At 35.1% G+C, this 114,451-nt stretch overlaps 6 protein-coding genes and 1 pseudogene across 10 annotated transcripts; 3 read left to right on the top strand and 4 right to left on the bottom strand.

Annotated features, from left to right (window-relative positions):
* The first annotated feature begins 10,638 nt into the window (after window positions 1–10,638).
* LOC132168329 (U6atac minor spliceosomal RNA) lies at window positions 10,639–10,747 on the top strand (annotated as a pseudogene).
* Window positions 10,748–24,699: 13,952 nt separating this feature from the next.
* LOC132176489 (cell division cycle protein 48-related / CDC48-like protein) lies at window positions 24,700–38,647 on the top strand. 2 transcript variants are annotated; one of them, XM_059588720.2, is made up of 11 exons: window positions 24,700–24,848; window positions 25,123–25,423; window positions 26,184–26,285; window positions 26,431–28,245; window positions 28,331–28,519; window positions 28,666–28,808; window positions 29,212–29,457; window positions 33,081–33,267; window positions 35,418–35,483; window positions 35,562–35,814; window positions 37,973–38,647. In XM_059588720.2, the coding sequence occupies exons 2-11, from the start codon at window positions 25,199–25,201 to the stop codon at window positions 38,374–38,376; spliced, it is 3,630 nt and encodes a 1,209-aa protein (XP_059444703.2). In that variant the 5' UTR covers window positions 24,700–24,848; window positions 25,123–25,198; the 3' UTR covers window positions 38,377–38,647. The 2 variants fall into 2 exon arrangements, with proteins under 2 accessions (XP_059444703.2, XP_059444712.2); XM_059588729.2 differs by having other exon boundaries at window positions 24,702–25,423; window positions 37,979–38,647.
* Window positions 38,648–40,730: 2,083 nt separating this feature from the next.
* On the top strand, window positions 40,731–48,481 carry LOC132165546 (myrcene synthase, chloroplastic). 2 transcript variants are annotated; one of them, XM_088513645.1, is made up of 8 exons: window positions 40,731–40,998; window positions 42,538–42,805; window positions 43,532–43,913; window positions 46,086–46,304; window positions 46,457–46,595; window positions 47,120–47,368; window positions 48,059–48,196; window positions 48,275–48,481. In XM_088513645.1, exons 1-8 carry the CDS (start codon window positions 40,759–40,761, stop codon window positions 48,380–48,382), a joined length of 1,743 nt encoding a protein of 580 aa, XP_088369771.1. In that variant the 5' UTR covers window positions 40,731–40,758; the 3' UTR covers window positions 48,383–48,481. The 2 variants fall into 2 exon arrangements, with proteins under 2 accessions (XP_088369771.1, XP_088369770.1); XM_088513644.1 differs by having other exon boundaries at window positions 48,059–48,481.
* A 6,693-nt stretch (window positions 48,482–55,174) lies between these two features.
* On the bottom strand, window positions 55,175–56,853 carry LOC132167449 (mitogen-activated protein kinase kinase kinase 20-like). The gene is made up of 2 exons (XM_059578433.2): window positions 56,695–56,853; window positions 55,175–56,579 (listed from the first exon to the last, which is right to left on the bottom strand). The coding sequence occupies exon 2, from the start codon at window positions 56,545–56,547 to the stop codon at window positions 55,312–55,314; it is 1,236 nt and encodes a 411-aa protein (XP_059434416.2). The 5' UTR covers window positions 56,548–56,579; window positions 56,695–56,853; the 3' UTR covers window positions 55,175–55,311.
* A 5,537-nt stretch (window positions 56,854–62,390) lies between these two features.
* LOC132167817 (mitogen-activated protein kinase kinase kinase 20-like) lies at window positions 62,391–63,979 on the bottom strand. Its single transcript, XM_059578846.2, has 2 exons — window positions 63,834–63,979; window positions 62,391–63,719 (listed from the first exon to the last, which is right to left on the bottom strand). The coding sequence occupies exon 2, from the start codon at window positions 63,685–63,687 to the stop codon at window positions 62,425–62,427; it is 1,263 nt and encodes a 420-aa protein (XP_059434829.2). The 5' UTR covers window positions 63,688–63,719; window positions 63,834–63,979; the 3' UTR covers window positions 62,391–62,424.
* Window positions 63,980–71,380: 7,401 nt separating this feature from the next.
* LOC132179890 (mitogen-activated protein kinase kinase kinase 20-like) lies at window positions 71,381–73,470 on the bottom strand. Its single transcript, XM_059592684.2, has 2 exons — window positions 73,055–73,470; window positions 71,381–72,889 (listed from the first exon to the last, which is right to left on the bottom strand). Exon 2 carries the CDS (start codon window positions 72,855–72,857, stop codon window positions 71,529–71,531), a length of 1,329 nt encoding a protein of 442 aa, XP_059448667.1. The 5' UTR covers window positions 72,858–72,889; window positions 73,055–73,470; the 3' UTR covers window positions 71,381–71,528.
* A 773-nt stretch (window positions 73,471–74,243) lies between these two features.
* On the bottom strand, window positions 74,244–90,114 carry LOC132179866 (uncharacterized). 3 transcript variants are annotated; one of them, XM_059592661.2, is made up of 11 exons: window positions 90,016–90,113; window positions 89,637–89,779; window positions 87,964–88,489; window positions 86,168–86,318; window positions 83,731–83,841; window positions 81,012–81,414; window positions 79,518–79,760; window positions 77,501–77,570; window positions 76,206–76,384; window positions 75,537–75,603; window positions 74,244–74,591 (listed from the first exon to the last, which is right to left on the bottom strand). In XM_059592661.2, the coding sequence occupies exons 2-11, from the start codon at window positions 89,772–89,774 to the stop codon at window positions 74,443–74,445; spliced, it is 2,037 nt and encodes a 678-aa protein (XP_059448644.2). In that variant the 5' UTR covers window positions 89,775–89,779; window positions 90,016–90,113; the 3' UTR covers window positions 74,244–74,442. The 3 variants fall into 3 exon arrangements, with proteins under 3 accessions (XP_059448644.2, XP_059448650.2, XP_059448657.2); XM_059592667.2 differs by lacking the exon at window positions 90,016–90,113 and adding an exon at window positions 89,910–89,978; XM_059592674.2 differs by lacking the exons at window positions 74,244–74,591; window positions 75,537–75,603; window positions 76,206–76,384 and having other exon boundaries at window positions 77,569–77,658; window positions 90,016–90,114.
* Between the last annotated feature and the right edge of the window lie 24,337 nt (window positions 90,115–114,451).

Genomic DNA, 114,451 nt, shown 5'->3' with positions numbered 1-114,451 from the left:
AAACACCAAAAAAAGCAAGTGGACACCATCTTCCAAACCGCGGCACTCCCCCTCCTCCCTGAGGACCACCAACAGGCAGGTAAATCCGAAACCCGTCTCGGCATCACCCATGACAACCCAAACCGACCAAAAAAAGTACACCATAGTGCATAGGCAACCTCACAATGAAGGAGAAGATGATCCACTGTCTCCTCACTCCTTTTGCACATATAACATATGTTCGTTACAATCACCTAACGCTTCCTGAGATTATCTAGGGTCAGAGTTTTGCCCAAAGCTGCCGACCATACAAAGAAACTCGCCCTCGGCGGCGCTTGTGTTCGCCACACACTCTTCCAATGAAAACCCCTCCTTTCGGTGCAAGCCAATGAGGTGTAAAAGAGCTTGACCTTAAAACAGCCTTTTTTGGAAAAATTCCATCACAATCTATCTTCACACCCTCGACTTACCCTAGCAGAATGTAACACCTGGAAAAAAGAGGCCAAAACATCCACCTTCCAATCGTGAGCCTCTCTAGCAAAACTAACATTCCACTGATTAGAGCCACCCAGCACCTCCAAATGATCCGCAACTGAGGCGTCCTTAGCACAAGCAATGTTGAATAAGCGTGGGAAAGCTATCTTGAGAGCCATATTACCACACCACAAATCATGCCAGAATCGAACCCAAGTCCCAACCCCCACCTCAAACCGAGTAAACCCTTCGAAGGTGTCCCATCCTTTCCAAATGTTCTTCCATAACCACACCCCACCCCAAAAGATCCACCCGGCTCTAATGAGCACCACCCACCCCAAACACTTCCAAACTATGCATCCACCATAGTCCTCCACCAAGAATCTCTCTTAACCCCATAGCGCCATAACCATTTCCCTAACAGGGCGCGATTGAATACCAATAAGTTTTTGATACCCAAGCCTCCCTCCTTAATCGGAGTACAAACCTTCGACCACTTCACCAGATGGTACTTGAACTCTTCGTTTAGACCTCCCCATAGGAAATCTCGCTGCAGCTTCTCAACCCGCTTAGCAACGCTAACCAGAATGGGGAAAAGAGACAAAAAGTAAGTAGGCAAATTGGCGAGAGTGCTCTTGATCAACGTGACTCTTCCACCCTTCGACATATACAACCTTTTCCACCCGGCCAACCGACGTTCTATCTTCTCAATAACTCCATCCCAAATATGTTTAGCCTTACAAGAGGCCCCCAGCGGCAACCCAAGATACTTTACTAGCAAAGAAGCCACCCCACACCCTAAAATACCGGCTAACCTATCCACTTGCTCCACGTTCCCCACTAGAATTAACACCGACTTGGCCAAGTTAACCTTCAACCCGGATGCAGCTTCAAAGAGCAAGAATAAACTCCGCAAATAATGAAGCTATGTGGGCAATGCCTTACAAAAAATCAAGGTATCATCCGCAAACAAAAGATAAGAGAGCGTAAAATTGCCAACCTGGAAACCTGAAAGGTAAATATACATTTAAATAAGTTTTCTCTGGTTAGGCTCTTTCTATGCGGCTCTTAATGAGTAAATGCTACTATGATTACGCTCAAATAGAAGAGTCATAGTTGATCTCTTTCATTTGCCTTTTTGAATTAAATAATAATAATAATTAGATAAGCAAGTTTTCGCTTTTATTTCCTATCTTAATTTTAACATGTAGAGTGGGCCAATGAGTTTTTGCTCAAATTGTATTTCCTCCCATTATAGTAAGGTAAAAATGAAAACCCTAGATCACTAGTTCTGTCGAGTGTTAGAGTCATGTTTTTGCAATAGTTTTTTCCCTCCTTTATTTATTTATTTCTATTCCCCTTTAAATATCAAACCATTTTTTCTTTTCTTTTTTATTCAAAGTCTCAATAACATCCTTTTGAATTACACAATATGGTTTCGTGATTTATTGGAGAAGGATTGAGCTCCTATCACGATTCTTACAAGTTTTTTTGCAAAAAATCCACATAATCCCTTCAAACTATCACATAATTGATATTTAGCAATGTCCTCTCCAAACTTTCAATTGCAATGTCCTCTCCCTAAAAATTATTCATCTCATTTTTTTTAAAAAAATCAACATCAAAATATTCTCACTTTTTATATCACATCATTCACTTTTTACTACTATTCAAATAAAAAAAAATCACTACAAACAAAATTTTTCCTTTTTTTTTTATTACTTTTTCATTTTTTATACCAATCATTATTTTTCTTATTTTTCGTCCTTCATGTATTAAGTAATTCATTTCCATATCACTCAATCGGCTAGGAACCACGCATCATGAAGTGAAGGTCAATAGTTTGAATTTTCCTTCTTCTCTCCTTGTGTGGACATGACAAAAAAAAAAAAAATGTATAAAGCAATTCTTTTTTTAATAATTTATTTACAAGATAATGAATCTATTATTTTCAATACTTGGTATTTAAATTAGTTACACTTAGTTTCTAACACTTGCTCATAGCAGCCAAACAGAGCTGCGTAATATTGTTTTCGATACTTGGTGTTATTTTTTTTAAGAGTGGAGAATGCATAACAAGGTACATGAAGTGTTAGAAGTGATAGTTAACTGTGTAATATTATTTAAAACTCAAAATCAATCAAATGTCTTATTTTAGTAATGGACTACTTTTTCCTGTTCGTGTTATTAATTGTAAATAGGAAATATTACTGAATAACTCATTGAGTTTTCAGTCTTTATCAAATTATTGTGAGTTTTTGTTTTGAGAAAATTACAGTTTACCACTCTAAAAGTTGTGCACTTTTTTTTATTCTACTTCTAATGTTTAAAAATTGACAATGTATTCTCACAAAGATTTTTTTTTTTTTTTTTTGTCCAATGTGGCCATTCTGTTTACAGATTCCGTCTTTTTGAACTGTAGGCAAGTCATGTGCAACGTGTGGCCTTTAAGCACCAAATATACCAAAATTACCCATACTTCGCCCTTGATTTTCCAAATGTCTCATGCTTTAAAAAAAAAAAAGAAAAAAAAAAATCTAATTGGAGGTGGTCGTCAGCTACTCCATTAGCATTTGGCGGTGGCCGGCCACCCCCATTCCGACCAATTGGGGGTAGCTCGGCCACCCCCTTGGCCCGAATGGGGGTGGTCCAGCCACCCCAAATCCATTGGTGTTCATATAAAATTACAAATGTATATTTTTTAGAAAATAAAAATAATAATAATAGAATATCAAAAAGAATAGAATAAAAATGATGGCCATATGAGGAGTTGGTGGCTTGCGGCCACTCTCACAAAAGATAGATGGCTTGCAAATATCCACACTAATAAGAGGGTGGCTCGAATCCACCTTCATGAGCCACATCTTCATCAATGGGAGTGGCCACGAGCGACCTTGTCAATGTGGTAGTTTCACCCTGTTGTGAGTCGAGTGGCTAATGGCAAGTGGCAACGCTCTTTAATTTTTATTTTTTATTTTTTTTTATATATGCTTTTTATTTTTATTTTTTTGCCTTTTTCCAGAAATTAAATAATTGTACTTGTTTATTATTTTCAAAAAGAAAAATTGGGTAACTTTATTTTAGACCTCTGAATTACCACGCAATTTGACAAGTCTTCCAAACTTCAAAACCTCTCAATTTGAACCCCTAAACTTTCAATTGTAGTCAATTTGATCTCCTTCATTAGATTTTAAACGTTAAAAGTGAGACAATGGCGTTTATATCCCTACTTTTTTATAAAATTCTAAATTTACCCTTAATTCCAAATTAAAAAAAATAAAAAATAAAAACGAAAATTAAGAATATTTTGGTCTTTTTAGGTATTTTTGTTAGAAGTTAACAGCTAAATCAGATGGATGAGTTCAAATTGACTGCAATTGAAAGTTCAGAGGTCCAAATTGAGAGATTTTGAAGTTTGGGAAGACATGTCAAATTGCGTGGTAATTCAGGGATCTAAACCTAAAGTGACGTTACCAAAAAAAAAAAAATTGATGGAATGTATGAAAGTGAATGGAATCGTTGATTCGATAATTAGGGGACAACCTTAAAGAGTTAAAATTAGAAATAGAAACCCAATGAGTGATTTAATAAGGGCCAAAAAGTTGAGTGATTTCATAAATGTTTTTCTTGTAAATATGAGAGATGACTATATCATACGTCTATGATGATAGAGTTAGTCATAATTTTAAAATATTTTAGTTGTTATTGTTGGCTTAAACTGGTGAGGATCGGACTCATAAATTTATATACATTGGAAGTTGCTAATAATATCTAGAGAATTATCAGATAGTATGTGTATGTCATAAACGTCTAATTTTAAATATTAACTCGATTTGAAAAGTAATAATAATAATAATAAAAAACATGGTTTTGGTAAAATAAAAATAAAAATCTTATGTCAATTATTGACTTGAGAAATAAAATCTTACAAACAAACAATTAGTTAATTATTATTTAAACAAAAAATATGAAAAAAGTAGTCCATACATTGGATGGGTTACATGTTAGTTATTTGTTATTTTACATATTTAAAATTTAAGAGGGTAATTATTTATTTGTTTGTAAATTGAAAACGATGAATCACATTTTACTTTCTCAAACTATTTCATGGAAATACTACAAAATCTGTAAAAATCTCGTAATGAGTAAAATACAACAAACACACAAGCAATTTACGCATTCCCATTTCCCAATAAGGAGGATAAGAAAAGCTAGAATTGCATTATATACTATCATTAATAATATGAAACCTCTACTTACTACTCCTAATTTTTCATCATTTTTGCAATCATACCTTTAAATTTTCAAAAGTGTCAATTTAAGGTTATCATCTTTCAACAATTTGCATTGTCAACCATTCCGTTCAAATTTAACGTTAAATCCTTACGAAGGAGGAAGTGAAATCTCCAAGATACCCCATCTAAATTCAAGGTATTTTTGTAATTTTATAAACATATTAAGGGTAATTTTGAGTTCACTCATCAACCATTTGATTTACCATTGAATTTTGATGGGAAATTTGACATTACAAACTTATGAAATATGGTAACCCTACATTAACATTTTTTAAAGCTTAAGGGTATGATTGTAAAAGCAATGAAAGTTCAGAGGCGGTAAGTGAAGTTTTCTATAATAATAAATAAGGCGAAATTATATTTACCCTTTTCTAACTATCACACCTTTTGCAATGTCCTCCCAATGTTTAAATTTTTGCAATACCCCACCCCCCCCCCCCCCCCCCCCCCCCACAAAAAAAAAAAACAAAAAAACAAAAAAAAATTCTACCATTGGAATTGCAATGTCCCCACCGCCATCCAAAATGATAAAAATATCCTTTATAAGATTAAAATTTCAGAAAAAATAAAAGCCAAATGGAGGGTAAGATGTAAGTTAGATTTCTTACTCTTTCTCAATTATTATTATTTTTTTTGAACGATATCTCTCCATTGATATAACAACCAAATGGGGCAAATTGCTCCCTCAGTACAATGCCAAAGATATAATTTGAAATCTTTACAACCCAAATACTATCTATGACACACACAATAGGCTCTCGGGCTATTACAAGACAATATATTTGAATATCACGGTCTCAATCAGTTTCAGATCTGCAACAAATTGGCGAATAACGTCTCTAGCCACTGCCTAGTCATTTATTTTCGGCTTTTTCATCTCTTCTACAAGTGCATGTCCAACCCTAATCATTTTTACTGCCTCTGCCATAATGACAATTCTTCTATATACTTGAAAAACCCCTCCGCATCGGTCAATAATTTACTCTTAGAAAAGATGTAACACTTCAGTGCAATCAATTAACTAGTAATTGACTGCATAGTTCGTCTCTCAGCCTTATTACATGAAGAACAAGACTCAAGGATCTCATCCTTTCCGAAAAGAGTCTGCACTTTAACTAAATGACCGAGATAGTAATAATCTAAACCACCACAATCATAATAACCAAAGTGTAACTTAAAACATCATAAGATAGATAAATTCTCCAAATGTAGCAGTCAATCGGACTGTAAGTGAACGAAGTCGCTCGCGAGCGAACTCGAGATCAGCTTGTATAAGCTCAATTTGGTTATTAAATAAGACGTTCATGAGCCAAATCCTGGCTTGAATATTAAACAAAACAAGCTCATATATATTTGTTAATATATAAATATATATTAATTTATTGTATATTAATAACAATATGTTATAAAATATATTATGTATTATATTATGTATAATTGCTCTATTAAGTGTATTTACATTGAGAAAGAGGATGAGTATCCCACCATGTATAGTTGCTCATTTTTAATATTAAATGTGAATGCTTCTCTTTTTTTTTTCTAATAGTTGCTCATGTGATTTTTTTCCTCCACTGGATGAGTTATTTTCTAGTTTATAGAAGAGCGTCCCACATTGGATGAGTTTTTAAATTTGCTTCATCTCCATGCCAAGGATCCAACCTCCCACTCGTTCGTCTCCATGCCAAGGATCCAAGTCCAACCTTCCACTTGGTCAAAGTGTCCAACACGGGTCAAAGTTCAACTTTCCTTTGTAACCTTGTCCAGCCTTTTCAAAAAACACATTGCATACTCCTTGTCCCACATTACTAAGACCAAGCTCACTCCCAACCTTACTTATCTATAAAAAAAGGACGCACATCGAACAATTGAAAAACAAGTGCTCGATGCACCCTTGTTGCAGTAATGAGTTAGGTGCAAGCCAATACTCGGCTAAGTGCATATAGATGCACAAGCTGGCTTTTTGAGTCATTTCAGAGTTTATATATATATATATAAAGAACTATTTAATTTCTGAGCTAACTCAGCTCAACTCGAGCTCGAATAAAATTTAAACGAGCCAAGCTCAGACAATCAAAGCTCGCCCAAGCTTGGCTCGTTTACACCCCTAGCGGTCAGTGACCAATCATCCAAAACATAGTACAGACCAAGTCCAATTGTTCCAAGTGAAATCAAAGCCTGCAAATCTCATCTTTTGATTATCTTGCTTAATCAACACACATTTTTACAAAATAGAGTTCATCATAATCCAAAACCAAAATGTATTTCATGAAAGTTGAAAAATGCATGTTTGATATATATATATATATATATATATATATATATATATATATATATATATATATATATATATATATAAATCATGCTATGCAAAAAAATAACAATAACTATCCATGTGAGCTTGTACTAACCCGAGTCGTATTGTTCCTCCAAATGTTTCACATCCTTGTAATATGTGAAAAGACCTATCATTAATTATAGATTTAAGCTAAAACGAGTCTTAGACCTAAACATGTCCAAAACAGACTTCCTACTTGACCATCAAACGTTCGAATAGAATAACTTGAACATTCGGCCTCGACCTTGGATGTTTGGCTAGAGAGGTTTGAACATTTGATGCTCGGCAGAATACCTATTTCGAACCAAACAGCCTCCTAATCACTTTTAAGCAAGTTCTAAGGTCATAAAAAGATCCCTAACAAACTCCAAGCCCAAAATAACATCTCCATGCAGAATAAAATACATCTCACATCATTAAAACGTCAACCCAAGCTTAAAACCAAAAACAACAATATAAGCCCAAATCTAACAACTATGAAAAACACTTAACCAACATAATAACTAGGTAAAGAACAAGTCGAGTTAATAATATTACCTCTTTAGAAGCAAGGCATCTAAGAAAAACTTTATTATTATTCTTCTTCTCAAAATTCACAAATTCACTTAAATAGGGTTTCTCCAGGGCACAAAGGTGGAATGAAGCTTAAAAGGACGAGAGATATGGATATTTATAGTGTTGGAAAAGCTGAAGGCGCTCCTGTGACAGTCCTGCAGGTCATCGAACATTTGGTTGTCCTTGGTCGAATGTTCGGTGGTCTATTGCACAACAGTTCTAAGGTTGTAGATCGAACGTTTGGTCATTACCTAGTGGTTCTAAGTTTGGTCAACAACGTTCGGTGGTCCCCCTATCGAACCTTCGGCCATAACCAAAAATCCAAAAATCTTACTTCCAATGAATCCTAATGAACCGGGTAAACTTGTTAACCCTCAAACTAAGCTAAACACAATCTAGAAATTACTCGGGACACTACAAAAGAACCAAAAGAAAGCAAAAGACAAGCCGAAAACCCAATACCGTTATTCTTAAGGATTCGTAAAAACAAGACCATAGGAAACAACTAAATCTTCACCCTATAGAATGCTACTGAAATCAAATCTAGAGAAAAGAAATGTAGGAACTCTGTTGTAATCAATTGAATCCCACTAGAAAACTTTGGTCACACTATACATCTGGCCAACAAGATCTGCCACCGATTAGGTAGCCATTGTTGGGAGAGGCAGGGGGGGACAAGATCTCACACTTTACCAACTGAGAACCAACTTTAGCATCCTTAAGTTATAGAAGAGCTTACTTAACATTACTTATTGTTCAAGGTATTATAACAAGGCAAATGACCTACGCTTCTTAAACAAGATTATTAAATAGGCACCAAATCCCAACCTTTGGCATCTCCTCGTTTATACACATCTCGTTGGAAACCATTGGCCACAATGGCTCCCTTGTCTTTTTTGGTGGCTGGAGAATTGTGGTCTTAGGGATGTTGTACTCCTTTTGAAAGGCTCTCAACTCCTCTTGTCACCTTTGAACGCCATGAAGAAACAAACATACCAATAACAACCATTGGAGTAGGGATCCTGCAAAAGAAACAAGTAGTTTAATGAAAAGGGAGCTTTGGTAAGAGTTAGTTACACATAATTAAAATAAAACTAAAAATAAAAGGTAAAGAAAGAACCGAAACCGCTCCTAGAAGTAGCCTCCAATTCATCTCCCTAAAGTTGCCTCCTTCCAATTCTTCTCCTTGGAAATTGTGTGTCTATTCTAGAGATTTAAGGATCTATTTATAAGCCTTAGGAATACTCTAGAAACCCTAAAAATCGTAGGGTTTGAGCCCTAGTTCGCACTAAGTTACAAAACCCTAAAAATTGCACTTTCCATATCAAGGCTGGCGGCAAACTTGTCCATCCCGCACGGGTACGCTCGATCATAGCCGTGTGCGATCGATCGCAGGACTGTGATCAATCTTGTTGTGCTCGGCGCTCGATCGCTAGTGCCTTGCGCTTTTGGTCTTCGCCTGTACTATACCCAAAATAGCTCTTTTATGCTCAAAACTTCCGAAATTGCTTCATTTTCTTCCAAGGACCTACAAAAACAAGGAAAACACATAAAAGAACTAAAATTGCGTAAATTAATCAAAACTAAAGGATTAACACATATAAGTTAATGGCTAAAAATATGAATATTTTAGCTCTTAACAAATATGTCTACAACAATTAATATGTTTTCATTATGTCTTAATCACAGTATGTTTACATTATCAAATTTAATTGTATTTTGCTTCTTCTTTTTTTTTTTTTTTTGATTAATGAAATTTAATATATATTTTGTTTATATATGGAGGCATGGGTCATATTGATGGAATGATTAATTCCAAGATGATTGGTGAAGATTTGTGTCTAGCAGACATTTGTACAACACACACAATTCTTAGAGATAAGAAATATTTTCAATACTTGATATTAAACAAATCTAGTGTCAATACAATATCAGGTTCATCAAACCTAATCAATGGCTCTAAAAGAGCAAATATCATATTGCTAAAAGGAACAAAATTTTGTATTGACGATGCTTTGTATTCTTCTAAATCTAGAAGAAATTTAATCAGTTTTAAGGATATTCGTCTAAATGGTTATCATGTTGAAACTGTAAGAAATTCCATATAAAGTATGTCTCTTATGTCACATATATTATTGTAATTATAAAATATATACGGTGTTCAGTAATTTATTCCAATTAAAGTTTATTGTGTAAAATCAAATATTCTGAATTAAATTACTGATTTAATTCTTGTGGAACAAGTATTTAATTTTATTACTGATTTTATTTTGTGGAATCAATTAGCTGTATTGATTTGATTTTTATTCCTTGATGGGATGAATAATTAAGGTAACAGCTCTAATTGAGGGTCCCCTGACCTACCTATAAATAAGGCTTGTGTATTCCATCAATTGGCACTCACTGGTAGACATAGGTCAGAAAAACCTCTCAATATTTTTTGTTTTCTAAATTTGGTTGCTGTGAAACTGTTCTTCAATTGGCTTGAGCAAAAGCATGGCTAGAGGTATTTATATAATTATTCATTCCGCTGCTAATTTTATTGTCAATTAGCATTTAATTATATATTGAATTCTTACATGTGGTATCAGAGCCTTCTCTAGACCATATTTGCTCAGTCTAATTTTTAGATATGCCTGCTGTAAATTTTTATTTTTGTTTCAATAATATTCATTTTGTTTAATTAATTATTGAAACAAAAATAGCTTGAAACAAGCTGAAACCCAAGATATGTTTTATTTGTTGCACGGTCCTGGCCTGTTGATACTTGTTTATGTTGAAATAAAATAAAGCTTGTGTTTTTACGTGAAGCTTGTATATGGATGTTTAGTTTTGGTTCATTTAGATACATTGTTCTGTTTGGACATAAAAGCTAACAATTCTTGGTGTTTTTTGGGGACTTGAACATATTGTCCTTATGGCTAGAGAGAGGGTGGTGAAAAGAAAGAAACCCACGGCCCTATTAAAATTTTGTTGAAATAAAATAAGTATAGGCCATTAATGTTTGTAGAAAGGAGAGATGGTTGGCATCTCGAAAGGCCGTTCCTGTTATCCACACATCCAGTTAAGGCTTCCCACCCTTGGGGTGGATCTATAACTAGCACCGGCTTTCCCCACCTGCAGTGCCGATCTTTCCCCACTTGCAGCACCGGTTTTCCCCTACCTGCAGCGCCGGTATTCCCCTCCCACCTGCAGCGGTTTTGGCCGCATAAAGGGTGCAGCGGCCCCTTGCCGGTGACAATGGCCGTTTGCCGTTGGGTGGCAGCTCTGCGTGGCCGGCGCATTAAGGAAGTGGCGCCGGTGGCTGGCGGATGGGGAAGGGGAAGGGGAAAGGGTGGCGGCGCTAGGGTTGGGTATTTTTCGGGTTAGGGAACATGATGATCCGGGTAGGGTTTTTTCAAACCCATATGGAACCAGGTTAAGTGTTTTGGGCTATTGGGTATGGGTTTATTTTAACCCAAGCCCGATCCAGTTAGAAAAAAAAAAAAAAAAATAAAAAGCACTGGGTCATTAAGTGGGCTGACCCGTAACCCAATAAAGTGGTCCAACCCGATAAAGAAAGACCCAATATAATAGCCCATCCGGATTTAAAAAAAAAAAAAAAAAAAAAAAAAAAAAAAAAAAGGGGGGGCTCAGGTGGGTTTCAAACTTGGGCTCTTAAGGTATAAAGGGCCTAAGGTCAGTTCAAGACCATTAGGCTATTCAGTTTATGATGCTTTAATATATATATTTTTTTTTTATCTTATGATTCAAATTGTTCAATATTAAATTATTATTTCTTTAATACATGAACTTAAGGATATATTTATTCTTTTAATTGTTTAAATATAAATTGTTTGATGCCTGGACCTGAGAATAATTAACTAAGCCTCATGTGTTGGTGAATGTTTATGGTACTATCCAAAATTGCAATCGGAAAGCTCTGGCAAGGTAAGTCTTGGGACTTAAGTGTGCCGTTGTGCGCCCCCTCACTTATCTGGGACACTATCCGATTGTACTTTTGAAAAATACTGTTTACCTAATAACATGATGGTTTTGTCTTTTATTCTTGGGAACTTTATTTGTGGCATCTATACAGTTATTGGATGTTAATGAAGTAGTGATTATCATAATAATTTTGGGAGAGCCACAACATCTCGATTTTATAATGATAATTGCATCAAGATCATATATGTGAACTTCATAAGGGAAATTAACATCCTGTTGTAATTAATTCATAAATTTAATTACTAATCCCCACAGGGACGTTATTATTTTTATGATTTAATTAGAATAAGATAATAAATTTAACTTTAAAAATAAAATTTCTCTTAGGCCCACAGGTACGAAGAATTTTATTTATTAATGCTAAATTTATTAGTCCTATTAAAGAGTAAATTTCATGCGTGATGCAACCTTTGCCCACAGGTAGGTTGAAATTTACTATTAAATTAGCATTGGTTAATTTAAATAAATTCGATGTTAATGAAGTCGTAATTGTCATAATAATTTTTGGGAGAGCCACAACATCCCGATTTTATAATGATAATTGCATCAAGATTATATATATGAACTTCATAAAGAAAATTAACATCGTGTTGTAATTAATTCATAAATTTAATTTGCAATCCCCACAGGGACATTTTTATTTTTATGAGTTAATTAGAATAAGAAAGTAAATTTAACATTGAAGATAAAATTTCTCTTAGGCCCACAGGTATGGAAAATTTTATTTATTAATGCTAAATTTATTAGTCTTATTAATAAAGAGTAAATTTCATGCGTGATGCACCTTTGCCCACAGGTAGGTTGAAATTTACTATTAAATTAACATTGGTTAATTTAAATAAGGTTATTTCATAGCATTAAAGTATATAATTTTTCTTGGTTACTGGATGTATTCCTACTGCTTTAATTATTAGTATTTTATGTTCCAATAATTCCTAGTGGTAATTTTTCCTGACTGAAAAGAAAAATGTGTTTTTCACTTTGGGGTGTTTGGAGATTGAATTGGCGTTTCGTGTGGACGAATCACCTTCTCCCACGGAATCAAGTACACCACATGAGATTATTAAACATGAACGATTGTAGTGATTTAAATCGCTTAAGTTTCAACGTTCATGAAATCTCATATCAAGGAAAGCATTAGGGTTTTATTCCTTAGTGTTTTAAGGCCAAAGAAAGGTCATTGAGGAACATTTAGTGAGTTCCAATAAGGCTTTGGCCTGCACCCTAATAGAAAAGCTTTAAAGTCAAACCTTTTACAGTTTCAAAATGAGTGTAAGCATATTATGGAAATGAAGGACATAATAGCTCATTATCAAGTCCCTAAAGGTTGAGATTTTGAGTTATTTTGGTCAATTTTATTTTCTCTCATCTAAATATGGTATTTTTTCAAAATATCTTGTGGCACACATAAGGATAATTGGTCAATAAAGAAATTTCTGATCATGTGTGTTCAAGAAGATGAGAGACTAAGACATGAGAATCCAGAAGTTATTCATGTTAAGGGAAAGACCTTTATAGGCAATCATGTCCAATACTTAATGAATGAGAACAAGGTGCCAACAAAGTGTTATGGCAATAAGATATTTGTTTCTCTTACACTAAGGAAATTATGGGCATATAAAGAATGATTGCATAAAGTATCATAAATGACTTGAAATAAAGGTAATCCCATACATCTACCGTGTCATGAATCTCTTTTATTGACTCTCCTAAATACTGTGTGGATTGAATTTGGTTTAGCGGTTCATGTTGTCAACATAATGCAGGGTTTTATAAATAATACTTGTTTACAATTGAAGGTTGTTGGGATCTATAGATTAATTTTAAAAATTCAGTTATGTCATTTTGACCTTAATAATGTTTTTATATATTTCACAATTCTTTTAGAAATTTAATTTCTATTTTAGTTTGTTAAAATCAAGTTTGAATATTGTTAAAATTTTTGGGTGGAATATTAATGGTCTATTTAAAATTGATCTAGATCCCAATTTTTTTGGAAAATTAATCCCTACATATAAATGTCGACATAAAGCAGAGTCTTATGAATGAGAAAATCCTCTATGTTATGGCATTGGAGATTGGAATATATCTCTATAAAGAATAAAAAGGTCGATAAATGATAGAGTTTTTACGACTCTTGAAATTTACTACCTTTGGTATTTATGTGGACTGCATTAAGGAAAAGCAGACCAACTATACCACTAAAGGTGCCAACAAAAGGATTTTTGAAATTCTTGAGATCATGTACAAGTGTAACATTTTCCATACTTCTTGCCTAAATGGTTAGAGATATCCTATCTCTTTCGGTAATAACCATATAAGGTTTATGTATCTCTATCTTCTAAATCATAAGGTTTAAGCATTAATGCTTCCAGTACCTATAAGGTAGAAGTAGAGAAACAAAACAAAAGAAAATTAAGATCGTAAGATCTGATAAAGGCAGATAGTATTATGGTAGGTACACAAAAAGGGGATATGAAAGGTAATGTTCTATTCTCCTAATGGAGTGAAGCCTTGAAAACTGCTGTGTATACATTTAACTCGATTCCATTCAGAGTTGTCCATAAGACACCTAAATTAAGGAATGAATGGAACCAAGTTCAAATTGTTTACGCATATGGGGTTGTCTTGCTATAGTGAGGATTTATAATCCACACCTAAGGTAATTAGCTTCAAGGACAACTAGCGGAATTTTATAGGTTATACAGTAAACTCCAAGGGGTTTAGGCTTTACTGTTCTTCATTTAGTCCTAGAATTGTTGAGTCTAATATTCAAAATTTATAGAGAACGCTGAACTTAGTGGGAGTGCTTATTCTCAAGGGATTGAATCAGAGGAAGCACAAGAGTTGACTGAAGCCCCTTCACATGAAGGGTGTTTGACTGTGCTTGAGAAAAATCAAATTGATTATCTTCAAGCACAATCGGTTTCAGAATAGTCAACTCATAAGGAACAAGTTCAGAATGAACCTACTCAGACTTTGTCAAAAGTAAATGAAGTAGGATTAAGAAGATTCCCTAGAATAAGGTGACCAACAATCTCTAGTAATTATGTTCTATGCTTCCAGGAGTCTGATTTTTATGTTGGACCTAAGGACGATCCAAAATTTGCTTTCACATCTTTTTGGGTGGAGATAACTTCACATTGTGTTTCAATGCCATGAAGGAGGAGATTAAATCTTTGGCTAAAATTCAAGTCTGCAATTTTGTTGACTTACCAAAGGGAGTTGTAGCCATAGGCTACAAATGGGTTTATAAAACCTAAAAGGATGCGTCCGGGTAATGTTGAACGATATAAAGCTAGACTTGTAGCCAATGATCTCATTCAAAAGGAAAGCATTGATCATCATGATATGAGTATCTCATTTTGTTTTAAAGTTATATCAAAAGGATGTAAAAAAAACAATTTTCCTGAATAAGGATCTTAAGGAAGAAGTGTACATAAGACAACTTAAGGGGTTTTATTAATAACAGTCAGAAAGCTTGCAAATTAAGGATATATATTCATGGACTAAGATAGGCCTCTCACTAGTGGTATATAACACAAGGTTGTTACCTCATATAGGTTTATTGAGAACCTTGTTAATCATTGAATATACCTTAAGGTCAGTGGGAGTAAAGTTACACTTCTTTTAGTCCTGTATATAGATAATATTTTGTTTGCAAACATTAATTTAGGTTTGCTACATAAAGTTCCTCTCACTAAAGTTTTGGGAGAGATTCAGAATGAAGAACTATGAATCTTCAGTAGCACCTATTATTAAAGGGGATAATGTCCCAAAATGTATTGGAACAAAGGCAAATGAAAAATATTCCATATGTATGCACAGGTCTACATTAGACCTGACATTGAAATAGCAGTTGGACTATTGGGTCAATATAGTATTATGGAATATGCAATGAACCAAGAACTACAGTTTAACCTAAAAATACACTTACCATTTGGTGGTGTTTATTCAGGTTTGATTTTTGCTAAATGTGTAGATAGTAGAGAATCAACTTCAGTATATATGTACTGAAGATGCAGTAAGCAGACTATAGTTGCTACATCTACCATGAAAGCAAAGGTCATTACATGCTGTGAATTAATTATACAGGCATTATGGTTGAGACATTTTTGTTAAGGTCTCAAAATTGTCGATTTTATAGTTAGACCCATAAAGATCTTCTAAGTTAATTCTACTACAGTTATTTTTCTAAGAATAAACTGAGTAGAAGCAGAAGTATGTATATCGACATAAATTATCACTATGAAAAAGAACATTAAGTGACAATAAGTGTCTATTAAGCATATAAGTGTTGAATTAATGATTGTGGATCCCATGACTAAAGGTTTACCGGTAAAAGAAAGTATAAAGTCATATGGAATATATGAGATTCATTAATTCATTTGTGCTTAGTTTCTCTTTAATTGGCCTATAGACATAAAGGTTATGTTATAAAGATTTTTGTGCGCATATATATCATTCTTATCCGTGGGGATAAAATTAAAGTTGGACCCGAATGACTTATAGGAAGTTCATTCATAAAGTACATTATCCATAAGGTGCTCATTTATGGAGGTATTGCACATTGTGATACATGGAAGGGACGGCTTATCATATAAAAGCTTTACCGCCATGATTCGTGTGTGGTATTCCTTGAGTGAGTGGGAGGATTCCGTGAATGGTTGGAATAAATAAAGTATTGGCCATATCATAGAATTGAACACCATAAGGAATTTATGTGTCATAAGGGCCAAGTGGGAGAATGTAAGAAATTCCATTTAAAGTATGTCCCTTATGTCACATATATTATTGTAATTATAAAATATATACGGTGTTCAATAATTTATTTCAATTAAAGTTTATTGTGTAAAATCAAATATTCTGAATTAAATTACTGATTTAATTCTTGTGGAACAAGTATTTGATTTTATTACTGATTTTATTTTGTGGAATTAATTAGCTGTATTGATTTGATTTTTATTCCTTGATGGGAGGAATAATTAAGGTAACAGCTCTAATTGAGAGTCCCCTGACCTACCTATAAATAAGGCATGTGTATTCCATCAATTGGCACTCACTGGTAGGCATAGGTCAGAAGAACCTCTCAATATTTTTTATTTTCTAAATTTGGTTGCTGTGAAACTGTTCTTCAATTGGCTTGAGCAAAAGCATGGCTAGAGGTATTTATATAATTATTCATTCCGTTGCTAATTTTATTGTCAATTAGCATTTAATTATATATTGAATTCTTACAGAAACCACTAATGAAGGCAATGACGAATATCTTTATATTACTTCAATAATTTTAGGCTAGATGCTCATATTGGAAAAATTGTGTGCTTTCTCTTCTGGTTTGTATTATACAATAATAAAAACAATTGAAGCACATGTTGTAATGCACTAGAAGTGATCTAATCCAAAGATGTTTATGCTTTGACATGATCGTCTTGGACATCCGGGAACAATTATGATGCGTCGAATAATTGAGAACTCTCATGGGCATCCCTTAAAGAACTAGAAGATTCTTTTACCAAGTGATTAAACTTGTGCTACATGTTCTCAAGGTAAACTTGACAAAGAATTCAAGGGGATATATGTGGGCCGATTTACCCTCCATGTGGGCCATTTAGATATTTTATGACTTTAATAGATGCATCAACTAGGTGGTCACATGTTTGCTTGCTTTCTACTTGTAATGTTGGATTTGCTAGACTTATTGCTCAAATAATTATATTACAAGCACAATTTCCTGATTATCCAATTCAATCTACTCGGATGGATAATGCGGGTGAATTTACATCTCAAGCATTTTATAAATATTGCATGTCAATTGGAATTATTGTTGAACATCATGTTGCTTATATTCATATTCAAAATGGTTTAGTTGAATCATTTATTAAACGACTTTAGTTAATTGCTCGACCTTTGCTTATGAAAACAAAATTACCTATTTTTGCTTGGGAACATGCAATATTATATGCTGCATCATTAGTTCGGACCAGACCAACAACGTACCAAAAATATTCCTCTTCGCAACTTGCATTTGATCAACCACTAAATATTTTTCATTTTCGTATTTTTGGTTGTACTGTATATGTTCCAATTGCGCCACCTCAACGTAGACTTGGAATTTATGTTAGTTTTGATTCTCCTTCTATCAATAGATACTTTGAGGCTTTAACTTGTGATATTTTTAAAGCACGTTTTGGAGATTGTCATTTTGATGAAAACATATTCCCATCACTAGGGAGAGGAAAGTCATTGCTAGAAGCACGACAAGAAATCACTTGGAATAATTCGACGTTATCTCATTTTGATCCTTGTACAAATCAATGTGAACTAGAAGTTCAGATGATCATTCATGTGCAGAGTATTGCAAATCAATGGCAGTATGCATTTATTGACAACAAGAAAATAGTTAAGTCTCACATTTCAGCTGCTAATACTCCAGCGAAGATAGAAGTCCTTGTAGGACAATCAATAAATACAGCAGCAAATGAGTTTAAGGCACGCCTGAAGCGTGAAAGACCTATTAGTGCAAATGATAAGGTTCCCACTGGAAAATAGTTAAGTCTCACATTTCAGCTGCTAATACTCCAGCGAAGATAGAAGTCCTTGTAGGACAATCAATAAATACAGCAGCAAATGAGTTTAAGGCACGCCTGAAGCGTGAAAGACCTATTAGTGCAAATGATAAGGTTCCCACTGGAAGAGAAAAGCACAAGAAAATAAAATCATCGCTCCTGAAGAGGCCTTACCCACAAAATAGTAGGGGTATCAAAAATTACTAGGAAACCAGAACCGAAACCGGGAAACCGAGGACCCGGTTCCGATTCCGATTGAAAAAAGCCAAAAATCGGCTACCCTGGTTTCAGTACCCGATTTTTGGCACCCGGTTATTTCCAAGATACCATGAATCGGGGTACCTATTATATATATAATTATATATTAATATTTTCTAGTTTTAGGTTTGTTTCGTTTAGCACTTCAGTCTTCATTTCACAACTTCACACATTCCACCTCCTTTCTCTTCTCTCTGACTCTCTCTTACTCTCTCGCTCCTTCTCCCTCTCTCGCTCTGTGACCTGAGGTCAGGCAGTCTCCCTCTCTAGCTTTGTGACCTCCGTCGAACTGTCTCTCTCTCGCTCCAGCCGAGAGAAATATATTGTTTGATTTTGTGATGGGTTTAGAGAATTGCCTATGTTTCTATGATTTTAATGATTTTATCCGTGCGGTGCCTATTTCTTCTACAGCATTCCATGCGGCGCCTGACTTGAGAACTCTTTTACGTTGTGCGGCTGTGGTTCTAGATTTCTCCAGTTTGGTCGATGTTGTCCACGCCAGATTCATCTATACGGCTCTGGTTCTAGAATTCTCCAGTTTTGTTGATGTTGTCCACGCTAGTTCATCTTCTCCTCACAGCCGCTTTTGATGTTTTGTCTTTTGTGGGGTTCAAAGACCAAATGATTTTTTGTTTTATTTTATTTCCTCAAGCAAGTGGCCAGTTCTTCTATTCAATTTCCTGAAGGTTCATGAATGTGCTTGTTGTTATCCAGACAAAGAAACAATTTTCTTAAAAAACTAGTTACCCGGTCTGGATAACCAGGTACAAACCCCGGTTTGGTTCCCCGATTTTGGCCAAAAAACAAGAACCAAGGCCGGGTTGACACCCCTACAGAACAGGCAACGGAAATTGATCCATTCAAACTTTTTATACAAAATTCTCCTGGAAAGGAATCCCCAGAAGAGGAACCTCTTGAAGAGTAATTTCTTGAAGAGTTACCTCCTGAAGAAGAACAAGTACCTAAAAATAATGAGATCTCAATAAATTATGTAAGTACAAGAGAAATATTGGATAGAAACAAAATTGTTGTAAACAACATATTTTCATTTAAAGTTACATTTGACATTACCAGAAATAATGATGATATTGAACAACAAACCGTTGAAGAATGTTGGCGTAGAAATAATTGGCCAATGTAGAAAGAAGCAATTCAGGCAAAATTGAACTCACTAGCAAATCGTGAAGTATTTGGAGCTATAGTCTAAACACATGAAAGTGTATTGCCTGTTGGATACTGTTGAAATATATATAAAATATAAAAATACTAAAATATGAAAGAGAAAGAAAAGAGTAAGAGTGCGGAAACGGAAAGAGATGTATGGGCTACATTTTGTATATTCACTATATCAAACAATATTACATAATTCTCTATTTATAGAGAGACAATGAGTAGTGACCAAGAAACCCTAAAGTAGACCTAAACTACTTAAGGAATAGAATAAACCTTACAAGGAAATATAATAACGGAGAATAAAAATATTCTAACATAAAGAGAAATAACTTGTTAAGGAAAATATTAATAAACCTAATTTAGAAAATATAAAATATTCCAACATCTCCCCTCAAACTCAAGTGTAAGCTTGAGTTTGGAAAATAGAAGAAATTAAAGGCATTCAAAGTTGATGGTTAGATCAAGCCGCTAAAAGAATTTGGTGAAGGGCCAAACCGCAACTAACAATGAGGCCAAAGAATGGAAACTAGCCATTAAAAATCCTGTGAAGGGCCAAACCACAATGTGCCAAGATTCGCCGACAAGAAAGGCTAAAAGTGACAGTCAGAGAAATACCAGAGAATGGAGACAAGCTACTAAAAGAATCCGATGAAGGGGCCAAGCTGCAACTGACAATGAGGCTGGAGAACAGAAACTAGCCATTAAAAATTCTGTGAAGGGCCAAACCACATTGTGACAAGACTCGCCAATGAATAAAGCTGTGGATCACAACAAAATTGGGAGATCGTCATAAGAGAATGCTAGAAAACATCATAAAAATGCCATAAGACTTTTATTGAAAGCCACATAAACAGAAACGTGGCTTTGATACTATGTTGAAATATATATAAAATATAAAAATACTAAAATATGAAAAAGAAAGAAAAGAAAGAGAACACGGAAGCAGAAAGAGATGTATGGGCTACATCTTGTATATTCATTGTATCAAACAATATTACATAACTCTCTATTTATATAGAGACAATGAGTAGTGACCAAAAAACCTTAAAGTAGACCTAAACTACTTAAGGAAGAGAATAAACCTTACAATGAAATATAATAACGAAGAATAAAAATATTCTAACATAAAGAGAAATAACTTATTAAGGAAAATATTAATAAACCTAATTTAGAAAATATAAAATATTCCAACAGATACAAGTGGGTATTTGTATGAAAACATAACGAGAAAAATGAAATTGTAAGATATCAAGCAAAACTTGTTACACAAGGTTTCCTGCAGAAACCTAGTATTGATTATGAAACCTGCAGAAACCTAGTATTGATTACACAAGGTTTCCCATGTAGTGGATGCAATTACATTTAAATTTTTTATTAGCTTGATAGTTACAGAAAGTTTGGATATGCATTTAATGGATGTGGTTACAGAATATTTATGTGGATTGCTTGATAATGATATTTACATGAAAATTCCTGAAGGATACAAAATACCTGAAGCATATAATTCCAAATCCCGAAGTATTTATTCTATCAAGCTACAGAGATCATTATACGGGTTAAAGCAATCCGGACGCTTGTGGTACAATTGTCTTAGTGAATAGCTATTGAAAGAAGGATTTGAGAATAATCCAATTTGTTCATGCGTTTTCATTAAGAAATCAAAATCTGGATTTGTTATCATTGTAGATTATGTAGATGATTTAAATTTTGTTAGGACTCCAAAGGAGCTCATAAAAACTACCACTTATTTAAAAACTGAGTTTGAGATGAAAGATCTTGGAATAAGAAACTTTTGTATTGGCTTACAAATTGAACATTTTCCAAATGGAATTCTTGTTCATCAGTCAACATACACAGAAAAAGTCATAAAGCACTTTTACATGGAGAAAGCTATGAGCTTTCCAATGGTTATTCGATCACTTGATGTGAAAAAAGACTTTTTTTCACCCTCGAGAAGATGACAAAGAAATTCTTGGTCCTGAAGTACCATATCTTAGTGCAATTGGTGCTCTGATGGATCTTGCAAATTGCACACGACCTAATATAGCATTTTCAGTTAATTTACTAGTAAGATAAAGTTCTGCACCAACTCGAAGGCATTGGAATGAGGTCAAACATGTTCTACGTTATCTTCGTGGAACAACTGACATGAGATTATTTTATTCAAGATGTTCAAATTCACATTTAGTTGGATATGCAGATGCGGTTTTCTTTCTGATCCGCATAAAGGTAAATCTCAAATGGGATATCTATTTACATGTGAAAGTACTATTATTTCATGGAGATCTGTCAAGCAAACACTTGTTACTACTTCTTCAAATCACTCAGAGATTATTACAATTCATGAAGCAAATCGAGAATGCATATGGCTAAGATCAGTAATTCAACACATTTGAAAAAAAGCGTGGTTTATCCTCAATCAAAGATAGTTCGATAATATAATATGAAGATAATGCTATTTGTATCACACAGATCAGATGAGGATATATTAAAGGTGATAGAACCAAACACATTTCATCGAAATTCTTTTATACACATGAGCTCCAGAAAAGTGGTGATATTGATGTCAAGCAGATACGATCAAATGACAATTTGTCAGATTTATTTACCAAAACATCACCAACTGCAACATCTAAGAAGTTGGTGAATAAATTGGAATGCGCTGATTCAAGGATCTTTCATAATAAACAATTGAAGCTCTTCATGCTAATGAGGGGGTAAAATAATTATGCTGATTGTGCTTTTTTTCCTTTGCCAAAGTTTTTCCCACTGGATTTTCGTTTGCAAGGTCTTAATGAGGCAGTCCTAAAGCATACGAAGGCACACAAGAATATTGTATTTTTTTTTTCCTCTGTCACAATTTTTTTTCCCATTGAGTTTTCCTTGGCAAGGTTTTAATGAGGCATATTCTTAGTGTATGGTCATCCAAGGGGGAGTGTTATAAATGCATTCATGCATTTGGTGGATGACCATTTAGTTCCATCTCTTGGAATTCTACACATTCATATCATATTTTAAAATTCCTATAACATTCATGTAATACATTGATGTAGCCTTTTAATTCATGTACTATCATTTCATATTCCTTAACCTCCCATTATGATTTCATGTCTATAAAATTGAGTATTGAGTAGTATGTAAAATAGGCAAGAAGAATCATACATAGTTCCTGAAGAACTAGTTTCACATATTTCAATCTCTTTATCTTGTCTTGTTATTTCTTTAATTTTACAACATTTCTATATATATATATATATATATATATATTCTCCATACACTACAAAAAACCAATTTTTTACTGACATAAGTTTTCTGACGTGTCAGGTGGTATGACACGTCAGAAAATCCTCATGATGGGGCATTTTGACGTGTTTCGGGTGTTAAAATTATGGGTGTCAGAAACGAAAAATTTCTGATGTGTTAGATTTAACACGTCAGAATTTTCTGATGTGTTAGATGTAACACGTCAGAATTTTCTAACGTGTCAAATTTTGACACGTTAATAATTTAAAAATTATTAAAAAATAATAATTTTTATTTTTAAAAATTTTTTGGATTTTTTTTTTTCAATTAAAAAATTTATTAATTTAAATTATTTTTCAATTAAAATAATATAGATATTTTTTAATTCTGGAATACAACCGTACATTTCTCCCCCCATGCTAGCTCTCTCCCTGATCTCTTCTTTCCTCCATTTTCACTTTCTCTCTCTCTCTTCTTTCCTCCATTTTCAAAAACTCGAACAAAAAAAATCTTCAAAAAATCAAAAACCTAAATAAAAAAATAAACCTTATGCTTCTTCGATCTTCTTCTCTTCAAATCAAAAATCAAAAATCTCTCAAATCAAATCAAAAGAAACCAAATTAGAGCTTCTTCAAATCAAAAATCTTCCTTCTTCGATCTTCGTCTCTTCTCTCTCTTTTTTTTTTTTTTTTCTTCTGCTTCTCTTCTTCAATCTTCTCTTCACCTTTTGTTTTTCTTCTTCTTGATCTGCTTTTCTTCTAGCTCTACTGCCGTGCAGAGAGATTGAGAGAGAATAGGAAGATTGAGAGAGAAGAGGGAGGTTCAGAGAGAATAGGGAGATTCAGAGAGGAGGGAGGTTCAGAGAGAAGAGGGAGATTCAAAGAGATTGAGAGAGAAGAGAGAGCTTTTGCTGCATGTGTGCAGAGAGAAGAGGGAGATTGAGAGAGAGAAAGAAGATCTGGAATTAAATAAGAAAAATAGCTACGGGGGAAGAATAAATAATAAAAGAGGAAAAGAAAAGGGAAAATTAAAGTTGAATGTCCTGCTATTTTTTTCTGACGTGCTAAATTAGCACCTTAGAAATTTCTGACGTGCTAATTTAGCACGTCAGAAATATATATAAACTTGATATAAAAATAATAATAATAAAAAATAAGAAATACTGACGTGCTAAAACCAGCACGTCAGAAATATATATATATAAAATTTTTAAAAATTAAATTAATTTAAATTTTTTGACGAGTCAAATATTGACATGTCAGGAAATCCTGACGTGTTGAATGTGACACGTCAATAAATATTGACGTGTCATATTCAACACGTCCAAAAAAATTTTATTAACGTGACAAAATTTGGTTACTGTTTGCCACGTCAGTAACCATCTTTGTAGTGATATTTGGTATTCTTGCCCTTTTTGTCCACTTTCTAATTTCTATACATCTTGCACATGCCTTATTTGACATTCCAAACTTGTCGACCTCAACCTCTATAAAATAAAAGGCAAGTGCTCTTCACTAGCACATTCCACAGCCCTCTTCGCCTATTTTGTTTTCTGTCCCCCTTCAAGTTTATCGGCTCATGTCCGGCGTGCGGTCAAAATTTACTCACCATAATAAATGTGAAAAATATCAATTTCACCTACGAAAATATCATGTATGGAATTAATAAAATATAATAAATAGAAAATATACGAAAATACTGATTAAATTTTTTGGAAAAAGGGCTTACATTTTATTTTGTACACGTGGCGAACGAAGGGAAGGCGGATGACTAAAATGTTGGAGCCCGAGGTGGTCCCACTCTGGAGGATCACGACTCATGCTGGGAGCTCACCGAGTTGACTCGTTCCCCCACCTTGTTCGTTAGCTTAGGTTTTTATATACCTGCAGTTCTCTCCGCACCAGGCCCTGGGGTTTTAGCCCTTTCTTCTTCCTTCCCTCTCTCAGCTACGCTCTCTGCAACCACTAGATCTCCGATCAGGTAAATCTCCACCGTCCATTTGCTCCTCTTTCCCCTTTCAACACTGATGCTCGCGATCCTCTATCTCTTTAGGTTCCAATCGAATTTCCGTTAGAAATTCGAAAATCCCTTGGCCAAAACTCCATCTTCTTCCTTCATCCATTTTCTTTCTCTACACAATTTATATTTCCATTTCTGCCCTCTCTCGCTTACAAAAATTACACTGCATGTACCATTTGCCTGTTATTTCTGGAATTCACGGATATTGCTGAGCAAAACGAGCGTCTCTGTGCAGTTTATGGCAGGGTATCGGTGCAATCAAGGGTAGAGCTGTTGTCGTTGTTGGTGGTGGGATTGGGATTGGGATTGGTATGCATAGTGGGAAGAAATCAGGGCAAGGAGGGGATGGAGGGGCGGAGGCAAGGCCGCTGCGCACCAGCGATAGGCTGCGGAGGCGGCCAAAGATTTACGGGCGGGCGTACTTGTATTACAACACCAACATCATTCGCACCAGGAAAGGGAAGGGCAAGAGCAAGACCAGGACCGCCGCGTCTCAGATCGCCAAGATGTTGTGCGTGCGCACGCCCAACAACGATGTAAGAAGTGCTTCTTATTGGTTAATTGCTTTATAGTATATTTGGTTGAGCGTTTGGATGAGAATGATGTTAGTTGTCAGGTGCAAAACTTGTTTTGTTGTGTGATGTAATGTGTAGGTGTACTGGTTGGTAGCATAACGTGAGAATCTGTAGTCGGCATTGTGATTCGATTTGCTGTTTGTCAATTATCTAAGTGAGATTCTGAAGAAATAATTGAAAAAATTGCTACTGGGAAATCTTTATCGATTCGTGTATGGTGTAAATTTGTGATTTCTTGTATCGGAGTTTTGCAAGGATTGTTCTTACTTTGGCACAATCTGCTGAAAATCTTTTTTGTTCCTGGCATGTGTATGTTTTGTGTGTTTTAGTAGTTGGAATACCATGGCAATGTTAATCCAACCCAAAGTCGAATGACTACCATTTGTTTTCTTGCTTCTATTATTATCTAATTTTTTTTTTTAATTTAGGAGTGTCAACACAAAGTAATCATTAGTTTATGAATATTCAGGCTCTTATGATGGTAAAGGTAATTAATTTCTTTGCTTATTTTTCTGCTTTAGAAATCTTACGCTTGTGGTTAGAGATGCATAAATTTAATAGGTTTTCACTCCAGGGCCCAGTAATTTATCACCTTTACACTTTCCAGATGCATGCTGTTTTCTGTTGAAGCAAAGTAGATCAAAACATTGACTCCCTTTCTATGGTTACTTCAAGCATTTGAAAATTCTTGTATAAGGTTTTTTTGTGCTTATATTTGCAGTCTGTCGCAACCAACCTTCGGCGTTCTACAAGAAAGAGAAGGGTTTCGGTAAATCTTGAAGATTACACAGATAGTTCTGGAACAGAGGACGAAGACTTAATGGTGAGGTTTATTACTCTATCAAGCATGCACTTTTCATGGATATCAGTTTATTATCTTGCTTTCAATTTGGAAAGCCTCAACAACATAATAGTACCGGAAAACATGATTTTGTTTTTGGGACTAATGTTGCACTATTTTGTTTTAGAGACCTGCCTATCGACCTTTGAGGAACCAGGTTGCCAACAGTGCAAGTCATGATGAGTTATCTCCAAAGCGTAGGAAGATTGTGGAGACTAAACCAACACCTCGGCGTGAAGGACTTCGACCTCGTCGTTCGAAAGCAGTTGCAAGACAACGATTAAGTTTAGAGTCTGATGATGAGCAAGGTACTTCAGTAGAGAAGGCTGGTCAAGATGACATGGTAAATGGAAATGATGTCGACTACAATGATGTAGATGATGGTCAAAACGATGGTGAGGCTGAAGATGAGGGCGACGGCGAAGATGAAGGAGAGGAAGATGGTGATGATGAAGAGGGTGAAGAAGAACAAGAGGGAAGGAGGCGATATGATCTTCGAAATCGTGCAGATGTCCGAAGGATGTCTATGGAAGAAGGTAAGCCAAGACCAAGATCTCCTCGAAGAGTATTACACCAAGGAATGGGGACTAAGGTTGGTAGGGATGTAAGGAAGGGTGGATCAAGAGTTCATAAGCGTCATCGTTTAACGAGAGCTGAAGATTCTGATGATTCTCTTCTCGTGGATGAGCTGGACCAAGGCCCTGCGATTCCCTGGGGGCGAGGTGGGAGCAGATCTGGAGCACCTTGGCTTTTTGGGGGACTGGATATGCATGGGACAACAGCATGGGGATTGAATGTTGCTGCATCTGGTTGGGGCCATCAGGGTGATACTTTTGCTACCTTGACTTCTGGAATTCAAACTGCTGGGCCCAGCTCTAAGGGTGGGGCAGACATTCAGCCTTTACAGGTTGATGAGAGTGTTAGTTTTGATGATATAGGTGGCCTTTCTCAATATATTGATGCTTTGAAGGAAATGGTTTTCTTTCCCTTATTATATCCAGATTTCTTTGCAAGTTACCACATTACCCCACCAAGAGGGGTATTGTTATGTGGTCCCCCTGGTACTGGGAAAACATTAATTGCCAGAGCATTAGCCTGTGCTGCATCAAAGGCTGGTCAGAAAGTCAGTTTTTACATGCGTAAGGGAGCTGATGTACTAAGCAAATGGGTTGGTGAGGCTGAAAGACAGCTGAAACTACTTTTTGAGGAAGCACAAAGGAATCAGCCTTCCATCATTTTTTTCGATGAAATAGATGGACTTGCTCCAGTGAGGTCTAGTAAACAAGAGCAAATTCATAATTCTATTGTGTCCACGTTGCTTGCTTTGATGGATGGGCTTGATTCTCGTGGACAAGTTGTTTTAATTGGAGCAACCAACAGGATTGATGCCATCGATGGGGCCCTGCGACGCCCCGGTCGATTTGATCGTGAATTTAACTTTCCTTTGCCTGGTTCTGAGGCACGAGCTGAAATATTAGACATTCACACTCGCAAATGGAAGCATCCTCCTTCAAAGGAACTAAAATTGGAACTTGCAGCTAGTTGTGTGGGCTACTGTGGTGCTGATTTAAAAGCTTTATGTACTGAAGCTGCCATTCGTGCTTTTCGTGAAAAATACCCTCAGGTTTACACAAGCGACGACAAATTTCTGATAGATGTTGATTCAGTAAGGGTTGAGAAGTATCACTTTGTTGAAGCCATGTCAACAATTACTCCGGCTGCTCATCGAGGAGCTGTTGTGCACTCTAGGCCGCTGTCTTCAGTAGTTGCACCATGTCTACAAAGACATCTCCAGAAAGCTATGAATACTATATCAGATATATTTCTTCCGGTTGCCGTTTCATCAGAGTTGACCAAGCTTTCTATGCTTTCATATGGTTCTGCAATTCCTCTTGTCTATAGGCCTCGGCTTCTGCTTTATGGTGGTGAAGGTACTGGGCTGGTAAATATCATGGAACTTATTGATATTGATAAATTGCCACTATAGGAACTATAAACTAAATATACTTACTGCTTTAGTTTAACAGGATCATATTGGGCCTGCAATTTTACATGAGCTGGAGAAATTTCCTGTTCATTCGCTAGGGCTTCCATCTCTTCTTTCAGATCCCAGTGCAAAGACAACGGAGGAGGCACTGGTACATATATTTGGTGAAGCAAGGAGAACCACGCCGTCAATACTGTATTTACCTCAGTTCAACCTTTGGTGGGAGACTGTGAGTGCATGCTTTGTCAACATCTAACTGCTAAACAAGTGATTGTGCATGCTCAAAATTCATGTTTTATTCTTATGATTTACTTCAAAAATCCTTGGTTAACTCTGTTACTCTTCCATTTAATTTTGATAGATTTAATGTTGCAGGCACATGAGCAGCTCAGGGCTGTTCTGCAGACTTTGCTGGAAGAGTTGCCTTCTGACTTGCCTATATTATTACTTGGAACATCCACGCTTCCACTTGCTGAAATTGAAGACGTGCCCTCTTCAGTATTTTCTGCCCGTTCTGTGTATGTCTTCATTTGTTTTGATAGTGATTTGTAAATTCCATAACTGATATTCCATATTCTGAATGTTGGCAACTAATTTGTTAAATCTGGATGGCTAGTTGCTGAGTTAAAATCCATGGATTTAATTGTCTTTTAACAGTCCTCTTATATTGTAGATTCCAATTCTGATATTTCTAATTCTTTTAATGCATATTTCTCAAATGCAAAAACTAATTTGAATGGCACTACAGCTTTCACTGAATTTAATGTTCTCTAGAAAATCTCATATATTGAACCTAAATTTTCTGAAAATATATCTTTTTATAAAACTTTATTTTCTAGAGAACTTTAATTGAGTGGCTAAAGTCACATTTACTAGTCTTATGTTTAAATTTCTCTCTGTTTTTTTTTGTGGGGGGGCCAGCTACCAAGTCAGTGAACCATCTACTGGAGACAGGTCATTATTTTTCAACCAATTAATTGAAGCTGCTTTGTCCGTCTTGTTGGAGAGCATGACAGAAAAATCCCATGAATCAGTCTCCCTTCCTGAACTTCCCAAGGCACCGAAAGTGGCTAGTGGTCCAAAGGCGTCCGAGTTAAAAGCCAAGGTAGAAGCTGAGCAGCATGCCCTTCGCCGATTGCGGATGTGCCTTAGAGATATTTGCAACCGGTAAGATAGTCCTTTCCTTCTCCTAGTCCTTTCCATAAAAAAATTATTAAATGATACTATTGCATTTCTTGGTTTTGTCCTTAGTTACATTTTGTCTCTGATTACAAGGCAAGGGATTTAACTTATAGTTGCCTTCCCTTCTGAAAGAGTCTCCTAAATTTCTCCTCATTTGTGATTTAATCATGAAGTCAAACAGTTTACAAGTATGAAATCACGTTTCATTCAAGCAAGCTCTAGGTAGGAGTTATATCAATATAAGAATCTGTCACAATTTCATTGGTATTTAAGCTCCATGTATGAAAGAGTGGCATATGCAAAGGCATAGAACAATTCTTTTGTTCTATAATTACTTTTCTCATGAGCAGAACTTTATTATTAAAAATATCACTTGACTCCGAAAGTTCTCAGACTGTTTATTATCCCTCTTCCTTGTATCCATATCAAGCCTATATGGACTTATTTTCCTTGCATTTCATTATCTCTAGACTTGATATGCTGACTTTCAAAGACCTAAGGAATTAAAAAATATATCTGTAAGTACCCTAACAAAATTGGGTTGGAAGTTTTAATAATATCCTACTTTGTTAGGTTGCAAGTCCAAAGGACTGGATGTATCCCTTCTTTTGAGCCACTTCAAAAATAGTTTGAAGCTTGCCATATGACTGACATATTTTGTGTCAGTCAATTTCATGGTAATTATATATAGCATCTAAAAGTCCTGTTATCAAAATATGTTTACTTTTTAACTAAAACTTATCACAACCAACATTTCTTTGTTTCCTTTATTTATTTATATTTTCAGGTCATATGAAATAGAGCATTTTATGTTTGCCATTAAGCTGTGTGCTCATCCAATTGGCATAATTCAATCTACTTCAACACACATGGCCTCCTAACATAACTTTGTCTTGTTGTTTGATCCTTATTTAATTTGACGAAAAATAGATTTTTTCTTTGCCAATGTTTGGGTGCAAGTATGATCACCAATGTGTTTTTAAGATCAGTGAAAAACACATCCAATGAGTTTAGGAGAACAAAGAAAAGGCTATGAAAATTATAGTTTGAATTTACTTTATATAAAAAAAAAAAAAAAATTATTAGTTTGAATTTGTATTTGACAGCTGCATTTGCATCTCCTTTGTTGCTTAGTTTTCATGATTTTTTGGTATTTTCCCCCCCTTCTAGTTAGGTGTTAATCTTATATATTTCTTGTATACCTGGGTGTGCTTTGTACTTTTAATAATATATTGATTACTTATAAATTTTTTTTTTCATTCAATAGTACATATGTCATTAAATATTACTAGTTCTTTTTCAAATTTAGAGCGTCTAAAAGCGTTGAAGTTGTTTAATTAGCATGTCTGTTGATTAGTTCTTTAATTGGTTAATCCAATATTCATTTGCAAAATGGTTTGGCCCCGCACGTGTTATACAAAGTGGGATAATTGGGTTGGCTAGTACTACATGAGATTGCCACCCCTAATATCGAAGTGAAGTAGTTACATTAACTATTGCCGGATCACTTTGAGCCAGGAATCGTACACTGGCATTGCTGAAGCTTGGCTTGCCAAGCAATCTTGCATTAGCCTTAAAACTTAAGCCTTGGCTTTTGTTTTTTTAATGAATAATAATTTATTAGAAAAAGAGGCAAAATCCTCATACACGAAAACTATACAACAGAATCAATTACCCTATTAGTGTCGAAAATTTAAAAAGTTAACAGGATCTACAAGATTAGAGGAAGAAAAATTATGAACATACACTACAACCCAATCTAAAAGAGATCTTAAAAAGGAGGATTTTAGTTGTAGCACATTGGACTTGCTATCCTCAAGAGGGCGCCAATTTCTCTCTCCAAATGCTCTACATTGGTAATGCGGGGAACCTTCCAGATGGCCTCTTTGGAATGTCCTTGCCCTCGAATCTTCCAACAATGAAGCAATTCTAGGATATTGCTAAGCATGAACCATGGACTCCGAATAAGATGAGAATGTGCTAGATCTAAACTCAGAATGGATGAGAAGGTGGTTTACCGAATAATAAGTGCCAGAGGAGTCCATGCAATCCGACACTAAGGCCTCTTTGTCACGAGCTATGTAATAGATTTTCAGGAAACAGGACTTGAGAGTTGCTATGAATCCTTGATTAGTAAGCAAGCTTTGAGTGAGCTAGCCAGATAGTTGAGTTGATTAATTAATTAGTAACTTGCTTGTTCATCAGGTCTTGCTGAATCCTTGATATTCAATGTCACACCTTGTGCAAAAGACATATATAGTTGTGGTCAGAAGCCTAATTGATCTGAATTTGGGGTTATCTTGGCCCTGCTGCTTGATAAGATGATCCTTTGAACTTACATTGAACTTGGATAGTTGATTAAGCTCTATTTGTTACGAGGCCGAGGCCAAAGTTTAGGCTTGGAGGCACCTTTATTGGCATAATTAGCCTTATTATTCCTTTATTGGCACCTTTATTGTCGCTTTGCGCTTTTTTTTGATATATACTACATTACTTATCAAAAAAAAAAAAAAACTATCATTGTCAAAGCTGTGGATTTGATGCGTTTGGGCCACAGTAATCAGTTACTTCCGTTGTTATTCTTGATAACATCTTTTCTCACCGAGACGACCATGTGGTATTTAGTGTAACTGTATATTGTGAGTGATCTAAGTTGTTGGGATATGTTAGCTTTGAAAACAGGAAACAATAATATGGAATCTTATTATATTATTTTTTCTTAATCTTTTTACTTTTAGGGAAGACTTCACTTACCTCTGATATTTCATCATTTTTGCAACATGCCCTTAAACTTTAAAATGTGTCAATTTAGGATCATCTTTCAAAAGTTTGCAATGTCAACCCTCTTGCCAAAATTCAGTATTAAATCAAATGAAAAAAAAAATTGAAATACCTAAAATGCCCCTTAAAAAAATATGCTTTTTTTGTTGTTCAAATTTGACCCACAGCTGGTTCACCAAGGGTGACCCACGATGGGTCACAAGTGCCCCAGCTATGGGTCAAAAGGTGACCCACGGCCTGGGTCTCTTCTTTTATTTTATTTTTAAATTTTAATCATTTAATTAAAGTATTTTGGTAATTTTATAAATTTTACAAGAGTGTAAGGGAAATTCCACTGATAAAGCTTGATTTACTGTTGAATTTTGACGGGAGGATTGACATTGCAAACTTCTAAAAGATGGTGACCTTAATAAATTGACACTTTTTAAAGTTTAAGGGTATGATTGCAAAAGTGACGAAAGATCAAGGGTGTAAGTGAAGTTTTGCCTTATTTTTATTTCTTTCTGAATGAGTACTTTTATTTGCTTCTTCAGTTTCTGAAATGAGGTTTTTGTTTTATACCAAGGTATCTAGACCTTGGCCCAAGCTAATGGAAAGCATTTATCTGGCTTATGTTTCACACAAATGATTTAGCTTATCCGTGCTTCACATGGAATATGGTCAACTTCAACTAATCCAAGTATAATATCCTATTAGTGGCTTCATTTGGCTGTGCATGTTTACACACTTAATCAGGAGCATCGTGCATGTGCTCTTCCGGATCATAAACTTTATATCTACTCTCTCTCTTTCACACATTATATATGTTTTTCTCCCTTTATTTGCAGGATTTTATATGATAAACGGTTTGGTGCGTTCCATTACCCAGTTTCGGATGAGGATGCTCCAAACTATCGTTCAATCATTCAGAACCCCATGGACATGGCTACTCTGCTACAGCGTGTTGATTCTGGGCAGTATATTACATGTTCAACATTTCTGCAAGATGTAGATCTCATTGTCTCCAATGCGAAGGTGTGTTTCTGGCTATGGTTTGCATGTAACTAATTCTTGGATTATCTCATAGTGAGCAGGAAAAATTATGGAAGATTAGATGTTGAATATTCTTGCAATGTGAAACTGTGCACAACAGTCGAATCACCAGAACAAATTAGCAGTGGCACACAGTGTGCACATGTATGATGTTATAACCCAAAGTAACATTGCTTTCGTAAAGAGAATTTAAGATATAAGGAACTGTCATTTATGTTCCAAAAGGTTTCCATTTATCTTCTTTTCTCGTAATGCTATAGGCTTCCTTAGTATCAATTATAAGCTAACATATGGAAGAATATTTATGTTTTACCTCAAAACACCTTTGTGCACTGAAAAATTGCTCTAGATTAAAAAAATTGAAAAGATAGAAATTTATATTTCACAGGTTACCAACAAAGATTGCTGATCCGGGGCTCAAGTACGGTCCATGCGCCTTTTTTCTTCTTTGACATCTTCTCTATATAAAATCTTCGTACCAAAAGAATATTGATATAGAAAAAACCCAAGTACATCTTTAATTAACGAATTTTAGAAAATAGGGTTAAATACACTTAAGATCCTTGAACTACTAGTTATTTTTTAAAAAGGAATCCCCACAAACTAACAGGTGTGACACTTGGATTCATAAAACTACCATTTTGTTTCAAAAGGCCACTCCGTTAGGGTTAACTGTCAGAACGCATGGAAAAATCAAATTTGACCAAAATCTTCCGAAATTACCCTCACTTTGACATTGAAAAATCAGATTTTTTGTTTTTATAATTATTATTCAGTAAAAAAAGAAAACTGACCAAAAAAAGGAACAAAAGTTTATTAATAATAAATAACAGATGGGGAAATTCTATTAATAATAAATAATAGAAAAAAACTAAATTTAAAAACAAAAATTAAAAAATAAAAAATAAATCTAGGGGGGGGGGGGGGGGGGCGGTTTGGCCACCCCGATCTTCAATTTTTATTTATTTTTTTATTTTTATGTCAATTTTCTTTTTTAATTGATTAATAATTATAAAGGGCAAATTTGGTTTTTCCATGGTCAAAGTGGGGGTATTTTTGGAAGATTTTGGTGAAATTTGGTTTTTCCATCCATTTTAATGCTTACCCCTAATGAAGTGACCTTTTTGTCACAAAATGGTAGTGACCTTTTTGTCACAAAATAGTAGTTTGGTGTATCCAAGTGTCACACCTGTCAAGGGGGCTTAAATGTGTTCAACTCTAGAAAATATTATTACAAACTATTGAACCGAGCTGGTTCTTTGGAATACTATTGGATATTACTTTAAGAGATTTTTGCTATGACAGTAATGTTTTTGTTATTGACATTATCGGTGACACTGATAATAATGTGATTTTATATAAGGGATTAACCAAGGCATCTTGTTGTATTGTTAAATGTTGAAGATAATAAAATCTTGAGAAATGCTAGGGTACCTAATCTTTCACCAAGAGAGCCTTACCAAACTGATGTGTAATTCATTTATTGGAGAGGAACAAAATAATTAATTAAGGGAAATGTAATGGATACCAATGAATGGGTTACACAGCAGTTTGGCAAAGCTCTCTTGGTAAAAGATTTGGTACCCCTAGCATTTCTCTAAAATCTTTGATGTTCACTGGTACTGGACAGTAAATGGTGCAATATAAGACTAATTCCTATTGATTTATGCCTCTTTTTGTTGATTGTAATTGACTGAATTATTGTGCTAAACTAGGGAAAGCGTTGTCCATTTTACATCCATTCACATTTCCATCTTTTCTATAAAACACCCACAATGGATAGCGAGATCTTTCCTTTTGTCTTTTTTCCCCCTCTACATTTCTATCCTCCATGCCAAATAGGGCTAGAGAATTGTAATTTAATAGTTTTCTATACCAATGAGCTCATGTTTAGTCACCAATGCAATTGCATAAAACTTCCTTGAATATCTGAAGTTCTACCAAAGAAATATGGTGCTACTGTTTTTGTTTTGTGACTTTATTGCATTTTTTTTTACTTTTGAGTTTGTTAGTGCAAGTCAAAGAATATGGTGCACAAAGATCAACTCAAAAGTTTTTGTAATCACGCTTTAGTGATTCTGTTATGAATTTTTGATGCGGCAGTTTGATGTATTCTGCTATTCCTGCTTCAGGCTTATAATGGAGATGATTACAATGGCGCTAGGATTGTTAGTAGAGCTTATGAACTTCGAGATGCAGTAAGTATTGTTCATTGCTTTTAGATTTTGTGGACTCACTTATATGTCATAACATAATTCCTTTATTTTTATCCTCAGGTGCAAGGGATGCTATCACAGATGGACCCTGCGCTGGTTGCATACTGTGACAAGATTGCTGCTCAAGGTGGTCCTGTGCATACGCTAGATGATTTGGGTGGGTCTACTTTCCCATCTACCCCTGTGGTGCAACTGGGAACTACTACTACCAGAGCAAGTGCTCGACTTCGTAATGTCCAGCCAGAGGTTAATCTGGATCAAAGCTATGAGGCACTGAAAAGGCCAAAGAAGAATGCTGATGCTGCACATGCAGGTAGTAAAACCTTTATAATAATTATCATTTTACTTCTATGCCTTTATGAAATTCAATGTCATAATCTCATCTATAATTTAGATAATCGATATACAAAGGGTGGTCTCATTGATATCTTCCTTTACTGCCTATTATTTTGAACTTTATCTTCTAAAGCTGTTACAAGCAAGAAGGCTCATACGTTGTATCTAGGGGGAATAAAAATACATAACACCATTGGTCCAGTCCCAAATTAATGGAAAACTCTCTTTAAATTACTGATCTCATTCCTGGATCCAGTTTACTGATCTCATATGGAATACATATAGCTTGGTTTTTTTTTTTTTTTTTTTTTGGAAATGGTCAATGGTCATTCAAATAGCTTTTCCTGTTTGCATATATATATATATATATATATATATATATATATATATATATATATTTCTCAATTTCACCATAGTTGATTTTTCTTCTTGTTGTACAGTCCATTTTCACTTTGTTAATGTGTTGGTTGGAAACTATGGCGTTGACTCCTATAGCTCTTCCAGTATGTCGCGGTTAATATAGATGGAATATGCGCATAAACACCCTTGCATTGAGAAGGTAAAGTGGATTTTCCTATCTTAACAGTAAACTATGAGAGAACAAACCTGAGGAGACAAAAGGACAGTTTCCAAACCACATCGTGGTGATGAATGAATTAGATATGGTGCCTTATATCAAAGTTAGCTCTTCAGTAGTTTGCTATTACCGTTAACATCCCTTCCTTTGGATTTAACACTTTGAGCTACATGCATTATACACATTTGACTTGCCATCCACCTTCTGACATATGGCTTTTTCAAGGAGTCTGGTGCTACTAGTCCTTGTCAGTTTGCAAAATTATATAAACAGCGCCTTTTTTTTGGATACAGAATGGTGTGGGAGATTCTAGGGTTTAGGGTTTGTAAAAGAATTGGAATTGGTTAACTGAAACTGATCAAAATCGGTCGAAGTTGAAGTCCCCCCAGACCAGTTCAGGTCTTCTTGTTTTTAGTTTCAACAAGGGTTTGGTTCGGGGGACAGTTTTATATAGTGGGTTTCCAATGCTACCTGCCCCTTAATATAAATACACTTTTTCAGTCTTTACACTCATCCGTAGACAAAACCGTGGCCGCCTTTCAGACACCCCCCCCTCCCCCGGGCCCTCCCAAAAAAGAAAAAGAAAAAAAGAGCAGCCTCCTGGCCTCTCAGCCTCCACCCTCTCCACCGCGGCACTGTCCTTCCATAGGAGGGCTGTTTTATGCTGGTTGTTCTTTCTTAAACCCTAGTCTTGCTGGCAGAATAAACTAAAATCCAGTCTTCACAGGAGGCTTCTTCCCCATGCTTCAAGTTAGCCTTTTCAATTGACCAACCGACCGATCCCTGCTTGACACCCTGTCAGTGTCAGTGTGGTTTGATATGTACTGTCAGTGTCAGGTTAGGTTGAAGACATTAGCTTCTGAACCCGATTGGGTTGGAAGTTGGAAGACTGCAGTGGTGAACAGTAAATTTCTGTCAGCAAGCCTCACTTTAACTCGCATATTGGATCCAGATCACTATCATCATACCATATCAAAGATTGTGGTTGATAAATCCAACGTTTCTTATTTCTCCAATAGACTTTAATTGTCTGGTTTTTCTGTCACAGAAGTTGGATAATGTGGAAGTTAGTAATACTATATTTGAGGCTTGCCTCAATATCAATGAATTAGGAATATCTGCATTGTTGTAGTGTGTAACTTCTAGGCTTCTAGCATAATTTCAGCTCTATGAAATAATGTGCTGTTTTCGAATCCTGATATTTTCAAATATCATCCACAACCTGCTCACTTCCAAATATAGGGCAGTGGGTAAAATTGCTATAGGAAATGCCGTGAGACACCTGATTGAAATTAATAACATCAATTGTATTAGTATTGCATCAAAGAGTTGTTTAGTTTTGAATTGTGCTTTAGTCCTTGATCCCTCACCCTAATTGCGCTGGAGTTGACAGAGATGCATACTGGATTCATCTTCTTTTAGATTTTTCTGACTTCATTGTTGTGTTGCAAAATATATCCACACCTTAGAGATCAAACTGCTAGTCTGTCTCCTATTTGATTACCCATTAGAATCAGGTATAAAACTTGAGTTATTGATATTGAACTTGTTTGGTAAGAATCAGGTTCAATTGCAGAAGATAAGTCACGGTATCAAGATTCAGTTGTGGCAAAGTCATCCCAGGAACAGGAGACAAATGACACAAATCCAGAAAGGCCAGAAACGTCTTGCGGTGATGGTGATGGTGATCGGCCCGAAACTTGTGGAGAGCCTTCTGGTCATGCTGATGGGAGTGGACCCGAAGATGTTACCATGTGTGATATTGACATTTCAGGCCAAACAGAGTCTGTCAGGCGGCTTTTTGTGGAGCGTACTGCAACCTACAACATTCCGCAGCTTGAAAGGCTTTACACACGTATAATGAAGGGCGTTTTTGAAACGAAAGACAAAGTAAAAGATGATCTTAGGCCTTCAATTTTGACGTATTTGGAGAAATTTGCCGAGGATGAGGCTAATTTCTGATTCAATGACCTTTTTGCTTTAACAGAACAAAAAAAAAAAAAATCCAAAAAGAAAAAAAAAAGGGGGTTAGCCGTCAATGTAAAGTCGGGATTTTCTTTTCAATGCTGAAGTATTGAGTGAAAGCAATCTCTCCTCTCTCTCTCTCTCTCTCTCCCTCTCTCTCTCTCAATTTTCTTTTCAATGCGGAAGTATTGAACATCCTTCAACTAAGCTTAAGAATCTGTTGGATGATTTTAATTACTTATATGATGTTCAAAGGAGATATTGAACATATATACTTCAAACATTGATGTATACTTGCTGCACATTATTCACACAAGATGTCAAACATGCTTCAAAAGTTGGTCTCAGGTTGAGCTTTTGAACTTAATTATGTAACCGGCATTATTATCATAACAACCAAGTGTATTATGGGGACATCTATGACATTAATAGGTCTGAAATAAAAAATATATTAAGATAAGGTTAATGAGATGGGAATGATAAAATTATGATAATAGCATTAGTGTGATAATTAGTTGGTCAAGTTGCTTAATGAAATAAGGTAGGAGTAGTGGTTTAGTTGGTTGATTAGAAATAGTGCGGGATTGAAAACAAATAGAAGAAGAGAAACAAATGAGAATTAAGGGAAAGATAAACTTATGGGTAAGTTTGCATTTTCTCGTAAAACCCCCTTTCCCCCCTTCGTTTCAAAGATTGTTGGAGAGCTGCCTTTGTCAAATAATGGGTTGCCACGTTTGCTTCTCTTCTGATATGCAATGAAAAGTATGTATATCTGATGGTTATAAACTATGATTCCCTTCTAATACGTCTTATTCTACTTATAACTGATATTTTATTTCCTTTTTTAAGTATATTTGCAGAAATTGAAAGTACCTAATTAATAGGGGCGGCACCATCCAAGTTTTTTTCTTTTTAAAATTTGGCCTTTTCAAACTAAAAGTTTTAGTTCTGCTCTTGCGTGATAGCTTATGCCTGATGATAGGCTATGAAAGGGCATCACTATCATTTGCCCTTAACCAATCATTTCTTAAGATGAATCATCGCATGGATCCAATTTCCTTTCAAGTCACTTTACAGTGACATATTTGGCCTAAACCCCGCTATAAGAAGAATAATGTTCGGGATCATCACTTTTTTTGAAATGGCATCCGGCATCGCAATTTGTTTATTTTTTTTGTTTTTAGATGAATTTCGGAAAAAGTAATAGCTATCCATCATTACTCGTGTCTTAAAGTTGGGGAGCATTTGTGCCATATATTTTCAAATTTGATTCGTCCTTGCTGTCTCAAATGGGAAACTGGGGAAGCATGCATAATTGCATATCGAACTGGATTTCCAAGTTATTGGTATACGAACATGTAAATGAAATTTTTTTTTTTTGACATGATGTAAATCAAATTTTACAGCGACATGATATACCATGCATGATTGTGGCACATATACCGACAGGAAACAGGACAAGCCGCCATGCATTATTGCAAAGAATGCGCACTTGCAGAATAATGTTTCATTGTACCCCCTTGAGATTGGAGCATCAAAATCATGTTCATGGTTAGTATTTTGCCCTGGGTTAATTTGTTTTAGGTTATTGGAATATGTAATATGTTAACAAAAACAAAACTAAAAGTGGGTTTGGCATTGTGATTTCATAGACAAAAAATACGATTTTTAAACCGAAATACAAAAAAAGAATCGTCTGTGATTACGTTTTAAAAAAATTGTGATTTAAAAACGTAGAAATTAATTTGCTTTTTCAAATTGCAGCCAATGTGATGCCTTTTGAAAACGCATAATTTTAAAGAATAAATTATAATTTTTATAGTATTTTTAAAAATCATGTTTTCAAATAACATATTTTTAAATTATTATTTTTAAATTGTACTTGTTGAAATCGCATACTCAAACAAATCCTAAAACAAGTATAAAACATTTAAATGGTCTCGAAACCGTTTAAAACATATTGTAAGGAGAGGCTCAAAACACAAAAATAAGCGCTCATAAATAACTGCTAATCAACGGATAGTTGTTAATCTCCCAAAGCAGTGTGGTTAGCGGATAAATACAATAATTTTTTTTTTTTTTTTTTTTTTGGAAAGGGATAAATACAATAATTGCTAAGAGCCATGGCATTGTACAAACCTAGATTCACGGGGCCTCCTTACTAGGGAATAGGATCCTCTTACTAGCTAACTAGAGTGTGCTATTATTACAGTTCATGACAAAGATAGCAGCCTTTGACGTAATAGCATTTCATGACAAAGATGGCAGCCTTTCACGTACGTATAATTAATATATAAAAGAATGCAGTGGATGTGTGGAAGCATATTTTTCCAAGTAACCCATTGATCAGGCTCCAGTAGTAATTAAAGGCCTTTCTCAATGGCTCTTCACCTTCTTGCTTCAGTCCACCATTGCAATCTCACTGGACTGGTCCCATTTAAACGTCCCAACGCACCTGTAATATCCAGAAATGGCAATGTTCCTCGTCCTAATTCCAAGTGCATGGCCACCAACGAAATCTCAGTTAGTAACGGAGGTAGTACTGTTCGGCGATCAGCAAACTATCAACCTTCCATTTGGCACTACAATTACATCCAGTCACTTACAAGTGAATACGTGGTACGGACATTTGGCCCTCCCTTTCCTTTATTTTTTTTTATTATTATTTTTTTTCTTCACTAATTAAAAAGGCAGGTGGAGAGATTGACTGTAGCTATCCTACTATGTGCCCGATAGTGCCCACCGGACATAAATACATCAATAATATTTTCATTATTTTCTAATTCTTTTTTATGAATTTATTATTCATTTATGAGTTTTTCACCTAAATTATCATAAATATTTTGTTTATTGCTAATAACAAATTCATTTAAAGCTCCTCTTTATTCAATCAGTTTTTTTTAAACATGTTTGATTAAAAATATTAACAAATTAAACAAACATAATTTATAAAAAAATATATTCGGACTCTAATAAAATAAATTACGAAAATAGAACAATAAAACTTGATTTTGCAAAAGAATTATGAGCTGAAAAAACAAAACCAACCAACCAATTGAGCTGAAAATCAAAACCAACCAAAAAAATTGTCAAAAACTCGTACAAAATCCACCAGAAAAATCATAAGCATAGAAATAAACTTTACAAAAAAATTCAAAATTTTTTATTTTTTTTTATTTTATTTTTTATGAATCCTTAAACTTACGAAAAAAATTGTCAAAAATCATCAAACACAAAAATAAACAATACAAAAAAAAATGAAATCAATTTTTTTTTCTTATGAATCCTTACCCCTTGATCAACAACTCCTCTTTGAGATTCAATCAGTTTTTTCTATTTTTCTCTTCTTTTTTTATTTATTTATTTATTTATTTATTTTCATATCCAAATGCATATTTTCTAGTATACATGTTTGATTACAAAAATAAAAAATTAAACAAACACGATTTATATAAAAGAATATTTTGACTATAATAAAATAAATTATAAAAATCGAACAATAAAACCTGATTTGGCAAAGAAATTATGAAGCATGAAGGTTCTTGAAATCTTGGAGACTTCGAGAAGAAGAGAAAAATGGCGGAAGGTAGAGAAAAGGGCCCTGGTATTTGAAATGTTTGTTTTCTTTCTTCTTGTGGTGTCCAAGAAAACATGATTAGAGGCTTTTCATTACTACGGCTGTGCAATACAGCCTGCCAACGGCTAGATAATAAACAATAATACAATTATTTTCTTGGTCTTTGCAATTTCAGCAAAGAGAGAAGATGGCTTGTCAGATTTTTTGTTATTTTTTTCTTGTTTCTAGAACATATTTGGTTTTCTCGGTTAATTTATTTATTTATTATTTTTGGCATTATTAAAAAAAAATTTGGGCCTTATTAATTTTTTTTGGGGGGCCTTAAATTTTGGGGGCCCTAAGCGTCGGCCTAACTCGCCTAGTGGTTGGGCTGGTCCTGTCATCGGAAGCTGCACATAAAGGACCTAAACAATGAGAAACCGCATGCGATGCCTCAAATCCAACTGAGCCATTTATAGCTTGACCCCAATCCCATCAAGACATGAGTAGAATCAAAGACGACTAGTAATAATAGGATTGAAAATTTCCATTTCGGGATGCAAATCACTTAATCAGTAATTTTTACAACTATTTTTTGACAGGGGGAATCCTGCACTAGACAGCTAGATGAGTTGAAGGGAGAAGTGAGGATGATGTTTCACAAAGTGGTGGAACCTGGGGAGCAACTTGAGCTGATTGATATCCTGCAAAGACTTGGATTATCATATCATTTTGAGGATGAAATAAGGAGCACATTGGAAGGTGTATACATGAATACCAATCATGGTATATGCAACAAGGAGAGGAACTTATACACCACTGCTCTTGGGTTTAGACTGCTAAGACAAAATGGATTTAGTGTGCCTCAAGGTAAACATGTTTATATAGATACATACCCTTTACCAAAGTAAATAAAACAGGAAAGCTGATTTGAGTGGAATCAATTAAGGGAAAAATTCACTTTTCACTCTTCATCTCTCATCACTTTTGCAATTATACCCTTAAATTTTAAAAAGTGTCAATTTAGCGTATTCATCTTTTTTTCTTATTTTTTTTCCACCATCAGTTGGGATTTAACCGGAAATTCTAACAAAGAGGTTTCAAAATTCACAACATACCCTTCATTCTTTTAGGAAAAAAAGAGAAGAAAAAAAAATACAAGGATTTAAGCGTTGATTAGGATTTAACGGAATTTGCATAAATACTCGGGCATGAATCTTTGAAATTTTTTTTAATATATTTATTTAATAATAGGAGTATTTCGAAAATTTTGATAGGATTTGACGGAAAATCCTACTAGAATGGTAAAATTAAAAGAAATTGAAAATCTTACTAAATTTACACTTTTTAAAGTTTAAGAATATGATTATAAAAGTGATGAAAGATCATGAATAGTAAGTGAAGTTTTTCCATTAATTAACCTGACTTTTAAAATACGTAGGAGAAAAAAAATATCGACAACATTAATCAAAATTTATTTCCTTTGGGCCTGTCATCATCCTCAAACAGTCAAACCTACTAAATCACAATATATATATAGCATTTCATCACTTATAGACGTTAATGAGTAGCAAGCTTGAGCTTTGTTGATTGCAGATATTTTCAATAGTTTCACAAATGATAAGGGGAACTTGGAGGAGTCGCTTGGTGAGGATACTAAGGGAATGCTTTCTTTGTATGAAGCTTCATTCCTTTTGAGAGAAGGTGAAAGTATGTTGGAGGAAGCAGGAGATTTTGCAACTAGAAAACTCAAAGAGTACCTCAAGCAAAACATATCAGAAGATCAAAATCTTTCTGCTATGGTGAGGCATGCTTTGGAGCTTCCACTGCATTGGAGGATGATAAGGCTTGAAGTAAGGTGGTTCATTGATATTTATAGGAGCAGAGAGGACATGAACCCTATCTTGCTTGAGCTTGCAGAATTGGACTTCAACATGGTACAAGCAGTCCATCAAGAGGATCTAAAACAACTCTCAAGGTAAATATTTTACATCGCTTTTTTTCTAATTTGGATCTCATCCAGAAGTGAAAAGCCCATGTACTCTCCTTAAACTTCCACTTAATTGATAATGTCATCTCCAAACTTTCAATTACAACAATGTCCCTCCTAAACTATCAAAAAAATTGACAAGTCCTCCCTAATGAGAGCAAAAAGACAAAAATAGCCATAATTTTTTCTTTTTCAATAAAAAAAAAAATCGAATAAATTCGAAAACAAAAAAGAAATAAAAATTAAAAACTTTTAAATTTTCACACCTTGTTTTTCTTTTTTAAAGGGTATTCTCGTCATTGGGGAGACTGTCAATTTTTTGTTAGTTCGGGGGAAACATTAATTGCGTGTCACAATTGAAAATTTGAGAGAGATATTGTCAATTTAATAATAGTTTAAAGGATGGATGTGAATTTTTCCCATCTAGTAAAAAATTGTAAGTGTAAAAATGATGAATACTAGTAAAATAGAAACTAAATCTCATGGCAACATGAAAAGAATAAATTACAGCCTAAATTTGTAAGCTAGCTAGTACTTGACAACTTACCAAATCCGAAAGGTAATTATAAAATGCATGCATTAATGTTGTAATTGACAATCTTTTTTAAAAAACTGATATTTATTTATTTTTTTGGATGAATAAGCAACTTCATTGAAACCAAACAAATCAAAAGCACAATAACACCAATTACAAACCTACCTATCAGGCTAAGACACAGCCTCACGGAGGCCAAAACCCAAACACACTAAAAGAAATCACAACTTGTAGACACCATCATACAGCAAACAGAACAAGCTAACCAAGCCCTTACAAAGGACTTTACACAGGCCACAAAAGCAAAAGCAAAACACATAAACCATAAAAACCTGCAGCAACTTGCATCAACATAGCAGAGCTATAGGCAGGTTCCATGAGGAACAAAGCACAAGATTCTCCCTAGTTGTAACACCTTTGTCTCATATTGGGAAGATGAGAAGAAGCCAACTTAGAGTGGATGGTTTATAAAGATAGTCATGAATGCTAAGTCCCACATTGCCTAATCATTAGATGAAATTGAGTTTTATAATGAATTCTAGGGAAGCTTCAAATTGACTAGTCATTTTGGGATAATAGCGCAGATGTGGCTAGCATTTTTCCCCGGGTCATTACAAATGATATCAGAGCCACCTAGTAATACTAGGTCATGTGATACTAGGGCACTGTATGACGTGGCCCTGACGAGAACGTCACAAATTTAAAATGGGGAGTTTGTAACACCTCAGTCTCATATTGGGAAGATAAGAAGAAGCCCACATAGAGTAGGTGGTTTATAAAAATAATCATAGGTGCTAAGTCCCACATTGCCTAGTTACTAGGTAAAACTGAGCTTTATAATGAATCCTAGAGAAGTTTCAAATTGACTAGTCATTTTTGAGTAATAGTTCAGATATGGCTGGCGCTTTTCCTTGGGTCGTTACACTAGTTTTTGGGAACCTTCCTGTCCCAGCCACTCTAGCACTAACTTCCCACAGAATTTTCTTCAAAATCTACTCCTCTGTGCTTGGATGACCTGCATGCTTAATTTCATTTCGAGTGCACCATATATTATACACTGCAAAACCCAAGACTAGATGACAAATCAAGCCGTTACGAGTTTTACGACCCCAAGAACCACATCCCAGCTGAAGAATATCCTCCCATATAATAGGAAGATTAGCCACTTTGCATCTGGATATACAAAACTTCTAGATTCTATAACAAAAACTACATTAAAAAATAAATGGTTGCGGCTCTCCAATTGATTCCTGAAAAAGAGCATTGAACATCTCTTCTATAACCCCAATTCAGCAACGTCTCTCCTGTAACCAACCTATCTTTCATGGCAAGCCATAAAATGAAGGCTTGCTTAGGAATGGCTAGAGGGAACCAGACTAGCTTCCACCACTCAATCTGATCTATTTTTTCCCTAAGAGCCTCCCAAGTATTTGAACTCACATAGATACCTTTATTTGAGGCAGAGGTTTATCACAAGATTCCAAGCTGATTTCAGCAAGTCAAGCTTGAATTTCCACCAAGTCTTCAGACCTAGCAGGCCTCAAAAACCAATCTCCATTGTGAATAACTGATATTATTGAACCCTCTATTTATATATATAATTTGTTTCGCATGCATGCATGAAGGTGGTGGAGGAGGACTGGGCTTGGAGAAAAGTTGAGCTTTGCGAGGGATAGGCTGATGGAGAATTTTTTGTGGACAGTGGGAAAAGCATTTGAGCCTCAATTTGGATATTGTCGGCGAACATTAACCAAAGTCAATGCACTTATAACTGTAATCGATGATGTTTATGATGTATATGGCACTCTCCATGAACTCCAGCTCTTCACAGATGCCATTGAGAGGTTTGTTTTTCATTATTTAATGCTCAAAATGTAACTCACATACATACATACGAGAGGTTTGTTTTTCATTATTTAATGCTCAAAATGTAACTCACATGCCTACATACACACATGCATACATAAAGAAGAAACTCTACTCTTTTTGATTCCAGATGGGATACCAATGCAATGGATCGGCTTCCATATTATATGAAGATATGTTTCCTTGCTCTCCACAATTCAATTAATGAAATGGCGTTTGACATCCTTAAAGAACAAGGATTCCACATCATTCCCTACTTTAGAAAAGCGGTAAGGACTCGCCTTCTAATTAAACTCCATCATCCTTATTTTATCTTCTTTAACTCCACTTAACTCTCATAAACTTCTATCGCTTTTGCAATTATTTCTTAAAGTTCAAAAACTCTCAATTTAATATATCAAACTTTCGATTTTTTACAATGGCACACATCCCTTAGGTTTTTCTGTTAAATCCTAACAGACGAGTGTCAAAATTACTAAAATAACCTCCAATTATATATTTTTGTTTGGAAAAAAGAAAAAAAATTACAATTTTCCGTGTATTGGTCAGGATTTAATAGAATTTGCAAAAATACCCATAAATGAATCTTTGCACTTTTTTATTTTTTATTTTATAAAAATTGGGTATTTTGGAAATTTTGATAGAGTTTAACGGAAAAACTTATTAGATGAGTAATATTACAAAAAATTAGAAGTTCGATACACTAAATAAAGTGATGAAAGTTCGCAGGAGTTAATTGAAGTTTATATATATATATATATATATATTGATTGTTCCACTTTAAATGTTGCAGTGGGCAGATCAATGCAGATCTTTCTTGTTGGAAGCAAAGTGGTATTACAGCGGATATACACCAAGCCTTGAAGAATACATTGAGAATGGATGGGTTTCAATAGGACCAGCAGTAATGCTTGTGCATATTTATTTTTCTATCACAAATCCAATAACAAAGGAAACTTTGGATTGGTTGGAAGAGGTTCCCAATATAAGCCGTTGGTCATCAATGGTTGTACGATTTGCAGATGATCTTGGAACATCTAAGGTATGCAATCAGAGATGCTTTTCCAAATATTTCACATGCACCAACGTAGCCTAACATATATATATACATATTTGGGAAAACTTCAGTTACCATCTCTTGTCTTTCATTATTTTTGCAATTATACTCTTAAACTTTAAAAATATGAATTTAGGGTTACCATATTTCAAAATTTTGCAATGTTAACCAGGGGCAAAACTACCCCTGGGGTTGGGGGGACAAATGTCCCACCCCCTCAAAAATTTTTTGCAAAAATTTGAAAAAAAATTTAAAAATTATCTCAAATGTTATATTTTTTTTATGAGTTCAACCCTCGAAAATTAATTTTTACCCTTAAAGATTTTATTTTTTTAGTTCCGTCCCCCCTCATCTCAAATCCTAGTTTCATGCCTGATATCAACCATTCCGTCCAAATTAAATGTAAAATTCTAATGGATGAAGTAAAATTGTCAAAATACCTCAGCCTAAAACTCAAGATATTTTTGTAATTTTATAAACATCTTAAGAGTATTCTAGAGATTTTACTCAATAACCATTTGATTTAACGCTGAATTTAGACATGACAAACTTTTGAAAGATGGTAACCCTAAATTGACACTTGTTAAAGTTTAAGAGTATGATTGTAAAAGTGATGAAAGATATGGGATAGTAAGTGAATTTTGCCCTAAATATTTAAAATATTTTGAAACTCAGGAAGAGTTAGAGAGAGGTGATGTTCCTAAATCACTCCAGTGTTACATGAATGAAACTGGTGCAAGTGAAGAAGATGCTCGTGAGTACATAAGATCTTTGATTAGTGCCACATGGAAGAAGATGAATGGAGAAAAATTTGTAAGTCACCATCCCTTCTCTCAGACATTTATTGAAATTGCAATGAACATTGCAAGGATGTCTCAATGCATGTACCAGCATGGGGATGGCCACAGTGTTCAAGATGGTGAAACTAAGGACCGAGTATTATCATTGCTCATCCATCCCATTCCTCTCTACAAAGAGATAAATGGGATTAAGAATTGATATAAGAGGATGAACTTGCAGTCAAAGCTTTTCTTCTTTTTCCTTTCCTTTTCTTTATGGCCTCCATTTTGTTTCAACTTAAAAATGTTTTATGAATAATGTTTTTCCTATTGTTCGGTGTTTGGTACGACTGGAAATCATAGTCAAACCGAAAACAATTTCGGTTGACTAGGAAAATCTTCTTTAATTTCCGTAAAATGGTTTTCATTTTTTAAAAAACTGTAAACAATTTTTTGAGTTTGAGCTTGTCCTTAATAGTCGGAGGTTGCTGAACCACCTTCAGAAGCTGGCGGAGTTCACAGGACCACTGCTGAAAGTTGCCTGTAATGCCCCTAGATTTAATTAAGAATAACTCTAACTTGATTTAAAATATGCTAAATTGCAAAACATCAAGGTATTTCATAGGTGAAAAATAGTAGCAACTGCGTAAGTCCACGACTTAGTAAGTGAACATTACATGAAAATAAGCCCTTGATAGACTCAAAATGACTTCATAATACCATGCCTTTTTAGAAGGTTTTCACAAACAATTGAGAAAATATCTGGTGGAAAATGTAATGTAACAAATTCATAAAACGAGGCATGGTTTCATGACAATTTCACTTTTGAGGTATTTAAAAAATAACATCTTTGCACATTTCATGTACTTTAAAACCATAACTTTATTTCATCACATTATTTCATATTTCTTTCATATCATCATACTCGTATCTTACCCTTATACGGTTGATGTCACTTTATCAACCTGTTCACACCATGTATGTCACTTTATCAACCTGTTCACACCTTGTAGTTTCAAACATGTGACGTCACATTTAGCTCTAAACAATCAATTTGAAAGTTCAACATGCCTAGAACTTGTTGGTGATGGGCAATCTGGCTTTGATGCCAATTGTTACATAGTCAATTTTTCAATTGCATAACGATTCAACAAATAAAATAGGGAAGGTTAAGGACATAGTTTTTCTCCAAATTATGTTGGAGAAATTTTTTTCAATCTATTCTATAAAAATGATATGCTTTACTTTTCATTTGAGAAATACATGCTTTTTAAATAGCATGTGAGAAACACATGTTTTTTGAATAAAATTTATTCTAACTTTGTCCTTGTAATTAAAAAAAAAAAAAAAAAAAAAAAAAAAACATGTGCTTCTCACACGTAAAGGACATATGTCATTTTTATAAAATAGATTTGGGGAAATTTTTTCAATTGAGTTTGAAAAAAAACTGTGTCCTAAGTTAAATATGGGCTCCTTCAAATCAAACTAAGAGTTTGAGAATTAAACTTGGCATGCCCTTTTATTCATGAATTGGATCCTTAAATAACCAAAGTAGAAATTCAAATACAAATGCATTGATAATGATAAACACTGCAAAGAATAATATTAATGTTTGCCATGACATCATGTTTTTGATAAGGGCTAGAATTATGAAATTCCATATGTATATAGATATGGAATTTAATAAAAAGAAGATGAAAGTGAAAGATGAAACTAAATACCTTTCTCTAATTAGAAAACAGATAAAACTTTTCCCCTATACATGTTACGCCATTATTGGTAAAAATTAACTTTTTTCCGTTAGAGTTTGGAGTTAAATTAGACAGAAAATGCTGAAATGACCATTATATCCTTGTAAACTTATGAAATTACAAAATTATCCTTAAATTACAATTATCTTTTTTTAAAAAAAAAAAAAAAAAAAAAAAAAGGGGGCAAATACATGGGTATTTTGAGAATTTCTCACCCCTTAGTAAGGATTTAACAGAAAATAAATGCATGGGTGAGACTATAAATTTTGTAAAGGTCGATACACTAAATTGAGAGTTTTTGAACATTGAGAAGAGATTGTAAAAGCGATGAAAGTTTAAGTGAAATTTGTCCTAAATTATTTGACTCAAGTTCAAGCAATATTCAGAAAATTCTTACCCTTACAATTTATAGATCTATTGCCACTGCCTGTTTACTAAGATCATCATAGGTTATTAATGCATGCATTCCATTAATATGGAAATATTCCCATGGCACACCCAGAGTATGGGGGCCAGAAATTTCTCTGTATGATTGGATAGGAGTTTTATTCAGCAGGTCCACAGCAAGTATTTTTTCTCATATGAACATGATTAATAGACCCAAAGAGGTCTCTAATCAGTATAAATGAAAATATATAAGACTATCAAAATCGATTAGACACACGCAATATATATATTGGACAAAATTCTCCTTCAAATTAGGTTAAAGAAATTTATCAAACTAACATTTATTTTTAGAGTATGTGACACGTATTCATAGAGAATGTGATTCTAACATGCATTTTTAGAATGCGTATGAGAATCATGTACTCTAAAAATTGATGTCACTTAAATAGACTGGATTAAACAAATTTCTTCCAACACAATATCTCAGGATCAATCATTTTGGCTACTCCCGTTCTGCATTGTCTATAATTTCTAAGGAATTGAAAAATATAAAAAACCCCTATACCAGTTGTTTGCACTATATCTCCTCAATATTCAAAATGTACTAAAAATAGCCCCCCCAAACTACCCAAATGTATCGAAAATGCCACTTATTTTTTTATATTCCTATAATACCCATATTCTTTTAACAAATAAAATAATAAAATAATTGTAAAAAAAAAAAAAAAAGAGTTTTTTTTGGAATAAAAAAATAATTAGTCACTATAGTGGGCCTAAATTAAAAATTGCTTCATGTCGTATTAAAGTAAAATCAATAGGCGAATAAAAACATTTTTTTTAATAGAATTTGACTCCAGGGACTAAATTATTATTTTTTGAAATATCTCAAGAACTGTACCTTTAATTTTACTTCAATACGACATGAATAGTCATTGTAGTTGGCCTAAATTAGTCACTGTAGTTGGCCTAAATTATTTATTTATTCCAAAAAAATATTTTTTAAAAAATGGTCATTATTATGAAGAAAAAGACCATTTTCTAAAAAAATCATGGGCATAATGGTCATTTTATGACTTTTAATGTTTAAAAATTGACGGAGGGGTACTTTGCATCAAATTGAAAGTTCAAAAAAAAAAAAAAAAAAAAAAAAAAAGTTTTTAAAATTTGGGAGTTCTTTTCAAAATATATGGTAATTCATGAATTTAAAGTAAAGTTTACCCTTATTATTATTATTATTATTATTGTTAAGTGGAGCAGCATACTTACTCAGGTGCCAGGTCCTTTACATTATTTGTAAAATGGAATTTACAAATAATACATGCTTTAACTGAGGTGTCTTTCTTCTATTGGAGAACAGAAAACTCATGTTTTGTACAACGACTGAATAGAAGATATTCCCTATGTATATATGCTAAGGATCGTATATCATGGTCAATGTTATTAACTTCCAACTACTCCCAATAATAACGAGATAACAAATCTTTCCTAATATTTTAAGTTGGTACGTGAATCCCAATATTTCCATTTTCCAAACTGTCATATTTCATATTTACTCCTACAATGCGACAAATCGACCAAATGGTTGGTGTGTCGGCAGCTCCAAGGGACAGAGAGAAGACGGCGTCGTTTTCCTTGTAAAGAGAGCAGCTTTAGCTAACATAAAATAAGTCTTATAATTTTTTTTTTTTTTTTATCATATTTATTATCCAAATTATTAATAATCCCAATAATAAAATTGTTGAAATTATTAATAATCCGAAACACAAATAACACTTGTCGTGTGGGGGTGCGCATGTTAGCCAAATCATTGAGCACAGTTGGCATCGGCCCTGGTGGTGGTGGTGGGAATAACAACACGACAGCCCATGCTGGTTGGTCCAAATCTCATGGTGGGCCCCTGTTAAGAAACCTTCTCCGTTCTTTCAGGTTCAACCCACGATATTTTGATCAATTTCAACCGGAGACGAGACGAGGATACTCTAAAATTTCTATACTATTTTATTATACATAATTCTTTAAATCATTATTATTGTTTCCAATTAAAGTTGTCATATTAATATTTATCGCTTTTAAAAATGTGGTATAATTAGTCAATAATAAGATGATCATGTCGAATCCCCCTCTCCTTCCCTTGTGTGGGCGTGTTAAAAAAATAAATAAATAAAAAATAAGATGATCATGTAAAATGTTAATTATGTGACTACCCGTAATCAATATTTTGGTAAGTTAGAAAATTTGTCATTTTAGGTTTTTTTATTTTTACAAAAAATAAAAAATCTAATTCAGTTTTTTGTTAATAATAGGATAAAGTTCATATACTCTCCTCAAACTACAACTCAATTGACAATGTACCCCTCAAACTTCAATTGTGACAATATCCCCCTCAAACTACCAAAATATTGTTAATGTCCCTTCTAATGCTAGCAAAAAGATAAAAATGCCCCTATGTATTTTTCAATAAAACAGAAATACCCATATAAATTCAAAAAATTCAAAAAAAAAAAATGAATTTTTAATTTTAAAAGAAAGATTTTTTTTAAAAAAAAAAATTATTTTTTAAACGAAAAATTTTATTTTATTTTTTATAAACGAATTTTTTTAAAACGAATTTTTTTAAAAACGATTTTTTCTTTAAACATAAATTTTTATTTAAAAGAAACATTTTTAAAAAAAAAAAAAAAAAAATTAGAAACGAAAATTTTTATTTTCTTAAACAAAAATTGTTAATTTTTTTTGTAACAGAAATTTTTATTTTAAAAAGTTATAAAAAAAATATTCTTTTTATAACCAAAAAAAAAACACAGAAATTTTTTAATAACATTGACAATTTTTGGTAGTTTATGAGGAAATTATTACAATTAAAAGTTTGGGGAGACATTGTCAATTATATGGTAGTTTGAGGAGGTATGTGGACTTTCCCCATAATAATATTAAGGAAATTTTGGTGATAAAGTTATAATCCCAATATCATTTTAAAAAGCTTGGAAATTTAAATGAACAGAAGACGAGCTAATTCTTTTAAATAATACGATTGCATGAAAAGCGGACAGATATTAAATAATGCCTTCAAAACGCTAAAGTTTTGAGATGCCCAGTAATTAATACGATTGCATGGAAAATATGAATCCCTCCATTTCCTCATGAAACCCAAAACCTAAAACATTTCAAAATCCATCAATTTCCTCCATTTAGTGCATTTTGAAGGGTAGTGTTGTCTAAAAATTTTAATGATGGTAATGCATTAAATGCAATACCTTTCAAAATACACTAAATTGAAGAAATTGAGGAATTTTTAAATGGAGAGAATCCTTTTCCGAAACGGAAACGGATCCTGGTAATGCATTAAATACAATACCCTTTAAAATACACTAAATGGAGGAAATTGAGGAATTTTGAAATGGAGTGGATCCTTTTCCTCATGAAACCATTGAGATGCCCAGTAATTAATACGATTGCATGGAAAATAATATCAATTCGTGAAACAACAATATTGTATTAGTTGTGCAAGATAGAAAGCTAAAGTGACCCTTCCTTCCAAGGTGACCCTATATATTTCAAAGCCTGTATATAAATCAGTGATAAAACTTGCCTGTCATGAATTTCATCTGCTAACAACAGCCTCTGACAATTTAAACCTCTTTAAGGTTTGAGGTGACTGTTGGTGTATTGGATATTCTATCTTTAAGGATAAATCATGTTCATAATATTAAGCATAGGTTATATATGTATCATCTTCAACAAGTTTCTTGTACCGACTAATTTGGTTCAACAGACTGCACTATAACATCCCAACAGAGCTACCCTGACATTTGAGACCACTAATGCATAAACAAACTTATCAGGGATTCAATAGATTAACTAATGTCATAGAAAGTAGAAGTATAAATAAACAAAGGATCAATTACGAACATTTGCTCATCCTATAGTTCAGTGATTAGTAAAGAAAAAGTACCTAAATCCTTTCAAACAAAAAGGTAATAAACAGATTTCAAATTGTCTTCTGCAGCTCTCTCGGCTGTTCAAAACAAAATAGTTCACTGGCCACGAATATGAAAGTGCTAATATCCATTTTTCATACCGGTCATAATTAAATTTGGGTTGAATACCAAGCTATGTTCAATAAATTAAAATATCCTCACACTCAAATAGAAAGTACCCATTAATGATGATTTATTTTTCTCTGTTAAGGTGGTATCTTCTTGGGAAGGAAGATCATAACTCTCCAAAAAAGAGAAATGTAATCCATTAATGAGTTGGTGTGTGTCTGTGTGTTAAAAGAGAAAGAGAGAGTTTAGAAGGTTTTCTAACTTTTTAGTCAAAACCTACTTCTGCTTATGAAATGAAAGAAAAAAAAAAATAGATAAATGAAAACAAAAATCAACTTTTGGCTCAATGGGAACAATTAAGAAAAAGAAGAAGGCAATTGACAGATTTGGCTCAACAGTCTGCTCCACTATACAAAGCACCATAACATCCCCAACAAAGCATAAATGAACAGACTATCAATTATGAATGTTTGCTCATGCTATTGTTTACTGATTAAAAGAAGTTAACAAATGGACTTAAGACTAGTTTCCACATCTGCAGCTACCTTAGAATAATCTTTAATTAAGCATCAAAAAAGAAGAGATTGTTTTAATGCTTGATTGGTGCAAAATCCATGAAATCTATGGCACTTAAAAGAAAGATGAGTAGCAGATTAATAAAGCCGATCGATGGATCATATTAACAGTCTAGGGGAGGCAGAGGCCTAACAATGCCAGTATCCAGCCAATATGCAGGCTCAAGGAAATGATAAAAAATAAAGTAAAAACATTGCACAATGGTTCACTCGAATTAAGGCAAACTATGAAGTGGAACAAATGCTGCAAGCATATTATATTATTTAGTGGAAAGAATGCCTACAATGTACATAACATAATCCGATTTACAAGTAACCTCTCTAAGAAATGAGGTGTTATATGCTATTGTTGTTGCCTATACAAAATTTGATCAAAACTAATTTCAATCCCTAAGCCCCGGCACAAGCTGTGAAAGTAAAGGGATGTTGCCAATTAGCTAAAGGCCTTGAGCGGATGAGTGGTTTTGGGAAAATTGCACTCCAGTTAATTTGCTCAGCAGAAGAATCAGCAGGCTCTCGGATCTCCTCCTCCTCTCCCTCTTCTGATGAAGAATCTGGTAGGGGTATGAAACTACACTCTGGAACCTCTGCCTCTGGAACCCCTGCCTCCGATAAGTGTATGAAGCTATGCCCGGAAGGAAAGTGTATGAAGCTACGCCCAAAAGGAAAATATGAGTATGAGGGATTGCGCTTAATCCTCTTAGCATTTGCAGCAGCTTCTTTTGATAGTTGAACATGTGAAGAAGAATCTGTGTCATCTAATCCCACCAGAAACGGGTGATCTAACAGCACATCAGCCGTCATTCTATCCATGTGATTTAATTCAAAACAGCACCTCAAGAAATCCTGCGCTGCTTTTGATATCTTGTCCGGAATGTTTGGCACAGATCCAGACCCAATTTGAGAGATAAGATCTTCATACTCCTCAGAACCAGACATGGTAGGCCATGGTAGTTTTCCAGTCAGCATTTCAAGCACGGTGCATCCAAGAGCCCATATATCAGAGAAAGCCTCTTGTACCCCGTAAATTACACATTCTGGTGCTAAATACAATGGCGTTCCTCTCAAAGATGGCGTCTCACAACTAGTGTAAGCTCTCTTTGCCAATCCAAAATCAGCAATTTTCACCTCAAACCCATCAGCATCAGCAGTAGGCACTAAAAGAACATTATCAGGCTTCAAATCACAGTGAACGAAGCCACGATCATGAATGTGTTTCAACCCCACAAGCATAGACTTGGTGTGCTTCCTGACATCGCTCTCAGACAACCCACCACCTGATTTTACGATTAAATCGAAAAGGCTTCCTCCCGAAGCAAATTCCAACAGGACGTTGTAAAGCACAACACTATTCCTGGGTTTTGTCGTGTCTGCTCCAAATGTCTGAATAACATGAGGACAGCCTTGGAGTGCATCAAGAACCGTCTTTTCCCACATAAGCGAATCCCCTTTCAAGGGATCTGCCGATTTCACAGCCACAACCGACCCAAAAGCTCTGGGTTTCTTCAGATCTGCTCTGTATACCGACCCAAAAGTTCCTCGGCCGATCATCGGACCTCTACACCACGGCAGAGTTCCATAGAGGAGCGAGTACTCATCATCCTCCTCCTCTCTAGGTCTCTTCATTATTCCTTGTCAATCGACTTCCAAGAGGATACCTGAAAACGATCCAAGGAATTTAGAGACGCATCGGACATGATAAAAACCCTAGCGGTGAAAAAGGAATAGAAACCCTAGGACTAAGGGGGGAGGGAGGAAGGATAGGGTGTGCACCAGAGGAATAGAAGCAATTGGATCTCTAGGCTCCACGATGATATGGAGGCCGCTGATTCCGCTGTCGACGAACGCGGCGGAGGGAGATGAATAGTTGGCTCTTGTGATTGAAGAGAATGGCTTAGGGTTTCACGCAGAGAGGTAACGGCTAGTCTGAGAATTTTGTGAGCGAATTTTGGCTTGAGACTTTTATGTAGCGCACACAAAAATAAAAAGACTTTTATATCCCACTTGCTTAAATTTACGCTTTAACCCTCGGCTCCAGCCGCTACCCGCTTTTTTTTTTTTTTTTTTTTTTTTTTTTTTTTTTTTTTTAAGGGTTTAACACCATCGCCTCTTATTAATTTCAGGCTTTACTTTTAGGTTGTCTGAAATTGTGTTGAAAGAATTTTCATTTTCATTTATTTTCTCGTTGTCCCATATTATTCTTCTCTGCTTTTTTAACCTTTCTTTCTAATATGATTTCACTCAATATATAGTTTTTTTTATAAAAAAAAAAGGCCTAGAAGCCAATGTAAGGTCGGAACTTTCTTTTCAATGCTAAAGTATTACGTGAAAGCAATCTCTCTTATCAATTTTTTGATAAAGCACAATGAGCGTGTTGCAAGTCGGAGTGCATTGCATTAAAATCATTTCACATTGTCTCCTTTTTGGTTTGGAAAATTTACACTTGTCATTATTTTATTGGTACTGATGTGGCACGCTAATAGAATTCGTTAAGTGTTTTGACGGAATTTGAGTGTAAGGACTAAATTGTTATTTTGGCCTACCTCGAGGACTTCTAAATTATTTTTTATACCACAATGAGCGGTTTGTAGTTTAGGCTAACCACGTAAACTAATGACAATGTTCCCCTTCAAACTACCATCAAATTGACAATGTCCTCCCCCCCTCTCCCCCCCCCCCCCCCCCAAAAAAAAAAAACTTTCAATTGTGACAATGTTCCACTCAAATTACCAAAAATTGTCAATGTCCCCCCTAATGACGAAAAGACCCTTAGTAAAATTAAAATAATTAAAAAAAAACAAAAACAAAAACTAAAAAAAAAAAAGATGGTAAAGTCCACATACCCCCTTCAAACTACCACCTAATTCACAGTGTCCTCCCAAATGCTAACAAAAAAGGTAAAAATACCCCTATAAATTTCTCAATAAGACAAAAGTACCCCTATAAATTCGAATTAAATATTTCATGTGTAAAGTTATTATTATTTTTTTTTTTTATGGTAACTATGATTCTTAACATTGGACCAACTTTCTCGTAAACTCATTTTACAAAGAGTGTGTTTTGACTAAGGGTCTGTTTGGTGAACGGTTTTCAAATGTGTAACTTTTTTTTTTTTTTTGGTAAAGTCCACAAATCCCCCTTAAACTACCACTCAATTGATAATGTTCCCTCAAACTTTCAATTGTAACAATGTCTCTCTCAAACTACTAAAACATTGTCAATGCGCCTCCTAAAAGTAGCAAAAAGATAAAAATGCTCTTATAGATTTCTCAATAAGACAAAATTACTCCTATAAATTTAAAATAATAATAATAATAATAATAATAATTCTTTAAAAAAGGAAAAAAATTTAATTTAAAAATATGTTTTTTAAAACGAAATTTTTTTAAAGCGGAAAATTTTACTTCAAAAAAATTATAAAACAAAAATTAAAAAAAAAACAATTTTTATAAAAAAAAAAAATCCAAAATTTTTTATTTTTTTCTTAGAAAAATGATTCTTTCTTCTTTTTTTTTTTTTTTTTTTTTTAATTTGGCCACCATTTCGATTTTTTTTTTTTGGTTAATTTTATGTTTTTTCTAGAAGTTTTAGTATTTTTGTTTTCATTTCACCAAGGGTAATTTTGTTATTGGGGGAACATTGACAATTTTTGGTAGTTTGGAAGTGAACATTGTCACAATTAAAAGTTTGGGGAAACATTGTTAATTGGGTGGTAGTTTGAGAGGATATATGGAGTCACGTGCTTGATCATAATTGTGATGCGGAGATGGAGTTTTTGCTGTCTGTGTTGTCCTTTTCTTTTGGAGTTGATTAAATTCATCTTTTACTTTAATTTTTCTTTTTAAACAAAATTCATCTTTTACTTTAATTAAATATTTCATGTGTTAATTTTTATTTATTTATTTATTTATTTATTATTTATTTTATGGATTCTTAACATTGGACTAACTTTCTCATAAAGTCATTTGACAAAGAGTGTGTTTTCAATAAGGGTCTGTTTGGTGAACGGTTTTCAAATGTGCAACCTTTTTTAAAAAAAAAAAGAAAAGAAAAAAGTAGCAATTTTAAAATGTAAACATAATTTTTAAAAACACAATTAAAAATCATTAATTGTCACAATTAAAAATGAAATAAGTAACCCAGTGTGGGTCTGCTAACCCACACTTGGGTTAACGGGGGTCTGCTGACCCATGACTAGGACTCAGCAAGGGTCAGAAGACCCACGTGGGTCATGACCTGCTAACCCACGGGTCAAAACCGTGACCCAGCGTGGGTCTCTAGTCGAGACCAAACATGGGCCATGGCCAGACTCGCGTGGGTTTGGCTTGACCCACGGGTCACAAGGTAGGGTCACCTTGGACTTTTTTGTTTTTTGTTTTTTGTTTTGTTTTTTTTTTTTTTTTAATTTGAAATTGTGGGTAAATTTGAAATTTTTAAAAAAAGTCAGGGGTATAAACGTCATTGTATTACTTTTAACGTTTAAAAACTAACGGAGTGGTTTAAATTGATTGCAATTGAAAGTTGAAGAGTTCAAATTAAGAGTCTTTGAACTTTGAGGAAGTCTTCTCAAAATGCGCAGTAGTTTCAAGGATTTAAAATGAAGTTTCTCATAATTTTTAAAAACCTAATTAGCGTTTGTTCAACCTTTGAAATCATAGTTAAAATTTATTTGTGATTCCTCCAAATTGAACTTACTGAATCAATGCTTGTGAATTGGGCTGTATTGTTTCAATGCTAGAACCACAAACTCCTTCGTCCTTTTTCATTCCACAACATCCAAAAAAGCAAACCATCATTACAAACTAACAAAAACCCTTTAAAAGCTTGAACTTTCTCATAAACTCATTTTACAAACAGTATATTTTGACTGGGTTCGTTTGGTGTAATGGTTTTTAAATGTGCAACTTTTTTTTTTTTTTTTTTAATACTGATTTTAAATTGAAGCAAATAAAAACTTGTTTTTTAAAAACACAGTTAGCGTTTGATAAAATTGTTGTTCAACCTTTAAAATTATAGTTAAAATTTATTTATGATTCCTATAGATTGAACTTACTGAATTAATGCTTGTGAATTCGGCTTTCTATTTCAATGCAGTGGTGGATATAAAGGGAATTTTTTTTTTAAGGGTATTTTTTTGAGTTTTCTTGACCCAAACCACTACTCCTCATTCTCCCGCCCCTCCAAAAAATTTTAAAAAATGATTATTTTAGCTCCGCCCTTCTTAATACGAATTCTTAGATTCGCCATTGTTTCAATGCTCGAACCACAAAGTACTCCTTGGTCATTTTTCATTCCATAACAGCCAAAATCATTATAAACTAACTAAAACCCTTCAAAAACTTCAACATAAATTATCAATCCCACCATTATATGACTCTTCCAACTTAATTTTCAAAATTATAGTCGAATAGTCTTATGTATAATTTCTCAATGAAACAATTTTATTTATTTATTTATTTATTTTAAAATGTGATCAAAATTTAGAATTAGCAGTCAAAATTAGTACTTTTCCCAAAGCCCAATCAGCAGAATCAAAATAAGCACGTTCATTATGTTGGCATAAGAAGACATTTATTTGTAATGATTTTCACTTGCCTTGCCTCTAATAATTTTATATTATTTTCTAGGTCCGTGGCTAGCTAGGGAAACCAAGAACTATTTCAAAATTCTGGACAGAGAAATTTTTTTGTGCAAAATTTCATGAGATACTTCGGTATAAACAACAAACTAACCAAAGTCTAATCCAATATGCAACACTATACCCTGGCCATACCGGGGTGGCCGAGCTATCCTCAAAGTCTATAATAGTAGTTTCGGCCACCCTCAAAAACTATTTTGGGGGTGATTTCTGTCACCTCAAAAACACTCTCCAAGACTATCAATGGGAGGTGGTCCCTTGGCCAAAATGAGATGGACAGCCACCACTTTGTTGTATTTTTTTAAAAAAATAATAATAATAATAATAATTTTTTAAAATATTTTTAGTTATTAGTTTTTTTTTTTTTATAGTTTTTTAATATTTAATAATTTAATAATTTTTAATATTATTCATTGCCACATGTCAACTATAAATTGGGAAAGAAATTTCTTTTCTAGTTTTAACTTTGGAATTCTTCAGAAGAATATAAAGTTCTTACCTTCTGAACATTTAAATTATCTATTCAATTCAGATAATGTCAAGAAAACATATTGGCTTTTAGGTCGAATTCTATAACATTTAAGAATATAAAGCAAAAGAGCCACAATCAAATGACGAAATTTCGTTGCAATTTTCTCACTGGTGGAAATAAATGAAGTTCTGCAATGGCCATCCCTAATTCCCCCCACCCCCCACACACACACACAAAATTAAAATTAAAATTAAAATTAAAAAATTTTAAAATTTTTTTTTAAAAAAAAATTAAGATTAAGCAATCCACTTTTTGTGGTTCCTTAAAGTTCATCAACTAGCAGTTCACATAAAAGAAATAGGCTTTCAACCTAAATCCTTCCAAACAGAAAGGTAATATACAAATTTAAAATTTGAATAAAATTTATCTAAAATTTTTTTTCTGCAACTCTCTAGGATGTTCAAATCAGAACAGTTCACCGGCCACCAATTTTCCATACTGGTCATAGTTAAATTTGGGTTGAACACTGAGCTATGTTCAATAAATTAAAATATCCTCACACTCATATAGAAAGCAACCCATTAATGATGATTTCTTTTTCTTGGTTAAGGTGGTATCTTCTTGGGGAGGAAGATCATAACTCTCTAGAAACTTTTGGTTCAATGGAAACAATTAAGAAACAGAAGAAGCCAGTTGATTGATTTGGCTCAACACCCCAACAGAGCATAAGTGAATTATGAAAGTAGATGCATAAATGAACCGAGTATCAATTATGAATATTTCATCATGCTATTATTATTTACTGATTAGTAATTACAATAAAAGAAGTTAACAAATGGACTTAAGATTAGTTTCAATATCTGCTACCTTAGAAATTTAAGACAGGATCATGAATAATCTTTAATCAAGTACCAAAAAAGTAGAGATTGGTGGAAAATCTATGCAATCTATGGCTAGCACTTAAAGAAAGATAAGTAGCAGATTAACAGAGCTCTAGGAGAGGCAGAGGCCATTCCTGCCAAAACCAAAGTCACAGCACAAGGGAGTGAATGAGACCATTAAAGAAAGCAGGGGCTCATAGAGGCTGTTTGTTTCTAAGGAAAGCACCTCAATGCTGCTTCCTCCTAACAATGCTTGTATCCAGCCAATAAGCAGCCTCAAGCTCATACTATGTGTACAAGAAAATGATAAAAATAAAAACATTGCACAATGGTTCACTCAAATTAAGGCAAACTATGAAGTTGAACAAATGCTGCAAGCATATTATATAGTGGAAAAAATGAATACAATGTACATAACATAATCCGATTTACAAGTAAACTATCTCAGAAACGAGGTGTCATATGCTATTGTTGTTGCCTATACAAAATTTGATCAAAACTAATTTCAATCCCTAAGCCCCGGCACAAGTTGTGAAAGTAAAGGGATGTTGCCAACAAGCTAAAGGCCTTGAGCGGATGAGTGGTTTTGGGAAAATTGCACTCCAGTTAATTTGCTCAGCAGAAGAATCAGCAGGCTCTTGGATCACCTCCTCCTCTCCCTCTTCTGATGAAGAATCTGGTAGGGGAATGAAACTACACCCAAATGGGAAAGATGTGACCGCCTTTGTATTTTCAGCTTGAATCTCTGGAACCTCTGCCTCCGATAAGGGTATGAAGCTACGCCCAAAAGGAAAGTGTATGAACCTACTCCCGAAAGGAAAATATGAGGGACTGCGGTTAATCCTCTTAGCATTTGCAGCTTCTTCTTTTGATAGTTGAAGATGTGAAGAAGAATCTGTCTCATCTAATCCCACCAGAAATGGGTGATCTAACAGCGCATCAGCAGTCATTCTCTCCATCGGATTTAATTCAAAACAGCACCTCAAGAAATCCTGCGCTGCTTTTGATATCTGGTCCGGAATGTCAGGCACAGATCCAGACCCAATTTGAGACATAAGACTTTCATACTCCTTCGAACCAGTTATGGACCACGGTACTTTTCCAGTGAGCATGACAAGCACGGTGCATCCAAGAGCCCATATATCAGAGAAGGCCTCTTGCACCCCATAAATTACACATTCTGGTGCTATATACCAGGCAGTCCCTCTCCAAGATGGAGTCTCACAACTAGTGTAAGCTCGTTTTGCCAATCCAAAATCGGCAATTTTCACCTCAAACCCATCAGCAGTAGCCACTAAAAGAACATTATCAGGCTTCAAGTCACAGTGAACGAAGCCACGAGCATGAATGTGTTTCAACCCCACAAGTAAAGACTTGGTGTGCTTTCTGACAACGCCTTCAGACAACCCATGAAAGCCTGATTCAACGATTAAATCGGCAAGGCTTCCTCCCGAAGCAAATTCCAAGAGGACGTTATAAAGCACAATCCCATTGGTCGTTTCTGTTGTGTCTGATCCAAATGTCTGAATAACATGAGGACACCCTTGGAGAGCATCAAGAACCGTGTTTTCCCACATAAGCGATTTCGAATTTATCGGATCTGCCGATTTCACAGATTTCACAGCCACAACCGATCCAAAAGCTCTGGGTTTCTTCAGTTCCGCTCTGTATACGGACCCAAATGCTCCCTGGCCGATCATTGGTCCCCTACACCATGACATCTCTCCCCAGAGGAGCGAGTACTCATCATCCTCCTCCTTTCTAGATCTCTTCATTATTCCGTGTCAATCGACTTCCAAGAGGATACCTGAAAACGATCCAAGGATTTTAGAGACGCATCGGACATGATACAAACCCTAGCGGTGAAAAAGGAATAGAAACCCTAGGACTAGGGGGGAGGGAGGAAGGATAGGGTGCGCACCAGAGGGATGGAAGCAATTGGATCTCTGGGCTCCGAGATGATACGGAGGCCGCTGATTCCGCTGTTGACGAACGCGGCGGAGGGAGATGAATCGTTGGCTCTTGCGATTGAAGAGAATGGCTTAGGGTTTCACGCAGAGAGGCAACGGCTAGTCTGAGAATTTTGTGAGCGAATTTTGGCTTGAGACCTTTATATAGCTCTCACAAAAAGAAAAAGACTTTTATATCCCACCTCCGTAAATTTACGCTTTAACCCTCGCCTCTAGCAGCTCCCCGATCTCCTCTGTTTTTTTTTTTTTTTTTTTTGAAGGGTTTAACACGAGGCCTCTTATTAATTTCAGGCTTTCATTTTAGGTGTCTGAAATTGAGTTAAAAGATTTTCTCTTTGTCCCATATTAGTCTTCTCTGTTTTTTAACCCTTCTTTTTAAGATGATTTTGTTAGGGGTCTAAATATCTAATAATAGAGGTATTTTAGGATTAAAATACCTCAGCATAATATGTTATCTTTATAAATAACATTAAAATTAGGGATTATAATTTAAATATTAGAGATAATTATTATCATTAAAGTAGTTTATTTTACTGTATAATTTAAATATTAGGGATAAATATTCTCAGTAGTTTATTCTACTTAAGTCTTTTATTGTCACTACATCAATAAATAGCTCATTAATAAAGAAATCAAAAAATTAATCTCAAACTTTGAGTTTGAAAAGAGATTTTTAGATTTCCTCAAAATCTAAAAGGTCTACGTTTTCAAATATAAAATTTGGATTAATTTTCTGGTTACTTTATTCATAACATAATGGCCTATTTGCAAACTATTACAATATTTTTTAGATCTGAGTCATCAACTTTTATTGGAATGTAAAATAGGGCTGAGTCAGCAAGACTCTTATATGAAATAAAATAAAGACAATATCAAATAAAAATAAACACAATAAAATATTCTACCATATCATATATTTTAATATTAATAATTGTTTCACATAAAACCATTCTTGTAACATGCATCAGCCGAAAGAACAACCACCTAGGAAGAGAATGAAAGACCCAGGCGAAAAGAATTGTTCGCAGTCTAATCGTGAAAGGTATTGTTTTCTATGTTCGTAATTGCAGGTGCTGAAAACGTGATAAAGGAGCAAGAAAGACGAAACAAAAGAAGACAAAGCTTATAAAATAAATAAATAAATAAATAGTGTTGAATGTCAATTGAAATTGCCACAAGTCTTTCTCGAGGACAATAGACGTGTAAAGAGAATGAAATGTTGCATGAGCCATCTGGGCATCCTCATTAGCCAACAAAAGTTTAGGCATATAGAAGACTAGCTTATCAAGGAGATCAAGTGCCGCCGAGTTACAAGAAGGCCAACTCAACTAGGAGACCAAGTGCAACAACGTCAAGTTCAAATCTACTTCAAGATGTTTTTAAATTTGTAGAAACTTGAGGACAAGGTTCATTTAAGAGGAATGAAATGTTAAGGGTACGGTCTAATAATAGAGGTATTTTAGGATTAAAATACCTTAGGATAATATGCTATCTTTATAAATAACATTAGAATTAGAGATTATAATTTAAATATTAGAGATAAGTATTATCATTAGAGTAGTTTATTTTACTTTGTATAATTTAAATATTAGGGATAAGTATTATCAATAGTTTATTCTACTTAGTCTGCATTGTAATTGTCTATTTAAAGACATCAAGCTCATTAATAAAGAAATCAGAAAATTAATCTCAAACCTTGAGTTTGAAAAATAATTTTTAGGTTTCCTTAAAATTTCAGAACCTAAATTATATCCTGTTACGTATTCATGTAACATTTAATGTGATGGAAGTAACATAGATAGAGTAGACTTATATTTAATATGAATTAGATTTCATTTAAGATTAATTTAGATTAGTTTTGTTATCATTATTTTTAGATTAGAGATAAACATCATTTCAATTATCTAGTTATTTATTTTAGAATCAATATTGCGTTAGTTATCATTCTACGGGTTTATCTCCAAGTGAGTGTAGGACTTCTACTCTAAGTCGTCGTAATGTTCCTATTTAAAGAATGATATTTCAATAAAAATGATCAAAAAATTAATCACAAATCTTAAGTTTCAAAAGGGTTTTAGGTTTCTCAAAATCTAAAAGGTCTAGATTCTCTTAGAATCTAAGGTCTAGGTTTCCTCAGAACCTAACATCTATCGCGTTACGTAAATCATTCACTCACCTCTTATTAATTTCAAGCTCTACTTTTAGCATTTTAGGTGTTTGAAATTGTGTTAAAAGAATTTTAATTTTCAATTATTTTCTGTTTGTTCTCTGTTTTTAACCCTTCTTTCGAAGATGGTTTCACTCAATAACATATAGTATTTTTTAAAAAAAAAAAAAAAATGTAAAATAGATTTTTTTTTTTTTTTTTTTTGTTTATAAGAAAAAAAAGCTAGCAGCCAATATAAGGTCGAAATTTTCTTTTCAATGCTTAAGTATTAAGTGAAAGCAATCTCTCTTATCAATTTTTTTGATAAAGAACAGTTGGCGTGTAGCAAATGGGTGTGCATTGCATTAAAATTATTTTACATTGGCCAAAATGAGATGGCCAACTAGGTTTTTAATTAGTTATTAGTTATTTATATTTTTTGGGGAAAGTTTCTAATAAATTCTTGAGTTGACACATGAAAATTAATAACACCCTCAATGTTTTTTGTGTTTTTTTTTTTTTTTTTTTACTTTGAACTCCTTAGGATCATCGAAAAGGTGTTATAAACCCTTCCGTTATATTTTCTCCCAATTTTCTAACGGTTGTCAATGTAAAAAATTGAATCTTATGCTCTGTTCACCTCAGTTTTCATGTTCTAAAACAGAGGAAATGTTACCCATAATCGCAAAGCTAACCGTAGGGAAAATGATGGCCTTCTGTTTTGATGAATATACAACAACTCCTTTGGCCATGAATTGGAGGAATAAATTTCTGGTTCCAAGTGAATAAAAACTTTGTGGTTGGTAGAAACCCATAGTGTTTTTCTCTCTTTTCTTTTGTTTTATTGTTCAAAAAGATGTATATAGGAGAGAGATGAACAGAAAAATGGCTTTCAAAAGGGATTTTAAAAGAAGACATCTTCCTGTGCTGTTGAAGCCTAGCTAGGGGAATCTAGTCATTCTTCAATGGCCTTTGTGGAGGTAATGCATGCATTCTTCCATGTTGTTTTCTTTTAGTTTCTTTGGAACTCGAAAATTGGGGCTACTCCACATAGTTAATACAATTACTGTTATAAAAATAGGGGAAAATACAGAAAACGAAAATGCTCTTAAGGTGTGTTACAACGTCACTTTCCTTAAGAAAATATTTGCCCCCACCAGAATTGGTATGCAACAGGGTTTACAACAAATTTTTCTCCAGGATACAATGGAGCCCAGAAACCTCTGTATTTTTAACTGCGTTATGCACAAACGAAATTAAAACCCGAAAATACCCTTAGACTTTCTATTTTAATCAGAGACAAAAAATAAAAGGATAATGCTTATTTTTAAAATTTAAACAAGGGTATTAAAGAGAATTGAATTGTCATAGATAATTATCTATTATCAGATAATTTCGAATTTCAAAATAAAACTGCAATTTTGAATTTCGAAGATAAAACTGCTGTTTTGAATTTCGAAATATAAACTGCTGTAAACTGTTAATCCAATTGGCACTTAAATCTGACCGTTAGATTAAATAATTATTTAATCTCAATCGTTAGATGGTTAGATCTACTTAAGAAGCATCCTACGGTTTAGATCAAACCTCTAGATCGAACGATCTTGACCGTCCAAAAATGAATGGTCATGATCTGATCGCTCCGAGCTCCGATGCTTCGTGCCAAGTGCGCCATCAAGGCGCCACTAGCGCCCTACAGCCCACGCCACGCGCGCGTGTGCGTCCGGTGCTTCGCACCGTACGGTAACATGTATTAGGGTGTACCTTAGCATAGATCATTTAACAGCTTAAATTTGTTGGAACTTATAAATGCCAACAAAATTTTCACTCTTTCCAATGTGGGATAACTTTCATTCAATGCTCTTTAAAACCTTCCATTTAAAACATTCCCAAGACACAAAATAATATCTATATATATATATTTATTTTGAAAATATTTCAACAATCCCCCACCATTTTCAAAATCAAAACAACTCGAGTAGAATAGGAAAAATCATGCATAAATGAAGGTGTCTTGAGGACTTGAACCTTCACTTAGTGATAGTATGTCAAAGCTAATCAGAATAACATGGTAGATAAAACTTTGAACCAGCTATCCTATTTGAGTAACCGGACATACCTCACACATGTTTTCTCTTCTCTTTAGGTATTTTCTTTTAAGCCGACACGGGGATTGGCCTTGTGTCTATATCCTGGTTTCATGAGCGCTCTAGAGACAATCCTAGTCTCATAGAAGGCGGCACCACCTCCGACACTCATATAGGTAAGCTCATCAGAAGTGTCCTGTAACAAATACACTTCAACAAAACTATGTTATAAGCCTATTAAGTGCATAACACAACCTCTATTATAACATTACAGGTTCCAAGCACCCTTACCTTGGGATGTTTTATTAGTTTTAAAAACTAATATAAAATGTGGTGCTTGCAATCACAACATATAGTGTACTTTAGCTCATTGAACTCAAGATCTTGAAATTTCAAGTGTTGAGTTGAGTTTCCACTATTGGTGATTTAATGGTATTAATCCCATCCCTTTTGATGTTTTCCACACCAAATCCCTTGCAAGTCCTTTAGTCAATGGATCTGCCAAATTTTGAACAGATCTCACAAAATCAATGTTAATTACTCCATCAGTGAGTAATTGTCTTACATAACCATGCCGTAAACCAATATGTCTTGATTTGCCATTATATATTTGACTATAAGCCCGTGACAGAGTAGCTTGACTATCACAATGTAAAGACACTGGAGACACAGGTTTAGGCCATACAGGAATTTCCATTAACAAATTCCTCAACCATTCAGCTTCTTTGCTACAAGAAGCCAATGCCACAAACTCAGCCGCCATGGTAGAGTCTGTAATAAGGGTCTGTTTCTTAGAACCCCAGGAGATAGCTCCTCCACCAAGGGTGAAAATCCACCCACTGGTTGATTTGTGATCATCATTATCTGTGATCCAACTAGCATCTGTATATCCTTCCAATACTGTAGGATATCCGCTGTACAAAATACCATTATCCATGGTCTTTTTTAAATATTTAAGAATCCTGTGTACAACAATCCAATGAATATGACTAGGATTACTAGTATATCTACTCATTTTACCCACTGCATATGCAATGTCAGGTCTAGTGCATGTCATTGCATACATCAAACAACCAATAACTCTAGCATATTCCAATTGATCTACAACTCTACCAGTATTAGGATATAATTTCATGCTAGCATCAAAAGGTGTAGACACAGGTTTGCAATCAAATTGATTAAACATTTTAAGAACTTTTTCAATATAATGAGACTGATTAAGAATTAATCCATTCTCATTTCTAACAATTCTAATACCAAGAATTACATCAGCAACACCCAAGTCTTTCATGTCAAAGCTGGAAGACAAGAAATTCTTAGTATTTTCAATGCTTTCAAAATCAGTTCCAAAAATCAACATGTCATCAACATATAAACATATAATGACTCCTTGATTTTTATGAAACTTGCTATATACGCACTTGTCTGAATTATGGATTTTAAATCCATTTGCAACCACAGCTTTATCAAATTTTTCATGCCACTGTTTGGGAGCTTGTTTAAGACCATAGAGGGATTTAATTAATTTACAAACTTTTCGTTCATGATTAGGCATAACAAATCCCTCAGGTTGGTGCATATAAATCTCTTCTTCAAGCTCACCATTTAAAAACGCAGTTTTAACATCCATTTGATGAATTTCGAAATTATAAATGGATGCTAATGCAATCAAAGTTCTAATGGTAGCAATCCTAGCAACAGGAGCATAAGTATCAAAATAATCCAAACCTTCTTTTTGAAAGGATAGAAAACCGAAGGATTCACTTTCTCTGTTTTATAACATGAAAAACAAGGGTCGCATAAGATTCTATTTTTCACTTCTTGGGCAAAACGGTGCTTATTGAGTTAGATTAACGGACGTTAAAAAATTGGAAGAAAATGTATCAGAAGGGTTTATAACACATTTTCGATGAACCTAAGGAGTTAAAAGTGAAAAAAAAATAATAAATAAAAATAAAAACATTGAAGGTGTTATTAATTTTCACTCATTGACTTTCCCCATTTTTTAAATATTTAATGATTTTTGAATTTTTAATATTACTCATTGCCACATGTCAACTTTTTATTGGGAAGAAATTTTTTTCCTGGTTTTAACTCTGGAGATTCTTTCAGAAGAATATAAAGCTCTTAACCCCTTACGAACATTAAAATGATCTATTCAATTCAGATAATGTCAGGAAAACATATTGGCTTTTTAGGTAAAATTCTTTAACATTTTAAGAATATAAAGCAAAAGAGCAACAATCAAATGATGGAATTTCGTTGCAATTTTCTCACTAGTGGAAATAAAAGTTCTGCAATGGCCATACCCAACTCCCCCCACCTCACCAAAAAAAAATCAAGATTAATTAAGCAATCCACTTTTTGTGGTTCCTTAAAGTTCATCAACTAGCAGTTCACATAAAAGAAATAGGCTTTCAACCTAAATGCTTCCAAACAGAAAGGTAATAAACATATTTCAAATTTGAATAAAGTTTATCTAAAATCTTCTTCTACAGCTCTCTAGGCTGTTTAAATCAGAATAGTTCACCGGCCACACCAATATGAAGGTCATAGTTAAATTTGGGTTGAACACCGAGTTATGTTCAATAAATTAAAATATCCTCACACTCATATATAAAGTAACCCATTAATGATGATTTTGTTTTTCTTTGTTAAGGTGGGTATCTTTTGGGGGAGGCAGATCATAACTTTCCAGAAAATTTTGGTTCAATGGGAACAATTAAGAAACAAAACAACCCAGTTGACTGATTTGGCTCAACATCCCCAACAAAGCATAAATGAATTATGAAAGTAGAAGCATAAATGAACAGATTATCAATTATGAATATTTTCTCATGCTATTATTGTTCACTGATTAGTAATTACAATAAAAGAAGTTAACAAATGGACTTAAGATTAGTTTCAATATCTGCTACCTTAAAAATTTAAGAGTACCAAAAAGGTAGAGATTGGTGGAAAATCTATGCAACCTACGGCAATTAAAGAAAGATTAGTAGCAGATTAACAGAGATCTAGGAGAGGCAGAGGCCATTCCTGCCAAAACCAAAGTCACAGCACAAGGAAGTGAATGAGACTATTAAAGAAAGCAGGGGCTCATAGAGGCTGTTTGTTTCTAAGGAAAGCACCTCAACGCTGCTTCCTCCTAACAATACCTGTTTCCGGCCAATAAGCAGGATCAAGCTCTTACTATATATGTACAAGAAAATGATTAAAAAAAAACATTGCACATAACATATTAAGGCAAACCATGTAGTGGAAGAAATGCTGCAAGCATATTATATTATATAGTGGAAAGAATGCATACAATGTACGTAACATAATCCGATTTACAAGTAACCTCTCTCAGAAATGAGGTGTTATGTGCTATTGTTGTTGCCTATACAAAATTTGATCAAAACTAATTTCAATCCCTAAGCCCCGGCACAAGCTGTGAAAGTAAAGGGATGTTGCCAATGAGCTGAAGGCCTTGAGCGGATGAGTGGTTTTGGGAAAACTGCACTCCAGCTAATTTGCTCAGCAGAAGAATCAGCAGGTTGTCGGATGTCCTCCTCCTCTCCCTCTTCTGATGAAGAATCTGGTAGGGGTATGAAACTACACCCAAAAGGAAAAGATGTGACTGCGTTTGTATTTTCAGCTCGAATCTCTGGAACCTCTGCCTCTTGTGATGAAAAATCCGACAAGGGTATGAAGCTACACCCAAAAGGAAAAGACGAAGGACTGCATTTAATCCTCTTTGCATTTGCAGCTTCTTCTAAGGGTATGAAGCTACACCCAAAAGGAAAAGACGAAGGACTGCATTTAATCCTCTTTGCATTTGCAGCTTCTTCTTTTGATAGTTGAACATGTGAAGAAGAATCTGTCTCATCTAAATCCTCCAGAAATGGGTGATCTAACAGCGCATCAGCTGTCAATCTATGCATGGGATTTACTGCAAAACAGCACTTCAAGAAATCCTTTGCTGCGTTTGATATCTCGTCCGGAATCTCAGGCACTGATTCAGACCGAATTTGAGACATAAGATCTTCAAACTCCTTTGAACCAGACATGGTAGCCCACGGTAGTTGTCCAGTGAGCATGATAAGCACGGTGCATCCAAGAGCCCATATATCAGAGAAGGCCTCTTGTAGCCCGTAAATTACACACTCTGGTGCTAAAAACCAGGAAGTCCCTCTCCAAGATGGAGTCTCTGTCTCCGTCTGGCAACTGTGAACTCTCTTTGCCAATCCAAAATCCGCAATTTTCACCTCAAACCCATCAGCAGTAGGCACAAACAGAACATTATCAGGCTTCAAGTCACAGTGAACGAAGCCACGAGCATGAATGTGTTTCAACCCCACAAGTATAGCCTTTGTGTGCTTTCTGACATCGCTCTCAGACAACCCACGACAGCGTGATTTTAGGATTAAATCAGCAAGGCTTCCTCCCGAAGCAAATTCCAAGAGGACATTGTAGAGCACAATCCCATTCCGTGTTTTTGTCGTGTCTGCTCCAAATGTCTGAATAACATGAGGACAGCCTTGGAGAGCATCGAGAACCGTCTTTTCCCACATAAGTGAATTCCCAGTTAACGGATCTGCCGATTTCACAGCCACAACCGACCCAAAAGCTCTGGGTTTCTTCAGTTCTGCTCTGTATACAGACCCAAAAGCTCCTTGGCCGATCATCGTTCCCCTACGCCACGACAGCTCTCCACAGAGGAGCGAGTACTCATCATCCTCCTCCTTTCTAGATCTCTTCATTATTCCGTGTCAATCGGCTTCCAAGAGGATACCTGAAAACGATCCACACATCAGACATGATACTAACCCTAGCGGTGAAAAAGGAATAGAAACCCTAGGCAGAGGGGGAGGAAGGATAGGGTGCGTACAAACCCTAGGGGTGAAAAAGGAATAGAAACCCTAGAGGATGGGGGAGTGAGGAAGGATAGAGTGCGCACCAGAAGGATGGAAGCAATTGGGTCTCTGGGCTCCGCGATGATACGGATGATGCTGATTCCACCGTCGACGAACGCGGCGGAGGGAGATGAATCGCTGGCTCTTGCGATGGAAGACAACAGAGAATGACCTAGGTTTCACGCGTAGTGGTAACGGCTAGTATGAGAATTGAGGAATGTGAAGGATTTTTCCCTCGCGGCTAAAGGCCTTTATTTATATAACTCTCAGAAAAATGAAAAAGACTTCTATATCCCTCTTGCGTAAGCTTCACGCTATTTGCCTCGGCCCTGGAGGCTCCATCACCTTTTTCTTTTTCTTTTTTTCAAATTCTTCTGTTCTCTATGGTTTTTGAACCATAAACTTGTATGTCATGACATCTTGTTCTCCCTACGGATTTAGTGTAAATTTTCACAAACCCACATTCTTTTAGACACAGTTTTAGTGAATCACATGGTTTTAGAAATTAAATAAAATCATTTAAAAAAATAGTATTAGAAAAAACGCTTAAATTAGATAAATACTAATAAAATCATTTTAGATAAATTATATTCAAATTTGTAGCGACTAGGATATTACTGGCTAGAAATGTGCAAACAAGTTGTGCCGTACAAAACAATTGCCATCTTCGAATACTACTTAAGAGGGAATTTTACCCAAAGATCACAAAGAAGTCTACCTCCTGAAGCAGTTGGGCTCGAGGTATTTCATACATCTAGATACTTCATCTTTCTATAATAATCTTAAGAAATTTTAAGTTTCATTAATTTTTATGCTTTTTTTCATGGATATTTATTGAAAAAAAAAAAAATTATCTTCTTTCTAAGCATATAGTACTCAATATATAGTTTCTTTTAAGAAAAAAAAATGTTAAATGGTTTCAAGTTCAAGAACCCCACAGTACTTTGTGGTAAAGTAAAAAACCATGATATTTTTTGCTCCAAATGATAGATTCTTCCACGTGTAACCGATGTGTTATGTGTAGCATTAAAAACAAAAGATTTAGTCTTTAGATTGGCCAAGAACAAGCGGAGACAGAAGTTGTTATTGGCTCTTTCCATGAAGCTTTAAGTATCATTCAAGGCCAACCGAAAGCTAAATATCATGTTTCAAATGACACACTGCGGTTATTTGGGAGAATCCAATGCAAAATGTACATATGAAAGCTGCAATACCCTTCCTTGAGACCCAAGCTACCCAGAATTAAGGCCACTTTGATAGTAATTAGAGCAGCACATATTATATTCTAAAAATGGGTTAGTATCCGAGAGTACCATTTTCTGCATGGAGAGAGGAAATTGAGTTTCTACATGTATTACTAACATTAGTCCTATGTATTTTATGTTACCTTTCCCTATCCTGCTCCATAAATCAACCTAACCAGACCATAAAACTACGAGGTTGAACCCGCCATTCTTCGTAACTTGGCCAACATCTGTGCAGCAGCTGATTCTCTTGCTTCCCGAGGATTGATACAGGGATTACCATCACTCGAACTCTCGAAATCAATCCCTTTTACAGTGACACAAGCTTTAAATCCACCTTCAAAAGCAAAACAGAGTGACAATTATTTTAGTTTTCAAATTCCTTAACAGACCATCAAGATCTTCTGTAATCATAACGTGATGGAGAAGCCATCACGATTTTTTAAAACATTTCTCAAGCTTTAGCCTCCAGGATATTGGCATACAACACAACGAGTCAACAAATGTAATCCATTAGGATTATGCATATACACCATAATGAGGCAACGTATTAAATGGTAAACTTATCAAAAAACTTGAAAATCATTACAAGATATGGTGGAGAAATCCTAGCAAGGATCATTTTTGTAAAACATCTAACAGGATATTGATTACTAAACAATCCCAAATTTAGACTAGCATGTTTTAAACTTGAAGACAAAAAGGAACTTGGTGGCTCATCAAGGAGCAATACAATATCTAGTAATTGTATCGAATACAAATTATGCCATTTTCATATAATATATAAACAGCTATGCCATTAGTACTTCATTAACAGTACAAAAGAAAGTACTTCAAATTCATGTTATTTAGAATACAAACATGGCAGCGCTGTGTCTTCAAGCCGCAGGAATCTCTTTTGAGGGGAACATGATGGGATTTTTGAACCTCATGGCTCAAGTGGATAAGGGTCAGCGTCATGAGGTCCCAGATCCCACTCCCAAGCTTAAAGGGTCTCCAAGGTTTAAAGGGAGAAGGGAGTTGAAGAACTTAGAGTGCTCTATCAACTTTGATGCTAGGGTTTGTGGGCTCTTGCTGTGATGTAATCTTGTTTAGGGTTTGTGGGCCGGTTTCTGTTGGGATGTTTGGTGTTTGGGGTTTCTTGCTTTTCTTTTTTTTTTCTTTGTTTTTTGTGTCCTTTTTGTATACTTCCTATATGCTTAGACGTGCCTACGCTTCCTATAAAATTTCTTGATTACCTATCAAAAAAAAAAGAATACAAACTGAACTTAGATGATCTTACCATCTGATGTGGATACATGATAAGTTGGCAATATCCAGTTGTTCTCATAACACACACTATCCAATTCCTGCCAAGTTAAGAAGGTGTTATAGGAGAATAAATAATGAAAAATAATGCATAAAATCTTCACCCGTATTTCAAAAAATGTAGAATATGAGTGATGATGCCATCAATGGCCATAACTTAAGACCCTCTAGCATGCAGTCCCAGGGCACACACGACCAATTACCAAGGGTTTTTAACAACTTCAGAGGTTCCAGACTTGTTACCAAATATTTGAGTCCCAATCAGGCACACAATATTTAAATTTCACAGCAAATATGAGGCTCATGGACCCTTACAAGATAATATGAATAGCCTAGCCTCCCATCCTTACATCCTCCTTTTGACTTCTTGTTGCTTTCTTACACTTTGACTTTCAAGGCACTCAAGTACTATTAAACAGTTCCAATATGTAAAGACACTTCGTTACAACTTAACCTATCCCCCGCAGCATGATATATTGTAGTTGTGCACCCAATACAATCTCTACACACCATTAGATAGAACCCCCCCACCCCCCCCGGGGTCAATTTTGCATGATAAAAAAATCTAAATGACCCTTCTAAGGTGATTCAATCAGTATGATACATTTAAAAGCTTGCATTAGAATCCAATGATAAAACTTGCCTGGCATGGATTTTGTATACTAAGAACAGCCTCTGACAATCTTTTCCTCTTGAAGTTTTGAGGTGAATGTTGGTCTTCAAGTTGCTGGTAAGTCCTTTCTTGGGTAATACTTCTTGGGCATACATCATTACAACCTTCTACGATGGATTCCATCTTTAAGACCAAGTCATCTTCACCACCTATCATAAGAAGAAGAACACAAATATAAAAACATAGGTTATGTATCTCTATCTATTGCTATACTCACTGATGCTTGTAAGGACAGGCTCTAGAAAATACAAGCATTGGGATTCCTAAACATGCAGGTAGGATACCCTACCAGTCGAAAATAACAAACTGGAACCTATTCATCTACTATTCTGAAAATATAATTCAAATAATCTTCAGTTTTGATTGGTCACTACAATGAATTGTTAAGGTTTTGAGTGTGTTTTAACACGTTTAATATGCATAAAGTAAACATTCAGACAATGTATGAGTAATGCTTATATTAAATATAAGCTTCTTTTCTTTTTCTACAAAGAGAGTTCAAAAAAAAAAAAAAAAAGAAAGAAAGAAAGAGATAAGCGCGGGCATTTGATTACTTTAACAATTAATGCAAATTGATTAAGCAATTAATTTATAAATAATGAAATGTAATCATTCAAATAGAAGGCTACTCTAGCAAAATATTATTGTCACTGAATTCCTTTTTTCTTTTTCATGTGAACTTCAATATAAACAATTTCCATCCCTTTTCATGTAATTTTCATTTATTGTTGTTTATGTTATGAAATCTTAACCATGTACAAGTTTATCATATAGCAACATGCTGTGGGAAAAGTTTATGATTTGATTTCTGTTAACAAAGAGATTTGGACACTACAAAGGATTGGTTTAGCTCCAATGTTGCAGATCATCAAAGGAAGCATTCAAATATCCAAAATTACAGTCATATTTTAATTCTTAAATATTCTTATTTATATGTTCAAGAATAAGACTGGCCAGAATTTGGAACCCATGATTTAAATGACCGAGATCCTCATTTGGGAGAACCCAACTAACATTTGGAAGGCACTACTTTTAGCACAATCTGAATCACAAAGTCTAGACTGTCTATAGTGCTCTCACCTACAGCCATGAGTGCCAATGACATGCAACTTTGACCCAATAATCAGTGCACTAGACCAGAACTGTCCACTTTTAGAGCTACTTATATTCAGATCCTCTCCTATATTTTAAGCATTTAACTGGGATCTGTTCATCCAATTACAAAAAATAAATGGAAGAAAAAGAACATTTAGAGGCAATCATACCGTTTAAAATCTTCTGGATTTTTCTATCACACTGAGCAATCTCATCTTCTATACAGCGCTGCTGAAAAGACTGCAAACACAAGTAAAGATCAACACAGCATGAATCTTCCCAGGGTTTTGAAGTAGAAGGAAGCTATTGTCAAAACCGAGCAAGTAACCTAAAAGGCAAAAACAACATATGTCAGCATGGGTTGAAGAAACCAAAATACCATCCCATAGGTCCATTTAAAAAACCCTATGATCAGAATGGTAACCAATATAGTAATTGAGAACATCCAATCTTCAACACCTTGAAGGTTATAGGTTACAAATTACATGCCATCAATGTAGACTTCAAAGATGTTATCGATTGTAGTGACCTAATTGGCTAATTGGTACCAAACACAGCATGCATATGGCATCACACTATCGACCATATCACTGGGCTAGCAATACAGGTTCATGTCCACCAGCCAAGCCGTTAAGGGTCAACCTTGACACGACTCATTTAGTTAAACAAGTCAAACCCTCCAACCTTGATACGACCCATTTAAATAAGCGAGTGACACGACATGACCCGTCTAACCTGTTTGATAAACAAATCGTGTTGGGTTGACCCAACTCAATCCAAACACGCATGACCCATTTAATAAATAAGTCATGTTGGGGTTGACCCAAGCATGACCCATTATTTGATAAACTAAAAAAAAAAAAAAAAATTACAAATATAAACAAAATAATGAAACAGAAAGATAAGCTGGATTTTGGGACATTGTTTCAAGAAAAAGGGAAAAATTCACTTTACCCCCCTGAAGTTTCAGGGCTTTTTCAATTTGAACCCCAAAGTTTAAAAAGTGGCAATGTACTCCCCCAATGTTTCCAAAATTTTCAATTTAAACCTTCCGTTAATAATTTCCGTTAAATTGGACGGAAATCTCTAAAATTACATAATTACCCTCAGGCTTTTTTAAAAAAATTTCCGTCCAATTTAACGGAAATTGTAATGGAAGGTTTAAATTGAAAATTTTTGAAACATTGGGGGGGTACATTGCCACTTTTTAAATTTTGGGGTTTAAATTGAAAAACTCCTGAAACTTCAGGGGGGTAAAGTGGATTTTTCCCTAAGAAAAATTATGTTTGCAAGGCATTGCAATGTCCATCAAAATTTTATGGAGGGATGTATCTCAACTGTATAGATAACAGCGAGACTCCGTTTCTAATTCAGCCTTGCATTCTTGGGCATTTCTAAATCCAAATTCATTTAATTCTCAATGCGTATCTGAAAAAATGCTAGCAATCTGGTGTAGGGCACCTCTCACGTCCTTTCTTCACAGCAGTAGGCATAATTCACATTTAGGAAACTTGGTATTGCGACATGATACTAATGTCTTGCAAGTTCACAAAGTAACAGCAGAAGAGCCAACAAAATGATATTACACCCCAAACACCTAAGCATGATAGCCATCCCAAACTAATATGGTCAGACATAAACACATTCAAGTTAACAGAGGCACTACATAGCAACCAAGCGTAGAGGCCAATTGATTATTGGTGAAGATGGACTTAGTTGAGGGCAACATCAACTTGAATTTTCAATCTTGTGTGCAGAGATTTGATATTGGGAAACAAAATTTGTGGTAATGACAGAACATGGAAACACAAAATAAAATTCTAAAAAAAAAATCTGATTTTATAAACGGGTCAAAAAGATCACTGATGAGTTAAGCGGTTTGACCCGGAATTGGCTTGTTTATTAAACGGGTCAAGCAGCTTGACCCGGTAGTGACCCAAGCACCTATACCAAACCCTAACCTACTAATTTTGTGTTGGGTTCGTGTCGGATTCACGGGTCGTGTCAAAAATTGCCAGCCCTATGACACATACACAGAAGATATGCGGTCAATTATGAAATTACTGATCTGTATCTCTATGTCTGTGTGATTGAGAGAGAGAGACTATTGAAAAAGTATTATCAAACAGATATTAGGACAATTTTTTCTAAGCACTATTAGAACATGTGAGAGGATAAAAATAATACCAGTTGATCCCTTTTACGAAGAAGAACTCTCAAGGCAGTGAATGACAATTCATGTTGCTTTGACGCCATAAAACTTTGCAATTTGTCGAGTTCTATTGAGTTGGATTCATAAGCAACCATTACATGATCACCTATCCCATCTTGAACAGACAAGATATTGTCACAAGTTCTATTTCCAGCAGCAATCTGTTCATCTTTGCATTTGGTAAAGGAAGGCCTCATCCTCGAGTCCACCAACTCATCCTGTCAACCCAATATCAGATGCATAAATATAAATCAAATATAAGAAAACTAAAGAAAGTATAAAGAAGCTAGCTGTAGTTAGACAAATTACAAAGTCAAAAACACATAATCTTGAACCCAAACCTTACATATATGCTCATCAATCTGTGTAAGAAAGAAAAGGGACAGGGGTCCCTATTCTAGAAGAAGAGTGAAGTGTACCTAAGAGGAGTCCCTATTCTGAAATTTTGTATTTTTCCTCTCTCTCTATCATAGGGGTGGTGGAAGAAAGAAATATGTCACAACCACTCAAATACGAACTTGCACATTTGGAAAAACAATATCAAGATGTGGACGTTGTTCTCTTTCTTCATGTCTTGAAGTCAGAATACGAGCCTGCTCATATGAAGATTTTGAATAGTTCTGAGCTTCGCTCTTTCCATGAAGTCTTCGGCTTCACTATCTTCAAAAGTGGTAATTCTAGCAGTCCCAATAGTGACCAATATCAATTGAAGAAATTGAAGAAGTATGGACTTCCACTCTTAGAAAGTTTATACAATATCAGACGATCCAAAAAGGAAAGTTTATCATGTCTTGAGACAAAAGAATCAATTTTCAAGTTTTATGCTTTGTTGACGATTTGTTAATGGAAATTATTGTCTGTTTTAACTTTTTTGAATTTCATTCAACGTTGATCAGTTTCAAAATGGGAATATGATATGATATGAACTTGGACTTTTTTGTTGTGTTATGTTGTATGAGATGGATGATGGGTTTTTTTTTTCCTATCTAGAGAGGTTTCTTCTTTTCTATTAAAAGAAAAAATTCATTGCTAGTGTTTGTCTAGTTGGAGTTTAAAGGGTTGCTAGTGGAAACTGGTAGGTTGAAAGGGATTAGAGGTACGGAGGTTGGGACTGAGTTGGAGGGGAGAGAGAGAGGGAGAGAGAATTATTATTTAATGAAAAAAAAATAAAAAAATAAAAATTCCATGTTAGTAAGTTGTTGACATGGCAATACATATCAACCAAAATAGACTGCGGCAATAAAAATTATGCGACATAAGAAGAATCCATTATGGTTCATTGTTAGTCTATTAGGGATTGTACAACATTAAAACAATTTAAATAACTAAAGGATGATTGTAAATTAACATTGCAGGGATCAAATTGAAACCAACAGACCTTACAAACTAAAGGTGTATCTAACCCTAATAAACTTTAATTAAAAGGAAATCCAAAAAGGTTGTCACTTAAGCGGAAAAAAAGATCTAACCTTAACCTTGACATCACTTGGTGAGCCATTTACATAACTTTCCATACTATTCATCTTTTCTTCACGATTGTCAACTTGGATAGTATTTGCTATGTTCTTGCATTTCTCTCCATTCTGGGAAGGAACCATGAAAGAGTCATCCACATTCATATTCAGAGATCCATTGAGAGAACCAGACAAAACAATCATGTGACATTCACTATCATCCTTCAGCTTGAGTGATTCAGCATTAGCGTCCTTTGCCTTGTTGCCAAAACCCCCTACTAGTCCATATTCTATATGAGATCTATCGAGCCTTTTATGAATTTCTGGAGTGCAAGGTTTATCTGTCGTGTCAGGGCTGTTCACATTTGAATTTCCCTCTACCATGCTTAAAGTATGCAAGCTACCAGACAGAACTTCCCTGCATAATTTTTTTCCCCTTTTTAAGTAAGTAAATGAATTAAAGAAAAAGGAAAACTAAAAGAGCAACGGTTCATATACTAAGAAATATATAAGAAAATAATAGAACAAAGGAAAGCAACACCCTTCAACCTCCACATTTGTTAGAAGGGCTGGCAATAAACCAGCACCATAAACAACTAGAAACTGCAGAAGCAAACCCAAAAAGAACCATACAGTGTGTAGAAATACCAGCAAAGACCAAGGCCACAGCTAATCAGCTATGCTGAAGATTTCATCTGAAAGCTGGAAGTCATAACTAAATCTAAATCACATGAGATACAAGAATCTGTATCAAATCTAAATCAAATATAAGGCTCAACGATGCAATTCTCTCGAAAGAAAAAAATAAAAATAAAATAAAATAAACAAACAAATGTACTGAGGACATAAATCACTAGCACTCACATAAAATCCATAAAAGATATGAACAGAGGAACCATAAATTTTGTATTGGTGGTTGAAAGAACAGGAATTGCATTTATGGATGCAGTCCAGCTATGCAAGTTTAGAAAGGGCTATCTCTAAAAGGAACAGCCCTTTTATTTTAACTCCCTGAAACAACAGTGGAAAACAACTTATTGTTGTTGACAGATCAAAAGAACACAAAACACCCAATTTTGACTAGCGACAAGTCACAATAACATAAAATTATCATTGTGAATGGAATCATAAGTATCCCATTATTCAGACTTCTCATGTCTCAACCACAAAGAATACTTCTTATTGAGCAATCTCAATCAATGTTAGTTGAGAAATAATTGGTTGTGATTGAGGAATTCCTTTGTTTTAGTAAAGAACAAACTAAGCACATAGGTTACTAAAATCCACAATTTGAATTCTTAACTGTAAGAAAGGGTAGGGATGTATATGCAGGTTAAGGAAAGCCTTATATAGTCTAAACCAGACACCAAGAACATGGTTTGAGAAGTTCTTTGAAATGGTATTGAATTTGGAATTCACATATGCTAGACGGATCATTCAATATTTCATTTGCATATCAATGTGGGTTATATTCTACTTGTGGTATAAGGATGCTTCTGTTGCGGCTCTCTTGAAGCTGTCTAGTGGCTCCATTTAGTAGAACATGAACTTTTCTAGAGCTGTTCATGATTGAGAGGTAGATGTCTTTGCCACATTCTTCAGGATCTTGTATTTAGTTAGAGTGAGACGGGAAGGTGAAGACAAATTGTGGTGGGTCTCCTCCAACGCAAAAAAGGTGAAGACAATTTGAAATTTCTCGAGCCGAGTTCAAACATGGCCAATTTTAGTCTAGCCGAATTTGAACACCCTGTTGGAGTTCAACTCGAGTTTGAGCAGCCTATTTTTTAACCATAGGGGAATTCAAACAGCTACTTGTCAGTTGAATCGAGCTCGATTACAACCCTTTATATAATAAAATGGAGAGAGGTTTATTGTTTAGAGCCTCTCTTTTTTGTGCAAGCCCCAAATATTGCCATGAATAATCCAAGAAATGAATGTCACAAACGTCATATTGATGAGAAAATGCATCTTACAAGACATCTTCTATGGAAGTAAATGAAATTGAATATAGCTCCCTAGCCCTCTTCCTTTGTATTGATTAGAAAATAATAATAATAATAATAATAATAATAATTAGCTATAGATATTCCAGTATTACATGCAAGAAGTGCCAGATAGCTTAGGACAACCAGGTTGTGGTAGTTCCCAAGCCTAGTTGTGGAATCCACCTTCAACAAAATGGGTTCAATTCCCAGCCTAACACATGGACAAGGCTTAGAATTACATCAAACAAAAAGGGGAAGGAAAAATACATATTGATAATATGTCGAATGAAGAAAAAAAGTGCTACACATAATGAAGAGTTCTTGTGCACAAGATCATGCATCCCAGGCTTAAAAAAACCTTTCTTAGAAGAGGTTTGTGGGCTCCACATCATTAGAGAGATAGATAGATAACACGTTTTGAACAGAAACGTGTTATCTATTTATCTCTCTAATGATTTGGAGCCCACAAACCACTTTTAATAAATATCTGATGTCTGCATCAACAGTATTTATCTGATCCAAAATGTTTTCATCAAAGCTATATCTTTGAAGTATCTAAAATGGGAAGTTCAAAATGTTATACATGCTACAGCATTGAATCTTGACATTGGGTGTTCAAATGAGTTGAACTCTAATAAATCCACAACCAACAAAAAAAAGAACATTTCTAGGAACTACTTTATGCAGGTAAAACAAAGGTTTCTAATTATAACACACAATGAAGTTATTTTGAAAACAATTAGGTGCACCTCGAAAGCCAGCTTGACACTATCTTGGCATAAGGAAGCACATGGAAGTACTCGATAACTGGGGTAACCGTCCATCTGCTGGAACTTTTTCTGACCAAAGGACCCTGCAAGCTACTCAAATAGCGGAGGAAAAAAAAAAAAAACTCATTAAAAAAATGTACAGTTGATTATGATCTTCTTATAAAAAAGATTTCAGGTCAGACAACCAAATAACAGTTAATGGGGAAAGAAGCATAAAGAGTATATTCTTTCTTGAAGCGGAATCATATATGGTGCTTCCTTCAATAAGTGACACTACATAAAGGCATCTGATTTACTCAGTCAATGGAGAAAGAACAGTTTCTATGAAACAACCAAATAAGGTTTTTTAATCATCTTCAACAATGAAAAAACCTTAATTTAACCGTCTTATCTATGTTTTCTCAGTATTATTGAAAATCAGGTTATTTGTCGGCCCAAGTCAGCCTAGTTTGGCCCATTGTCAGTCCAGATATCCGGTCGCCGCCTGGCTTCCATCTCCAGCAACCATCCAGCCGCGTCTCCGACTGCCACCACCGGCCACCTCCCATCTCACGCTCAGATTTGGCTTTGCGTCGCACTTGATTCCACCCTTATCTGAGCTCACATCCTGCTTTTGGATCTTGCCAAACACAATCCTTATCTGTTTCATCAATGGATCCAAAGGCCAAGCTCACACTCAGATATTGGTTTTTGTCGCACCAAATCCACCTCAACCAAAAAAAAAAGGTCAATTCTTTTTCTTTTCGAACTCAAGCTTCCACCTCAACTTTGATATTTTCCTAATCAATGTATTTGCCAAAGTTGGTTGATTGTAATAAAATCTTTACCTTATTTGTATTCACTCCACCTACCACATTTCCCCTATAAAAATGGGTCATTTGTATAGTAAACATATAGAAGACAATAAGAGCACAATGTAGCCTTTAGAGCAATTCCCAATAGTGAACGTAGGCCTTTATGGCCCAACCACCCAAAAATCCTTGTGTCTTTTCTCCCTCCACTTCTGTTATATTCTCTTCCATTTACATCTTATTATAATTTTCTACAATATCAATATAAAAGACATCAAAACACTTAATTCCACCCTGAGCACGTGTTGCATTGCAGTTCATGAGGAAAGAAAAATTAAGTCATGATAAAGAAGAAGATGACAATAGACACAACATCTATAGATACTAGTCTCACAAAGCAAAGGCCCAAAAACATGGTTTGTATATAGAACCGCTGTTCTAACAGCTACAAAAGTTTCAACTTTCATATTATAAGCTACGTGTTGATCTCCCCTAAGCCCAATAGTTGGTTTTGATTTCATTGCTCACTTCATCCATGTCTTGACTCTAAGAACATAAAATAAGACAAAACTGCCATCATTTTAAGGTGTGCTGTTCTCAAACAAACACTCTCATCAACTAACCATCTGGCACATACTTTTAGGTCACAATTTAACTCATAATTGGTTTAAGAATCCAAATTTCTCACTTAGCATGAAAAATAAAATTCTATCACTATTATTTTCATCACCAATTCAAGGTTTAGAGCTAGGAAGATAGTAATCTCCATTAATCATGAAATTTCAGCCAGAAAGATGTAACCGACATTAACACAATTAGATTGAAACAAAATTACAACAATATATATAGGAAGTAGAATACTCTTTTAATATATATTGATATAACCCTCTTTTATTTTATTTTTTTATTTTAAGATAAAGAATAATTCAATGTATTGCTACGCAAAAAAAAAAAAAATGAAAATCTAGAGGAAGTAAAATCAAATTGAAAACAAGAGATGGAAAATACTGAACTTTTTATTTTAGAGCTAAAGGGGCAAAATGTTAACATAAAATAGGAAAATAAACCTCCCGCATTAATCTACCACACATAAATAAGTGAAATAGAAGACCAAGAAACATCTTCTCTTCCATTCTTTAAAGAACTTTTTTTAATAAGGATATTTCTCAACCTAGATAACAGGGCACTTCCAATAAAACAGAGAAATTATACTTCAAATTTCTACTCTCTAACTCAGTCTAACATGTAATATAACTCAAGAGTTAGTTTGCCAAACACTTTTTTTTTTTTTTTTTTTGTGCAAAAGATACAAAATCAAATAAATTACTTGCCATACTTAAAGGCGCTTAGCAGATGCCAAGTGGATTGGTTTGATAAACTAGTTCAATATTAGGAAAAATTTAGAACATATGTAAACCAATTCTCTCCATTAGTGTGCAAATGATTGGCACTAGAAAGAACCCAATCAAATGTCTACATGCATCTTACTCGCTAACAGGAGAACCAGGAATCACAGGTCTACACCCTTAACCCCCCCCCCCCCCCTTTTTTCTCTCTCAAAAGAAAAATAATAATAAAAAAATATATATAAATGCATACACAAAAGGTTCTGCCTAGCGCCAAACCTTTCAATCGCATCCTTAAGAGGAACTTGAATAACATCCTCATTCACAGATTGGGTGCATCGTATTATATAAAAGCGAGCAGTTGTCTTTTCTTTGCTGAGAGAATATACAGCATGGCTTTCTAGAACCAGGAGATCAGACTGATTAATACCTGTTCCATGTACAAGAATCATATTCAATTATCAGCAAGTCTAAAACTATTAAAAAGAAAAGGAAAGGGTAACTGAAACTACACTAAACTCTAACAAGTGCTAATCATGAGGTAATGCCTAAAGTTCACAGATTGGGCTGCCAAATGATAGAGCAATCAAATATGTTATGGGCTGCCATGGACGATCTCCAGAAGCAGAGTGTCATTGTGGTTGATTGGTATTATATGGCAAAAGGAATGAGGAGTCCGTGAATCTTCTTCTTCATTGTGAGGTTGCTTGTGCCATTTGGAATGTTTTCTTCAATTGATTTGGGTTGCCTTAGGTTATACCTAGACGAGTAGTCAATTTGTTTGCTTGTTGATGGACTGCTGGCAACACTCTGAGTGCTGATATGTGGAAAATAGCGCCTTTGTACCTTTTGTGGTGTCTATGGAGAGAAACGAATGCCGGATGTTTTGAGGACCACAAGAAGACTTCAGAGGAGATAAAGTCTTTATTTTTCAACAATTTTGCATGTTTGGGAAGCTACATATGTTTCTCCTTTGGTGATTAATTATCATGATTTTCTTATTCTTTTTGTATCTACTAGTTAGGTGGCTTCTCTTGTATACTTTCTATGTACATGGGGGCGCCTTACGCTATTAACGATATCTCAATTAATTATAGAAAAAAAATGTTATGTTCCTAACTTGAAATATAATTTAACTTGGTTAAATATAGCTGCAAGTACGACTTATCAAAATATATATATATATATATATATATATAGCTGCAAGTACGATAACCATGATTAATTTATATTATACTCTTGCTGGATAGACATATTGCTTAATAAACTACAAAATCCTTAATAACAATAACAATTGGTTATCCTAATACATAAGTCAAACCAATTAATATTAATTTCCGTATTCAATAGGCTGCTCCAAAGGAAATTTATGTGATTTAGATCCTTTTCCCAAAAATGTTTTGCAGAAAAACTATTTCCATAAAATATCTTCAGGAGAATAAAGCCTACAGTACAACAGCATTACAAAAGGGAAATTCCAGTGAAAACCCAATAAGATTTAACGCCAAGAAGATTGTTGCCAGCTCCACAATAAGATCAACTTTGGAGAATGAGAACAGATCTTTTTTTTTTTTTTTTTTTGGATAAGTATGAACTAATCATTAGAATTTAGAAAACATGACAGATCTCTTAAGCACCAAAAATGAATTTACATCCTCATTGAGCAGCAACATTTGAAATTTAAATGCATAGCATAATACCAATGGTATAAGTAGATTCATTTTCATTAAAGTGAAGTAAGGTGTATCATGCCAGGCATACATAGTATCAAGCAAAAAATGAAATCAGGAAAATAGCATCAAAGGCAAATATAATTTACTGTGAGTATCCAGGTTATCAATTCAGCATGTTTCTCCCAACAGAAGGAATATAACCTTTTTAAACAAAATTCCACAATCATTTTATGAGTATACTTGAAAATCCAGATGATATATTGGGTGGAAAAGTAAACAAAACTCAGAATATAGTAGCAACTGCTCAGAAATTAAAATCATTAAAAAGGAAAAAAGAAAATGTTCTGCTGCAGTTTCAAAATTTAACAATTTGTTCATCTACCTATAGGTAACATAGCATACCTGTTGCTTCCTTAACAGCTAAATATGCAAGCCGGAGCAAACCAGATTCATCAACACTCGATTCACCTTTTGAAGGTTTTCTAATGAATCTTTTCTTTTTGTCCACCTGTTTTGCCTCTGCCATACCTTCTAAAGTGAGGTTTGAGATATCCAAGTCCTTTTCAATCACTGACCAAACTCCCTGGGTGATGGAACTAAATAGCAAAAAGCAGTTTTCCTTCTTTGAGTCAAGTAAGAGAACTGCAACTTTGGACATTGGCCATCCATCTATATTTGGGACATCTTTGGATGCATCTAAACTTGTAGATATATCACATGCTTCCATGATTCTTTTCTCTGTCACTGAAAACTGTTTCTCCAAGTCATCCAATTCAGTATCATTGGATCTTTGCATGAACTTCATATATGCCAACAAAGTCGGTTTCAGAATCACAGCCAATTTGCAAAAGGCCTCAAAACCCAAAACTTCTAGTTGTAGCTGTCGTTTCCTGAGGTAATAGTTGTACAGTAACACAATGGCATGCACCTAATAGCAATCAATTTTAAAGGCAAAACAAGTAGTTAAGAGTGGAGGATGAGGATCACATATGCATGTATAAATCTATTCATGTATGAATTGGTGGCGTAAGTGTTGGTGTAGAAGAAATTGTGAGCATCTCTCTCTAGCCCGTCGGCGCATATGGGTGCGTCCCGACATTCCTCATTTAGCAACAGCGTGATCCTAGTTTCGCTATTCTGGTATGTGTCCCAACGTTCCTCATCCAGCAACAGTGTCATCCTAGTTTCTCTATTCTGGTATTCCACAATGGGGTATTCGAGAATGGTAGATTACGCTAGGCATGCTCTTCTCTATCACTAGTTTGAGTATTATACATGTTTAATATAACCTTTTTAGACAAACCTTACATGGTATCAATTCATTAATTTGCATTAGTTCCCACGCTTTGACATGGACCTGCTGGGGCATTCCAAAATTCATATCCCTCTCAATGTTCCTTTCTTTACTGCATTACCCAGAATTTAGTAGTAAATGGATATACACTCCTAATTCTAGACAGCTTCTCGTAAAAGGTAAAACAGTGTGCAGTATACACATAAAACTATCTACATTAATAACCATGATTGGGATTCTGTTATGGATTGAGGCAGAAAAGGACTAAAGGCTACTTTGGTTCGATTATGTTTGAGTTCTTCAATCTACGCCATTTGGATTGAAAGGAATAATATTTGACATGGGAATAATCCACTTTCGGAAGAGAAGATCATTCAAAGAATTACACGGAAGATTAGAGCTCGTTTAGCTTCTAATTGTAAATTCCTGAGAAGTAGAGAAAATGTAGAACTGTGCAAAAAATGGGGATTGCCTGTTGGAATCCTTAGATAGGCTGATTGTTGATGTTTGTATAGGTGATAAAGTGTTAGATGTTAGTAGTTTGATTGTAAAGCCAATGATTGTGGCTGAGTTCCAGGAAATATAATGTAGACTTTTGTTTGCTATAAAATTTGTTCATTCATCCAAATATATATATATATTAACCACGTTCCAACCACAGAAGATGTATAAGCATTATCTACTCCTCCACCATCAAATATTCAAGAACACAAGGCATTGTTTACCACAAGCGAACCATGAGAAAGAGATAACCACAAAAATTGTAACATTGATGAAGCACCTGTTTCGCCACTGATTGCTGATGAGAAAGTGATGGGATATCCCGCAAAGAAGACTTAGCCGGAAGCATTGGGTCAAGCAAGTAAGCTAGAAAAGCCTGAATAGCATCCTCAGTTGGACACACCTCTGATTCATCCATGGCCTCTACAGGGTCAATGAATTAATAAACATGAATTAGCTTTATCAAACAAGCACTGTACAGAATAAATAAATCAAAAAATCAAAAAATTACCCTGAAGTTCACAATTAGAAAGCAAAAAAAAAAAAAAAAAACCTGGAGAGCGAGAAAAGCTCAGAATGCAGGAAATTGAAACACAGAAAATTAGGGTTTTAGGGTTTAAAGAAGACAAAAGAAAGAAGACAAGTAGTGAAGAATTTACTCAAGATCAACTTCAGAAATCAGTTTGATGTGAGAGAAAACGTGTGTAAGAAGTGAGTCCTTTTATAGTATTGGATTTTTTTTTTTTTTTTTAATCGTATAATTATTGGAATTAGAGGAAGCGACAAACAGCATGCCATTTTCATGATTCTGCGCTTTGTCAGGTTTGTAAGCGCGCCAAGCATGCCAGAATCTGTGTAAAGCTACACTTCCAAATTTGTTATTACTTTTTGAAACTTGTCACCGTCTAATTGGAGCAAAATTTGTAAGGAATTTAATATCCACGTATTACCATGGAGGGGTGGTTTAATGGCCGAAGAAAATTTCTAAGTAATTAGGTAAATAGTAAGGATTCGGCTTACATGCTGTTATTTTAATAACAGCATGTATGCTGTAGTTCAATCAACGGTCAAGATTGAATTTTTTCAAAATATCTTTTCATTTTCTCTTTCTTATTTAATACTTCTAAAAGTAAGTCAACTTTAAGATTCAATCTGAACCGTTGATTAAACTACAGCATACATGCTGTTATTTTAATAACAGCATGTAAGCTAGATCCAAATAGTAAGGTGTAGGTTCGAATCTCCGTAATGGAGAATCCGCATGCCTAATTAGTATAAATCACATTGGTTCTCATTAATGCCTTAGTGGGGCAGGCAATTAAGCTATGGCTTAACTGGTCTTAAAGTTGCGTTTGCGATTTTTGTCGTCTAGGTTCCTCCTGAGCAGTCCCCCACGCATTGGTGCTACTATGGCCACACCAAAGTAAAATAGCCACAATCAGTCTCCCCCTCAAACTTTTTTTTGCCTCCTGTGGTTTAACAACTTTATTTTTTACCTCCTATGGTTAAGTTTTTATCACAGGACGTATCAAGAGTTTACATAAAAACGGAGATGGTACCTCCGTCTACATTCTGTCCAAATTTTGACGGAAAGGTACGTCAACACCATTAAAAAATCGACATGTCCATATATTAATTAAAAATACAAAATCAAAATTTTAAAATTAAAAATATTATTTAAAGGGGGGGGGGGGGGGGGGTGGGGGTCGCTAGCCACCCCTTTGGATAGCCACTCCCATTTTGCCCTTAGGCGTGGCCGGCCACCCCTTCCTAGTTTTGGGGTGGTTCAGCCACCCTCAATTTGCAAAATGGGGGTGGCCGAAACAACCCCCAAAGCTGTTGGGGGTGGCCCACCCACCCCCATTTGGTATGGGGAGGTTCGGCCACCCCCAAGGGCCAATCCTAAATTTTTTTATTTATTTATTTTTTTTCAATTGGCCTTTTGGGGTGGCCAAACCACCTTGGGCCACCCCCATATTGGCCAGTTGAAAAAAAAAAAAAAAAAAAAAAAAAAAAAAAAAAAAGTAAGAAGATGAAACTCACAGAAGAGCTATTGAAACGGAAGTTTTCAGCGAGTAATAAGAGGCACTTGGAGGACTGGACGGCCACCACTAGATCGGACAACCACAAAGAAGAAGAAGAAGAAGAAGAAGTAGACGCATCAAACTGCCAGGAATGGCCTTCGTCGCAGTCTCTGATCTCCTCCAGCAAATGTGCAAGCAACGCGATCCAATGGACCAAATCAGTGCAATCCCTCCTGAACAATGGCATGGACACTAACGTATCTCCAGCGAAAATGCCGGATGCGGTAGGCCTAGCACTCACGACGTCCTACATGAGGTCGAGGAGTACTATGCCGGCAATCCAGCCACCGGCCATCTCATCACGAGTGGCGCAGGCTCAAGCCACCCCTTTCCCTTGTTTTTTTTTTTTTTTTTTCTAATTTTATGATATTTAAATATTTAAATTTTTATTTTGTATTTTAATTAATATATGGACACATATCAATTTTTTAATGGTGCTGACGTGGCTTTCCGTCAAATTTTAGACGAAATTTAAACATAGGTACCATCTCCATTCTTATGTAAACCCGAGATACCTCATGTGATAAAAACTAAATTCTAGGGGGCAAAAAATAATGTTTGCTAGGTTTTAGAAATTGGCCTTATTCGATATGCAAAACTTGGTGTGTTCTTTGCATTTAGTTGGTTTTGTATTTTGTAAAGTTTTAAGCATTGTTTAGGGTTTGTCATTGAATGAACAAATGGGGAGATTGTTAGGTTTAAGTTGGCCTTATTCAATGATATTTCTTGTTTGTTTGTGTTGCTTAAAGCTTTGGGAGTTGTTCTTAGGTTTTTAAGAGTTCTTGGAGTCTTTCCTATTTTCCCGTCAGAAGTGCCGTTAGAACGAGACAAGTAACCGGGAGTTACTGGTTTCTCGTCAAGAGTTCCGTCAGGACGAGGATATAACACGAGCAAAAGATGGAGTCTCTGGTTTCTCGTCAGGAACTGCGTCAAAATGAGGATATGATGAGAGCAAGTTTTGGACTCCCTGGTTTCTCATCAGGAACTATGTCACGATGAGGATATGACGAGAGCAAAAGTTGGACTCCTTGGTTTTTCGTTAGGAACCCCGTCAGAACGGGACAAGTAACGGGAGCAAAGTTGAACTCCTTGGTTTCTCGTCAGGAAGCTCGTCAGAACAGGACAATTGACAAGAGCAAAATTGAAGCCTCTATTTTCTCGTCAGGAACCCCGTCAAGACGAGACATGTAACATGACCAATGTTGGACTCCCTGGTTTCCCGTCACCTGATGCGTTAAGACGGGACATGTGACGAAGAAGAGACATTTGTTCTTCCCGTCATAACAGAACTGCTTTCTCGTTAAGACATGAAATTCTCAGATCTAGGAATCTGTTTAATCCATCACAACGGGAAAGTGTTTCGTTAGGACGTGACGAAGAAAATGGGTCTCTCCTATAAATAGTTTTCCTGTCTCTATTCTCCACAGACTTTAGAAGTGTATTTTGTGAGCTCTCTTCACTGAAGTCTCAATATTTCTCCACGAGTGCTGTGTCTCTGTGGGGTTGTTATTCAAGAGGGGACATGTTAAAGCTTGGAGATACCCTTTACTCTTGATTGGCTTGTTGCCTTGTTCATTTGTCTCTGTAAAGATTGTTGCTTTGAATGCTTAAAAAAAGAAGTCTACCGAATGGTCGGTAAGGAGATGCACTGCTTGAAGATGGTCACGATGGAGACAAGCTGGGAAGCTTGTTGTTCTTACTAAGTTTAGAGGTCCTCAAGGTTGTGAGTATCGTCTATTCTCTAATTGTGAATCTTCATTTAGTAGTTTCCTGGGTTTAGCTGCTCTAGAGTGGTTTTTACCTTGAGGTGCTAAAGGGTTTTCCACTTCGTAAATAAATCTTGTGTTGTGGTTGTGTTGTTCCTTTTGTTTCTGCTGTGCATCTTTCATGTTTGTTGAAATGGCTTAGTTGCTTACTTTTGAATATTTGGTTGTTAGAGGTAGAACACGATCCTTTTAAACTTTCAATTGGTATCAAATTCGCTCGATTTTTTACTAACGTCTTGAGCATGTTTGTTGACCTCTTTATTATGGAACCAAATACTTCTTTTTCAAATGTCCCTCCCATTTTTAATGGGAATGATTATGCTCACTCGAAGGTACGTATGAAAGCATACTTAAAGGGGCTTAATGACAACATATGGGTTACTGTTGAAAAGGGATTTGAAAAACCTGCTGGTGATTTTGATGAGTGGAGTAAAGAAGGCACTGTGAAGAGCAACTGGGATAATCGTGGGAAAAGTTGCATTTTCAACTGTGTATCGTCGGATGAGTTTCAACAGATTATTCTCTATGAGACCTCTAAGGAAGCATGGGACATTCTTGAGAAAACTCATGAAGGTTCAAAAGGGGTGATGAAGGCCAAACTTCAGATGTTGATGTCTCGGTTTAAGACTGTGAACATAAAGGAAGATGAAACATTTGGTGAATTTTACACCAAATTAAGTGAGATTGTGAACTCTATGCGAGGGCTTGGTGAGAGAGTTCCTGAAGTTAGAGTGTTTGAAAAAATTCGTAGGTCACTTCCTCCACGTTTTGACCCCAAGATCACTGATGTTGAAGAAAGCAAGGATTTAAAGCTGTTGGATGTCAATGAATTGGTAGGTTCTCTCATAACCTATGAGAGCAAGAGATTCTCTCCCAAAGACCATTACTTTGCAAAATTCCAAGAAGTAAAAGGAAATGGTTCATGAAGAATCCAATGATGATGAGTCCTCTGATTCTAAATCAATAGCTATGCTAACCAGAAACTTCCACAAGTATCTGAAGCATACTAAACGAACAAGAGATTTTCTCCCAAAGAGCATTACTATGAGAGGTTCTCCCAGAAACTTCTTGTTGGATGTCGATGAATTGGTAGGTTCTCTCATAACCTATGAGAGCAAGAGATTTTCTCCCAAAGAGCATTACTTTGCAAAATTCCAAGAAGTAAAAGGAAATGGTTCATGAAGAATCCAATGATGATGAGTCCTCTGATTCTAAATCAATAGTTATGCTAACCAGAAACTTTTCTCTTCAAAATCTAGTTCGTTTAGTATCTGAAGCATACTAAACAAACTAGAAGATCATATGAGTTGCCATCCAAAGGAGAATCTCAGAAGGATTCACAAGATAAATCCTACAAAGACAAGAAACCCCACTTTCCTCAATGCTACGAGTGTCAGGGATTTTATCACATTAAGGCTGACTGTGAAAACCTGAAAAAGGCTAGGGAAAATGCCATGAATGCATCTTTGAGTGATGAATCAGAGTCAAATGACACCAATGACCAAAAAGGGAAGAAGGTTGTTTTCATGGCACTTCCAGCCACCATTCAAGGTTCCAATGATCGTGCATCTGCAGGTGTTGATGATGAGTCATATGAGGAGGACTCGGATGAAGAATTAGTGAAAAGCAGCAGTCATCTTGTGTCTCATAACACTCTTGTTAGACATTGCACAGAAGTTAGGAAGAAGTGTAAGGAGCTATTGAAGCAATTGACTGCACCTGAAGAATAAAACATTTCTCTTCAAAATCTGTTGGACTCAGCCTACAAGACAAAAAAATTCCTGAAGGTAGAAAATAATTCCTTGACTACTAAATTGTTTGATGCTAACAAAATTTGTGCAAGTTTGCAAGATGAAAATCAATTCTTGATGAACAAAATGAATGGAATCAAGGGATCGAAAGATGCACAGAAGGAAGTCTCCAAAATGAATCTCCTTCGTCTAAACTAAATACCATCCTGAGCATGCAAAAGTCTTTTGGTGATAAACGTGGAATTGGATATGATCAAAGTGCTACTACTTCAAGAAATGTGATAGCTTCGAAAAAATTGATTAATTTTGTTCCTGCCTCACATGCTTCATATGTTGTGTTTAGTAGTCTTGAGAAAAATGACAAGGGTAAGGGTAAAATTACTAGACCTCTAAATTCTCTAAGAGAAAGGGTCTAGTGGACAAATCTCTCACGCTCACGTGAGGAGAATACCTTTTCAAAGGAAAGTTCCCACTTGTCATTTTTGTGGCAAAAATGGTCATATTCGACCACACTTCTACCATCTCTCTCATAAATCTCCAATTAGAGGGAACTTTAATACTTATGAGATTGAGACACACAACGACCCCCTTAATCAAATCTTTTTGTTTATGAAGGACATAACCATTAGGTTGGTCAAACTTGAAGGTAATCAAGGTCCTATCTAGATTGGGTTGGGGTTACATGGCTAGTTCTCCGTGCATATTGTGACATTTTGTGTTCTAGCTCATGTATTGTGTACTGCAGTTATTTTTCTTGTTTATCATGTTTCCTTTTGATTCATGTTGTGTACTCTTGTGAATTTTCTAAAGATGTGATATTTGAGTCGAGAGCATCCCTTCTCCATTTTTTTATCTTGTGATTGATTGTTCCAAAATTGATAGAGTGAGCTGCTTCTTTTGTCTAATTGACTCAATGTGAACACTGTTGAACGAATTTCTTTCATTTGAAAAGATTATGTGTGTAAATATTCTGTGGTTGTCAATCTGTCAAGGCATTCTCTTAAAACACATGTTTCAAAACAAGGATATTCCTTTTACCAAGGATTTCATGAACTCTCTATTTGAAACTTTGTTTTGATCTTTTACAAATTGACCCCAATGTCTGTTTTATTAAATGTTAATGGCATCACCTCCTGCAATGACAAGCAACTGATCAAAGATCATGTGTATGTTCTAATTGTGAATTTCAAATGATGACTCTTTTTTTATCCTTATAGAAAAAGCCCGTGTCTATGCATTGCTGTAAAAGGTGAAACACCCAGGAGATTGATTCTTCTTATTAATAAATGACTTAAACAATTGAGGAGGAATGAGTGTGTGACTTTTTGCTCAAGAATCAGAAAAGAAGGGTTTGACTTTCGTCTTAAGTGATAAGCATTTTCCTTTGTAACTTCTTGTCATTTGAGGTTTGAATTACGTATCCTCAGTTTTTGTAATGATGACTCACTTCACTGATTATGCCTTTGTTGGATTGTTTCCTTAAAATTATTACATGTAAGAATTAAATCAATGAATGTATCATGTTCTAATTTGTGTGATCAAAAGATTAATTGATTCTTGAATCTCACTTTTATCTCTTGAGGAAAACTTGTTTACTTCATTATTGATAAGTGCTAAAATATGCATATTTTAGCCCCTTAATTTACTTTTGTTAATTTCTTAGTCTTGTTATTTTGTTCTAGTTTACTTCATTTTTGTGTTTTCTATATTTTTCAAGGTTTTTGAAGAAAATGAAGCATTTCTAGAAGTATCAGGCTTAAAGGGCAATTTGGAAAATTCTGAAAGCTTTGGGATTGAGCAAAGGCCATTAGGACAAAGCGCATTTGTGCTCGATCACAAAAGATCTAGGCTCAAGCGCAGCAGCCCTTGAGCATCAAAGCAAGGATCGCGCAAACAAGCAGCAGCGCTCATGCGCAGAAGCAGAAGCTCGAGCGTATATGTGCTCGAGCGCATCACACATTGGATCGAGCGCACAAACCTAGGATCGAGCGCACTCGTGCAGCCCAGATGCAACCAGACTCCTTTTCCACATCAAATTAGGCTTTCCAAGTCCTAGGTGAACTAGGACTTACACCTACGAGTTTACTAGGGTTTCTAGGACTTTTACGGTTTTTCTAAACCTATAAATAGACCTCTAGGCCTTTAGAAAAATATACAATTCAAGAGACAATTTCAGAGAGGAGAATTTGGAGGCTACTTCCAGGCATCGTTTTCGATTCTTTCTTTTCCCTTTATTTTATTATGTGTAACTAACTCTTTAGTTATGGGCTAGATTGAAGCCCTAATCATGTCTTTTTAGGATTTCAATATTGACGGCTTTGCTACAATCATATTTTGGTATATTTAAATTGATTATTTTCTAGTTAATTGAATTTCTCATATGAATGTGTCTGATCAACATATGCATGAGGTATGGATTTGTTGTTAAAGTCAATTTGGATAACTGAGTCCTGGGCTTAATAGAGTGACAAAAGAACCCCATCACAGGTTCTTGGATTAATCAACATGGAAAACTAGGAGTAAACACCTATACCCTAGGCTTCATGTGTTTGTCGATTTCCATAGATTTATGTTTTTTTAAAAAACAACTTAGTATACACCTATGCTAAATCCTTTGAGAAATAAAAGAATTAGAGTAGACATTCATACCTAATTCGTTGCTTAAGGAGATCCATAACTTAAAGAGTATAAACCGATGATTGGCGCATTGGTATATTGTTATCTTAATTAGTCTTATTAGTGGTGGATGTCGAACCCCTAACACTTTCATTTATCTTTATCTCTTTCATTATATCAATTTCGCGACAAATTTGGTATTTTAATTTGGAAAAACTGTTTTAAACAAAATCAACAATCCTCGTGGGAATGATCTCGTACTTGCACCATATACTATCATTTTGATCTTGTGCACTTGCGAATTAAAACGAAACAAATATTCACCAATTAATTTAGGTGGGTATTCGGCACAACAAGTTTTTGGCGCCGTTGTCGGGGATTGTTTAATTTTGTATAGAATTTTTTTTCCCTAGTTTATTTTATTTTGTTTTAATTTTTAATTTTTCTGTTTTCTGGTTTACCGCAGTTCCTATGCTGTCTATGGAGGTGCACTCGAGCGCCCATTCCAGGGAGATCGAGCACACTAGTGCGATTGATTGCACATCCGGACAGCAGCATTGAAACTGTTTTAATTATGGATCTGAATTTTTTTTCTTTTCATGTAGGGTCATTCAAGTCTACATCTTCGTAAGTTTTTATTTTTATTTTCCTTTTGATTTTAACTTCTTTTTGTTATTTTATTCTTGTTTTCACACATGTGGGGAAACATGCCAACACCCCATGGACAATGTTCGTATTGCCATAATCCTTATCATCATATTAGAGATTGTCCTTCAACAAGACAATTTTCTAACTTTTCTTATGGGCATATGAACACATCGTTCTCTAGACCGGGGAAGACGGCTATGTTGATTCCTATAACTAGGCATGGAGCCAATAGTCTAATCTCTCATGGCAAGCTCAAGCTCCTGGAAATCATACTCCACAATTTCATAAATTGCACCATCAATCATATCCACAATTCTATGATCAATCATATTCCGCCCAATTAGCTCCACAACAGCAGTATCAGGCCGAGGCATCTCCTCCGATGAGTTCTAACTTAGAAGAAGAGCCATCAGCTTTTCTTAGCCACACCTCCCCCAAAGATTTATGACTTTTTAGCTCTTCTCAACAAATTTAAAAGCCAAGTGGAGGACGGTAAGCAACTGCTGCAATCCATCTCCAAGATAGACGATATCCTCAATAGAAAAGAAGAAGAGTTTCAAAGTCAGTCAGTAGCCAATCCTATTGGACACTACATGGAGGATGGGTGTACTTACTTTCATGAGCAAGCTATCACCACATTGAGGAGTGAAGAAGTGTTTGAAAGTCAAGAGGAAGAGGGGAAGGAGGAGCAGATTGAGGTTCCATAGGAATTACACCAGGAAAAAGGCAAGGAAGGGAGGATTGAGGTTTCTTTAGCATCAACTCCTATTTCCGAATTACCAAAAGGCCAGGAGAGTAGTCTGTTAGGACTATTAAATGAGCAAATTGAAGACATCAAGGTAGATAAACTCCCTGAGTAATCTCCTCATATTATTCCAGTTCATGATTCCCTTCTGGATGAGAAAGTGTTTAAGAAGACTCAGAGTGGTCCACCCCGATCTACGGACAATTGGAACTACCTTTCTATAGGTAAAATTTATTCTCTTTAGTCCAAGAGAAGAAAAGATTTGTGCTTCAAATTTAAACTTAAAGGTCAGAAAGCACTGAGCGCTTCAATGATGAGGAATTTAGTGGCTTGGCGGATCCCATATATTTTGACTAAATGAGTCAGCTTTACAGGTTCAAGCATAAGCCCTATGCACTCGAGACCTCCATCAAGCCAGGGTCCATGATCTCCATCCAGGTTTATCCTTCCCATTGTTGTTCCATGTTCATTCTTTGATTATATTTTTACTGCAATGTGTTGCACCTGACTTGTATTTAGTTGGAGTATCATTTAATTGTATTAATGTTGTTTTATTGTTAATTTGAAATTTGTTTTCTGTTTTCCTTTAATTTTCTCACTTACACGAGTGCGATCGAGCGCACCTAATTGTGTGCTCAAGCGCATTCTCGCCTGTGCGCCCCTACGCGCACGAGCGCATCCACGCACACACAGACCCTCTGCACAAGTGCGATCGAGCGCACTCCACCAGAGGCTCACGTGACCTATTTATAGGTCACTTTCTTCTCTCTTCCATCACTTTCTCTCCCTACGCCATGACCCTTTCCACCACACCTCTACACCACTCAGCTCTTTCAAAGCCACCCCTGCACTCACAGCACCGGCCACCACACCACTTGCACTACCCAACACCTCCACGGCACCAACTACCGCCGTGAAGCTCCCTCCACACCACCAATCCATCACTCCACCTCCAACACAAGCCACATCACATTCATTTCCATTCTTCACCCATTCTTTACTATTTTAACAAACACAATCCGTGGCTACGGATTGTGCTGTGTGTTTGTATTGGATTTGCTAAGTTTTGAAGGGGGTTAGGTGTCATTCTACAGTGGTTTTGAACCTTTGTTTTCGAAGTTGTGCACCAGGTGCTCGAAAAAAGTCCTAAACCAACTTGCAAAACGCCAAAGAACCGTGCTTCCTCCTCTCAAGCTTCCATGGCTGAGGCTATTTCATCTCGCCCCACTTTTCAGCAAAGAAAGCTCATTCTGTAGACTACATTTGCAATCCGAGATGACTTCAAGAATTTTGAAGCTACTAGATGGGCGGTCGAAGAGTTCAAGCGCCGTGGCTTGAAGAAGTTATTCAAGCCAGTCACCTCAACCGCCCACAAGAGCCTAATCGCACAATTCTATGAGCACCTCACTTTCAACTGCAACAAGCCAAGTATCATGTCCTCATCCATTAAAGGCGTCAACATTGAGGTGACTTCTACAGACATCGTCGCTGCTCTAAAGTGCAATAATGAGTACCTTCCAGAGGAAGATGAGTTTGAAGAGGAACCTTTCATGCTCACTGTCGAAGATATCATTGGAGACATGTGTGAGGAACAGTATGCCAATGGTCACCGCAATGCAGGTGGCAAGGCCAAAATGCCTCCACAACTCTGGCTTGTGGATTTCATCCTGCATTGGAATGCATGTCCCTTGGGACACAAAACTCAACGACGAGACCTCTTCCTCAACGCACTCTACGCCTTTCATAAAGGCTATTGATGCTCCATTCCTAAGCTCATCTAGAGCCAGATATATAAGTTTTGGGATAGGGTGCATGTTCGAGGCACGGACAGTACCAACAAATGGGGATTACCTTTCCCGTTTCTTCTCACTCATATACTTTGAAAAAAGGGAATTAAGGGTACTTCAGCAGATGGACCTGTCACTGAGCACCTGCAATTTGGCAGAATCCAATGGAACCAGAGCTATTCACATATGCCATAGGTGCGAGCAACTGAGGCAAAGAGAGTCGAGGAGGAGAAGCCTATGGACATGGATGACCCTATGGCTAAGCAGGAGGTAGAAGAGGAGGAGACCATCACCATGGGCATTTCACACTATCAATTCATTTGTGACGAGTTATCGTTTCTTCAGTTTGAGCTGGTTGATCAAATAATGGAAGCCTGGGAGGACAAGTTCTTGGCTAATCAACGATTACATAATTAAGAAGAACTACTTTGATCCATTTTAGCATGATTGTCACCTGCTCCAGGGGCATCTTCTTCTAGACAACATTGAAAGGAGGACAACAGTCTAGCTGAAGACGTTAAACTTAACGCTCATGGGAGGCACCCCACATCATATCCTTTTTATTTCTTTGTTTGTTTTTCATTTTGTTTCTGTTTGTTTTTATTTTTATTTTTTTGTTTTTTGTTGTTGTTTTAGTGTTTTGTTTTTCAGGGACAAGTGTGCTTGCATTCAAGTTTAGGGGTATGCTACGAGCCATACCTGTTCTAGCCAGTTTTTTCATCTCCCGGGTAAGATCTTTCCATGTTATACACATATTGAGGACAATATGAAATTGAAGTTTGGGGGTATGGGAGGCACTTACACACACTTTGTCCCAATTTTTTTTTTTTTATTATTAAAAAAAAGGCATATTCATGTTTGTTTTAAAATTTTGGTTGTTCTGAAAAAAAAAATAAAAAATAAAATAAAATTGTGATTTGATTTTGCTTGGTGAGCTTAAAATTATGAATACATGATCTGATGATAAAGTTTTTAAGTTTAGTTACTTACTTTAGGCATTTGAGAATTCACCTGTTTGATCTCATCTGACACAAGCACATTAGCACATAGCATGTGGGGTATGAAATGTGAATCTGATTGTGTATGTTTCAATGTCTTCGGTGAAGCTGGGAGACTTGTTGGATGGATACTTTGGCATATTATAAAAAAAATAAAACTAAAAAATAAAAAATAAAAAATTAATCATTGATAAGCTTTTCACTAAGTAACTGAACCTCTTGCCTCATTAAGCAATGAGTGTTCACGTCAAAATGTGAGAATTTTGATTTGGTTAATGTCATAGTTAGTTTGGTTTCATAGCTTTTTGACTCAAGTTAGTAAGTCCTTAGGGGTATCTTTACACCTAATGCCCAAAAACCTTCTGGTTTTGGAGTCATTGGCTTAACACTCGTTACATGGATCAATTAGAAAGCTTACAAAAACTAAACATTGCATAGCCTGACAAAAAAACAGAAAAAGAAAGTTATGCCATAGTTATTCATTCTGATGGGGATTTCAGTGAACTTTGAGATATTGAGACATTGCACATTGAAAATAATTGGAAGCTTCATATTTATGTGCTAGTTCACTTTACACTGTTTCGAACTTGTGATGCATTAGCCTGTCTTTTGTAAATGATTAGACTTTAAAATTCAATTCATTGAAAAGATTGAATTTATCTTTTTAAGCTTGCTAATGAATGAAAATCTTGATTTTGAGTGATACTTTAATTTTCGGATAATATGAATTTTTGCATAATGTTTGTGGGTAACATTTCTGTTAAACCCTTACGAGAGTTCACTCGTCCTACTAGGGATGTCTAAGGGTTTAAAATTCTTTCCATATGCTAAATGCAATCGTACATCCCATGAAAGATAGATTTATCTTTTTGTTTTTTGTTTTTCATTTTGTTTTTAGTTTCCTATTGCTAAGGGACTAGCAATATGTAAGTTTGGGGGTATGATAAGGGCTAAAATATACATATTTTAGCCCCTTAATTTATATTTATTAATTTCTTAGTCTTGTTATTTTGTGCTGTCTTACTTCCTTTTTGTATTTTCTGTATTTTTCTAGGTTTTTGAAGAACAGGAAGCATTTTTGGAAGTATTGGGCTTAAAGGGCAATTTGGAAATATTTTGAAAGCTTTGGGATTGAGCAAAGGCCATTAGGATAGAGCGCATCTGCACTCAATCGCAAAAGGCCTAGGCTCGAGCGCAGCAGCGCCAGAGCAAAGATCTCGCGCACAAGCAGCAGCGCTCATGCGCACAAGCAAAAGCGTGAGCGTATATGCACTCAAGCGCATCACACATAGGATAGAGCGCAGCCTTGCGCTCGAGCGCACAAACCTGGGATCAAGCGCACTCGTGCGGCCCAAATGCAACCAAACTCCTTTTCCACATCAAATTAGGTTTTTCAAGCCCTAGTTCAACTAGGACTTAAACCTACGAGTTTACTAGGGTTTCTAGGACTTCTAGAGTTTTTCTAAACCTATAAATAGACCTCTAGGCCTCTAGAAAAATATACCATTCAAGAGACATTTTCAGATATGAGAAATTGGAGGCTACTTTCAGGAGTCGTTTCCGGTTCTTTCTTTTCCCTTTATTTTAATTATGTGTAACTAACTCTTTAGTTAGGGGCTAGATTGAAGCCCTAATCATGTCTTTTTAGGATATCAATATTGGCGTCTTTGCTATAATCATATTTTGGTATATTTAAATTGATTATTTTCTGTTTAATTGAATTCCTCATTTGAATGTCCCTAATCAACATAAGCATGTGGTATAAATTTGTCATTTAAATCAATTTGGATGACCGAGTCCTGGGCTTAATAGAGTGACAAAAGAACCCCATCACAAGTTATTGGATTAATCAACATGGAAAACCGGGAGTAAACACTCATACCCTAGACTTCATGTGTTTGTCGATTTCCATAGATTTATGCTTTTTTAAAGAACAACTTAGTAGACACCTCTGCTAAATCCTTTGAAAAAGAAAAGAATTAACGTAGACACCCATGCCTAATTCGTTGCTTAGGAAGATCCATAACTTAAGGAGTATACACCCATGTCCTTAGGTTGACAAGCATTAAATATACCGTTATGATTGGCACATTGGCGTATTGTTATCTTAATTAGTCTGATTAGTGGTGGATATCGAATCCCTAACACATTCATTTATCTTTATCTCTTTTCATTATATTAATTTCGTGACAAATTTGGTATTTTAATTTGGAAAAACTGCTTTAAATAAAAGCAACAATCCTGGTGGGAATGATCTCGTACTTGCACCATATACTATTGTTTTGATCTTATGCACTTGCGAGTTAAAACGTACCAAGTATTCGCTTATTAATTTTAGTGGGTATTTGGCACAATAAATTTATTCTTTATGCAATTCTGAATGTCTAGTTTTTCTTTAAAGTATTGAATATGGTGCAATAATGCCTCTTGTGTGAGATTAATGTCAATTGCCTTTTGACTATGTTAAGAAATTGCAATTGATGATTCACATGCTGTGATTGTAATTTTGTGCCATTTTCGTTCAAATGTGCTTGATATTTTGCAAATGTCATGTTGGCTATAGTCTTGTTCTTTGTCTTTGTTTTCATGCATCTCAACTTTGTTTGGATGACTTGAATTGGGCTCTTGAATAAAAGGTGGTTCTTTAAACTTTTTCATGTGCATAGTTGAATCTACCATGCCCTCTTGTTTGTGTTGTGTGCTCATAATGTTTCTACCCCCCCAAGTTTATACCTTCCAAGGATACAAGTTACGCCACTTGAGTTTCTTCCTTTGTCTTTTATGACAAAATGAGGAGAATGCTGTTTGTTAGAACACTTGTTAGGGAGATGTTGCTTTTGTTAAGGGGGAGTTAACATTAGAGCTGGGCTCCTTTTGTGATATCTTTCATATCTCTTGTTTTTTTGATATATTTTATGAGATATTTTGGCACTAAATGTTTCATGACACATGCTTGTTTATCTGTCGTTATTTGTTTAATTATTTTAACATGTGTAATTGTGATTGTTGTTTCATTCTCTTTCCTCTTGTCCTATCAATTGAGTTATTGATATGAGGAGTATGTGTTCCTTTTATATCCCTTTGTCTATTGTGACAAAAAGGGGGAGAAGTTGTTAGTTTTGAGGGGGAGACTTGGTGGTTATAGGGTTAAATAAATGATATCCATGTTTGGTGTGATTATTCATTGTTATTCCCCATATGTTTAATGAGTTTGTTTAGTGTTTTAAAAGAACAGGTACAATGTACATCTTTGATCAACCTTAGTTGTAGTGGTTTGTTAGGCTTGGGTGTGATTGTAAAATGTTGTTATTTACTTGTAATTGTTGTTGTCTCTGATGTGTATGAGGTTTGTCATCGAATGGCCAAAGGGGGAGATTGTTAGGTTTTAGAAATTAGCCTTATTTGATGCGCAAAACTTGGTGTGTTCTTTGTGTTTAGTTGGTTTTGTATTTTGTAAAGTTTTAAACTTTGTTTAGGGTTTGTCATTGAATGGCCAAAGGGTGAGATTGTTAGGTTCGAGTTGGCCTTATTCAATGATATTTCTTGTTTGTTTGTATTGCTTAAAACTTTCGGAGTTGTTCTTAGGTTTTTAAGGGTTCTTGGAGTGTTTCCTGTTTTCTGGTCAGAAGTGCTGTCAGAACAAGACAAGTAACAGGGAGTTATTAGTTTCTCCTCAGGAGTTCCGTCAGGGCGAGGATATAACAGGAGCAGAAGATGGAGTCTCTGGTTTCTCGTCAGGAACTGTGACAGAACGAGGATGCGATGGGAGCAAATTTTGGACTCCCTAGTTTCTCGTCAGGAATGGCGTTAGAACGAAGATATGACGAGAGCAGAAGTTGGACATACTAGTTTCTCATCAAGAAGCTCGTCAAAACAGGACAAGTGACAAAAGCAAAATTCAAGCCTCTGTTTTCTCATCTGGAACCCCATTAGGACGGGACATGTAACGGGACCAAAGTTGGACTCCTTGGTTCCCCGTCACCTGTTGCATTAAGATGGGACATGTGACGAAAAGGAGACATTTGTTCTTCCCATCATAACGTAACTACTTTCTCGTTAGGACGTAGAATTCTCATATTTACGAATTTGTTCATTCTGTCATAACAGGAAAGTGTCTTGTTAGAACATGACAAAGAAAATGGGTATTTCCTGTAAATAGTCTTCCTGTCACTATTCTCTGCAAACTTTGGAAATTTATTTTGTGAGCTCTCTTCACTGAAGTCTCAATATTTCTCCACGATTGTTGTGTCTTGGTGGGGTTGTTATTCAAGAGGGGGCGTGTTAAAGCTTGGAGTTGCCCTTTACTCTTGATTGGCGTGTTGCCTTGTTCGTTTGGCTATGTGAAGATTGCTGCTTTGGATGCTTGAAGAAAGAAGTCTACCGAAGGGTCGATAAGGAGATGCATTGCTTGAAGATGGTCATAATGGAGACAAGCTGGGAAGCTTGTTCTTACTAAGTTTAGAGGTCCTCAAGGTTGTGAGTATCGTCTATTCTGTAACTGTAAATCTTCATTTAGTGGTTTATTGGGTTTGGCTGCTCCGGAGTGGTTTTTACCTTGAGGTGCTCAAGGGTTTTCCACTTTGTAAACAAATCTTGTGTTGCGGTTGTTATGGTGCCAAATACTACCTATATTAATATATAATAATTGGTATGTTTTAACTCGCAAGTGTACAAGATCAAAACAATAGTATAGTGCAGCAAGTACGAGATCGTTCCCACGGAGATTGTTGATTTTGCTTAGAATTGATTAAAATATCAACTTTGTCACGAAATTGATATTGATATATTGAAAATAAATAAAGATAAATAAAATGTAGAGCTTTGATATCCACCACTAATCATGCTCAAATAATATAATAATATGTCAATGTTCTAATCATATTATGAATACCTAATGTTTGCCAACCTAAGGGCATGGGTGTTTACTCCTTAAGCTATTGATTTCCCTAAGTAACGAATTAGGCATGGGTGTCTAATCTAATTCTTTTTTTTCTTAAAGGATTTAACATGGGTATCTACTAAGTTATTCTTTAAGAAAGCATATATCTATGGAAATCGACAAACACATGGAACCTAGGGCATGAGTGTCTACTCCCGATTTTCCATGTTGATTAACCCAAGAACCCGTGAGGAATTCTTTTGTCACTCTATTACGCCCAAGACTCGATCATTTAAATTGACTTAAATAACTAATCTATACCACATGTATATAATGGACAGTCACACACATATGAGGAATTCAATAAAACATGAATTAATCAAGTTAAGCATCACAATATGATTATCACAAAGGCGCCAATATTGAAATATTAAATAAACATAATTAGGGCTTTAATTTAGCCCTACTAAAGGTTTAGTTACACATAATTAAAATAAAACTAAAAAGAAAAGGGAAAGAAAGAACCAAAAACAACTTATTGAAGTAGCCTCCAATTCCTCTCCTCAAGAGTTGTATCTTTAATTGTGAGGCTTAAAGGTCTATTTATAGGCTTAGGAATACTCTAGAAATCCTAGTAAACTTGTCGGGCTAAGTCCTAGTGCAACTAAGATTAGAAAAACCCTAATATAGAAAGCAAAAGAAGTCTGGCACCGCATTTAAAATTCTCCAGCACACGGGTGCGCTCGATTGTGGCCCGTATGCGCTCGACCGCACGTCTGCGATCGATCTTCTGTGTTGAGTGCTTGATCGCAGATGCGATCAATGTTGCTTCTTGTGCGCACAAGCACCAGGCTGCGCTCGTTTCTTGACATTCTCTGGTAGTGCGCTCAAGCGCAAGTCCCCTGCGATTGATCGCACTATCAGAACCTTTAGCTTTTCCCAAATTTGCTATTTAAACCCGATACTTCCAGAAATGCTTCATTTTCTTCCAAAAACCTATAAAACAAAAGAAAATACAAAAAGGAAATAAAATAGCAAAAACTAACAAAACTAAGGAATTAACAAATATAAGTTAAAGGCTAAAATATGAATATTTTGGCACTTATCAGTTGTGTTGTTCTTTTTGTTTCTGCTGTGCATCTTTCGTGTTTGTTGAAATGGCTTAATTGCTTACTTTCGAATATTTGGTTGTTAGAAGTAGAACACAATCCTTATAAACTTTCAAAGTTGTTAAACCAGATGGGGCAAAAAGATATTTAACCCTTAAAATTATAATACAGTTGTATCTCTGCCATTTTTTAAAATGACACTCCCAAATGGACATAAATTTTCTCCATACCAGTTTGGAAGAAATTTTCTCCAACCTATTTAAAATATTTTCAAGTGTCTTTTAACATGTAAATGACACATTTATTTCTTAACGTCATTAAGAGCAATTTACTAACGTTAAACTAATGTCTCAAGGACTCTAGTGTCATTTTCTCACCTAACTCAACGTTAGAAAATTTTTGTAAACCCAAACAATGTGAAGTTGAATAGTCATGAAATAAGCATACATTTGTGTCTCTTTCTCTCTTTCTCAAGTTTTCTGCATATGCTGCTGAAAGACTGTTGCTATAGGAGAAGAAGGCATATGAGGTTCTCTACATATATGTCAAGACTTTATCTTCCTATTCTAGACTAGTCTCCTATCATATAAAGGTACTTTTGTTGATATTTTATTAACCATGTCTTTGTCGTTTTGGTGTGTTTTGGATAATAATCTGCTTGGTTTTAATCTCTATTCAGCTATCCCATTAACAGAGAGTAATATAACAGTTTGAATTTTTGTTTTAAACTATTCATTTATCCCATTAACAAAGAATTATCTAACGTTGTTGTAGGTTTCTTCTTTTTTTTTTTCCACTTCATTTTTTCTTGTTTTTTCATCACTTTTATTTTTAATATTTACTTCCAGCCCACTCAAGTTATTCCATTGATGAATATTACATGACTATCCTATTTTGATCTACCAAGTTTATAGATTAAAGAAAGATGGAAAATCCATATCCACAGTCCTTTGAATGTGTCAAGTGTAGTTTTTAAAATACAACTTTGCTATATATATATATATATATATATATCCCATATGCTTTGTTCTTTGAATATGATATTATTTACATTGATGCCTTAGGCATTATATACAATTTTTTTTTTTTTAAGAAAATTTCAAATGTCATATATCAGATCACAGAAAGAGCGGTTTGCTCTTTCAAAATTACATCACGGATACAATCCGGCGTTTCCCCCAACCATTCCTTATCCATGAAAGACTGTTTTGCCATAGTTGCTAGCAAATGGGCTGCACCATTAACATTTCTACAAACAAAATTACATTTCCACCCTCTAAAAGACTGCAATACGTTCTACATATCCACAATTACATGGCCAAATCTTGTCATGTTAATTTCTGTGGAACATATTGCCTTTGTCACAACTTGGGCTTCACCCTCAAGGATGAGATTTTGGATACCCAATAGTTGGCCGAAACACACAGCAAGATACACACCAACCACTTTTACTAAACTAGGCTCAGGTGCACCCACCCTTGCGTGGCTTCGAGCTGCGATAACTTTTTCCAGATGATCACGTAGCACGATCCCCACTCCCATCCGTTCCTTGTGCACATCCAAACTGATGTCCCAGTTTGCTTTGATTCAGCCTTCAAGTGGAGCCGTCCAACATAAAGGAGTCTCCACATGTGCTTTCGTACTCATAGTATTACTGGGCTGGCTTACCTCCTGAAACTCTTCCATGGCTACCCTTGCCTTGCTCACAATAATATTTGGGTGAGTAAAATTACCTCCATGAACCACTTTATTCCTGCGTAGCCATATTTGTCTAGTCGTGACCACAAATACGTTTAGAACCTCCTTGCCATAGTTTTGACTAATCCCCTCTGCCACTTGTAGAAAAGTGGGTGATAAGTACCAAAATATTCATATTTTAGCCCTTAACTTATATTTGTTAATTCCTTAGTTTTGTTAGTTTATGTTATTTTATTTCCTTTTTGTATTTTCTTTGTTTTATAGGTTTTTGAAAGAAAAGAAAGTGTTTCCGGAAAAGTTCCAAACTTAAAGGGCAAATTGGGAAGAACTAGAAGATATGGTTAAGCTTAACCAATCATAATAGAGGACCTATATAATGTGGTTAAGTTTAATCAAATAAAGGAAATGATTAAATTGGAATTTCTCAAATTGGAGTCAAAATCGGATGGGATTCAAATTTCGATTCTGCACATGTCTCGGTATTTTAACCATAACTTTCAGCTCAAATATCCGATTGAGGTAATTCAAGTGGTATTGGAAAGATAACTCAAAATGATACAAATCATTAGGAAATATCATTTTCCTAATTCGGAATGCTACTATGCCAAAATTACCCTGTAAGATAGGAACACAATTCTAGACGAATCCTATTCCGATTTGGACTTAAGTTTTCTTTATCCTAATTGGACTAGGACTTAAATCTCCAAATTTCCTAGGATTACTAGGACTTCTAGGACTCTCCTAAGCCCTATAAATTGATCTCTAAGCCTCACAATTCAATACAGAATTTCAAGGAGACAACTTTAGGGGGAGGAATTAGAGGCTACTTCTAGGAGCAGTTTTTGGTTCTTTCTTTCCGTTTTCTTTTTAGTTTTATTTTAATTATGTGTAACTAACTCTTAAGGATGGATAGACTGAAACCCTAATTATGTTTATTTAATATTTTAATATTGGCGCCTTTGTGATAATCATATTGTGTTGCTTAACTTGATTAATTCATGTTTTCTTGAATTCCTCATATGTATGTGACTGACCATTATATGCATGTGGTATGAATTAGTTAATTAAATTAATTTAGATGATCGAGTCCTGGGCTTAATAAGAGTAATAAAAGAAATCCACACCGCGTTCTTGGGTTAATCAACATGGGGAACCGGAAGTAGATATCCATGCCCTTGGCCTCATGTGTTTGTCGATTTCTACAGATTTATGCTTTCTTAAAGAACAACTTAATAGACACCCATGCTAAATCCTTTAAGAAATAAAAGAATTAGAGTAGACACCCATGCCTAATTCGTTACTTAGAAAAATCAATAGCTTAAGGAGTAGACACCCATACCCTTAGGTTGGCAAACATTAAGTATTGATAATATAATTGGATCATTGACATATTGTTATATTATCTAAGTATGATTAGGGTTGGATATCAAAACCTTACATTTACCTTATCTTTATCTTTATTTCTTTTCCTTAGTATCAATATCAATCTCGTGACAATTTTGGTATTTTAGTTACTTATAAAACAAAATCAACAATCTCTGTGGGATCGATCTCGTACTTGCTGCACTATACTATCGTTTGATCTTGTGCACTTACGAGTAAAACGTACTAAATATTATCTATTAATTTAGGTAATATTTGGCACAACAGTAGGGCCTTGTAAGGTGCTCTTTTGGAAAACATGTTCACTTGCCCCCCAAACATCGCTTGCCGACGGACAATCCCACAATACATGGTACACAGTTTCAGCTTCCTGACCACATATAGGACAGTTTGGATCCGAAACCACCTTCCGCATCAAGAGGTTGTCCTTTGTCGGTAGAGAGTTGTGACAAGCTCTCCAAATAAAATTTTTTGCTACATTAGGAAGGCTCATAGCCCATATTGCCTTCCATACCTCGTTGTCCCCACTACGAGAAGAGCCTTCCGACATTATATACAATTATACATTGGAGTAAGTATAGAATGACATTAATAATTACAATTAATAGAATCAGAGTACTCTCTATGGAATCAAATCTGGTTTCCTTGTATGGATTGTAATCCTTTAATATATGCTCTTGCCTTGCCTGCATGCATTGTACACGTTGTTGTTTTGGTCCACTCTTGCCTTGCATAGCATATCTCCTTAGCTGGCTTTTGCTTGAGTTCATGATCTGCTAATTGATTAGCATTATTTGTTGCATGATCTGCTACACCAGTTGTATGAGATGCAACATGAGATGTGTATGTAGGTTGACACTTTTGATACAAATAAGCAAATTGGCTTCAAAGACTTGCTATTGTCATGATTCCCGATTTATTATAATTTCCTGGTGGGATGAGATAGATAGCTGCTGACGTTGAATTAATAGATCATTTGCAGAATGTCCATAGATGAGAAGTTGTTTCCAAGAAGCTTCAGAGACTTGATGTTTCAGTTTATTTGCTGGAGAGTTCTGATGTGTATAACTTATCTTGTAGCATTTTGAATTTTAATGCATAACTACAATCCTGTAATTATACAACTCAATTAACATTCAATGAAACAATCTGTTTTGGATAACGTAATTCAAATTCTATATGTAACTTCTTATTAACACATGTGATATCTTATCCAAAGAGTCACATATTCAAACAGATTGTAATCATATCTGTGATCATGAACCAGATGATAAGAAATAGATAGAGATAAGAATGTATAATATATTTACTCTATCTCAAATACATAACTGACCATAACTCTTAGAAGTAGTAGTTATCAAATTCTATTTGTAATAGGTATCAGCCTCTATGTACAAACTGTTAGTATAGCTGGTACACTCTATTTGTTGTTCTTTATAGTTTGTACACACACACACACATATATATATACACACACACACATACAAACTTACTAGATCAGTAAGGTGAAAACATTTTACACCGCATGCTTTGTTCTATACTTCTCAAATATCCATCCTAATTGTTGAGCTTGTTGATAACCACAACTTAGTTAATCAAACTTGATAGACCAAGAATGTCATTTTTTGTCCCGAAAGCTTTTTTTTTATTGCACCAAAAATCTGTTTAAAGCACAACTCGAGAAAATTGCCTTTGTGATACATGAGAGTAAGAAAATGAAACACTTTTGGCTAGGTTTGTATTTAAAAACAAACTAACTTTGTTAAGATGGTCCAAAGTATATCGTCACCAATAATGAGAGTAAGAAAATGAACTTTTTTAATACAAAAAGAAATAACACCGCTCCAAAAATAGGAAAATGACATTCCTGCGTTATAGATCATGCATTTTTAGTGGTCTATATGTGCCTTTGGTCACATGCACCAACTTCAATATAGATTTCTCTTTATAGTTTCATCATATCTATCTAAGGATTCCTTTTGGCACTTCTCGAGGCTCCCTTTGGATCCTACAGATATAAGGAAAAAAAAAAAAACTAAATCATGAAATAAAAATAAATCTTTGCATCATCATTTAACTGTCATATAAAATATAAAAAGTTCACAAAACTCAATACTAAAGTAATCTAATAATATTGTAAAGTAATCTAATTATACCTGAGTTAAGTTATCCAACAATTGGAAGTCTTGTTCGACATTACCATGCTCTTGTTAGAGAAAATTTATGCCCACAACTAAATCCTATATATAACAGTATGTAATTATTAACATAAACCAAAATACACTAATGAAGTCATAAATTAATTTTTGTATTTTAAAACAAGGTAATATATCTAGATAATCAATTGCTAGAATTATACCTGAGTCAAGTTATCTAACAATTGGAAGTCTTGTTTGACATTACGATGCTCTTGTTGGAGGAAATATATGCCTACGAAGGAAACCTATATATACTGTATTTAATTATTAACATGAGCCAAAATACATTAATGGAGTCATAAATTAATTATTGTATTTTAAAACAAGGTAAAATATCTTAATAGTCCATTGCTAGAATTATACCTAAGTGTAAGACTTTTTAACCATATTATCCTATGCAAGTAGCCATTCCTCTTCTTCTTCATAATCATATACACAATTATTAAAATCATTTGCAAATTGCTTTGATGAGTGAAATACGTGACTCGGATGCTTGGCAACATTTTGATAAATATGCCATACACATAAACAATTATGTGATTTGGGAAATACCCCGCCTATTGCTTTGGCCATTGCAGCAGATTGATCTCTAAGTATAGTTGTTGGTTGCTTCCCTCACATTGCTGTAATACCCCGATAAAACACCAAGTTTTAAAATACTAATAATTTACTAAAAAGTGGCAAAACATTTTCATAAAACATAGATTTATAACCCAAAGGCCCAAACCTCTTATGAGTAGCCCAACTCCATAAACCCTTTTAAACAAAACCCAAGACACCCACTCCCTGACTGAACGTATGTTAGGGGACCACCCAAACGTACGCTTTTGACCTAAGTGCGAGCGTATGCTAGGGGACCGCCACGAGCGTTCGCTGACCAATCTTTGAGCTAGGGGTAATATCCAAACGTACGCTAGAACCCATTTATCCATTGGGTAATAGTACGCGAACGTTTGCCCCATGGTACTCGAATGTTTGCTGACAACTCTGAAAAGTAATTTTAACCTATTATCCATCTTTTCAGGAGAGCATGCCCAAGCCCCTATATAAACCCCTCCCTTCGACTCTCAGCCCCTCCTCACACCCAAAAACCCTGACCCTACAAGTGAGAAGTGATTTTGAAGGAGAAGGAGGAAGCCTTGGTGGAGTTTTGCCATCATCAAGATAATTTCTTGGTCATTCCCGTATCCTTCATGTTCTTACTACTGCTTTCTTGTAATACAAAAAACTTGGACTAATTCTTGTACCCATTTTCTTACAAAACCAATAATGATTTTTGTTAGGTTTAATTTGGCCTTATTTAATGATCAAAACATTTGTTTGTATTTTCCCATTCTTCCCCAAGTGTCAGGGTGAGGATTGAATGTTTGTTAGAGTTCTTTGCCTTCTTCGTTGGATGTGGCGTTAGAACGAGACTGAAGGAGTGCTCTCTG

Source organism: Corylus avellana, chromosome 2, assembly GCF_965113065.1.
Source record: "Corylus avellana chromosome 2, dhCorAvel1.hap1.2, whole genome shotgun sequence".
NCBI lineage: Eukaryota > Viridiplantae > Streptophyta > Magnoliopsida > Fagales > Betulaceae > Corylus > Corylus avellana.
The sequence above is the reverse complement of the archived record's forward strand: the minus strand, read 5'-3'. Positions and strand labels throughout refer to the sequence as shown.

What these genes read in the sequence shown, in the direction of transcription:
- LOC132179866 (XM_059592661.2), bottom strand. Translation starts at nt 89,774, where the DNA reads ATGGATGAATCAGAGGTGTGTCCAACTGAGGATGCTATTCAGGCTTTT. An exon ending in AGCTGTTAAGGAAGCAACAG is followed by an intron (nt 86,319 to 87,963) that starts GTATGCTATGTT and finishes TACATGGAACAG; the next exon opens with GTATTAATCAGTCTGATCTC. An exon ending in TTCGTAAAAGGGATCAACTG is followed by an intron (nt 77,571 to 79,517) that starts GTATTATTTTTA and finishes TTGTGTTTGCAG; the next exon opens with TCTTTTCAGCAGCGCTGTAT.
- LOC132179890 (XM_059592684.2), bottom strand. Translation starts at nt 72,857, where the DNA reads ATGAAGAGATCTAGAAAGGAGGAGGATGATGAGTACTCGCTCCTCTGT.
- LOC132167817 (XM_059578846.2), bottom strand. Translation starts at nt 63,687, where the DNA reads ATGAAGAGATCTAGAAAGGAGGAGGATGATGAGTACTCGCTCCTCTGG.
- LOC132167449 (XM_059578433.2), bottom strand. Translation starts at nt 56,547, where the DNA reads ATGAAGAGACCTAGAGAGGAGGAGGATGATGAGTACTCGCTCCTCTAT.
- LOC132165546 (XM_088513644.1), top strand. Translation starts at nt 40,759, where the DNA reads ATGGCTCTTCACCTTCTTGCTTCAGTCCACCATTGCAATCTCACTGGA. An exon ending in CACTTACAAGTGAATACGTG is followed by an intron (nt 40,999 to 42,537) that starts GTACGGACATTT and finishes ATTTTTTGACAG; the next exon opens with GGGGAATCCTGCACTAGACA. An exon ending in TTCACAGATGCCATTGAGAG is followed by an intron (nt 46,305 to 46,456) that starts GTTTGTTTTTCA and finishes TTTTGATTCCAG; the next exon opens with ATGGGATACCAATGCAATGG.
- LOC132176489 (XM_059588720.2), top strand. Translation starts at nt 25,199, where the DNA reads ATGCATAGTGGGAAGAAATCAGGGCAAGGAGGGGATGGAGGGGCGGAG. An exon ending in TGCGCACGCCCAACAACGAT is followed by an intron (nt 25,424 to 26,183) that starts GTAAGAAGTGCT and finishes TTATATTTGCAG; the next exon opens with TCTGTCGCAACCAACCTTCG. An exon ending in GTATTTTCTGCCCGTTCTGT is followed by an intron (nt 28,809 to 29,211) that starts GTATGTCTTCAT and finishes TGGGGGGGCCAG; the next exon opens with CTACCAAGTCAGTGAACCAT.